This window comes from Bactrocera oleae, chromosome 3 (assembly GCF_042242935.1).
Source record: "Bactrocera oleae isolate idBacOlea1 chromosome 3, idBacOlea1, whole genome shotgun sequence".
NCBI lineage: Eukaryota > Metazoa > Arthropoda > Insecta > Diptera > Tephritidae > Bactrocera > Bactrocera oleae.
The window spans coordinates 57,650,585-57,794,763 of NC_091537.1; the positions used below are offsets into that span (position 1 = coordinate 57,650,585).

The following is a 144,179-nucleotide window of genomic DNA, read 5'->3' on the forward strand; positions in this document are numbered from 1 at the left end:
TAACTCTTTCCAAAATATTATCATTTTCATTTATACCAATTCCTTTAACTGAGTCTTCTGCAGTTGAAAGGAAAGCTTCTGTTGAGATTCGACTGAGCTTAAGGGCATTGAAATTATTTGTCTCTCTTTGGACCAAAATAAATATATGGCATTATCGGAAACTTCTTCGAAATTAACTGCACGAATTTCAATGAGTGATATGTCCTCATTTGTCATAGCAATTGCAAAGGCCTGATCTCCCGTTGTCTCATTATCTCTGTTAATTCAAAGTATTTAAAGAACTCCCACAAAGGAGAACCAAACAAGAAAAAACGTTAACTTCGGTTGCGCCGAAGCTATAATATCCTTTACAAATACAAAGGCCCTTTACAAGAACTTGATTCCGAACGTTCAATTTCTATGGCAGCTATATGATATAGTGATCTGATCTGACCAATTTCTGTGGAGAATAATTTGTTGCCTTAAGCAATAACTCGTGCCTAATTTCGTGAAGATACCTAGTCAAATATAAAAATGTTCCATGCAAGCACCTTACTCCGATCGTTCAGTTAATATGGCAGCTATATGCTATAGTCATCCGATCCATACAATTTCTTCGGAGATTAGATTAATGCTTTAAATAATAATACATGCCAAATTTTGTGAAGATACCTCGTCAAATGAAAGAGTTTCCCATACAAACACTTGATTGCGATTGTTCAGTTTGTATGGCAGCTATATACTATAGTGGTCCGATATCGGCCGTTCCGACAAATGAACAGCTTCTTGGGGAGAAAAAGAAGTGTTCAAAATTTCAGATTGATATCTCAAAAACTGAGGGACTAGTTCGCGTATATACAGACGGACAGACGGACGGACGGACAGACAGACGGACATGGCTAAATCAACTCAGCTCGTCACGGTGATCATTTATATATATACTTTATATGCTCTCCGACGTTTCCTTCTGGGTGTTACAAACTTCGTGGCAAAATTAATATACCCTGTTCAGGGTATAAAAAGTGCTGTATGCATCATTGGGATTAGGAGAGAATATCCACCTATCTCCAACAAATGAGAGTTGCTTCAAATCACCAAACACTATGATCGGTATACCACCGAAGGCTCTGTCTGTTTTGAAAATTTGTTTTAATCTCGCATCAACAGAGCTAAACATACGAGCACCTACCATCGATATTTCATCAATTATGATTAATTTTAAATCGATAAGTCTGGAATACAATGAATTAACTGTGTCATTGCTAAGTTTTCTCAACTCTCTATTCAACTGATTAACAGGTAAAGAGAATATCGAATGAAGGGTCATTCCACCAATTCCGAATGCTGCTTTACCCGTAGGTGCCCAAAGAAGAACTTGGATTGGATCCAGGTGTAGAATTGTAACGATGGTTAAGTTCATGATATATTGCAGATATCAAACGACTCTGTCCTACACCTGCACCGTCGCCAATGAACTCATAAAATGGGCGATTTGTTTTTAGCTGGTGCGTCAAATAGGTTCTTTGCTTAGTATTTAGACTTTGAACTAAAGAAAATAATTCCTAAACTGGAATTAAAGGGGGTAGTTTAATAAGTCTAATATTGCAATCAGATTCAGTGCCATTATCTGTTGAATCTTCGCCATGCAAGTCCAGCAAATTTATATTTGGGTTTATTTCTGGAAGTGCCAACACTCTGAACTCATTTTCCACGATAGGTAGTTCATTTTGAGCACCTTCGTCCAAGTCTATTTCATTATAAAGACTTTCTAGAACATTTTCAAGTTCTCTTTACTCAAAAACATCACATTTTCTTTGATTTTCCTCAATTAGAATACGATGTGTTATGCAAGTCTGCTCATTATCGTTTTCAATGAGATCTTGCTGTTCATTCCGCCATGGATAGTAAAGCATTACCATTTCGCGGAAATACTCAACTCTGGCCAAATCTGGGTTAAACCTTCTATACCGAATAATACAAGGTTTGGTACGTTTTTTCACAAAACCGCTACCGTCTTTAAGAGAGCATGACAACAACTCTAGGTTTTACCATTCGAACACGTTCCTCAGGTCGAGAGGTATTTATAAATATTTCTGCATTACTTGCTTCCGAAAGATGGAGCCCAATGCAGCAATATACTGCTTCTTGTGCAGATATTTCTGTTCCTGATATAAATTTGTGACCTACATGTTTAAGTTTCTGCTTAACAGTATAATTTCCAGCATTTACCTCTGATATAGCTTCATTTAAGTGCCTAGAAAATCCCCTGTTAGACTTGTTTATATAATTAATTATATATAAACAGCAAGCATATGCATCCAGTATATATTGGATATCTATATTTGCTCTTTGGAGTTCCAAAATCAGAGGATTATAAGCGTTTATAAAACGATCCTGTAATTTTCCTTTTAGAAAAATTTAGGGTTTTGTTAAACTTGACCTAAGGGCTAACAAATAGTCATCAAAAGACATATTTATTCTACTATCAGACAGGAAGTGTTCAAAATCGTTTAAATTAGAAATGTCTTCTGTAGTCATATTTGGATTTAAAACGTTTTGAATTTTGAAAAAGTTATCCTTGTGTCTTTCTGAATTTTGACTTGTTTCTGTAAGAGGTAACAGTATTTGCGTTGAAGGCATTGGTGGATATGGTATACCAAAACGACAGAACTGTTGTCCTCTTATTTCCCTAGTACAAGACCGACTGTGGTTATGCTTTTGATAACCCAAATAATTTTCTAATTTGCTGATCGAACCATCGGTAGAAGTATAATTGTCAATAAAACTAATGACATCAGGGAATGTCTGAGGATCTTGAAGGTTGATCCTGGGAGCATTATTAAGCCAATACATGCCATGTACATGCGGGGAACCTCTCTGTTGAAACTCCACTCTCCAGTAGAAATTTGTAACAAAATGCTCTCCAAAAATGCCGGCGTTATCTTTAAAAAGCTTCAGAATTTGTCGATAGCGGTAGTCAAAATATCAAGCACAAGTAACCGCGTCTGACCGAATTAAGCGATATCTATCTTGGGTTGTTATACTGTTGGCTTCCTCTTCCGAAATATCTCTAAAATCAACAGTTTTAGAGAGGATGACCAAAAGCTCAACCCACTGAGTTTCTGCAGCCGATAAAGTGATAAAGAAGGTTGGAAGCCCAAATTGGCGAATCATAGCGATTTCTTTTTCTTCTCAGCTCAGAGGATATAACGCCTTTCAAAACCTGGTTACATGGTGTTGAATCAAGTTTTGAACAAAGTTTTCGTTTAATAAATTGTGGGCCGTAACTTGGTTGCGGCCTGAAAACTTTCTAAAGCAAATGGATGTACTATTCTTAATTTGTAGCAGTTATAATTTTTTGTAATCATAGAACAACTTTGGAATGGTACACGCTCTTCTGTCAAAACGGCGAATTTCAGAACGTATTATCTTGCTATATGTTTCAGAGCATGTACGCTTCTGCCCAACGTATATTGTTCCAAATGACAACTCTTCTGAATTATTATCTTGATTTATGGCAATTGGTCTCTGCCCTTCACCTGGCGCTATAACTAAACGGTTATAGTCTAAGTTTTCTACAGGAATATTGTCCAAAAGATTTTCTTGACCGCCTGGATTTAGCTCTGTAGGTAAAAGACCCGTAGGAATATTATTACCTGAGGGATTATCATGAGAAGTTTGTGCCGCATGAAAAGATTTAACCAATCGGGAATCCTCTGCAGATGCAACAAATGGAACTTCTTCTTGGTTATTAAATTCTGAAATCCAGTTTTCATTAATATGTATATTGTGCTCACGATACAGAGGGGAATTCACTAAGAACTGCAAAGCTTCCATACTCTTTGCGGGGCGTATGGTATCGATCATGTAATCATGATTGTACTTCAAACGCATTCTTAAGTGAATTTGTATCACATGAGCCTCATCAAATTACCTTGGTAGCGATGTCACAATATTGTTAACAGAAATTGGTATATTAACAACAGCACCTTTGAGAGAACTCTGACCTTGATATCCTAACGGACGGATTGTCATAAAAGGCAATCAAGGCATTATGAGACGTTCTTCAATTGGGGTTAAATCTTTCAAACAATCCGGTATTTCAGGAAAGTCTAGACCGTTAGCTAAACATATTTTCGGAACGTTCTTTTTAACAATCACATTTTTGCAAGTTACACAAAAATTGTAGTTTCCATCTTCCGAAAGAAATTTTTGCATTAAATAGAAGGCGGATGCAGCATTCGGGTGACCTTGCGCAATAGTTTCGAAATTTAATTTGCGAACTTGGTGTGAAAACCATAATCCGCCGCAGCAAATACATATTTCAGTAGGGCCTTTATTTATATTTGGAAATAAATGTTTTTGAAATCTGTTAAATTGCCACTATAATCATTTATAGGAGACCTACGACCTCGAGTATTTCTTATTTGCTGTTCAGAGCGAATTTGGGGATCTTGCCGCCTTGTTTTATGTTGAACAGTAGTTACAGCATGTCAACATATCGTACCTCGGGGACTTCGCGCCGAGATCTATGACCTCGAGTATCTCTTATCTGCTCTTCAGAGCGAATTTGCGGATCTTGCCGCCTTGTTCTATGTTGAACAGTATTTGCAATTCGCTCAACAGATCGAACCTCGGGGTCTTCACGTCGAGACCTATGACCTCGAGTATTTCTTATTTGCTCTTCAGAGCGAATTTGTGGATCTTGCCGCCTTGTTCTATGTTGAGCAGTATTTACAACTTGCTCAACATATCGTACCTCGGAATTTTCTCGACGAGATCTGTGACCTCGAGTATCTCTTATTTGCTCTTCAGAGCGAATTTGCGGATCTTCCCGCCTTGTTCTATGTTGAACAGTATTTGCAACTTGCTCAACAGATCGAACCTCGGGGTCTTCACGCCGAGACCTATGACCTCGAGTATCTCTTATTTGCTCTTCAGAGCGAATTTGCGGATGTTGCCGCCTTGTTCTATGTTGAACAGTATTTGCAATTTGCTCAACAGATCGAACCTCGGGGTCTTCACGTCGAGACCTATGACCTCGAGTATTTCTTATTTGCTCTTCAGAGCGAATTTGGGGATCTTTCCGCCGTGTTCTATGCTGAACAGTATTTGCAACTTGCTCAACAGATCGAACCTCGGGGTCTTCAAGCCGAGACCTATGACCTCGAGTATCTCGTATTTGCTCTTCAGAGCCAATTTGCGGATCTTTTCGCCTTGTTCTATGTTGAACAGTTAAAATTTGTTCAAAAGACTGTACCTTGAGATTTTCCCGCCTGGTTCTATGTTAATTTGTTCGGACAGACGTACATCGGAATCTAATCTATGATTAGCGTGACTTACAGTATTTTGTGACTGCTTACTATCTCTATATAAAGAAGCACGAAGACCTCTCATACGTCTTCTATTCTGAAGACGACTTAGTAATATAGATTTTCTACTTAATCTAGGCATAATTAATTAATAATAAATGTATTAATATATAAAATACTTATAGATAATACTTATATAATTCAGTCCGTCCGGGTGTTAAAAGTTGGACTAGGTGCTGCTCTCTTTCACTGTAATCCCTTGTAAGTCCTTGCTATGACTCCTTTCCTGTTCCGTGTATAGGTACTATGGTATACTGGTGCACATATGTATATGTGTTTGCTCGCCACTGTATATAATTCGGGTTTGCTCGTCACTGTATATAATAATACTTTAAACACTATATAACTAATACACTAAAATTAGTTTGAATAAAGCACTTTGCTGGTAAAGACATGTAGTGAAACTGAAACTACAAACACAGTGTACTGATATTTATTATACTCTTGCAACATGTTGGTGCAACTTACGTACTTTTGTATACCTATATATTACTTAGCTATTCACTAACATAATAATACATAATATTAAGTTATTTTTATATTTTAGAAATTAGTAGTTTATTTCATTGTATTGAAATTAAGTTCTCGGAGAACCCCTCCGTAAATTACTTTTATTAAACGCTTTCTAAAACAGGGGGATCTATGGTACCTATTTTGAAGGGTCTACCCATAAAGGCTAAATTAACAATAACTTACATATAATTAAGTATGGTATACACATATGTAGAGCAGGTATGTAGATTTTCTTCTTTCTGTCTTAATCTAAACCTTTCATAAGCTGCCAACAGCGCTAGGTAAAAATGTAATTTTCTGAGTTTACAGTTCACCTCATTACCTACATATTAAAATGTGTCGCTAAACTGAAATAATAGACAGTAGCATGTAAACCGAAGGGGTCGCAGTTTATATATAACCACATAAAAAGTGTCTTTAGCCCTTTTGATACTACATTACTAATATTTATTTCATGCAAGTTTTTCTAGAAAGATTTTTTTGCTCTATACAAAGTCCAGCACTCTAAGAAACTTTATTAGCATTGTTGTCTGGTATATTTTATAATAAGTTCAACATGATGGCTGAGAAAATATACCTAACCACTGATTATCACCAAATATTAGAAGAAATATATGTATATAGAAATCTATATCTATCACTTTAGGTGATGCAAACAACTCTTTGGTGAACAAAACTATACTCTGTTGCAACATGTTGCGAAAGTATAAAAATGTTGCGAAAGAATTCAACATTCATTACTCGATTATTATTTGGTATCTTATTAACTTATGTTATTGATCATAGATTTATTTTGTGTCAATACACTTTTTTTCTCCGAAATGTTAACTTTTATAAAAAGAAGCTATTTAACTGAAACATGGTATATGTGATACAAACTGAACCAAAGGGGTCAGATTTAATATGTGAGGTATATGAGGTTGCTGTTGTACCAGAGGAGCGGAAATCAGTATATTAGGGTTATAAGGTTTAAACAAAGTCTAGACCAATTTCATTCATATGCAGCGATATACATTATTTTTAAGAAAACTGTCCATTTAATTTCATCAAATTATCAAATTGACGAAAAAAATTATACCATAAGTAGTACATGTGAGCTGGGAAAATCAAAGACCAGAAAATTCCTCCAAACCGTATATTAAAAAATGTTGAATTCCATTAATTAATGATATCGTGATTAAATTACAATCAAATTTGGTATCTTCTTGACTTATATTAAAGGCCATAAACTTAGTCTTAGTTTTATTGCTTGAAGTGAGATATACATAAGTATGAATGTGATATTAACTCCACCAAAGTGGCTAAATTTTATATTATAAGCTTAGGTGGCAAACGTCAACCAGATAATCGGAATTCATTAAATGAAGGTGTGAGGTTTAGACTTAGTATATACTAATTTCATTCTAATTTAGCGTCAAACCACATAATTTTTAAGAAATCTTTACCACTTAATTTCGTTAAAATATCACGTTGATCAACCGGAACGGTGTAAAGTCAGGCGGAAATCATATATATATTGGGTATAGAGAAATATCTTAATTTTGACATTGCTCAGCTATACTCGAGAACATATTTTGAAGCAATTTTATATATAAAAAAAAATATTAATACTCACTGACAAACATGTGCGGCATAAAACTGGATAGAATAACGAAAAGCATTATAAGTAGTATATGGAATTTGAGGGTAGTATTAACCCGATTTTATTAATTTTTTCCAATACCACATACTACTAACATGCCACAGACTAATAAAATGCTCCCACTGTTTCATTAAGGTACCTCACATAACATCACCAATCAAATGGAGTAAAGTCAGACGAATGTTCGAAAATCCTGATATTAGTTACATGGGGGCTAAGGAAAAATTTCACCCGATTTGATCTTGTTATGAGTAAAACACGCTCTCTCATTTTCATTGAGATAACTCACATATGCGGTATAAAGTTACGCGGAAGTTCAAAAATATTCATATTATATATATCAGGGCTACAAGAACTATTGATCCAATTCAACCCATTTTTGAAACAAAGACATACTATTATCGATAGTTTCATTTATTTATTCTATTATATCAATTTCAAATATATATCTTACACAATGGCCGATATTTACGGTAAAAAGTCAACTATAGGTACTGGGGTCCACACATTCAGTACCTAGGGGCTTGAACAGTTTTGGTTCGATTTAGAGAATTTTTGGTTGGCAAACATCCTTCGCTGAACCCTCCACGAGAGTGCCGACTGGAAATACATACCACAGGTTCACGACGTTAGTAGTGAGGTATCTAGCTAAGGTCAGGCTTCCTATCTGGGTGTTCGGTACTCTTCAATAGTGCAGCATCCAGATAGGAGGTCTTACCACGGTAGGAGGTATATAAAGAGCTGGATCAAGGTGTCATGCGACCCGTGCCGAAGATCAACCTGGCTGGGGGCCCTTAAATAGCCCAGTCTCGCACGGAGCTTACGGATACCTGGCGCCCTCCGTAATAAGATAGCCTTACTTGCGTAGCGGGGGCTATGCGCAAGCGGACATACCTTCCCCTACACTCATGGGTCCAAAATATGAGCCAAAATATTAACAACAATAATAACAAAAACAAAAAGGAGTCAGGACCTCCTTTAAAAAGACCGGAGGGAGCGAGTTGTTCCCAGAGAAGAGCAGCGTTTGGCACGAGCTCGACAACAGCCAAAGCGAGGACAGGAGCGAAGCTTGGTCCTGGAGCAAAGGCAAATGCTAAGGGGGCAGTAGCCAAGGCTGGCGCCACGAAAACAGCAACGCTGGAGGCAGCCCATACCAACCCTTGTAGCCAATCCTTGGCAGCTAAGCAGGAGAAGGAGGGAGATGCCAAAAGCGATGATGCCAGCAGTGGGTCAGCCAGAGAGTGGCCTTCCTTTAGGATTGATGACCCAGCAAAGGCAAAGTATGCAGAGAGGCGACGCGCTGCATACCTGTTGAAGAAGGTGGAACTTCAACCGCCAACCAATGAGGAGCTCACAAAGGAGCTCCAGGAATCCATTGATTGCGCGAGAGCTGTTCTACCTAACTTCAAGCTAGAAGCGCCGGTAGTGGCAACAAAAAGACAAAGGTCCGCTGAAGAGGCTAAGCCGTCAGCTGAGAGAAAACTAAGGGCGTGACGCCCGTAAGATCTTTTGCTGATGTGGCCCGGAACCGCATTGTCATTGGGGTACTGGATGAGGGTGACCCCGAAGGAAAAATCCCCAGAGCCCAATGGAAATGGGTGCAAGCCGCACTGACGAATGTGGCTTTGGAAGTGCTACTAAGCAATCCAGGTCCACCCCCGTCATGTGCGGATGCCGGATGGTATCAAGGGCAGATAAAGATGATAGCGTGTGACGACGAGAGATCGGTCCAACTATATAAAGCAGCAATAGCTAAAGTAGGGGAGGTCTACCCCGGAGCCAAATTAGTGGCGGTAGACAGGAAAGATATCCCATCCCGACCGAGGGCAAGGGTATGGATCCCGGCTACACCATCGCAGCCGGACCAAATAATGCAGCTCATAAGAGCCTACAACCAAGGGTATGGATCCCGGCTACACCATCGCAGCCGGACCAAATAATGCAGCTCATAACAGCCTGCAACCCAAATCTACCAACTGGGGGATGGAGATTCGTCAAGCCCTTTGACGACCCCGCAGCGGAATCTGGTGTGGAGACGAAACGAGCCACAATGCAGATTCTGCTGCTTTTAACAAAAGAATGCGTAGAACCGCCAGCGAAAAGTGGCGGAGAGATCAACTACGGATTCACAAAAGTAAAGGTCATGACCTACAAATCAGACGCCGATGCAGGAGAAAACTTGGCATCGGAATCGGAGTGTGAAGTCGAGGAAGATCCAGGGGAGTCCTCGAGCGACGCAGAGATCACAGATCAAGGTGAGTGTACTTCGGGGTCTGAGCTTGCGGACAGACTCTCTAAACTTTACACTGAGAGTGAGCTTTTAAGCGACTCTCATGATGAGGCAGAGAAGACAATAACTAATGCGTCTTCTCCAAATTAATCTACACCACAGCAAGCTAGCGTCTCTAGCCCTAGTTAACCGCATGGCAGAAGAACGGCCTGACTTTGTCCTCATTCAGGAGCCATGGGTTAACGGAGGGCGTATTTGCGGTCTGAGGACACCAGGATATAATCTATACGCGAATGGTTGTGTAGGTAAGCCTAGGACATGCATATTGGCTAGCAAAAAGCTTAATGTCTTTTTATTACACGGTTACAGTGGTAAGCTGGGAGACGGGCAAGAAGAAATACCGGCTGGCATCATGCTACATGCCGTACGACGAGGTAGCAGTACCATCGCAGCTGTTCAAAGAGCTGGTACGAGACGCCGAAGCATCCAAGTGTTCGATTATACTTGGGTGCGACTCCAATGCGCACCATACTCTATGGGAAAGCAAGGACATTAACGAAAGGGGTGAGTTGCTCTTTTATTATCTAATAGGAAGTAAGCTTTTGTTATGTAACAAAGGTAGTACGCCAACATTTATAACCAGAAACCGACAGGAAGTATTAGATATAACACTGGTATCAGAATAACTGGTGGATAAAATAACACATTGGAGGGTATTGGAAGAACACTTCTTTTCAGACCACCGCTACATTGAGTGTATAATTGAAGAAAATGTAGTTAGGGAAGAGAAAATTTAGGAAAACGAACTGGCAGATGCACATGCAGGAGCTAAAAAAGCGTATTCCTATGATTCCACCATTTCAACCGCAAAAGAAAGAGGACCTAGACATCCTCGTTAAACGATACACAGATTCTTGTCGTCAAGCACTAGAGGTAGCTTGTCCATTAACGTACAGTAGGGGAAGAATTAGACCTCCTTGGTGGTCCCCAATACTTAAGAACATGCAGAAAAATTGCAGGAAGCAATTCAATTTTGCCAAACTATCCCAAGAAGATATAGAGTGGGATAACTATCATAACCACCTTCGGGCATACAAAAAGGAGGTAAGAAAAGCAAACAGAAATTCGTGGAAATCTTTTTGTAATGACATCGAAAATACGGCAGAAGTGTCCCGACTGAGAAAGATAATGACACAGTCGAAACATAGCATCGGATACCTTCAGAAGCCAGATCACAGCTGGACGGAATCCAGTAAAAAGACTCTGGGCCTACTAATGGATACTCACTTCCCAGACAGTTCCGAGAACCTCATAGGGGAGCATATAATGGAAATTGAAGTAGGCTCAGAGTCCCCTCCGCTAGACATAGTGTCAGATGACAATGTTTATTGGGCAATAAGCAGCTTCAAGCCTTATAAAACGCCGGGACCAGACGGTTTATTCCCGGCTCAGTTACAGCAGTCCCTGAGCTACACAACAAATTGGATAACAACCATGTTTAGAGGGGCACTGAAATTGAACTATATTCCCTCGATATGGAGAGAAGTTAAGGTGATATATATCTCAAAGGCTGGCAAAAGCTCACATATTAATCCAAAGGATTTTAGACCAATTAGTCTTTCATCATTTCTTTTAAAAACGCTGGAAAGTATAATAGAAATACATATAAAGGACATACTAAACCCAAGAAAAATGGCAGTTTCGCAGCATGCGTACTCGAAGGGTAGATCCACAGAAACGGCATTAAGCTCAGTGGTAGCAAAGATTTAAAACTCTGGAAATAAAAGAATACACCTTCGTAGCCTTCCTAAACATAGAAGGTGCCTTCAACAACATCCAGCCGAAGGCCATATTGAGCGCGCTTAAAGATCTGGGCATATCTGAGCCTCTCCGGAAAATAATTGAACAGATGCTCTTGGGCAGGTCAATTATTTCAACACTCGGAGCTTCAACGATGCACAGATCTGTCCGAAGGGGTACACCCCAAGGAGGCGTGTTATCCCCACTTCTCTGGGTCCTGACAATGAATAAAATGCTTGTGGATCTAGAAAAGAAGGGGGTACATGTTGTGGCCTACGCTGATGATGTGGCAGTCTCGGTTAGGGGCAAGTTCCCGAACACCCTCGCTAGTCTTATGCAGACAATATTAAATGAGATTAATCGATGGGCCGTATCATGCGGACTGATTTTAAATGCTAGCAAGACAGAACTAGTATTGTTCACTAAGAAACACAGTACTCCCGAAATCACGCCGCCATTTTTAAATGGCACCAGGCTAACGATAGGAGATAAAGCAAGCTACTTGGGACTAATTTTGGACAGGCAGCTTTCTTGGAAACAAAAATTGGATGCGAGGGTAAAGAAAGCTGCTACAGCGCTTTACACATGTAAAAGAATGGTGGGGCCCAGGTGGCTCACTGGCTGTACACAGCAATTGTAAGGCCGATCATGACCAACGGGATAGTAGTATGGTGGCCAATTACAGAAAAGAAATATGCGATTAGAAGCATGGAAAGTATACAAAGAGCAGCTAGTATTTGCATCAGTGGAGCTCTTAGAACTACGCCAAGCCAGGCACTCAACATAATTTTACACTTGCTGCCAACAGATTTGTATTGCAAGCAAATGGCAGCGAAGTCAGCTCTGAGACTGAGGGAATCCTCCTTATTAGTCGCCAGCAACAAGGGGCATTCTATGATACTTAGGAAGTTCCCGTTTCTTCCCATAACTACGGATTTTCGCAATCCTAGGGAGCTGAACCTAAATCCGGTCCTCAATATTGCCTTCGCCTCCAGAGAGGAGTGGGAAAGGGATGTAGTGGACAAGGAAGCAGGGATAAGCTTCTATACGGATGGTTTCAAACTGGATAACCGAGTAGGCGGCGGTGTCTTCTCGGCTAAACACGATACCAAAATCGCCTTCCGGTTACCAGACCACTGCAGTGTCTTCCAAGCAGAGGTCACTGCAATTAAAGAAAGCCTTCTTGTACTAACAAAAAGCGTAATCACAACAATAAGTGTATTTATATATACAGACAGCCAGGCGGCTTTGAAATATCTGATGTCTCATAGGATTTCGTCGAAGACAGTGAACGATTGCCATGATCTTCTAGCGGATCTGTCATCCTATTTCACGGTAAATCTGCAATGGGTTCCAGGACACAGTGACATCCCTGGGAACTGCGTAGCAGATGAACTAGCCAGAACAGGCACCACCCTACAACTAGATCTTGGTAAGGTGGACATAAATATGCCTCTGGCTACGTGTAGATACCTAATCGACAAATATGTCATTAATATAGCCGAGTGTCAGTGGAATCAATCCCTGACCTGCTCAACCAGCAGGCAAACGTGGCAAGAATGGAATATGAGACGCACATGACGACTGTTAAAATTCAAGAGGAATGATATAAGAACTCTCGTAGAAGTACTAACAGGCCACTGTCTAATAGGCAGACATGCAAGTAGACTTGGCGCGCCATATAACGACTATTGTAGAAGCTGTCAGGAAGTAGAAGAGGAGGAGACCATTAAACATCTTCTATGCTATTGCGCAGCACTATATAGGAAAAGAATGTTGTTGTTGTTGTTGTAACGGTTACCTAATCCCCGTTTGGGTGATAAATTTTAGATTCGTTGTCGTCGAGGTCATCTAACGGAAGGCCCAGGAAACGAGCTGTTTCGACGGGGTCGGACCATAGGGAGAGGGGTGTTAGATGAGTGGGGTTTGTTGGGCATGCAAAGAGGTGGTTAGTGTCATGCGGAGACTCATTGCATGCAGTACATATGTTTGGTATGTCAGGGTCTATTCTGGATAGGTAGGAGTTTAACCTGCTACAGTATCCAGAATGATGTTGCGCGAGGGTCACTCTAGATTCGCGAGGCAACTCGAGCTCTGTGTCTGCTATGGGTGGTGGTTTGACTCGTATTACGCCATTCACTGAAAGGGAGTCGGTGAAGGTGTTAATGGCTCCACTGTGAATGACGGTCAGTGCCTGTCTGAAGTTAGTTGCGTCCGAAGTCTGGTCGGCGTAATGTCTAATGTCGTCGACGTAGTCAAGGAAGGACCTCTTGATGTTCCTAGGAGGCGGCTAAGCTACAAGCAGGCGACTGCAGGGGTGGTTTTTACGAAAACATCCCAGCAGAAACTGCTTGGAGAGGAGCTCGTTATGTTCCTTAACCAGAAGCATACTGGCCTCACTATGTAGGTGTTCGATTGGAGACATCAAGAGGCATCCCGTGATAATCCGGAGTGCAGTGTTCTGACAGGTCTGAAGCTTCTTCTTCTGCGTGTCACTGCATCCAGGCGACCATATTGCGGCTGCATTATTAAGGACCGGCCGGCTGATTGCCTTGTATGTTGCCAACAACGTTTCTTTGTCTTTTCCCCATGAGCTGCCGGCAAGCGACTTGAGGATTTTGTTGCGGCTCTGTACTTTGGCAGTTATCGCGGTCGTATGAGGAGTGAAAGAGCACAGACTGTCCAAAGTGACGCCTAAAATTTTAGGGTTATTTACTGTCGGAATTTTTGTGCCATCGACTGAAATGTTCAGGTCCAGTCTGTACTCCTTCGTTCAATTTGTGAAGATGGTCGCTGTGGATTTGGTGGGGGAGAGTGTTAGGTTCCTTGCAGAGAAGAAGCGAGAAAGGTCGGAGAGGTAGCCGTTTACTTTTGAACACATGCCATCGATTCCATTGCCCGACGTCAATATCGTACAGTCATCAGCGTACGAGGTCATTGAAATTCCCGCTGGTGGGTGGGGGAGTTTTGAAATATAGAAATTAAACAGTAGCGGGGAGAGGACACCGCCCTGCGGAACCCCCTGTTTAATTTTCCTGAGTTTGGAGTTTTGACCTCGAAACAGTACGGATGAATGCCGACCGCTCAGGTAGTTCATAGTCCACCGCTTCAGCCCTGGAGGGAGCGTTGATTGTTCCAGGTCCTCAAGTAGCGTTGAGTGATTGACTGTGTCAAAAGCTTTTGACAAGTCCAACGCTACGAGGATCGTCATCTCGCAGGGTGGCTTCTGGTTCAGGCCATGAACTATCTGGGCCATGCTGATGATCTGCTAGGCTCAGGTGGTGGGTGAATGACGGGAGTAACAAGGCCTCAAGTGTCTTCACTACTGGGGAAAGGAGTTATCGGGCGATAAGACTCCCCTTTGTTGGCAGGTTTCCCAGGTTTCAGCAGTGGGACCACTCTTCCGACTTTCCACACATCGGGTATTTGAAGAGTGGATATCGACAGGTTGAGGACCTTGGTGAGGTAGTTTACTCCCGTTGGGCCTAGGTGTGTTAACATCAGCATGCTTATTCCATCAGGGCCGATAGACTTAGACGATTTCGCCTTTTTGATGACACTCTGAACCTCCCCATCGGTGAAAGTAAGTGGTGCGCAGTCTTTTGGCCTTTTGCGCAGCCGTCGGGTAACATATCGTTTGGCCTTGTCGGTCGAAGGGTGCAGTATAAACTGCCGGCTAAAGCAGCTCGCGCACTTCTTCGGGTGCGAGGAGGCATGGCCATCGAATTGAATTTCAACCCGATCGTCATGTCTCCTCGGATTTGACAGGGCCTTGACAGTAGTCCAAAGCTTACTCACACCGGTGGAGAGGTTGCAGGACTTCAGGTGCTCTATCCATTTTGTCCGCTTATGATGATTTACCATTTGCCGAATCTCCAAATTGAGATCCCTTATTCGGGGATCACAGGGATCGGCATGGCGTAAGGTGTCGCGCTCGTTTGCTAATACTGCTGCTTCGGCTGGGAGATTTGGGCGGAGTTCCGCAATTCTTCCAGCCGGTATGAAGCGAGCAGTAGCAGCAGCGAACACCTTGCGGAATTGACGCTCGCCAACGGTGACGTCCGTAGGAATGGGTAGTGCGTTGAAGGTGCTCTCGGTAAATTCTGTGAAGCCGACCCAGTTAGCTTTGTTAAAGTTAACATAAGTGCGGTTGTCCACAGAAATAAAGTCAGGAGGTTTCTCGATCGAGATAATTATAGGCAGATGGTCTGATGCGAGAGTTAGCATAGGTCGCTAGGTTATACTATTTATCAGACCACCGCTAGCGATGGTAATATCTGGCGAGCTATTGCAGGTGCTTATAATTCTGGTGGGGGCTTCGTCATTCATTGTGCAGAATGTCTATCTGTTCTGCCAGCTCCATCCCCCTACGATCGTTTGACAGGCAGGAATGCCAAAGATCGTGATGCGCGTGAAAGTCGCCTAGCACCAAACGGTTTTCACCACGAAGTAGCGCATCTATATTCGGATGATATCCTGTTGGGCAACATGTAACTAGGGGGATGTATATATTAAATATTTCGAGCTCGACATCGCCTGACCGGACAGCTATACCCTGACATTCTAGGGTGGTGTCCCTGCGGTCGATGTCAACATCGATTAGACGATATTGCACGGTGTTGTGCAATATGAAGGCTAGGCCTCCACCATTATCCCGCTCGCGATCCTTACGTAAAACTCAGAAGAACTCCTGCACAACTCAGAAGATCTGAGTGGCTGTTTAGCTTGGTTTCTTGGACCGCAGCTATCGTTACGCGCTCCCGGCTCATAAATGCGGAGTCCGTTGCAGCTAAATTGTAAGAGTCGCGTTTGTTGCGGGTGTCCAGTCGTGATCCTAGGGGTGAGTGGGGTGCGTGTAGGGGGTGGTTGTTGCAGCTGTGCTATCCGCATGGGCGGTTGTCGCACTGTGGTGTTGGTTGGCGACGCCACTGTATGTGATTGCGGAGGCAGACTCCTACAGCATGGGGCAACATATGACGCACTCCACTCTCGTGTGGTGCGCAGACCAGAACACGACAGAAAGTGACACCAGCCAGTACAAAATTGCACTTGACTGATGTGACATTCCGGCGTATTATGGTCTGACACACGGAAGAGATTGTGCGAGGAACCAGGAGTTGCTGGGTGGTTCTCGCACGGGGATTGGAGCTGGATGAAGGTTGGGGGAGGTTGGTCAGATTGGGAGTTATGCTGTCTGTGTGAGCTCCTTGGGACCGTGGAGGTCCTATCTTGGCCACTCGACTGGAGTGGCAGCGCAGTGCGCGAACATGGCGCAGGTTGCACAGCCGTTGAGGCAGATGTCGCATTATTGCGTTGACAGCATGGGGCCACGTAACTCGTGGTCCACTCCCTGTGTGTCTTAAGGCCTGAACAGGTCTTAAGATGGCTCCATCCATTGCATGTATTGCACCTAACCGAGGTGGAATTTGGCTGGAGCCTTTTTGCGCATACGCAGTAGTAGAATTCCTCGGGGCCCGGGTTGGACTCGATGTCAGCACGGGTCAGGAGGATACGGAGCAACCCTGCTGCTAGGCGTTGTTCCAATGACGACAAACTTAATCTAAAACTTACCGATCCAAACAGGGTTAGATCGCCGAAATAACAGCCCTTGGCCGGATAAAATCCGGGTCAATTCCGGTATCGCAGAACCGGCTGTTGTGGGAAAAAAGAATCGCAACCATCGGTCGTGGGTTTCTTGACGACGTCTCGGAGGTTTCACAGATAAAACTTGTCTCACTGATGAAGTTCATCAGAAGTACGGGGTGGTTCAGAGAGGAGCCAATAGAGTGAGGGGATCACAGTCCCAGTGGTATCACAATGGGCCTCCTAAAGGCCTAAGTGTGTCGAATGACAGCCACTTTACCTATCCTACCTACCTAGAGAATATTTGGTCACAAGGTGGCATACTTTAAACGTATTATTCACGCAAAGTTTTACGCCGATATAATCATTATTGCTTGATTTGCAAAATGGAAAGTGAAAGAATCAAGTGGAATTTAAAATGGTGTCATATGGAAAATAGGCGTGGTTGTAATCCGATTTTGCCCATTTTCGCACCATAACATAGAAATATAAAAGAATGTTATGTACCAAATTTGATTGAAATCGATTAAAAAGATCCCAAGATATGGGTTTTCACCTAAAAGTGGGCGGTGTCACGCCCACTGTCTAATTTTGAACGCGGTTCCTATAAAGTCATCTCATACCATCTCTGAGATAAAATTTAATGTCTCTGGCGTGTTTAGTGCTTGATTTATCGCGCTTTTAGTAGTTTTTAACAGTACCGTTACATGGGGAGGGGGCGGGGTTGTCACCCGATTTCACCCATTTTCACACCGTAGGTAGAGGTGCTAAAAACATTTGCTTCCAGTGACTTTTGTTATTATAGCTTTAGTAGTTTAGGAGATATGCAGATTAAACCTATTAGGGGCGGGATCACGCCCACTTAAAAAAAAAATTTGGTAATTATGTACTTAATGACCCCCACTTCGGAGGGGGTTGGGGTGAAGGGAGTCTGTGATATACAATTTCAGTGGATTTAGCCGTCGGCCACCCTTCAAAAAAATTATATGAAGGGTTAAAATTTCGTAAAAACAGCATATTCCCAAATTCAACCCTGGTCGGTCAAAAACCGGGGTGTTCATAATTCAATCGCGTCAAACTCCTTTCTGCACTGGCGGCCTTCGGCCGCGCTTCAAAAAAATAACCCTGGTCGGTTCAAAACCGGGGTGTTCATAATTCAATCGCGTCAAAATCCTTTTCGCTGCTGTTTGTGCTGAAAGGAGTTTGACGCAATTGAATTATGATCACCCCGGTTTTGGACCGACCAGGGTTATTTTTTTGAAGCGCGGCCGAAGGCCGCCAGTGCAGAAAGGAGTTTGACGCGATTGAATTATGAACACCCCGGTTTTTGACCGACCAGGGTTATTTTTTTGAAGCGCGGCCGAAGGCCGCCAGTGCGGAAATGAGTTCGACGATCTCCGATATTCATTCATTCCATAAAAACGCGGCACAAAAGAAATTTTGACTATTATATTTCTTCAGTATATTTTTTTCATAAGAAAATGTTTAACATACTGAACTGGTAATTACAGCTAAGAGATCTGAATTCTACAGAATTTTGCCGCTACAACAACAACAACAACTAAGTGACTTGAATATGTGATATGTGCAAAATGTGTAAATAAATATTAAAAAATATACATAATTTATTGAAAAAATTCACTTTATGGAGAGAAGTTAAGGTGATATATATCCCAAAGGCTGGCAAAAGCTCACATATTAATCCAAAGGATTTTAGACCAATTAGTCTTTCATCATTTCTTTTAAAAACGCTGGAAAGTATAATAGAAATACATATAAAGGACATACTAAACCCAAAAAAAATGGCAGTTTCGCAGCATGCGTACTCGAAGGGTAGATCCACAGAAACGGCATTAAGCTCAGTGGTAGCAAAGATTTAAAAGTCTCTGGAAATAAAAGAATACACCTTCGTAGCCTTCCTAAGCATAGAAGGTGCCTTCAACAACATCCAGCCGAAGGCCATATTGAGCGCGCTTAAAGATCTGGGCATATCTGAGCCTCTCCGGAAATTAATTGAACAGATGCTCTTGGGCAGGTCAATTATTTCAACACTGGGAGCTTCAACGATGCACAGATCTGTCCGAAGGGGTACACCCCAAGGAGGCGTGTTATCCCCACTTCTCTGGGTCCTGACAATGAATAAAATGCTTGTGGATCTAGAAAAGAAGGGGGTACATGTTGTGGCCTACGCTGATGATGTGGCAGTCTCGGTTAGGGGCAAGTTCCCGAACACCCTCGCTAGTCTTATGCAGACAATATTAAATGAGATTAATCGATGGGCCGTATCATGCGGACTGAATTTAAATGCTAGCAAGACAGAACTAGTATTGTTCACTAAGAAACACAGTACTCCCGAAATCACGCCGCCATTTTTAAATGGCACAAGGCTAACGATAGGAGATAAAGCAAGCTACTTGGGACTAATTTTGGACAGGAAGCTTTCTTGGAAACAAAAATTGGAAGCGAGGGTAAAGAAAGCTGCTACAGCGCTTTACACATGTAAAAGAATGGTGGGCCCAGGTGGCTCACTGGCTGTACACAGCAATTGTAAGGCCGATCATGACCAACGGGATAGTAGTATGGTGGCCAATTACAGAAAAGAAATATGCGATTAGAAGCATGGAAAGTATACAAAGAGCAGCTAGTATTTGCATCAGTGGAGCTCTTAGAACTACGCCAAGCCAGGCACTCAACATAATTTTACACTTGCTGCCAACAGATTTGTATTGCAAGCAAATGGCAGCGAAGTCAGCTCTGAGACTGAGGGAATCCTCCTTATTAGTCGCCAGCAACAAGGGGCATTCTATGATACTTAGGAAGTTCCCGTTTCTTCCCATAACTACGGATTTTCGCAATCCTAGGGAGCTGAACCTAAATCCGGTCCTCAATATTGCCTTCGCCTCCAGAGAGGAGTGGGAAAGGGATGTAGTGGACAAGGAAGCAGGGATAAGCTTCTATACGGATGGTTTGAAACTGGATAACCGAGTAGGCGGCGGTGTCTTCTCGGCTAAACACGATACCAAAATCGCCTTCCGGTTACCAGACCACTGCAGTGTCTTCCAAGCAGAGGTCACTGCAATTAAAGAAAGCCTTCTTGTACTAACAAAAAGCGTAATCACAACAATAAGTGTATTTATATATACAGACAGCCAGGCGGCTTTGAAATATCTGATGTCTCATAGGATTTCGTCGAAGACAGTGAACGATTGCCATGATCTTCTAGCGGATCTGTCATCCTATTTCACGGTAAATCTGCAATGGGTTCCAGGACACAGTGACATCCCTGGGAACTGCGTAGCAGATGAACTAGCCAGAACAGGCACCACCCTACAACTAGATCTTGGTAAGGTGGACATAAATATGCCTCTGGCTACGTGTAGATACCTAATCGACAAATATGTCATTAATATAGCCGAGTGTCAGTGGAATCAATCCCTGACCTGCTCAACCAGCAGGCAAACGTGGCAAGAATGGAATATGAGACGCACATGACGACTGTTAAAATTCAAGAGGAATGATATAAGAACTCTCGTAGAAGTACTAACAGGCCACTGTCTAATAGGCAGACATGCAAGTAGACTTGGCGCGCCATATAACGACTATTGTAGAAGCTGTCAGGAAGTAGAAGAGGAGGAGACCATTAAACATCTTCTATGCTATTGCGCAGCACTATATAGGAAAAGAATGTTGTTGTTGTTGTTGTAACGGTTACCTAATCCCCGTTTGGGTGATAAATTTTAGATTCGTTGTCGTCGAGGTCATCTAACGGAAGGCCCAGGAAACGAGCTGTTTCGACGGGGTCGGACCATAGGGAGAGGGGTGTTAGATGAGTGGGGTTTGTTGGGCATGCAAAGAGGTGGTTAGTGTCATGCGGAGACTCATTGCATGCAGTACATATGTTTGGTATGTCAGGGTCTATTCTGGATAGGTAGGAGTTTAACCTGCTACAGTATCCAGAATGATGTTGCGCGAGGGTCACTCTAGATTCGCGAGGCAACTCGAGCTCTGTGTCTGCTATGGGTGGTGGTTTGACTCGTATTACGCCATTCACTGAAAGGGAGTCGGTGAAGGTGTTAATGGCTCCACTGTGAATGGCGGTCAGTGCCTGTCTGAAGTTAGTTGCGTCCGAAGTCTGGTCGGCGTAATGTCTAATGTCGTCGACGTAGTCAAGGAAGGACCTCTTGATGTTCCTAGGAGGCGGCTAAGCTACAAGCAGGCGACTGCAGGGGTGGTTTTTACGAAAACATCCCAGCAGAAACTGCTTGGAGAGGAGCTCGTTATGTTCCTTAACCAGAAGCATACTGGCCTCACTATGTAGGTGTTCGATTGGAGACATCAAGAGGCATCCCGTGATAGTCCGGAGTGCAGTGTTCTGACAGGTCTGAAGCTTCTTCTTCTGCGTGTCACTGCATCCAGGCGACCATATTGCGGCTGCATAATTAAGGACCGGCCGGCTGATTGCCTTGTATGTTGCCAACAACGTTTCTTTGTCTTTTCCCCATGAGCTGCCGGCAAGCGACTTGAGGATTTTGTTGCGGCTCTGTACTTTGGCAGTTATCGCGGTCGTATGAGGAGTGAAAGAGCACAGACTGTCCAAAGTGACGCCTAAAATTTTAGGGTTATTTACTGTCGGAATTTTTGTGCCATCGACTGAAATGTTCAGGTCCAGTCTGTACTCCTTCGTTCAATTTGTGAAGATGGTCGCTGTGGATTTGGTGGGGGAGAGTGTTAGGTTCCTTGCAGAGAAGAAGCGAGAAAGATCGGAGAGGTAGCCGTTTACTTTTGAACACATGCCATCGATTCCATTGCCCGTCGTCAATATCGTACAGTCATCAGCGTACGAGGTCATTGAAATTCCCGCTGGTGGGTGGGGGAGTTTTGAAATATAGAAATTAAACAGTAGCGGGGAGAGGACACCGCCCTGCGGAACCCCCTGTTTAATTTTCCTGAGTTTGGAGTTTTGACCTCGAAACAGTACGGATGAATGCCGACCGCTCAGGTAGTTCATAGTCCACCGCTTCAGCCCTGGAGGGAGCGTTGATTGTTCCAGGTCCTCAAGTAGCGTTGAGTGATTGACTGTGTCAAAAGCTTTTGACAAGTCCAACGCTACGAGGATCGTCATCTCGCAGGGTGACTTCTGGTTCAGGCCATGAACTATCTGGGCCATGCTGATGATCTGCTAGGCTCAGGTGGTGGGTGAATGACGGGAGTAACAAGGCCTCAAGTGTCTTCACTACTGGGGAAAGGAGTTATCGGGCGATAAGACTCCCCTTTGTTGGCAGGTTTCCCAGGTTTCAGCAGTGGGACCACTCTTCCGACTTTCCACACATCGGGTATTTGAAGAGTGGATATCGACAGGTTGAGGACCTTGGTGAGGTAGTTTACTCCCGTTGGGCCTAGGTGTGTTAACATCAGCATGCTTATTCCATCAGGGCCGATAGACTTAGACGATTTCGCCTTTTTGATGACACTCTGAACCTCCCCATCGGTGAAAGTAAGTGGTGCGCAGTCGTTTGGCCTTTTGCGCAGCCGTCGGGTAACATATCGTTTGGCCTTGTCGGTCGAAGGGTGCAGTATAAACTGCCGGCTAAAGTAGCTCGCGCACTTCTTCGGGTGCGAGGAGGCATGGCCATCGAATTGAATTTCAACCCGATCGTCATGTCTCCTCGGATTTGACAGGGCCTTGACAGTAGTCCAAAGCTTACTCACACCGGTGGAGAGGTTGCAGGACTTCAGGTGCTCTATCCATTTTGTCCGCTTATGATGATTTACCATTTGCCGAATCTCCAAATTGAGATCCCTTATTCGGGGATCACAGGGATCGGCATGGCGTAAGGTGTCGCGCTCGTTTGCTAATACTGCTGCTTCGGCTGGGAGATTTGGGCGGAGTTCCGCAATTCTTCCAGCCGGTATGAAGCGAGCAGTAGCAGCAGCGAACACCTTGCGGAATTGACGCTCGCCAACGGTGACGTCCGTAGGAATGGGTAGTGCGTTGAAGGTGCTCTCGGTAAATTCTGTGAAGCCGACCCAGTTAGCTTTGTTAAAGTTAACATAAGTGCGGTTGTCCACAGAAATAAAGTCAGGAGGTTTCTCGATCGAGATAATTATAGGCAGATGGTCTGATGCGAGAGTTAGCATAGGTCGCTAGGTTATACTATTTATCAGACCACCGCTAGCGATGGTAATATCTGGCGAGCTATTGCAGGTGCTTATAATTCTGGTGGGGGCTTCGTCATTCATTGTGCAGAATGTCTATCTGTTCTGCCAGCTCCATCCCCCTACGATCGTTTGACAGGCAGGAATGCCAAAGATCGTGATGCGCGTGAAAGTCGCCTAGCACCAAACGGTTTTCACCACGAAGTAGCGCATCTATATTCGGATGATATCCTGTTGGGCAACATGTAACTAGGGGGATGTATATATTAAATATTTCGAGCTCGACATCGCCTGACCGGACAGCTATACCCTGACATTCTAGGGTGGTGTCCCTGCGGTCGATGTCAACATCGATTAGACGATATTGCACGGTGTTGTGCAATATGAAGGCTAGGCCTCCACCATTATCCCGCTCGCGATCCTTACGTAAAACTCAGAAGAACTCCTGCACAACTCAGAAGATCTGAGTGGCTGTTTAGCTTGGTTTCTTGGACCGCAGCTATCGTTACGCGCTCCCGGCTCATAAATGCGGAGTCCGTTGCAGCTAAATTGTAAGAGTCGCGTTTGTTGCGGGTGTCCAGTCGTGATCCTAGGGGTGAGTGGGGTGCGTGTAGGGGGTGGTTGTTGCAGCTGTGCTATCCGCATGGGCGGTTGTCGCACTGTGGTGTTGGTTGGCGACGCCACTGTATGTGATTGCGGAGGCAGACTCCTACAGCATGGGGCAACATATGACGCACTCCACTCTCGTGTGGTGCGCAGACCAGAACACGACAGAAAGTGACACCAGCCAGTACAAAATTGCACTTGACTGATGTGACATTCCGGCGTATTATGGTCTGACACACGGAAGAGATTGTGCGAGGAACCAGGAGTTGCTGGGTGGTTCTCGCACGGGGATTGGAGCTGGATGAAGGTTGGGGGAGGTTGGTCAGATTGGGAGTTATGCTGTCTGTGTGAGCTCCTTGGGACCGTGGAGGTCCTATCTTGGCCACTCGACTGGAGTGGCAGCGCAGTGCGCGAACATGGCGCAGGTTGCACAGCCGTTGAGGCAGATGTCGCATTATTGCGTTGACAGCATGGGGCCACGTAACTCGTGGTCCACTCCCTGTGTGTCTTAAGGCCTGAACAGGTCTTAAGATGGCTCCATCCATTGCATGTATTGCACCTAACCGAGGTGGAATTTGGCTGGAGCCTTTTTGCGCATACGCAGTAGTAGAATTCCTCGGGGCCCGGGTTGGACTCGATGTCAGCACGGGTCAGGAGGATACGGAGCAACCCTGCTGCTAGGCGTTGTTCCAATGACGACAAACTTAATCTAAAACTTACCGATCCAAACAGGGTTAGATCGCCGAAATAACAGCCCTTGGCCGGATAAAATCCGGGTCAATTCCGGTATCGCAGAACCGGCTGTTGTGGGAAAAAAGAATCGCAACCATCGGTCGTGGGTTTCTTGACGACGTCTCGGAGGTTGCACAGATAAAACTTGTCTCACTGATGAAGTTCATCAGAAGTACGGGGTGGTTCAGAGAGGAGCCAATAGAGTGAGGGGATCACAGTCCCAGTGGTATCACAATGGGCCTCCTAAAGGCCTAAGTGTGCCGAATGACAGCCACTTTACCTATCCTACCTACCTAGAGAATATTTGGTCACAAGGTGGCATACTTTAAACGTATTATTCACGCAAAGTTTTACGCCGATATAATCATTATTGCTTGATTTGCAAAGTGGAAAGTGAAAGAATCAAGTGGAATTTAAAATGGTGTCATATGGAAAATAGGCGTGGTTGTAATCCGATTTTGCCCATTTTCGCACCATAACATAGAAATATAAAAGAATGTTATGTACCAAATTTGATTGAAATCGATTAAAAAGATCCCAAGATATGGGTTTTCACCTAAAAGTGGGCGGTGTCACGCCCACTGTCTAATTTTGAACGCGGTTCCTATAAAGTCATCTCATACCATCTCTGAGATAAAATTTAATGTCTCTGGCGTGTTTAGTGCTTGATTTATCGCGCTTTTAGTAGTTTTTAACAGTACCGTTACATGGGGAGGGGGCGGGGTTGTCACCCGATTTCACCCATTTTCACACCGTAGGTAGAGGTGCTAAAAACATTTGCTTCCAGTGACTTTTGTTATTATAGCTTTAGTAGTTTAGGAGATATGCAGATTAAACCTATTAGGGGCGGGATCACGCCCACTTAAAAAAAAAATTTGGTAATTATGTACTTAATGACCCCCACTTCGGAGGGGGTTGGGGTGAAGGGAGTCTGTGATATACAATTTCAGTGGATTTAGCCGTTGGCCACCCTTCAAAAAAATTATATGAAGGGTTAAAATTTCGTAAAAACAGCATATTCCCAAATTCAACCCTGGTCGGTCAAAAACCGGGGTGTTCATAATTCAATCGCGTCAAACTCCTTTCTGCACTGGCGGCCTTCGGCCGCGCTTCAAAAAAATAACCCTGGTCGGTTCAAAACCGGGGTGTTCATAATTCAATCGCGTCAAAATCCTTTTCGCTGCTGTTTGTGCTGAAAGGAGTTTGACGCAATTGAATTATGATCACCCCGGTTTTGGACCGACCAGGGTTATTTTTTTGAAGCGCGGCCGAAGGCCGCCAGTGCAGAAAGGAGTTTGACGCGATTGAATTATGAACACCCCGGTTTTTGACCGACCAGGGTTATTTTTTTGAAGCGCGGCCGAAGGCCGCCAGTGCGGAAAGGAGTTCGACGATCTCCGATATTCATTCATTCCATAAAAACGCGGCACAAAAGAAATTTTGACTATTATATTTCTTCAGTATATTTTTTTCATAAGAAAATGTTTAACACACTGAACTGGTAATTACAGCTAAGAGATCTGAATTCTACAGAATTTTGCCGCTACAACAACAACAACAACTAAGTGACTTGAATATGTGATATGTGCAAAATGTGTAAATAAATATTAAAAAATATACATAATTTATTGAAAAAATTCACTTTATGGAGAGAAGTTAAGGTGATATATATCACAAAGGCTGGCAAAAGCTCACATATTAATCCAAAGGATTTTAGACCAATTAGTCTTTCATCATTTCTTTTAAAAACGCTGGAAAGTATAATAGAAATACATATAAAGGACATACTAAACCCCAAAAAAATGGCAGTTTCGCAGCATGCGTACTCGAAGGGTAGATCCACAGAAACGGCATTAAGCTCAGTGGTAGCAAAGATTTAAAAGTCTCTGGAAATAAAAGAATACACCTTCGTAGCCTTCCTAAGCATAGAAGGTGCCTTCAACAACATCCAGCCGAAGGCCATATTGAGCGCGCTTAAAGATCTGGGCATATCTGAGCCTCTCCGGAAATTAATTGAACAGATGCTCTTGGGCAGGTCAATTATTTCAACGCTGGGAGCTTCAACGATGCACAGATCTGTCCGAAGGGGTACACCCCAAGGAGGCGTGTTATCCCCACTTCTCTGGGTCCTGACAATGAATAAAATGCTTGTGGATCTAGAAAAGAAGGGGGTACATGTTGTGGCCTACGCTGATGATGTGGCAGTCTCGGTTAGGGGCAAGTTCCCGAACACCCTCGCTAGTCTTATGCAGACAATATTAAATGAGATTAATCGATGGGCCGTATCATGCGGACTGAATTTAAATGCTAGCAAGACAGAACTAGTATTGTTCACTAAGAAACACAGTACTCCCGAAATCACGCCGCCATTTTTAAATGGCACAAGGCTAACGATAGGAGATAAAGCAAGCTACTTGGGACTAATTTTGGACAGGAAGCTTTCTTGGAAACAAAAATTGGAAGCGAGGGTAAAGAAAGCTGCTACAGCGCTTTACACATGTAAAATGGTGGCCAATTACAGAAAAGAAATATGCGATTAGAAGCATGGAAAGTATACAAAGAGCAGCTAGTATTTGCATCAGTGGAGCTCTTAGAACTACGCCAAGCCAGGCACTCAACATAATTTTACACTTGCTGCCAACAGATTTGTATTGCAAGCAAATGGCAGCGAAGTCAGCTCTGAGACTGAGGGAATCCTCCTTATTAGTCGCCAGCAACAAGGGGCATTCTATGATACTTAGGAAGTTCCCGTTTCTTCCCATAACTACGGATTTTCGCAATCCTAGGGAGCTGAACCTAAATCCGGTCCTCAATATTGCCTTCGCCTCCAGAGAGGAGTGGGAAAGGGATGTAGTGGACAAGGAAGCAGGGATAAGCTTCTATACGGATGGTTTCAAACTGGATAACCGAGTAGGCGGCGGTGTCTTCTCGGCTAAACACGATACCAAAATCGCCTTCCGGTTACCAGACCACTGCAGTGTCTTCCAAGCAGAGGTCACTGCAATTAAAGAAAGCCTTCTTGTACTAACAAAAAGCGTAATCACAACAATAAGTGTATTTATATATACAGACAGCCAGGCGGCTTTGAAATATCTGATGTCTCATAGGATTTCGTCGAAGACAGTGAACGATTGCCATGATCTTCTAGCGGATCTGTCATCCTATTTCACGGTAAATCTGCAATGGGTTCCAGGACACAGTGACATCCCTTGGAACTGCGTAGCAGATGAACTAGCCAGAACAGGCACTACCCTACAACTAGATCCTGGTAAGGTGGACATAAATATGCCTCTGGCTACGTGTAGATACCTAATCGACAAATATGTCATTAATATAGCCGAGTGTCAGTGGAATCAATCCCTGACCTGCTCAACCAGCAGGCAAACGTGGCAAGAATGGAATATGAGACGCACATGACGACTGTTAAAATTCAAGAGGAATGATATAAGAACTCTCGTAGAAGTACTAACAGGCCACTGTCTAATAGGCAGACATGCAAGTAGACTTGGCGCGCCATATAACGACTATTGTAGAAGCTGTCAGGAAGTAGAAGAGGAGGAGACCATTAAACATCTTCTATGCTATTGCGCAGCACTATATAGGAAAAGAATGTTGTTGTTGTTGTTGTAACGGTTACCTAATCCCCGTTTGGGTGATAAATTTTAGATTCGTTGTCGTCGAGGTCATCTAACGGAAGGCCCAGGAAACGAGCTGTTTCGACGGGGTCGGACCATAGGGAGAGGGGTGTTAGATGAGTGGGGTTTGTTGGGCATGCAAAGAGGTGGTTAGTGTCATGCGGAGACTCATTGCATGCAGTACATATGTTTGGTATGTCAGGGTCTATTCTGGATAGGTAGGAGTTTAACCTGCTACAGTATCCAGAATGATGTTGCGCGAGGGTCACTCTAGATTCGCGAGGCAACTCGAGCTCTGTGTCTGCTATGGGTGGTGGTTTGACTCGTATTACGCCATTCACTGAAAGGGAGTCGGTGAAGGTGTTAATGGCTCCACTGTGAATGGCGGTCAGTGCCTGTCTGAAGTTAGTTGCGTCCGAAGTCTGGTCGGCGTAATGTCTAATGTCGTCGACGTAGTCAAGGAAGGACCTCTTGATGTTCCTAGGAGGCGGCTAAGCTACAAGCAGGCGACTGCAGGGGTGGTTTTTACGAAAACATCCCAGCAGAAACTGCTTGGAGAGGAGCTCGTTATGTTCCTTAACCAGAAGCATACTGGCCTCACTATGTAGGTGTTCGATTGGAGACATCAAGAGGCATCCCGTGATAGTCCGGAGTGCAGTGTTCTGACAGGTCTGAAGCTTCTTCTTCTGCGTGTCACTGCATCCAGGCGACCATATTGCGGCTGCATTATTAAGGACCGGCCGGCTGATTGCCTTGTATGTTGCCAACAACGTTTCTTTGTCTTTTCCCCATGAGCTGCCGGCAAGCGACTTGAGGATTTTGTTGCGGCTCTGTACTTTGGCAGTTATCGCGGTCGTATGAGGAGTGAAAGAGCACAGACTGTCCAAAGTGACGCCTAAAATTTTAGGGTTATTTACTGTCGGAATTTTTGTGCCATCGACTGAAATGTTCAGGTCCAGTCTGTACTCCTTCGTTCAATTTGTGAAGATGGTCGCTGTGGATTTGGTGGGGGAGAGTGTTAGGTTCCTTGCAGAGAAGAAGCGAGAAAGGTCGGAGAGGTAGCCGTTTACTTTTGAACACATGCCATCGATTCCATTGCCCGACGTCAATATCGTACAGTCATCAGCGTACGAGGTCATTGAAATTCCCGCTGGTGGGTGGGGGAGTTTTGAAATATAGAAATTAAACAGTAGCGGGGAGAGGACACCGCCCTGCGGAACCCCCTGTTTAATTTTCCTGAGTTTGGAGTTTTGACCTCGAAACAGTACGGATGAATGCCGACCGCTCAGGTAGTTCATAGTCCACCGCTTCAGCCCTGGAGGGAGCGTTGATTGTTCCAGGTCCTCAAGTAGCGTTGAGTGATTGACTGTGTCAAAAGCTTTTGACAAGTCCAACGCTACGAGGATCGTCATCTCGCAGGGTGGCTTCTGGTTCAGGCCATGAACTATCTGGGCCATGCTGATGATCTGCTAGGCTCAGGTGGTGGGTGAATGACGGGAGTAACAAGGCCTCAAGTGTCTTCACTACTGGGGAAAGGAGTTATCGGGCGATAAGACTCCCCTTTGTTGGCAGGTTTCCCAGGTTTCAGCAGTGGGACCACTCTTCCGACTTTCCACACATCGGGTATTTGAAGAGTGGATATCGACAGGTTGAGGACCTTGGTGAGGTAGTTTACTCCCGTTGGGCCTAGGTGTGTTAACATCAGCATGCTTATTCCATCAGGGCCGATAGACTTAGACGATTTCGCCTTTTTGATGACACTCTGAACCTCCCCATCGGTGAAAGTAAGTGGTGCGCAGTCTTTTGGCCTTTTGCGCAGCCGTCGGGTAACACATCGTTTGGCCTTGTCGGTCGAAGGGTGCAGTATAAACTGCCGGCTAAATTAGCTCGCGCACTTCTTCGGGTGCGAGGAGGCATGGCCATCGAATTGAATTTCAACCCGATCGTCATGTCTCCTCGGATTTGACAGGGCCTTGACAGTAGTCCAAAGCTTACTCACACCGGTGGAGAAGTTGCAGGACTTCAGGTGCTCTATCCATTTTGTCCGCTTATGATGATTTACCATTTGCCGAATCTCCAAATTGAGATCCCTTATTCGGGGATCACAGGGATCGGCATGGCGTAAGGTGTCGCGCTCGTTTGCTAATACTGCTGCTTCGGCTGAGAAATTTGGGCGGAGTTCCGCAATTCTTCCAGCCGGTATGAAGCGAGCAGTAGCAGCAGCGAACACCTTGCGGAATTGACGCTCGCCAACGGTGACGTCCGTAGGAATGGGTAGTGCGTTGAAGGTGCTCTCGGTAAATTCTGTGAAGCCGACCCAGTTAGCTTTGTTAAAGTTAACATAAGTGCGGTTGTCCACAGAAATAAAGTCAGGAGGTTTCTCGATCGAGATAATTATAGGCAGATGGTCTGATGCGAGAGTTAGCATAGGTCGCTAGGTTATACTATTTATCAGACCACCGCTAGCGATGGTAATATCTGGCGAGCTATTGCAGGTGCTTATAATTCTGGTGGGGGCTTCGTCATTCATTGTGCAGAATGTCTATCTGTTCTGCCAGCTCCATCCCCCTACGATCGTTTGACAGGCAGGAATGCCAAAGATCGTAATGCGCGTGAAAGTCGCCTAGCACCAAACGGTTTTCACCACGAAGTAGCGCATCTATATTCGGATGATATCCTGTTGGGCAACATGTAACTAGGGGGATGTATATATTAAATATTTCGAGCTCGACATCGCCTGACCGGACAGCTATACCCTGACATTCTAGGGTGGTGTCCCTGCGGTCGATGTCAACATCGATTAGACGATATTGCACGGTGTTGTGCAATATGAAGGCTAGGCCTCCACCATTATCCCGCTCGCGATCCTTACGTAAAACTCAGAAGAACTCCTGCACAACTCAGAAGATCTGAGTGGCTGTTTAGCTTGGTTTCTTGGACCGCAGCTATCGTTACGCGCTCCCGGCTCATAAATGCGGAGTCCGTTGCAGCTAAATTGTAAGAGTCGCGTTTGTTGCGGGTGTCCAGTCGTGATCCTAGGGGTGAGTGGGGTGCGTGTAGGGGGTGGTTGTTGCAGCTGTGCTATCCGCATGGGCGGTTGTCGCACTGTGGTGTTGGTTGGCGACGCCACTGTATGTGATTGCGGAGGCAGACTCCTACAGCATGGGGCAACATATGACGCACTCCACTCTCGTGTGGTGCGCAGACCAGAACACGACAGAAAGTGACACCAGCCAGTACAAAATTGCACTTGACTGATGTGACATTCCGGCGTATTATGGTCTGACACACGGAAGAGATTGTGCGAGGAACCAGGAGTTGCTGGGTGGTTCTCGCACGGGGATTGGAGCTGGATGAAGGTTGGGGGAGGTTGGTCAGATTGGGAGTTATGCTGTCTGTGTGAGCTCCTTGGGACCGTGGAGGTCCTATCTTGGCCACTCGACTGGAGTGGCAGCGCAGTGCGCGAACATGGCGCAGGTTGCACAGCCGTTGAGGCAGATGTCGCATTATTGCGTTGACAGCATGGGGCCACGTAACTCGTGGTCCACTCCCTGTGTGTCTTAAGGCCTGAACAGGTCTTAAGATGGCTCCATCCATTGCATGTATTGCACCTAACCGAGGTGGAATTTGGCTGGAGCCTTTTTGCGCATACGCAGTAGTAGAATTCCTCGGGGCCCGGGTTGGACTCGATGTCAGCACGGGTCAGGAGGATACGGAGCAACCCTGCTGCTAGGCGTTGTTCCAATGACGACAAACTTAATCTAAAACTTACCGATCCAAACAGGGTTAGATCGCCGAAATAACAGCCCTTGGCCGGATAAAATCCGGGTCAATTCCGGTATCGCAGAACCGGCTGTTGTGGGAAAAAAGAATCGCAACCATCGGTCGTGGGTTTCTTGACGACGTCTCGGAGGTTGCACAGATAAAACTTGTCTCACTGATGAAGTTCATCAGAAGTACGGGGTGGTTCAGAGAGGAGCCAATAGAGTGAGGGGATCACAGTCCCAGTGGTATCACAATGGGCCTCCTAAAGGCCTAAGTGTGTCGAATGACAGCCACTTTACCTATCCTACCTACCTAGAGAATATTTGGTCACAAGGTGGCATACTTTAAACGTATTATTCACGCAAAGTTTTACGCCGATATAATCATTATTGCTTGATTTGCAAAGTGGAAAGTGAAAGAATCAAGTGGAATTTAAAATGGTGTCATATGGAAAATAGGCGTGGTTGTAATCCGATTTTGCCCATTTTCGCACCATAACATAGAAATATAAAAGAATGTTATGTACCAAATTTGATTGAAATCGATTAAAAAGATCCCAAGATATGGGTTTTCACCTAAAAGTGGGCGGTGTCACGCCCACTGTCTAATTTTGAACGCGGTTCCTATAAAGTCATCTCATACCATCTCTGAGATAAAATTTAATGTCTCTGGCGTGTTTAGTGCTTGATTTATCGCGCTTTTAGTAGTTTTTAACAGTACCGTTACATGGGGAGTGGGCGGGGTTGTCACCCGATTTCACCCATTTTCACACCGTAGGTAGAGGTGCTAAAAACATTTGCTTCCAGTGACTTTTGTTATTATAGCTTTAGTAGTTTAGGAGATATGCAGATTAAACCTATTAGGGGCGGGATCACGCCCACTTAAAAAAAAAATTTGGTAATTATGTACTTAATGACCCCCACTTCGGAGGGGGTTGGGGTGAAGGGAGTCTGTGATATACAATTTCAGTGGATTTAGCCGTTGGCCACCCTTCAAAAAAATTATATGAAGGGTTAAAATTTCGTAAAAACAGCATATTCCCAAATTCAACCCTGGTCGGTCAAAAACCGGGGTGTTCATAATTCAATCGCGTCAAACTCCTTTCTGCACTGGCGGCCTTCGGCCGCGCTTCAAAAAAATAACCCTGGTCGGTTCAAAACCGGGGTGTTCATAATTCAATCGCGTCAAAATCCTTTTCGCTGCTGTTTGTGCTGAAAGGAGTTTGACGCAATTGAATTATGAACACCCGGTTTTGGACCGACCAGGGTTATTTTTTTGAAGCGCGGCCGAAGGCCGCCAGTGCAGAAAGGAGTTTGACGCGATTGAATTATGAACACCCCGGTTTTTGACCGACCAGGGTTATTTTTTTGAAGCGCGGCCGAAGGCCGCCAGTGCGGAAAGGAGTTCGACGATCTCCGATATTCATTCATTCCATAAAAACGCGGCACAAAAGAAATTTTGACTATTATATTTCTTCAGTATATTTTTTTCATAAGAAAATGTTTAACACACTGAACTGGTAATTACAGCTAAGAGATCTGAATTCTACAGAATTTTGCCGCTACAACAACAACAACAACTAAGTGACTTGAATATGTGATATGTGCAAAATGTGTAAATAAATATTAAAAAATATACATAATTTATTGAAAAAATTCACTTTATGGAGAGAAGTTAAGGTGATATATATCACAAAGGCTGGCAAAAGCTCACATATTAATCCAAAGGATTTTAGACCAATTAGTCTTTCATCATTTCTTTTTAAAACGCTGGAAAGTATAATAGAAATACATATAAAGGACATACTAAACCCAAAAAAAATGGCAGTTTCGCAGCATGCGTACTTGAAGGGTAGATCCACAGAAACGGCATTAAGCTCAGTGGTAGCAAAGATTTAAAAGTCTCTGGAAATAAAAGAATACACCTTCGTAGCCTTCCTAAGCATAGAAGGTGCCTTCAACAACATCCAGCCGAAGGCCATATTGAGCGCGCTTAAAGATCTGGGCATATCTGAGCCTCTCCGGAAATTAATTGAACAGATGCTCTTGGGCAGGTCAATTATTTCAACGCTGGGAGCTTCAACGATGCACAGATCTGTCCGAAGGGGTACACCCCAAGGAGGCGTGTTATCCCCACTTCTCTGGGTCCTGACAATGAATAAAATGCTTGTGGATCTAGAAAAGAAGGGGGCACATGTTGTGGCCTACGCTGATGATGTGGCAGTCTCGGTTAGGGGCAAGTTCCCGAACACCCTCGCTAGTCTTATGCAGACAATATTAAATGAGATTAATCGATGGGCCGTATCATGCGGACTGAATTTAAATGCTAGCAAGACAGAACTAGTATTGTTCACTAAGAAACACAGTACTCCCGAAATCACGCCGCCATTTTTAAATGGCACAAGGCTAACGATAGGAGATAAAGCAAGCTACTTGGGACTAATTTTGGACAGGAAGCTTTCTTGGAAACAAAAATTGGAAGCGAGGGTAAAGAAAGCTGCTACAGCGCTTTACACATGTAAAAGAATGGTGGGCCCAGGTGGCTCACTGGCTGTACACAGCAATTGTAAGGCCGATCATGACCAACGGGATAGTAGTATGGTGGCCAATTACAGAAAAGAAATATGCGATTAGAAGCATGGAAAGTATACAAAGAGCAGCTAGTATTTGCATCAGTGGAGCTCTTAGAACTACGCCAAGCCAGGCACTCAACATAATTTTACACTTGCTGCCAACAGATTTGTATTGCAAGCAAATGGCAGCGAAGTCAGCTCTGAGACTGAGGGAATCCTCCTTATTAGTCGCCAGCAACAAGGGGCATTCTATGATACTTAGGAAGTTCCCGTTTCTTCCCATAACTACGGATTTTCGCAATCCTAGGGAGCTGAACCTAAATCCGGTCCTCAATATTGCCTTCGCCTCCAGAGAGGAGTGGGAAAGGGATGTAGTGGACAAGGAAGCAGGGATAAGCTTCTATACGGATGGTTTCAAACTGGATAACCGAGTAGGCGGCGGTGTCTTCTCGGCTAAACACGATACCAAAATCGCCTTCCGGTTACCAGACCACTGCAGTGTCTTCCAAGCAGAGGTCACTGCAATTAAAGAAAGCCTTCTTGTACTAACAAAAAGCGTAATCACAACAATAAGTGTATTTATATATACAGACAGCCAGGCGGCTTTGAAATATCTGATGTCTCATAGGATTTCGTCGAAGACAGTGAACGATTGCCATGATCTTCTAGCGGATCTGTCATCCTATTTCACGGTAAATCTGCAATGGGTTCCAGGACACAGTGACATCCCTGGGAACTGCGTAGCAGATGAACTAGCCAGAACAGGCACCACCCTACAACTAGATCCTGGTAAGGTGGACATAAATATGCCTCTGGCTATGTGTAGATACCTAATCGACAAATATGTCATTAATATAGCCGAGTGTCAGTGGAATCAATCCCTGACCTGCTCAACCAGCAGGCAAACGTGGCAAGAATGGAATATGAGACGCACATGACGACTGTTAAAATTCAAGAGGAATGATATAAGAACTCTCGTAGAAGTACTAACAGGCCACTGTCTAATAGGCAGACATGCAAGTAGACTTGGCGCGCCATATAACGACTATTGTAGAAGCTGTCAGGAAGTAGAAGAGGAGGAGACCATTAAACATCTTCTATGCTATTGCGCAGCACTATATAGGAAAAGAATGTTGTTGTTGTTGTTGTAACGGTTACCTAATCCCCGTTTGGGTGATAAATTTTAGATTCGTTGTCGTCGAGGTCATCTAACGGAAGGCCCAGGAAACGAGCTGTTTCGACGGGGTCGGACCATAGGGAGAGGGGTGTTAGATGAGTGGGGTTTGTTGGGCATGCAAAGAGGTGGTTAGTGTCATGCGGAGACTCATTGCATGCAGTACATATGTTTGGTATGTCAGGGTCTATTCTGGATAGGTAGGAGTTTAACCTGCTACAGTATCCAGAATGATGTTGCGCGAGGGTCACTCTAGATTCGCGAGGCAACTCGAGCTCTGTGTCTGCTATGGGTGGTGGTTTGACTCGTATTACGCCATTCACTGAAAGGGAGTCGGTGAAGGTGTTAATGGCTCCACTGTGAATGACGGTCAGTGCCTGTCTGAAGTTAGTTGCGTCCGAAGTCTGGTCGGCGTAATGTCTAATGTCGTCGACGTAGTCAAGGAAGGACCTCTTGATGTTCCTAGGAGGCGGCTAAGCTACAAGCAGGCGACTGCAGGGGTGGTTTTTACGAAAACATCCCAGCAGAAACTGCTTGGAGAGGAGCTCGTTATGTTCCTTAACCAGAAGCATACTGGCCTCACTATGTAGGTGTTCGATTGGAGACATCAAGAGGCATCCCGTGATAATCCGGAGTGCAGTGTTCTGACAGGTCTGAAGCTTCTTCTTCTGCGTGTCACTGCATCCAGGCGACCATATTGCGGCTGCATTATTAAGGACCGGCCGGCTGATTGCCTTGTATGTTGCCAACAACGTTTCTTTGTCTTTTCCCCATGAGCTGCCGGCAAGCGACTTGAGGATTTTGTTGCGGCTCTGTACTTTGGCAGTTATCGCGGTCGTATGAGGAGTGAAAGAGCACAGACTGTCCAAAGTGACGCCTAAAATTTTAGGGTTATTTACTGTCGGAATTTTTGTGCCATCGACTGAAATGTTCAGGTCCAGTCTGTACTCCTTCGTTCAATTTGTGAAGATGGTCGCTGTGGATTTGGTGGGGGAGAGTGTTAGGTTCCTTGCAGAGAAGAAGCGAGAAAGGTCGGAGAGGTAGCCGTTTACTTTTGAACACATGCCATCGATTCCATTGCCCGACGTCAATATCGTACAGTCATCAGCGTACGAGGTCATTGAAATTCCCGCTGGTGGGTGGGGGAGTTTTGAAATATAGAAATTAAACAGTAGCGGGGAGAGGACACCGCCCTGCGGAACCCCCTGTTTAATTTTCCTGAGTTTGGAGTTTTGACCTCGAAACAGTACGGATGAATGCCGACCGCTCAGGTAGTTCATAGTCCACCGCTTCAGCCCTGGAGGGAGCGTTGATTGTTCCAGGTCCTCAAGTAGCGTTGAGTGATTGACTGTGTCAAAAGCTTTTGACAAGTCCAACGCTACGAGGATCGTCATCTCGCAGGGTGGCTTCTGGTTCAGGCCATGAACTATCTGGGCCATGCTGATGATCTGCTAGGCTCAGGTGGTGGGTGAATGACGGGAGTAACAAGGCCTCAAGTGTCTTCACTACTGGGGAAAGGAGTTATCGGGCGATAAGACTCCCCTTTGTTGGCAGGTTTCCCAGGTTTCAGCAGTGGGACCACTCTTCCGACTTTCCACACATCGGGTATTTGAAGAGTGGATATCGACAGGTTGAGGACCTTGGTGAGGTAGTTTACTCCCGTTGGGCCTAGGTGTGTTAACATCAGCATGCTTATTCCATCAGGGCCGATAGACTTAGACGATTTCGCCTTTTTGATGACACTCTGAACCTCCCCATCGGTGAAAGTAAGTGGTGCGCAGTCTTTTGGCCTTTTGCGCAGCCGTCGGGTAACATATCGTTTGGCCTTGTCGGTCGAAGGGTGCAGTATAAACTGCCGGCTAAAGCAGCTCGCGCACTTCTTCGGGTGCGAGGAGGCATGGCCATCGAATTGAATTTCAACCCGATCGTCATGTCTCCTCGGATTTGACAGGGCCTTGACAGTAGTCCAAAGCTTACTCACACCGGTGGAGAGGTTGCAGGACTTCAGGTGCTCTATCCATTTTGTCCGCTTATGATGATTTACCATTTGCCGAATCTCCAAATTGAGATCCCTTATTCGGGGATCACAGGGATCGGCATGGCGTAAGGTGTCGCGCTCGTTTGCTAATACTGCTGCTTCGGCTGGGAGATTTGGGCGGAGTTCCGCAATTCTTCCAGCCGGTATGAAGCGAGCAGTAGCAGCAGCGAACACCTTGCGGAATTGACGCTCGCCAACGGTGACGTCCGTAGGAATGGGTAGTGCGTTGAAGGTGCTCTCGGTAAATTCTGTGAAGCCGACCCAGTTAGCTTTGTTAAAGTTAACATAAGTGCGGTTGTCCACAGAAATAAAGTCAGGAGGTTTCTCGATCGAGATAATTATAGGCAGATGGTCTGATGCGAGAGTTAGCATAGGTCGCTAGGTTATACTATTTATCAGACCACCGCTAGCGATGGTAATATCTGGCGAGCTATTGCAGGTGCTTATAATTCTGGTGGGGGCTTCGTCATTCATTGTGCAGAATGTCTATCTGTTCTGCCAGCTCCATCCCCCTACGATCGTTTGACAGGCAGGAATGCCAAAGATCGTGATGCGCGTGAAAGTCGCCTAGCACCAAACGGTTTTCACCACGAAGTAGCGCATCTATATTCGGATGATATCCTGTTGGGCAACATGTAACTAGGGGGATGTATATATTAAATATTTCGAGCTCGACATCGCCTGACCGGACAGCTATACCCTGACATTCTAGGGTGGTGTCCCTGCGGTCGATGTCAACATCGATTAGACGATATTGCACGGTGTTGTGCAATATGAAGGCTAGGCCTCCACCATTATCCCGCTCGCGATCCTTACGTAAAACTCAGAAGAACTCCTGCACAACTCAGAAGATCTGAGTGGCTGTTTAGCTTGGTTTCTTGGACCGCAGCTATCGTTACGCGCTCCCGGCTCATAAATGCGGAGTCCGTTGCAGCTAAATTGTAAGAGTCGCGTTTGTTGCGGGTGTCCAGTCGTGATCCTAGGGGTGAGTGGGGTGCGTGTAGGGGGTGGTTGTTGCAGCTGTGCTATCCGCATGGGCGGTTGTCGCACTGTGGTGTTGGTTGGCGACGCCACTGTATGTGATTGCGGAGGCAGACTCCTACAGCATGGGGCAACATATGACGCACTCCACTCTCGTGTGGTGCGCAGACCAGAACACGACAGAAAGTGACACCAGCCAGTACAAAATTGCACTTGACTGATGTGACATTCCGGCGTATTATGGTCTGACACACGGAAGAGATTGTGCGAGGAACCAGGAGTTGCTGGGTGGTTCTCGCACGGGGATTGGAGCTGGATGAAGGTTGGGGGAGGTTGGTCAGATTGGGAGTTATGCTGTCTGTGTGAGCTCCTTGGGACCGTGGAGGTCCTATCTTGGCCACTCGACTGGAGTGGCAGCGCAGTGCGCGAACATGGCGTAGGTTGCACAGCCGTTGAGGCAGATGTCGCATTATTGCGTTGACAGCATGGGGCCACGTAACTCGTGGTCCACTCCCTGTGTGTCTTAAGGCCTGAACAGGTCTTAAGATGGCTCCATCCATTGCATGTATTGCACCTAACCGAGGTGGAATTTGGCTGGAGCCTTTTTGCGCATACGCAGTAGTAGAATTCCTCGGGGCCCGGGTTGGACTCGATGTCAGCACGGGTCAGGAGGATACGGAGCAACCCTGCTGCTAGGCGTTGTTCCAATGACGACAAACTTAATCTAAAACTTACCGATCCAAACAGGGTTAGATCGCCGAAATAACAGCCCTTGGCCGGATAAAATCCGGGTCAATTCCGGTATCGCAGAACCGGCTGTTGTGGGAAAAAAGAATCGCAACCATCGGTCGTGGGCTTCTTGACGACGTCTCGGAGGTTGCACAGATAAAACTTGTCTCACTGATGAAGTTCATCAGAAGTACGGGGTGGTTCAGAGAGGAGCCAATAGAGTGAGGCGATCACAGTCCCAGTGGTATCACAATGGGCCTCCTAAAGGCCTAAGTGTGTCGAATGACAGCCACTTTACCTATCCTACCTACCTAGAGAATATTTGGTCACAAGGTGGCATACTTTAAACGTATTATTCACGCAAAGTTTTACGCCGATATAATCATTATTGCTTGATTTGCAAAGTGGAAAGTGAAAGAATCAAGTGGAATTTAAAATGGTGTCATATGGAAAATAGGCGTGGTTGTAATCCGATTTTGCCCATTTTCGCACCATAACATAGAAATATAAAAGAATGTTATGTACCAAATTTGATTGAAATCGATTAAAAAGATCCCAAGATATGGGTTTTCACCTAAAAGTGGGCGGTGTCACGCCCACTGTCTAATTTTGAACGCGGTTCCTATAAAGTCATCTCATACCATCTCTGAGATAAAATTTAATGTCTCTGGCGTGTTTAGTGCTTGATTTATCGCGCTTTTAGTAGTTTTTAACAGTACCGTTACATGGGGAGGGGGCGGGGTTGTCACCCGATTTCACCCATTTTCACACCGTAGGTAGAGGTGCTAAAAACATTTGCTTCCAGTGACTTTTGTTATTATAGCTTTAGTAGTTTAGGAGATATGCAGATTAAACCTATTAGGGGCGGGATCACGCCCACTTAAAAAAAAAATTTGGTAATTATGTACTTAATGACCCCCACTTCGGAGGGGGTTGGGGTGAAGGGAGTCTGTGATATACAATTTCAGTGGATTTAGCCGTCGGCCACCCTTCAAAAAAATTATATGAAGGGTTAAAATTTCGTAAAAACAGCATATTCCCAAATTCAACCCTGGTCGGTCAAAAACCGGGGTGTTCATAATTCAATCGCGTCAAACTCCTTTCTGCACTGGCGGCCTTCGGCCGCGCTTCAAAAAAATAACCCTGGTCGGTTCAAAACCGGGGTGTTCATAATTCAATCGCGTCAAAATCCTTTTCGCTGCTGTTTGTGCAGAAAGGAGTTTGACGCAATTGAATTATGAACACCCCGGTTTTGGACCGACCAGGGTTATTTTTTTGAAGCGCGGCCGAAGGCCGCCAGTGCAGAAAGGAGTTTGACGCGATTGAATTATGAACACCCCGGTTTTTGACCGACCAGGGTTATTTTTTTGAAGCGCGGCCGAAGGCCGCCAGTGCGGAAATGAGTTCGACGATCTCCGATATTCATTCATTCCATAAAAACGCGGCACAAAAGAAATTTTGACTATTATATTTCTTCAGTATATTTTTTTCATAAGAAAATGTTTAACACACTGAACTGGTAATTACAGCTAAGAGATCTGAATTCTACAGAATTTTGCCGCTACAACAACAACAACAACTAAGTGACTTGAATATGTGATATGTGCAAAATGTGTAAATAAATATTAAAAAATATACATAATTTATTGAAAAAATTCACTTTATGGAGAGAAGTTAAGGTGATATATATCCCAAAGGCTGGCAAAAGCTCACATATTAATCCAAAGGATTTTAGACCAATTAGTCTTTCATCATTTCTTTTAAAAACGCTGGAAAGTATAATAGAAATACATATAAAGGACATACTAAACCCAAAAAAAATGGCAGTTTCGCAGCATGCGCACTCGAAGGGTAGATCCACAGAAACGGCATTAAGCTCAGTGGTAGCAAAGATTTAAAAGTCTCTGGAAATAAAAGAATACACCTTCGTAGCCTTCCTAAGCATAGAAGGTGCCTTCAACAACATCCAGCCGAAGGCCATATTGAGCGCGCTTAAAGATCTGGGCATATCTGCGCCTCTCCGGAAATTAATTGAACAGATGCTCTTGGGCAGGTCAATTATTTCAACGCTGGGAGCTTCAACGATGCACAGATCTGTACGAAGGGGTACACCCCAAGGAGGCGTGTTATCCCCACTTCTCTGGGTCCTGACAATGAATAAAATGCTTGTGGATCTAGAAAAGAAGGGGGTACATGTTGTGGCCTACGCTGATGATGTGGCAGTCTCGGTTAGGGGCAAGTTCCCGAACACCCTCGCTAGTCTTATGCAGACAATATTAAATGAGATTAATCGATGGGCCGTATCATGCGGACTGAATTTAAATGCTAGCAAGACAGAACTAGTATTGTTCACTAAGAAACACAGTACTCCCGAAATCACGCCGCCATTTTTAAATGGCACAAGGCTAACGATAGGAGATAAAGCAAGCTACTTGGGACTAATTTTGGACAGGAAGCTTTCTTGGAAACAAAAATTGGAAGCGAGGGTAAAGAAAGCTGCTACAGCGCTTTACACATGTAAAAGAATGGTGGGCCCAGGTGGCTCACTGGCTGTACACAGCAATTGTAAGGCCGATCATGACCAACGGGATAGTAGTATGGTGGCCAATTACAGAAAAGAAATATGCGATTAGAAGCATGGAAAGTATACAAAGAGCAGCTAGTATTTGCATCAGTGGAGCTCTTAGAACTACGCCAAGCCAGGCACTCAACATAATTTTACACTTGCTGCCAACAGATTTGTATTGCAAGCAAATGGCAGCGAAGTCAGCTCTGCGACTGAGGGAATCCTCCTTATTAGTCGCCAGCAACAAGGGGCATTCTATGATACTTAGGAAGTTCCCGTTTCTTCCCATAACTACGGATTTTCGCAATCCTAGGGAGCTGAACCTAAATCCGGTCCTCAATATTGCCTTCGCCTCCAGAGAGGAGTGGGAAAGGGATGTAGTGGACAAGGAAGCAGGGATAAGCTTCTATACGGATGGTTTCAAACTGGATAACCGAGTAGGCGGCGGTGTCTTCTCGGCTAAACACGATACCAAAATCGCCTTCCGGTTACCAGACCACTGCAGTGTCTTCCAAGCAGAGGTCACTGCAATTAAAGAAAGCCTTCTTGTACTAACAAAAAGCGTAATCACAACAATAAGTGTATTTATATATACAGACAGCCAGGCGGCTTTGAAATATCTGATGTCTCATAGGATTTCGTCGAAGACAGTGAACGATTGCCATGATCTTCTAGCGGATCTGTCATCCTATTTCACGGTAAATCTGCAATGGGTTCCAGGACACAGTGACATCCCTGGGAACTGCGTAGCAGATGAACTAGCCAGAACAGGCACCACCCTACAACTAGATCTTGGTAAGGTGGACATAAATATGCCTCTGGCTACGTGTAGATACCTAATCGACAAATATGTCATTAATATAGCCGAGTGTCAGTGGAATCAATCCCTGACCTGCTCAACCAGCAGGCAAACGTGGCAAGAATGGAATATGAGACGCACATGACGACTGTTAAAATTCAAGAGGAATGATATAAGAACTCTCGTAGAAGTACTAACAGGCCACTGTCTAATAGGCAGACATGCAAGTAGACTTGGCGCGCCATATAACGACTATTGTAGAAGCTGTCAGGAAGTAGAAGAGGAGGAGACCATTAAACATCTTCTATGCGATTGCGCAGCACTATATAGGAAAAGAATGTTGTTGTTGTTGTTGTAACGGTTACCTAATCCCCGTTTGGGTGATAAATTTTAGATTCGTTGTCGTCGAGGTCATCTAACGGAAGGCCCAGGAAACGAGCTGTTTCGACGGGGTCGGACCATAGGGAGAGGGGTGTTAGATGAGTGGGGTTTGTTGGGCATGCAAAGAGGTGGTTAGTGTCATGCGGAGACTCATTGCATGCAGTACATATGTTTGGTATGTCAGGGTCTATTCTGGATAGGTAGGAGTTTAACCTGCTACAGTATCCAGAATGATGTTGCGCGAGGGTCACTCTAGATTCGCGAGGCAACTCGAGCTCTGTGTCTGCTATGGGTGGTGGTTTGACTCGTATTACGCCATTCACTGAAAGGGAGTCGGTGAAGGTGTTAATGGCTCCACTGTGAATGGCGGTCAGTGCCTGTCTGAAGTTAGTTGCGTCCGAAGTCTGGTCGGCGTAATGTCTAATGTCGTCGACGTAGTCAAGGAAGGACCTCTTGATGTTCCTAGGAGGCGGCTAAGCTACAAGCAGGCGACTGCAGGGGTGGTTTTTACGAAAACATCCCAGCAGAAACTGCTTGGAGAGGAGCTCGTTATGTTCCTTAACCAGAAGCATACTGGCCTCACTATGTAGGTGTTCGATTGGAGACATCAAGAGGCATCCCGTGATAGTCCGGAGTGCAGTGTTCTGACAGGTCTGAAGCTTCTTCTTCTGCGTGTCACTGCATCCAGGCGACCATATTGCGGCTGCATTATTAAGGACCGGCCGGCTGATTGCCTTGTATGTTGCCAACAACGTTTCTTTGTCTTTTCCCCATGAGCTGCCGGCAAGCGACTTGAGGATTTTGTTGCGGCTCTGTACTTTGGCAGTTATCGCGGTCGTATGAGGAGTGAAAGAGCACAGACTGTCCAAAGTGACGCCTAAAATTTTAGGGTTATTTACTGTCGGAATTTTTGTGCCATCGACTGAAATGTTTAGGTCCAGTCTGTACTCCTTCGTTCAATTTGTGAAGATGGTCGCTGTGGATTTGGTGGGGGAGAGTGTTAGGTTCCTTGCAGAGAAGAAGCGAGAAAGATCGGAGAGGTAGCCGTTTACTTTTGAACACATGCCATCGATTCCATTGCCCGTCGTCAATATCGTACAGTCATCAGCGTACGAGGTCATTGAAATTCCCGCTGGTGGGTGGGGGAGTTTTGAAATATAGAAATTAAACAGTAGCGGGGAGAGGACACCGCCCTGCGGAACCCCCTGTTTAATTTTCCTGAGTTTGGAGTTTTGACCTCGAAACAGTACGGATGAATGCCGACCGCTCAGGTAGTTCATAGTCCACCGCTTCAGCCCTGGAGGGAGCGTTGATTGTTCCAGGTCCTCAAGTAGCGTTGAGTGATTGACTGTGTCAAAAGCTTTTGACAAGTCCAACGCTACGAGGATCGTCATCTCGCAGGGTGACTTCTGGTTCAGGCCATGAACTATCTGGGCCATGCTGATGATCTGCTAGGCTCAGGTGGTGGGTGAATGACGGGAGTAACAAGGCCTCAAGTGTCTTCACTACTGGGGAAAGGAGTTATCGGGCGATAAGACTCCCCTTTGTTGGCGGGTTTCCCAGGTTTCAGCAGTGGGACCACTCTTCCGACTTTCCACACATCGGGTATTTGAAGAGTGGATATCGACAGGTTGAGGACCTTGGTGAGGTAGTTTACTCCCGTTGGGCCTAGGTGTGTTAACATCAGCATGCTTATTCCATCAGGGCCGATAGACTTAGACGATTTCGCCTTTTTGATGACACTCTGAACCTCCCCATCGGTGAAAGTAAGTGGTGCGCAGTCTTTTGGCCTTTTGCGCAGCCGTCGGGTAACATATCGTTTGGCCTTGTCGGTCGAAGGGTGCAGTATAAACTGCCGGCTAAAGTAGCTCGCGCACTTCTTCGGGTGCGAGGAGGCATGGCCATCGAATTGAATTTCAACCCGATCGTCATGTCTCCTCGGATTTGACAGGGCCTTGACAGTAGTCCAAAGCTTACTCACACCGGTGGAGAGGTTGCAGGACTTCAGGTGCTCTATCCATTTTGTCCGCTTATGATGATTTACCATTTGCCGAATCTCCAAATTGAGATCCCTTATACGGGGATCACAGGGATCGGCATGGCGTAAGGTGTCGCGCTCGTTTGCTAATACTGCTGCTTCGGCTGGGAGATTTGGGCGGAGTTCCGCAATTCTTCCAGCCGGTATGAAGCGAGCAGTAGCAGCAGCGAACACCTTGCGGAATTGACGCTCGCCAACGGTGACGTCCGTAGGAATGGGTAGTGCGTTGAAGGTGCTCTCGGTAAATTCTGTGAAGCCGACCCAGTTAGCTTTGTTAAAGTTAACATAAGTGCGGTTGTCCACAGAAATAAAGTCAGGAGGTTTCTCGATCGAGATAATTATAGGCAGATGGTCTGATGCGAGAGTTAGCATAGGTCGCTAGGTTATACTATTTATCAGACCACCGCTAGCGATGGTAATATCTGGCGAGCTATTGCAGGTGCTTATAATTCTGGTGGGGGCTTCGTCATTCATTGTGCAGAATGTCTATCTGTTTTGCCAGCTCCATCCCCCTACGATCGTTTGACAGGCAGGAATGCCAAAGATCGTGATGCGCGTGAAGTCGCCTATCCTACCTACCTAGAGAATATTTGGTCACAAGGTGGCATACTTTAAACGTATTATTCACGCAAGGTTTTACGCCGATATAATCATTATTGCTTGATTTGCAAAGTGGAAAGTGAAAGAATCAAGTGGAATTTAAAATGGTGTCATATGGAAAATAGGCGTGGTTGTAATCCGATTTTGCCCATTTTCGCACCATAACATAGAAATATAAAAGAATGTTATGTACCAAATTTGATTGAAATCGATTAAAAAGATCCCAAGATATGGGTTTTCACCTAAAAGTGGGCGGTGTCACGCCCACTGTCTAATTTTGAACGCGGCTCCTATAAAGTCATCTCATACCATCTCTGAAATAAAATTTAATGTCTCTGGCGTGTTTAGTGCTTGATTTATCGCGCTTTTAGTAGTTTTTAACAGTACCGTTACATGGGGAGTGGGCGGGGTTGTCACCCGATTTCACCCATTTTCACACCGTAGGTCGGTTCAAAACCGGGGTGTTCATAATTCAATCGCGTCAAAATCCTTTTCGCTGCTGTTTGTGCAGAAAGGAGTTTGACGCAATTGAATTATGAACACCCCGGTTTTGGACCGACCAGGGTTATTTTTTTGAAGCGCGGCCGAAGGCCGCCAGTGCAGAAAGGAGTTTGACGCGATTGAATTATGAACACCCCGGTTTTTGACCGACCAGGGTTATTTTTTTGAAGCGCGGCCAAAGGCCGCCAGTGCGAAAAGGAGTTCGACGATCTCCGATATTCATTCATGCCATAAAAACGCGGCACAAAAGAAATTTTGACTATTACATTTCTTCAGTATATTTTTTTCATAAGAAAATGTTTAACACACTGAACTGGTAATTACAGCTAAGAGATCTGAATTCTACAGAATTTTGCCGCTACAACAACAACAACAACTAAGTGACTTGAATATGTGATATGTGCAAAGTGTGTAAATAAATATTAAAAAATATACATAATTTATTGAAAAAATTCACTTTCCGCTCACGGATTTGTAATCTACATAACTTCTTTTTAAGGGGTGACCGACGGGTAATTCCTTCGAATTCATAAAAAGGACACTTAATTGTGTCACCCCTTACAACCCCAACCCCCTACGAAGTGGGGGTCATTAAGTACATATTTCCCAAAAATTTAACTGCAGATGCCCCTCTCTAATGTGATCTTGTGTACCAAATAACAGTCTTGTATCTTATTGCGGAGCTCAGTTGACAATTTATTTGCTTTTGATTAATGGCGTTTTGTGGGCGTGACAGTGGTCCGATTACGCCCATCTGCAATACCAACCGTCTTACTGTACCAATAAACATGTGTACCAAGTTTCATAAAGATATCTCAATTTTTACTCAAGTTACAGCTTGCACGGAGGGACGGACAGACAGTCACCCGGATTTCAACTCGTCTCTTCATCCTGATCATTTATATATACATAACCCTATATCTAACTCGATTAGTTTTAGGTGATACAAACAACCGTTAGGTGAACAAAACTATTATACTCTGTAGCAACATGTTGTGAGAGTATAATTACACTTCACGTTAAGAGAGAATTCCTAAATTCGTATGAGAGAATTTTAAAGAGCAGCATATAACGTTTCAGTGTAAAGTACTATCATGGATAAAATGATCCGAAACTCCTCTCTTTGCCCTCTGAGAGAGCTCCTGAACTTTCAGTCACATCAGGATAAATTATACATGCTTTCAGTGCTGCCAAAGAAACGAAGAGTTCATGAGCTACTGAACAGATGACAAGCAAAACAACGAACTACCACTAAGAACCCCGCAGAAATAAATTGCGAAATCAGTGGGCTATTTGTGAGATCAGATTTTTTAGTGACTTTTACGTGTGTTTCTAATCTTTATTTAAAGAGATTTAATATACGTTTGTTTTTAAGAAAGAGCGGGTATTTTGTAGCAGAGTATTGTTTTGCTTAGCAGTACCAATTGTCAACGTATATACATATTTTGGTTAGAATTCCCAGCAAATATCATGTTAACTGTGACTTCCGAATAAATTAGCAAAAGATTTTTGTTTATTGAGTATAAAACAAATAAGAAATGTTCATGGTTTGGTTATTTAAAACTTGTGTTTTAAAATTTTTAAATTGAGCTTAAAAGTTAATATTGAAAATCATTTTTGATTAAAATAAACATGTAAATATATTTAAACCGCATATATGCATCATATGAAAACTGAAAAATACCCAAGAACTACACTTAAAAAATCTAAAAACTTATTTCTTTCCTTAGTGGCACCACTGTCAAATGTTTTCAAAAAAAAAATGTGGACTTTGAAACCGCTCTCTCGAATCAAAGAGTTTCGTATCATTTCATCCTTGGTAGCAATTTGTTTAATGACACAAACAGTCTCCGACGCAAAACCGTGGACCGAATCAGCTGATACGACCTATCTTATGAGAGCGCAATGTAAATGAACAGCCACCACCGCTTCACCAGACCGTACGGTATGATATCCCCGAATATTGGATTTTTTCGTGGAAACGAGTGAGCTGAGAGTGAGAGAGCAATCCCTTGCAATGAAAGGTTGCCAATCTCGATATTTTGTAGTAATCAAAAAATAAACTTGAATATATTTGAAATATTCTTAAAATAACTCAAAATCACAGTCGTATACACTTATTTATAAATAAGTAAACTATTTTTAATAGTTGGATTTTAGTTTTAGGCTTTTACATTATGAAAAATTATAACTAAAAAACTATATGTGTGAAAAATCGTGTATACAAATAGAACAATGGCAACATTGGCGAAATGTAAACAAAAGAGAACAACTGATTTCAGCGTTAATTTGGTTTGATACGGGCGGTAAGAACGGAAGGGAGGAATGTTGGTGACTGTTTGTGCTATAAGTAGTGTACCTCCATAATGAAAAAACTAGCAAACATTCTAAAAAATATATTAACTTCAAAGATTCGGGACGTAATTGTTTTTGTTTTAAAAGGTGTTGTTTCGATGACAATGTCTACTCTTGGAGTTAGGAATTTCTGATGGTCAATGAATCTGTGTTTGGGTATCTTAATATCACAGACCGTAAATAATGATTTTTCTAGCGATTTTTAAAAATAAAACATATGTCCTGGTTTGCATGACTATTGCAAATTGAATCGCTACCGGATTCAATATATTAAAGTTATTCTAAAAATAATTTCTGTCGGCAAATATGATTGTAGCTGCAACTAGTTCATCGAAATCATAATTTCTTACCAATTTTTTGTGTTATTTACAAAAGAGAAAAGGAAGATGCATTATTGTACTAAAAGGATAACCAAACACTTCATAAGAAACCTGTGATCTAAAAGTGAGCTTTGTTTTGAGCATAAAAATAAAAATCGTAAATAATCATTTATTGTAATATTAATCAAAATTAATCATTATCGGTGAAGGAAATCGTAAAAATCAAAATATAATCAATATTACGTGATTTTTAAAATAAAACTTGTAATGATTACGGTCCCTGCTTAATATATTTACTATACATATTTTTACTTAATGTTACAAATATATTAAATTTTTGTAATACATATGTATAGATTTAATAAATTTTAAAAGTCTAAAGCCCATTCGTTTTCAGCAATAAATGAATCTACCACTTCTTTCATCGAAAAATTCGGTATAAGTTGGTCCTGCGTTAATTTAACTCTAGTCACAGGATCAAAGTGACCTACACGTTGCAGATGCTCTTCAATATCTTTCCTCTCATATGTTATACCGGATGGAGTTATTACAGGATCGGTGAGAATTTCAAAACTAATTTTACCACATAAATAATCTGGGACATCGCGTTTCTGAAATGGATGAATACATTTAAAATTTAAAATAATAATATTATATATAACAAATCTACATATATACATATGTGAAGAAATAGATATTGACAGATATTTAATTTTTGTTTTTGCTTTGCTAATTTCTGCTAGTTTTCCTATTTTTTTATCTTTAGTTGCATTTATTTCTAGCTACTAAAATTATAAAAAAAAAAGTATTCTTAATGATGTGAATATATGGCACAAATGAAGTTTTTTTTTAGAAAAAAATATATTTTATAGGAATTATTTAAATTTCAGTATACTTTTTGTTAATATAATATAACCAACGATGAATAAGCAAAATATATTCTCGATTACTGCTATACGACGGATGCCTTTTATACTTCGGGATTAGAGAACAAAAACAAATAATAAAAATAAGTCATTCGGTGCCATATTTTGCCGAACAATTTTGAAGGCCTCCTGCATCCTATTGGACTTTTCCTCAGCCGTCATGAGTGTCATGCCTGTGCCGATATAAACTTCATCGAAGAGTGGCTTTGGCAGTCGCAGCTCTAGTCCTTGTACGAGGAATGCCGGGCTATACCCCGTGGAGGCCGAGGTGCTGGTATTCACTGCGAGCTCGATCTCTGGGAGAAAATCGTCCCATCTCTGATGTCGGGATTTACCTGAGTTGTGCTATAATCCGTTTAGTTGTCCGGTTGACTCGTTCCGTGGGGATTCTCTTGAGGGGTGTAAGGTGCGGTGAATTGCTGGCGTACTCCTAGTTCCTTTAGGTAGTGTTGCCATAGCGTACTAGTAAACTACGGGGGATGAATCATCAAATCAATGTTCTGAGTGTTCAAAACAGCAGTTGTTTCAGTCGATGTGTTAGAGCTGTTAATGTTGTTGATTAACTGCTGTTAATTAACTGTTCTGCGTTGTTCTAGTGGTAGGGTTGTGACATCTTCAGTTTTTCCAAAAAAAAAAACAGGCACCCATTTACTTAGAAGTACTTCGTGCGCTACACACCTTTTGTTCGATTCGGCTCACCTGGGAATACCCATACAGTTGTCTGCTGTTTACTTTCGGGCTCATACGCATAAATCTACGATTCATCACCTGTCACGATGATAGATAGTGGTGTTTCAAAGCACCGTTATCGTATTTTTTTTAACACTTCTCTTGACCAATTGTCACGAGCCTTTTTTAACGATGGAGAAATTGTGTGGGATCCAATGTGAACAAATTTTTTTTACAGTCAAATATTCATGCAATATGGAATGAATGCTGGTCCCACTAATGCCTATAGTTGTTTTAATCTCGCGATAGGTCACATGACGATCTTACAATATCAGTTTGGGCACGCCAAAAATTTAATTAAGTTCATCGATGCAAGTTGCTGAGTTAATCCACGTCGTAAGTTGTAAAAAATAATCGCGCGAAAATGTTCAAGATTTAATAACATATTTCGCCGAAATTAATATGTCGCAGTTTCACAGGAATTTTAGATTCATTTCTGTGGCGTCTATAGTTTCGATAATTCCTGGGAAAAGCAATTGAATGAAAAGCCTGGTAGCAGAGGCTGGTAGCAGAGGCTGGTAGCAGAGGCTGATATTAGGATACAGATAGAGAATCATAAATTCACGCATATGAGTGTACTACGGGTCTAAAAAGAGAGTAAAGCCAAATGTTTGTGAACAACTCCATTTCAGCCAGCCAGAGATACAGAACTTACTGGCATTGATAGTAACTGTTAACATTATTGTAATACTAAATGACATATGTAACAATTCCATCTATAGTACATTGCAAATTATGTCTATTATAAATATTGAGCAGTATTGCCTACACTTTTTTACACGTTGTAATGGACAAATACCTGAAATACGATGTTTTGATTGGCCGCGATATACTAAGCCCGGGCTTTAGTGTAACAATAGACGCTGAAAAAGTCAGTATTTACAAAACAAAAAGAGTTGATGTCGAAACTTTTGCTAATTATGTAAAGCTTGTAGATTCCGATGGCGATCTTAGTAACTCCAATAAGACGACCTTAAAAACATTCTGCAACACAAAAGACAGTGCAGCGCCGGCCATATAGACTTAGCGAAGATGAGAAAGAACATGTATGATATGATATGTAAAATCGATGACCACCTGAAATCTAATATTATTCGTCCCAGCTGTTGGCTAGTCCAAAGATTATCGTTAAAAAGATAAACGGTAGTGATCGTCTGCAAGCTATTTCTCATGTCTCAATATGGCTAGCGGGTTCTACCAAATTTTGCTTTTTGGTTTAAAAAAAAACACTTCACTTTCGCGCTTTAATTAAAGCATTGGGTAATCTTGCATACACTTACGCCATCGTGTACATCGATGATGTTTTGATTGTAGTCGAAACGCTTTAGACCGATTGCAGATTGTGCTAGAAACCTTCAGCAAGGCTGGATTTTCAATTAATGTAACTTTCTTAAAACGAGGATTGAAAATCTGGGATTTGAAGTGAGCAATGGACAAATTCGCTTTAATCCACGCAAAATTCAAGCGTTGACAGAATTGCCACCTCGAAAAACGAGACTTAAAAATCATTGTATTCGCTCACCTCAAAGGAAAACTCCGATTTTGTTTGGATGTTAGAGCTTGAAAGAATTCACTCGAAAATAATATATTTTTTAACTCAGGAGCCGGTGCTAACCATATGCATAACAGATGCAAGCTCAATTGGCTATGGGGCAATATTGCTACATACAATGAACAACAAGCGCCATGTTGTTGAGTATTTTAGTAAATGCACGTCACTTGAATCGAAATACCACTCGTACGAACTTGAGACTTTGGTAGTCGTCAATACCATTAAATTTACAGGTGCGTAAATTTTTAGTATTTACTGATTGCTTTTCACTAGGAGCTAGTCGTACAAAATCGGACCTATCACCGAGGTTGCATGGATGGTGGGCCTTTTTCCAGCCGTTTGATTTTGATATCTAATATACAAAAGGAGAACGAATGACACATACAAACTTTTTATCAACGAATCCGCTGATTAAAGATTGTAGTAATGAACAACAACGTGATCCTGAAGAAGTAGAGTATAATGAGCACGCTTAAGAGTATTTTGACCGCCGTCGAAAACATTCAGAGGTCGTGGCAAGATGCCTTAATCGAAGTACAGTTGGCAATGAATTGCACGGCCAATCAAATCACCAAGGCCGGCCCATTAGAAATGTAATCGGTAGAGAAGCTAGACCTTTCGGCCTATTATGAATAGATAAAGAAGAGGATAATTTAATTGATACGAAATCTTAAAAAAAACAAGCTAAGGAAAGCAAGGAAGCTAATGTTTGTTACGACAAACGTAGGGTTGATAAGAATAAGGTAAAAATAATTAAATATTACGTAGGAGACCATATGTTGCTAAAAAACGAAGATCACAAAACAAAGCTTGACCCAAAATTTAAAGGTCCGTTTGAAATAATCGAAACTACTAGATGGAGATAGATACGTTTTAAAATCATTAACAAGCAAAAGAACCTTTGAGTATACGCATGATCTTTTAAGATTGCCATTGCCAAATAGACAAATAAGTAAAGAAGTAGATGAAGATTTGGACGACTCAAGAGAAATTGCGTCTGATTCCCAAGTGGGAAATAAAGATAAGGATGGCACAGTAGGTCCTTGGATTCTCAGGTGGAGAATGAAGATATGGATTGCACGGTAGGTGATTTAGAATTCCAAGAGGGGATATAAGGGGAATAAGAGGGGATATAAAGGAGCATAACAAATGAAAATGTTATGGCGGGGGTCGGTAATTGGGTATAAAAGTAATACACCAGAGTAATGAAGTTGAATAATGATTTAGTAAATAATGTAAAAATTAATAGGATGAAGTGTAAAAGGAAATATACCAGAGTAATAAAGTTTATTAAATAATGTAAAAATTAATAAAATGAAGTGCAAAAAGAAATACACCATACTAAATAAGTTGAACAGATTAATAATGTAATAATGAAAAAATGGGCATGATCTCTGGATATACGATTTTAATTATAATGTTTTCAGAAAGATAGATTTTAACTATATTGTTTTCAAACCCAATATGAATTTCTGTGGCAACGGTTCGGACCGCTATTTCCCATAAATTTCTGTGCGACTGCTGTAAGGTTAGTTCATCAGCCCCCATGACCTCAGCAGAGTGGTTCTTGCGCAGTACTGCCATCCTGATTCTTTTGAGGGCATCAGAGTAACAAACGCTCAGGTTTGCATCGGGTTGACGAATTTTCCAGGGAAACCATTTGCAGTGGTTCCGAGGCCACCGTTCTGCTCCTTATCAAGTGATGTTCTCCTTCCCTGGCGTGCTCCGCAAAGAGAGATATCTCCGCCTACGTAAATATTCCTCAAATGAACGCTTTTCAAATCCACCTGTGCCTGGATTCGTGTGCCATAACCTTTTACTGTTCTTTTCTCTAAAACCACGCATAAATCTTGACCAATTGTTTCCATGAGTTAAGAAAATACTTGTAGTTACTTCCCAAGACGACCTGGTATTGAGAAGGCTCTGTTCTAATGCAGATGAATTAATCTCCTACATTCAAATCATCTAATGGCTAAGGTTCGCAAAAAACCCTGGTTTAAAGGATGGCAACTCTTGGGCACCGCTCATATGCTCTACCAATACACACAGGCAGGATATCTGCTAAGGTGGCAGCTGAAGAGATTGCGAGATGGTAGACCCCTCCGCTGCGAAAAGATGACTACCTTCGCAGAGGTGGTTTTCCACTCGCTAATCAATCAAAAATGTTATTTTTCATGAAGTATGCAACTTAACTTTTTCAATATTGTAATGTAATAGAGCGTGAACTTACATTTGTAAAGGAACGGGCTACTGACGGGTTACACTTTGTCTCAACGCAGAGGGAATGGGACTCGAATGGTGACAGAGGAACAGCCCGATGTTTTTATTGAAATAACCCTGCCTACATCCAAAAGTGTTTGGTCACTACTTGAGGAACCGGTTCTATGAGTAATACTGGCTACCTAGTGTGGTCTCGGCAGATCCATTCGTCCGGCCAACAACCTATAGACCATACCCATTGGACTGATTGGAGAAATTTTTACCATTAACTCATTTCGCTGGCAATCTGAACAATTTGTACTCCAGTAGGGAGAAGAGCATACACTATAAAATTTTTAAATTAATGAGAGAAAATCTAGCGCAAGCTTACATCCTAAAAAAATGGAGAACTTCAGAAGTACTCTTCATACCAAAAGTGGGAGAAAGGGATTACTTACTACATTCGAACCAACATGCGTACAGAAAATTTTAGTGACTTCTCGGTAAAAGTATGAAGTTTCTTTTTATCAGTTACATGCGTTATTTAACTAAGTTTAAGAATCCGTAAATTAAATTGAAATAGTTATAAATGCGTTATTAAAAATTTAGTTCCAATTACATCGAATAGAGCTTGCGATTTTAAAGATATTATCGGAACGTTATATGTGTAATTCTTGCGGGAGAGCAATTTATCTATCCGACTTTCCAATGTGACAGTGTAGATAATCAAGGAAAAATAATCCCCAAAAATGTTGAGACGAGTGTCGAGGAAACAAATAGTAGACCCAAAAAAATCCAAATCCTGACTACTCTTCCGTTGGATTGGCCAATAAAAATGATATGTCGTGAATTAAAAGCATCGAAAAGAATGGTACAAGCTTCCAAAAATATTAGAAGAAGATAAGGATTTGCGTCACAGCCTGACACTAAAAAGGGAAAGGTCTGGACAGTTCAACACTCGATCGCGTAAAAATTGTTTACTTGTTTGATGATGTTAGCCGTATGATACCTGGAATTAAAGACTACCTTTCGGTTTTGAAAAATGGTATAAAAATTCAAAAGCAGAAAAGACTATTGCTCTTTAATATCAATGATATACACATAGCCAATAAAGTCTGCGTTCACCCGAAACTATTTTTTAAGTGAAGTAAAAACACAATGTAAATAGGTAATTAAGTTCAAATTTCCAAACTGTATTTCTTCTTTATATTTTTAACTTCAAAATGCAAAAACAAAAATGTATATTCCTATTTTCATTTTTGTGATAACGGGATTTTTGTGTAAAGAGAAGTAAACATAGGTACCATTAAGTCTGCGTTCAGCTTTAAAGTTAGTTACAAAAGTATTAAAAATGATAAAGAAAAATTAAATTCAATATTTTGTTGGATACCCGCGTTGTTTTAAAACCTCGCTCAATCGATTTGGCATTGATTTTACCAACTTATCTGTTTCCTCAGCTGTAATCTGGGACCATTCTCCTTTTATAACACTTCGCAAAGCCTCTTTACTTGTTATTGTATGCTGACGAATTCTTTTTTCCAACAGATCCCATAGATGCTCAATAGGATTGAGGTAGAGATGATTGAGGGGGCGTTTCAAGTTGTCTAGGAGCATTGTACAAGAGCTAAAATCTCACTATTTACGCAGTATGCTTCGGGTCATTATCTTGATAATCCATGATTCTCTGCACTTTGTTTAAAATTGTTTTTTAAAATGTTCAAATAACCATTCTGGATTCAATAAATTCAAGCTGACCCACACCACCAGCCGCCATGCAACCCCACACCATAATTCCGCCACCTCCGTGTTTAACTGTACCAACAAGATTTTGCTTTTCAAGGGCAGTTCCTGACTTGCGCCACACAATTTGTCGATCTTTTATGCCAAAAATGCAAAATTTACTTTCATCCGAAAATATTACTTGTCTCCAGAATGCCGGCGACTAGATTATATAATTATGAGCAAATTCAATGCGCTTTCGCCTGTGAAATATATGGTTTCTTTCGAGCGACTCTACCATGATATCCAGCTTTTCGTAAAATTTTTCTAGCAGTTTCGGCACAAATTGTTTTTTTAATGGTTATATTTACGTTTTCAATAATCTTTGTGGACGTAATTCGAGGGTTAACTTTCACTATATTTATTATTTTCCGTTTTTCCCGGGCAGATAATATTTTCGGACGGCCAGATCGCGGTTTTGACGTTAAAATTACGGTTTTTTTTTTAATTGTTTACGACGCGCTGGACAGAAGAATACGTTCTTCCAATAGTTTGCCCTATTTTTCTGAAACTTTCCCATCCTTCCACAACTTAATGATAATTTTTCTTTCCGACAGACTAATCTCTTTTCCTTCGGTTTCCATTTTTTTTAAACATTATTAAAACGCGTTACGAGCACTTTAAACGACTAATTATATTAAAACAAAATTGTATCTACGCCAAAAGAAGGAACAAATTCATGAGAAGTAACGGTATTTCCTATTCAAGCTAACTGAACGCAGACTTAATGGTGCATATATTTACTTGTTTTTACACTAAAATCCCGTTAACACAAAAATTAAAATAGGAATATACATTTTTGTTTTTGAATTTTGAACTTAAGAATATAAAGAAGAAATACTTGTAGAAAATTTGAACTGAATTACCTATTTGCATTGTGTTCTTACTTCACTTAAAAAAATGTGTCGGGTGAACGCAACTTTATTGGCTATGTGTATATAAAAAAATTTGGACAGACTAAATTCCAAACGTTACGACCACGAGAAAACATAACGTGTGTGTATACAAAATACACCAGATTGTAAAATTACAATTACAAAGGCTTCAGAATGAACTAAAAAAATGGAATTGATATCTCTGAAAGCTTAAATAACTTCATTGAAAGCTGTTTGCTTGTTTTTTTTCTACGTGTAAAAAGTATCCTGAAGTTGATTTCACCATTGAAATGTTAGGTTGTTGACCGATAGTCATGAGATAAAGGAAATATCTTTTAACATTGCCAATGGAAAAGTACCGAGGGCCAAAAAAAAATATATATAAAAACTTAAATTCAGTACACACTTTTAAAGAAGGAAGTTCTAAGTTCGGGTGTAAACGAACATTTTATACTCTCGCAACTTGCAAAGATCAGAGCCAGGGAAATTACTTCAGGTGTTGTCACAAAGGAAGTATTGATCTGATTCAACCCATTTTTGACACAAAAACATCTTATTTTCGAGAGTTTACTTTATTTATTTTATAATATGAATTGCAGTTATATATCTCACACATTAACCGATGTTTTCGGTAAAAAGTCAACTATAGGCACTGGGGTCCACATAGTCAGTACCTAGAAGCTTGAAAAGCCTTGGTTCGATTTAGACAACTTTTGGTCACAAGGTGACATATTTTAAAAGCATTATTCAATGTTGCTTGATTTGAAAGGTGGAAAGTAAAAGAATCAGATAGAATTTAAAATGATGTTATATGGGTAATATAATTATATGTTATATAATAAATGTTATATACTTATATATTATATAATGTATGGGTTTTCACCTAAAAGAGGGCCGTGCCACGACCACTGTCTATATTCCTATAAAGTCATCTCATATCATCCCAGTGATAAAATTTAATATCTCTGGCGTGTTTAGTGCTTGATATATCGCGCTTTTAGTAGTTTTTAACAGTACCGTTATATGGGGAGTTAGTAGTTTTTAACAGTACCGTTATATCGGGAGTAGGCGCCGTTCCCACGACAGTCGGGTCTACGTAACCGGAACAGACCCGGGTTTATTCCGGCCAAGGACTGTCAACTCGGCAGATTTCTGCCGCTACAACAACAACATTGGGAGTGGGCGGAGTAGTCACCCGATTTCACCCATTTTCTAGAAGTTCAGCTCGTCTCTTCATCCTGATCATTTATTTATATATATATAACTCGATTAGTTTTACGTCATACAAACAACCATTAGGCGAACCAAACCATTATACTCTGTAGCAACATGTTGCAAGAGTATTAAAATGTTTCACATTGACATTATTGGTATAAAATCATCGAATTTGATTGCATAAATTTGCCTAGCTATTATTATTTTCCATATTTTACACAATTAATGTCCTAACACATTCGTTTTTAATTATACAGGACTGAAATCTTTGAAGCGACGTATTGGTATACGAGGTAGAAGATAATTTAAGCGCGCTAAAAAATAAGTGTTCAGAGCTATTGAACCATGATTTCGTGGATAAATCCCAAGAGTCTTATTTCTCAATTTCGATTTTTTTGAAAAATATTAGTTCTTTGTGCAAGATGCTATTCAATCGTATCATTGGTCCAATGATCAGATTACACTTCATCCGTACGCCAGTAGTAATCACATAACAACCCCACATTCCTTCTTTCAGTGGAGCATTTATTATGCTTTCCGTTCCCAAAAAGATCATGACCTACATGAACGAAAGTATAAGTTACAATTAAAAAGACTCATTATTTCCATTATTATCAATCGTTAGATGTGGTATCACTGCAATGTAAGCTTGTTTCGGAAGATGAGTAGTTTTTACGAACAAAATCTTAACACAAATAAAATAAAGATAACGACATTATTGTACTAATAATAATAAATAATATAATGTAAAAAATTATAAATATAAATTTGTAATTATAATAAAATGAAGCAACAAAGCAGTTTGCCCCGTTGTTCTCTGTTCTTATAGCACTGGCGCTCGGTACGCTGTAAAAAAATGCATATTGTTTAAGGGGGTATTCTGGTTTAGAAATTTAAAAAATCAATTGTTTTGCGGCATATTATTGTAGTATAACCCTTTAAGAATATGTCTCTTAGCTTTACACATTATTCTATCGCACTACCAGAGGATTTTTGGAAAACATTTTTTTTTTTATATTTTTAAAACATTCCGAACGGCAAAAAACAGGGAAATAATGATACATATTTTACCAATAGCCGCAATTTTGTGAACTTTTTTTTTCCAAAATCCTCTCGTAGTGCTTTAACTACATCCTTCCTCTTTAAGTATCACTTAACAATTTCTATTTCAGGTTACTGGGAGTCCTGATATCCTGCACACCAGGACACGCCATTTTTTTATCAGTCCCCACTTTGCCGGTATAATATGATAATTGATTTGTACTCTTTAAATATCAATAAAAAAACATATAAAAAAACGTATGGTAAAAATATCTCTTGTTTTTCTTTATCGAATCCGAAAAAGAGCCTAAGGTCTTCTAAACCAGAATACCCCCTTAAACTAATTGCGAGCAAATTTTTTACGGAATCTTAAACATGGTTAAATAACGCTTGTAACTTTTTTTCAGTTACTTCATACTTTTACTGAGAAGTTACTAAAATTTTTAGTTATTAACTTAAAAGTTAATTAACAAAATGATAATAAAAAAATTACTTATAGTTATTTTTCAATATGTTAAAAAAATACTTTCCTGAAAATTTTACTAATTTATCTTTATCGGTTGATTTAGAAACAGTTTTTTAAATAAAAGTACCTGAAATTTTCTTAAAAAAATTATCGTTTAACTTAAAATTTTCAAAACTCGTTTTGGGAATAAGTTTCTCAATGCACCTACGTATGAAAATATACATGCACTTAATTGTTACACTTGACGTAATCGTGCTCAACTGCAATAGGTTTAAGAAAGTCAACAAACACACACTAGTTCGTAAACAGAACGTCTGATTTTGCTTATTTTTCTGGTGTTTGCTAACGCTAATGTTTTTTAACTTTTTCAATCTTATATATATTTATTATTTATTTAAATATTTTTTTAAATAAATCTATGGTGTTGTTTGCATTCAATAATTTTTCTCTTTACTGTTTTTGTTTTTACAACTGATGGCTATTCTATAAGTAGGCTCAACGGACGTATTAGAATTTATACAAGTATGCAAACATGTGTATACTTTTAATTTTAATTGCTAAAAATATATTTAACTCACTCGTCTTCTGTCATCCACTTTTGCAAAAATGTTATTAAGCTCCTTAATGTGATCATCCTGTAAATAGAGAATGAACAATATTATGAATTAAAAAAAAAAAAAAACGTTAACTTCGATTACACTGAAACTGTAATACCCCTATGGATCCGAACCGCTTAGTTTCTTCGGAGATAAGCGTTGCCTTGAACAACAATCTGTGCAAAATCGTGAAGATATCTTGTCAAATAAAACAGTTTTTCATACAAGGACTTGATTTAGACCGTCCTAGTTATATGGCAGCTATATGCTATAGTGGTCCGAACTCAAAAATATCTTTATATCAATAATAATCTTTATTCAAATAAATAGTTTTCCATACAAGGAATTTATTCTAATAGTTCAGTTTACATGGCAGCTATAAGCTATAGTGGTTGTAGCTGTTGTTGTTATTGTAGTGGCAAAAACATTCCTGAAATAATTATGAAGAATGCTACCGAGGTGACAGTCCTTGGCTAAATTAAAATTTGGATCCGTTCCGGACTGTCGTGGAAACTGGTTATAGTGGTTCAATATCGGCGGTTCCGACAAATGTGCAGCTTTTTCGAAAGGAAAAGACGAACGTAAAAATCAAATTGATATCGGACCATAGATCCTTTTTTTTCGGATTCTGTTATTTCGGCGATCTAACCCTGTTTGGATCGGGAAGTTTTAGTTTAAGTTTGTCGTCATTAGAGCAACGCCTAGAAGCAGATTAGCTCCGTATCCTCCTGACCCGTGCTGGCATCGAGTCCAACCCAGGCTCTGGGGAATTCATCTGCTGCATTTGCGCTAAAAGGCTCCATCCAAACTTCACTTCGGCTAGGTGCAACACATGCAATGGATGGAGACCTGCTCAGGCCTTAAGACGCATAGGGAGTGGACCACAAGTGTTGTTGTTGTAACGGTGGTCTAGTTCCTGCTTGGATGATAAGTTATAATTTGGTTATCGTCGAGGTTATCTAACGGGAGGCCCAAGAAACAAGCTGTTTCGACGGGGTCGGACCATAGGGAAAAGGGAGTTAGATGAATTGGGTGTGGACGAGTTACTTGGCCCCATACTGCCAACGCACTACTGCGACACTTGCCTCAACGGCTGTGCAATCTGCACCATGTTCGCCCACTGCGCCACCATTCCAGTCGAGTGGCGAAGAAAGGACTTCCACGGCCCTAAGAAGCTCACACAGGCAGCATGATTTTCAGACTCATCTCCCCGCAATTCCATATAGTGGCGTCGTCAAAAAACACCATAGTGCGATAACCGCCCATGCTGGTATCGCAGCTGCAACAACCACCACCTATACGTACCTCCATCACCCCCAGGAATAACCACTAAACACCGGAGTCAAAATCGACGCAGCCCCCACCAGAACTATGGGCACTTGTAATAGCTCGCTAGATATTACCATCGCTAGCGGTAGCCTGATAAATAGCATAACCTGGCGACCTGTGCTAACTCTCGCATCAGACCATCTGCCCATAATTATTTCGATCGAGAAACCTTCCGACTTTACCTTTGTTAACGGTTCTTACCGGCTGGAAGAATCGTGGAACTTCGCCTTAATTTCCCAGCCGAAGCAGCTGTATTAACAAACAATCGCGACACCTTACGCCATGCCGATCCCTGTAATCCCCGAATAAAGGATCTCAGATGCGAGATACGGCAAATCGTAAATCAGCATAAGCGGACAAAATGGATAGAGCATTTGAAGTCTTGCAACCTCTCCACCGGGGTGAGTAAGCTTTGGACTACTGTACTACAGTCAACCACACAACGCTACTTGAGGACATGGAACAATCCACGCTCTCTCCAAGGCTGAAGCGGTATACTATGAACTACCTGAGCGGTCGGCATTCATCCATATTGTTTCGAGGTCAAAACTATAAACTTAGATGATTTAAATAGGGGGTTCCGCAGGGTGGTGTCCTCTCCCCGCTACTGTTTAATTTTTACATTTCGAAACTCCCAATCAGAGGGCATTTCCATGACCTCGTACGCTGATGACTGCACGATATTGACGTCGGGCAATGGAATCGATGGCATGTGCTCGAAAGTAAACGGCTATCTCTCCGACCTTTCTCGCTTCTTCTCTGCAAGGAGCCTAACACTCTCCCCCACTAAATCTACAGCGACCATTTTTACAAACTGAACTAAGGATTACAGAATGGATCTAAACATTTCCGTCGACGGCGTTTAAAATTAGATGTTACATTTGACAGCGTGTGCTCCTTCACTGCTCACACGACCGCGATAACTGCCAAAGTACAGAGCCGCTAAAAATCTTCAAATCGCTTGCCTGCAGCTCTTGGGGAAAAAAAAGAAACGTTACGGGTAACTTACAAGGCAATCGGCCGGCCGATCTTAAGCCACGCTGCACCAATATGGTCGCCTGGATGAAGAAGCTCCAGACATATCAAAACACGGCACTCCGGACTATCACGGGATGCCTTTTAATGTCGCCAATTGAACACCCACATAGTAAGCCTTGTATGCTTCCGGTTAAAAAACATAACGAGCTCCTCTCCAAGCAGTTTCTGCTGGATGTTTTCGTAGAAACCACCTCTGCAGTCGTCTGCTTGAAGCGGAACCGCCTCCTAGGAACATCAAGAGGTCCTTCCTTGATTACATCGACGACATTGGAAAGTACGCGACCAGACCTCGGACGCAACGAACTTTAGACATACACTGACCGCCATTCACAGTGGAGCCATCAAGACCTTCACCGACTCCCTCTCAGTGAATGGCGTACTTGGAGTGAAACCACCATCCATCAAAGACGAAGAGCTCGAGGTGCCACGAGAATCTAGAGTGACTCTTGCGGAACTTCGTCCTGGATACTGTAGCAGGTTAAACTCCCACTTATCGAGAATCGACCCCGACATACCAAATATATGTCTTGCATGCAATGAGTCTCCGCATGACACTAACCTCTTTGCATGCCCAACAAACTCCACTCATCTATCACCCATTTTCCTATGGTGCGACCCCGTTGAAACAGCTCATTTCCTGGGCCTTCCGTTAGATGATTATGACCGTTACAACAACAACAACGTAAAACACATAGCTAAATCGACTCAGCTCGTCCCGCTGATCTTTTTATAAGGTCTCCGGCGTTTCCCTTTAGGTGTTATAACCATCGTGGCAAACTTAATACCTATATCATATAATTAAACCTTACAGTCTTTGTATATCTCCATTCAGCTGTTTAGTAAATAAGGCATTATAGTTAACCAATTGCGATCTTAATAATAAAATCGAAATAAAAAATCTTGCAAATTGCAACTGAACTTCAGTATCTTTGACCAAACATTTTATGAATGTATGTTGCAACTACCCCTGTTTTTCATAATTGCCTCCTTAGAATAATCATTGAGAGTGAAATCTGTTAAAAGTTTGAAGGGCTAGACTCGTCGTAGAGCGCATTAGTGTTATAAAACGCAATGCCTGACGCTACAATTTAGGAACAGTGTTAGGGTTGCGAGCGTAAATTGAAGACAAACTCAACTTTATTATGTTGTTCAAGGCAACAAATAATGTAATTAAAATTGTCAAGGTTTTTACAAATTAATTAGGAAATTTATATTTGCCTATTCAAAATCAACCAAAATACTTACACATTGTTGCTCAAATTCTTGCTGTTTTTCTTTTAATTCATGTTCATTAAAATTTTCGTCAATCTTCAATCTAGCTAAATTTTTATCCATATCTTGTTTTATAAGCCTGCAAACCATTTAAAATTTTATATATATCGATTAATTTTATAATATTGAATAACTTCTACCTATTTATATATGTTTGCAGTTCGATTTCTTGGCATATTCTTTTTTCTTCTAACAAACTCCACCGTTTCTTTCGTGCGAGACGTAACTGGCAAGTAATGTCATCTCCAAAATTCTGTTTCTGTTCCTTTGATAAATCAAATGCTAGAAAAATAATTTTTTATTAAAGCATAACCCAATGCAATATAATATGTTTTAAATGTTATATCTTGAATACTACTTTGAGTATTTTTCGTGTACTGTACTATAATAGATGTCCTTTTAAAGGTATGTAGATGTAATCATGACGTAATTATTGGATTTATGATATACAGGGGTGTTGTAGAATCTGATAGTAGTCGGAATCAGAATTGAAACCGATAAAAACAATATAGTAGGTGTCATGAATTCGGATATTATGGGTTTGACGTTCGAAACAGAAATTTGTATCGGTTTTAGGTGTCACGGAATCCAATTTTATCGGTTTTGTTATCAGAAACAAAGCAAAAGGATATTCGTTGACAGATTTGAAATGTAAGTTAAGAAAATAATTAATATAATTGTTACGATTTAATTTATCGTTATTTCAATAGAGGAAAACATAAGAATAAAACACAAAATTCCAACAAAAAAAAGCTAAAATAGCGGAACTCATTGCAAACTTTAGTAGGCTTTATTCAGTATTATAATATATTATTATCACACGATTCCAAATTTATTCATTTGTAAGTTTTTTCAAAATAGTAAACTTCGAATATTGGTTTTGCATTTGTCCGAAAAGACGTAAATCCAATCAGATTCTGTGACACCATTGAAAATCAGAATTGGTTTGCTATTCTGGCAACTACGCAAATCTGTCTTGAATTTCACAATACCCCTGGATAATTATTTAAATTATTATATTATTATTAAATTAAGTATTAAATTAAGTCAATCAAACGACTGAAAAACAAAATCATCATGTATTTTTTTATCATAACAGAAAAAAAACTTTGATGAAAGTAAGGTATATCCAAATTTTTATACCTTTTTCACTGAGTAGTAAATCATCTAGGGATAAAAGAATAGACAAAGGGAAGGAAGTACGGAACCAAACACTAAGGAGATACGCTCATACATTTTAGGAATTAGGAGTGAATAAAATATGTTCAGATACTTACAGTTGCTCACTAATTTGAATAAACACTTCATTTTTTTAGCTTATAACCTTTTTTTATACTCTCGCAACTTTTACGCTTAAATTGTAACATTTAAAACTAATCGTGTTAGTTATAGAATTATATCAAACTGATCCAAATTATGGGAAAGTTGAATACTTAATTACTTGGGAGCGATAACTTGATTAAAAATAGATACATTAATGAAACATTTTACACATGTTCTCTCATACTCTGAGGTTTGTAGGTATTACACATGGGCGAAATCTAACCATTGCCACGCCCACAAAATTCTGTTAATCGAAATTTAAAAGTTAGTAGCACTAGCCGCAAATTAAGAAATTTATTTCATTTATCGATATTTCTATCGGTGAAACCACAAAATGTCATAATTATTAAGTTCATGGAAACAGCCCCGATATTTTAAGAGGATTCATAAAACGTAATAAACGTAATTTAACACCCAAATGCGTCTTTATTCAGTCGATAATGTGCTGGAAATCTGTAAAGTAAGCATGTATACAAACATACAAGTAAATGCAAGCCAAATTTCACAAGCGACTCTCCTGTTGCATCAAGTGAATTACTGTGATCTTTTAATATCTTTTTTTTTTAATTTTTTCGTTGCTTTTTGTTCCAATAAAATAAAAGCTAAACAAGTAGGGAAGGGCTAAGTTCGGATGCAACCGAACATTTTATACACGTTTGAGATTTCTTTATATATTTTAATAATTAGAGCAATCGTTCTTGTGTTTTGTTGTATACGCTTATAATTTATTTTATATAGCATGAATTACAACTGTATTGGGGAGTATGAAAATAAATCGTTTTTTGACAATAAATAACATTTTTTATTTATTACATCGATATTATTATACATATTTAGCTTAAAAATAATAAATATTAACAACTTTAAAAATTATATTGTTATATTAATTTGTATATAATATTTACAATATTAAACATACATTTTTATAGAGATTCTTGTACATATATTCAAATTATATTTCTTTTCTATTAATCAATTTAATAATTTATTAATTTCAATCATATAATTATACAATAATGTCTTATATAATAACAAATTATACATATTATTTAAAATTTCGGTCTCAAAAGTAATTGCATCAACATGGGATGGATCCATGTTGGAAAATGCCCAATCAATTTGTGTACCGGCAGATGTAGTTGAATATTCTACACCAAGCAGGGAACTAAAGTTTTTTTCATATTGTAGTCCCTGTAGACATTAAACAAATGTTAAAATCTTCAACAATTAGCACGATTTGATTGCATAACTCAGAAGTAAGGACTTTCTGAAGTTCTACAATTAAATGGCTGACAGAGAAAGCTGTTTCTGTATAGAACCAAAATATTAATATTGAAGCATTTAAACAAAATCGCTTCTAAAATTTTGCGGCCTGAATACATTTTCTTTACAGCCTTTGATTTATTAGAGCTAGTAATACTATGCTTTGCATATATCATAATGCCCCGCGTTTTTCTGTTGCTTGTTTCCGTGCTTTTTCTCCTTAGCTCGTTAATTGGAGTAAATCCTGGTATATCAAAACTCTCGCAAGGATAACTCCAAGATTCTACAAAGCATAAAATATCTGAAGATAGCATCAAAAAGTCGCTTTTTTTATATTTGGCGAAGGTTTTTAGTGTCAATTCATAGGGCAGTCCTTGCGTTTCAGAAGTTTTGAAAAGTTTAACTCTTTCCTAAATGTTATAATTTTCACTTATACCAATTCCTTTAACTGAGTCTTTTGCAGTTGAAAGGATAGCTTCAGTTGGTATTCGACTGAGCTTATTACTCGAGACCAGATGCCATATGGTTTAATGCAATTGCAAAGGCCTGACCCTCCCGTTATCTCATTATTTCTGTTAATTTTAAGTATTTAAATAACTCCCACAAAGGGAAACCAACTAAAGTGCTGTATGCATCATTGGTATTAGGAAAGAATATCTACCTATCTCCAACAGGTGAGAGTTGCTAAAACCACCAAACACTATGATCGGTATACCACCAAAGGGGCTGTCTGGTTTGAAAATTTGTTATAATCTCGCATCAACAGAGCTAAACATACGAGCACCAACCATCGATATCTCATCAATTATGATTAATTTTAAATTGATAAGTCTGGAATACAATGAATTAACTGTGTCATTGCTAAGTGGCCTCAACTCTATATTCAACTGATTAACAGGCAAAGAGAATATTGAATCCAGGGCCATTCCACCTATTCCGAAGGCTGCTACCTGCGGGTAAAGGTGCGCAAAGAAGAACTTTTAAGGAACTTGGATTGGATCCAGGTGTAGAATTGTAACTATGGTTAAGAGCTTGATGCATTGCAGATATCAAACGACTACTTCCTCACCTGCACCGCCGCCATTGAATTCATAAAATTGGCGATGTTTTTTAGCTGGTTCATCAGATGTGTCAAGTTTTTTCCTTTATATTGATATAGGTATGCTTTTGTATCAATGATAAGAATGATATTCTATTTACTAACATGTATATGGGTGTAGGTAATAATATTCACCCGCTCAAGAAGAGAATAGAAGAAAATTAATAGGAAGATATACCTATTAATATATTTAAGAGACGAATTAAATATTTAATGTTGTATTGTAATTTTGTTGGTTAAGAAAAATAAAGCAAAATCTAGCCCGGCGAAGGCTGTTTACGCTAGTTAACAATATATCATCAAGCAACTCGTGTACATTGGTTCAATTATTTTATAGGAATATAAAATTTTCGCTTTATTTTAATTATCTTAAAGATGTGTTGCTTGTGCACGGATAATGTTTTGCTTCCAGTGTTATTTCTTCATCAGCCTCAACAATTTCTATTGTAAATTATTTCTGTTTTGCAATGGCGTGATTAACTTTAACTCGGTAGGTAAATATGTTTTAGGTACTTGAATTGAAGTGCGATTCAGGCAGGTTCTGTAAGTCACTTCCGAGTAAATTTCAAACAAATTCACCTTTAATCCGACACTTGGTGTTCGATCTTTCACTTTCACTATTTGGTTTCTACATTTTTATACTCTCGCACCTGTTGCTACAGAGTATAATAGTTTTGTTCAACGAACGGTTGTTTGTATCACCTAAAACTAATCGAGTTAGATAAAGGGTTATATATATATAAATGATCAGGATGAAGAGACGAGTTGAAATCCGGGCGACTGTCTGTCCGTCCGTGTAAGCTCTAACTTGAGTAAAAATTGAGATATCTTTATGAATTTAGGTAGACATGTTTCTTGGTACCGTGAGACGGTTAGTATTGCAGATGGGCGTAATCGGACCACTGCCACGCCCACAAAACGCCATTAATCAAAAACAAATAAATTGCCATAACTAAGCTCCGCAATAAGATACAAGACTGTTATTTGGTACACAAGATCACATTAGGGAGGGGCATCTGCAGTTTAATTTTTTTTTTTTAAAGTGGGCGTGGTCCCGCCTCTAATAGGTTTAATGTGCATATTTCCTAAACCGCTAATGCTATAATAACAAAATTCACTGGAAGCAAATGTTTTTAGCACTTCTATGGACGCTGTGAAAATAGTTGAAATCGGGTGGCAACTCCGCCCACTCCCCATATAACGGTACTGTTAAAAACTACTAAAAGCGCGATAAATCAAGCACTAAACACGCCAGAGACATTAAATTTTATCTCTGGGATGGTATGAGATGACTTTATAGGAACCGCGTTCAAAATTAGACAGTGGGCGTGGCACAGCCCACTTTTAGGTGAAAACCCATATCTTGAGATCTGCTTAATCAATTTCAACAAAATTCGGCACATAACGTTATTTTCATATTTCTATATTATAGTGCGAAAATGGGCGAAATCGGACTACAACCACGCCTATTTCCCATATAACACCATTTTCAATTCCATCTGATTTTTTCACTTTCCACTATGCATATCAAGCAACAATGATTATATCGGGGTAAAACTTTGCGTGAATAATACGTTTAAAGTATGCCACCTTGTGACCAAAAATTGTCTAAATCGAACCAAAACTGTTCATGCCCCTAAGTACTAAATATGTGGACCCCAGTGCCAATAGTTGACCTTCTACCGAAAATATCAGCCAACCCACAAATAAATCTCAAACGAGTATACCATTTGACTTTGCGAGAGCATAAAATGTTCGGTTACATCCGAACTTAGCCCTTCCTTACTTGTTACTCTTATTTTATTACATTCTCCTCAAAAACTTCTATCAGAATTATAGTGGTATTCTAATGTCTTTTGATTTAGAAAAAAAGAAAGAAATGCTGCACTAAGTCTGACTTCTTTAGTTCATGATAGGACACAAATACTATCGTCGTAGCTATGCACTGTCTCATAAGTAATAGCATTAACATGGGAAGGATCCACGTTAGAAACTGCCGAATCAATTTGTGTACCCGCAGATGTAATTGAATATTCTACACCAAGCAGTGAACTCATGTTTTTTCTTGAAGTCCCTGTAGACAATAGACACATGTTAAAATCTCTAACAATTTTGACATTTTGATTGCACAACTCAGTAGTAAGGACTTCATGAAGTTCTGCAAATTTGATGTGATGATGTTCGGGAAATCATAAAATTGAAACATGTTGTTAAAGCATTAGTTGTGTTCAATTCCATCAGTTCTCCAAATACTGGATATTATTCAAACAATTTTTTAGAGAAAATAAAATTACCTATAATAAAGATGCCTGCGGGCAACATACATATATCGAAGCTCTAGGCATTCTGGTTAGAGTATGAACTACAACTTTGCTATATGTGGCACCCTCACTTTGTGAATAGTTATTCCCTCGGGAAAACTTTAGTTTAGCATCCCACGATTTCAGGGTTAAGAGAGTTATGGTTGGATAGAGGAGATTCTCCAGATCACGAATATATATAATTATTGCCGCCGGAAATTTATAGTTTTCGAGATATTTGCATTTTTAGTTGAAAATTCCACAAATTTTCTTTTACAATTTCTCGATTTATGGTTAACGTTTCTTTTATATTATGCACTTATTACACACTGACACTTCACTACAATGTTTCTACATATTTATTTTATATTAAATATTTAAATATTTGCTTTAAATAAGCATTTTACTTTTACACAATTTTCGTAATATCAACAATATCAAATGGGTTCCATGTTGTCAGCTAACAAGTGTTGCCACATCTATTATATCTTGCTCAAACCACCAAACACTATGATCGGTATACCACCAAAGGGGCTGTCTGGTTTGAAAATTTGTTATAATCTAGCATCAACAGAGCTAAACATACGAGCACCAACCATCGATATCTCATCAATTATGATTACTTTTAAATTGATAAGTCTGGAATACAATGAATTAACTGTGTCATTGCTAAGTGGCCTCAATTCTATATTCAACTGATTAACAGGCAAAGAGAATATTGAATCCAGGGTCATTCCACCTATTCCGAAGGCTGCTACCTGCGGGTAAAGGTGCGCAAAGAAAAACTTTTAAGGAACTTGGATTGGATCCAGGTGTAGAATTGTAACTATGGTTAAGAGCTTGATGCATTGCAGATATCAAACGACTATTTCCTCACCTGCACCGCCGCCAATGAATTCATAAAATTGGCGATGTTTTTTAGCTGGTTCATCAGATGTGTCAAGTTTTTTCCTTTATATTGATATAGGTATGCTTTTGTATCAATGATAAGAATAATATTCTATTTACTAACATGTATATGGGTGTAGGTAATAATATTCACCCGCTCAAGAATAGAATAGAAGAAAATTAATAGGATGATATACCTATTAATATATTTAAGAGATGAATTAAATATTTAACAGGATGATATACCTATTAATATATTTAAGAGATGAATTAAATATTTAATGTTGTATTGTAATTTTGTTGGTTAAGAAAAATAAAGCAAAATCTAGCCCGGCGAAGGCTGTTTACGCTAGTTAACAATATATCATCAAGCAACTCGTGTACATTGGTTCAATTATTTTATAGGAATATAAAATTTTCGCTTTATTTTAATTATCTTAACGATGTGTTGCTTGTGCACGGATAATGTTTTGCTTCCAGCGTTATTTCTTCATCAGCCTCAACAATTTCTATTGTAAATTATTTCTGATTTGCAATGGCGTGATTAACTTCAACTCGGTAGGTAAATATGTTTTAGGTACTTGAATTGAAGTGCGATTCAGGCAGGTTCTGTAAGTCACTTCCGAGTAAATTTCAAACAAATTCACCTTTAATCCGACACTTGGTGTTCGATCTTTCACTTTCACTATTTGGTTTCTACATTTTTATACTCTCGCAACCTGTTGCTACAGAGTATAATAGTTTTGTTCACCTAACGGTTGTTTGTATCACCTAAAACTAATCGAGTTAGATATAGGGTTATATATATATAAATGATCAGGATGAAGAGACGAGTTGAAATCCGGGTGACTGTCTGTCCGTCCGTGCAAGCTCTAACTTGAGTAAAAATTGAGATATCTTTATGAAAGTTGGTAGACATGTTTCTTGGTACCGTGAGACGGTTGGTATTGCAGATGGGCGTAATCGGACCACTGCCACGCCCACAAAACGCCATTAATCAAATACAAATAAATTGCCATAACTAAGCTCCGCAATAAGATACAAGACTGTTATTTGGTACACAAGATCACATTAGGGAGGGGCATCTGCAGTTTAATTTTTTTTTTTTAAAGTGGGCGTGGTCCCGCCTCTAATAGGTTTAATGTGCATATTTCCTAAACCGCTAATGCTATAATAACAAAATTCACTGGAAGCAAATGTTTTTAGCACTTCTATGGACGGTGTGAAAATAGTTGAAATCGGGTGGTAACTCCGCCCACTCCCCATATAACGGTACTGTGAAAAACTACTAAAAGCGCGATAAATCAAGCACTAAACACGCCAGAGACAATGATCATTTTGTGAAATTATCAGATGCAATAAAACATACGTTTAAGCCATAAAACCTTTTTCTTTCATTAAAATGGAAAATTAAGTTCATAATATTTTGTAGAGGGTGATTGGGTTTTTATTTATTTTGATTGCTTTTATTCGTTTGGATATGGCAACACTTATTATCTGACAACATGGAACCCATTTGTTATTGTTCATATAACGAAAATTGTGTAAAAATTAAACGCTTATTTAAAGCAAATACTTAAATATTTAATATAAAATAAATATGTAGAAACATTGAAGTGAAAAGTTAGTGTATAATAAGTGCATAATATAAAAGAAAAGATAACCATAAATCGAGAAATAGTAAAATGAAATTTGTGGAATTTTCAACTTAAAATGCAAATATCTCGAAAACTATAAATTTCCGGCGGCAATAATTATATATATTCGTGATCTGGAGAATCTACTCTATCCAACCATAACTCTCTTAACCCTGAAATCGTGGGATGCTAAACTAAAGCCCACCCATTCCCTCCGCCGAAATAACTTGAAATTGCTTTTTTTCAATTAAAATGTGTTCATTTCATTTATATTAAAAATATTTTAGAACTTGTTCAATTCGTATCCAGGAATTTTTTAGAGGATGTGGCTTTTTTAAACATGATATCAAACCAACAGAAGGTTCCAAGAATTTAGTCCACGTAGTTGTTGGAAAAGAACAATGGAAATCAATTTGCATAAGTTGTCCAGTTGCCTTATTATCTAAGCCATCACACGTGTAATATACCAATCATATATTTGGTGGTGGTTTTCAATGACAATTCATCGGACAGTCCCTGTGTTTCAGAAGTTTTGAAAAGTACGTAACTCTTTCCATAGCATTCTCATTTTCACTTATATCTAATCCTTTAATTGAGTCTTTAACAGTTGAAAGGATAGCCTCAGTTCGGATTCGACTGAGCGTAAGGGTATTGAAATTATTCGTATCTTCGTTGGACACAAATGAATGTATTACATTATCGGGAGCTTCTTCGGATCTAACTACGAGAGTTTCAATTAGTGATATATCATCGTTTGTCATAGTACTACCATACGGTTTAATGCTATAGCAAAAGCCTGATCCTCCCTTTGACTCATTTATTTCTGTTAATTTAAAGTATGGTATTTGAATAATTCCCACAAAGGGGAACCAATTTGCTGTAGGTATCACTGGGATTGGAATAGAATATCTCCAACATATTTCAAGTGTAATCGGTATGCCAGTGAAGGCTGGCTCTTAATGCTGCTTTACCAGTAGGTGCGCAAAGAAGAACTTTTAAGGAACTTGGATTGGAACCAGGAGTAGAATTGTAACGATTGTTTAGAACTTAATATATTGTAGATTTCAAACGACTCTTTCCTACACCTGCTCCGTGCCAACCTACCTTCCTCTAAGTCTATTTCATTATAAAGACTTTCTAGAACATTTTCAAGTTCTCTTTACTGAAAAACATCATATTTTCTTTGATTTTCCTCAATTAGAATACGCTGTGTTATGCAAGTCTGCTCATTATGAGTTTCAATGAGATCTTGCTGTTCATTCCGCCATGGATAGTAAAGCATTACCATTTCCCGGAAATACTCAACTCTGGTCAAATCTGGTTTAAACCTTCTATACCGAATTATACAAGGTTTGGTATGAACAAAACTGCTACCGTCTTTAAGAGACATGACAACCCCGCTTGCTGGTAAATTATCGTCTTCCCTCTCTTTTTCTTTTTTATGATCACTGTCTTATACTGGATTGAAAATATTTATACTTAGATACAAAATCTTTGAACATAATGATCTAAAATACCGGCTACGAATATTTCAGCCGAACCTGAAGAAAGGTTCTGAAGTTCCGCTCTAGGTTTTATCATTTGAACGTTTCTCAGGTTGAGAGATATTTATAAATATTTCTGCATTACTTGCTTCAGAAATATGGAGACCAATACAGAAATATACTGCTTCTTGTGCAGATATTTGTGTGCCTGATATAAATTCTTAATTTGTAGCAGTTCTAATTTTTTGTAATCATAGAACAACTTTGGAATGGTACACGCTCTTCTGTCAAAACGGCGAATTTCAGAACATATTATTTTGCTATATGTTTCAGAGCATGTACGTTTCTGCCCAACGAATATTGTTCCAAATGACAACTCTTCTGAATTATTGTCTTGAATTATGTCAATTGGTCTTTGTCCTTTACCTGGCGCTATGACTAAACGGTTATAGTCCAAGTTTTCTACAGGAATATTGTCCAAAAGATTTTCTTGACCGCCTGAATTCAGCTCTGAAGATAAAAGACCCGTGGGGATATTATTACCTGAGAGATTATCATGATGAGTTTGTGCCGCATGAAAAGATGCAACAAACAGAATTTCTTCTTGGTTATTAAATTCTGAAATCCAGTTTTCATTAATATGTATATTGTGCTCACGATACAGAGGGGTATTCACTAAGAATTGCAAACCTTCCATAATCTTTGCGGGCGTATGGTATCGATCATATAATCATGATTGTATTCCAAACGCCTTCTTAAGTGAATTTGTATCACATGAGCCTCATCAAAGGACCTTGGTAGAGATGTCACAATGTTGTTAACAGAAATTGGTATATTAACAACAGCACCTTTGAGAGAACTCTGACCTTGATATCCTAACGGACGGATTGTCATAAAAGGCAATCAAGGCATTATGAGAGGTTCTTCAATTGGGGTTAAATCTTTCAAACAACCCGGTATTTCAGGAAAGTCTAGACCGTTAGCTAAACATATTTTCGGAACGTTCTTTTTAACAATTACATTTTTGCAAGTAGCACAAAAATTGTAGTTTCCATCTTCCGAAGGAAATTTTTGCATCAAATATAAGGCGGATGCAGCATTCGGGTGACCTTGCGCAATAGTTTCGAAATTTAATTTGCGAACTTGGTGTGAAAACCATAATCCGCCGCAGCAAATACATATTTCAGTAGGGCCCTTACTAATATTTGGAAATAAATGTTTTTGAAATCTGTTAAATTGCCACGATAATCATTTATAGGAGACCTACGACCTCGAGTATTTCTTATTTGCTCTTCAGAGCGAATTTGGGGATCTTGCCGCCTTGTTTAATGTTGAACAGTAGTTACAGCATGTCAACATATCGTACCTCGAGGACTTCGCGCCGAGATCTATGACCTCGAGTATTTCTTATCTGCTCTTCAGAGCGAATTTGCGGATCTTGCCGCCTTGTTCTATGTTGAACAGTATTTGCAACTTGCTCAACAGATCGAACCTCGGGGTCTTCACGCCGAGACCTATGACCTCGAGTATCTCTTATTTGCTCTTCAGAGCGAATTTGCGGATGTTGCCGCCTTGTTATATGTTGAACAGTATTTGCAATTTGCTCAACATATCGTACCTCGGAATTTTCTCGACGAGATCTATGACCTCGAGTATCTCTTATTTGCTCTTCAGAGCGAATTTGGGGATCTTTCCGCCTTGCTCTATGTTGAACAGCATTTGTAGCTTGCTCAACAGATCGAACCTCGGGGTCTTCACGCCGAGACCTATGACCTCGAGTATCTCTTATTTGCTCTTCAGAGCGAATTTGCGGATGTTGCCGCCTTGTTATATGTTGAACAGTATTTGCAATTTGCTCAACATATCGTACCTCGGAATTTTCTCGACGAGATCTATGACCTCGAGTATCTCTTATTTGCTCTTCAGAGCGAATTTGGGGATCTTTCCGCCTTGTTCTATGTTGAACAGCATTTGTAGCTTGCTCAACAGATCGAACCTCGGGGTCTTCACGCCGAGACCTATGACCTCGAGTATCTCGTATTTGCTCTTCAGAGCCAATTTGCGGATCTTTTCGCCTTGTTCTATGTTGAACAGTATTTAAATTTTGTTCAAAAGACTGTACCTCGAGATTTTCCCGCCTGGTTCTATGTTAATTTGTATTGATACTTTGTTCGGACAGACGTACATCGGAATCTAATCTATGATTAGCGTGACTTACAGTATTTTGTGACTGCTTACTATGTCTATATAAAGAAGAACGAAGACCTCTCATACGTCTTCTATTCTGAAGAAGCATGTAAACCGAAGGGGTCGCAGTTTATATATAACCACATAAAAAGTGTCTTTAGCCCTTTTGATACTACATTACTAATATTTATTTCATGCAAGTTTTTCTAGAAAGATTTTTTTGCTCTATACAAAGTCCAGCACTCTAAGAAACTTTATTAGCATTGTTGTCTGGTATATTTTATAATAAGTTCAACATGATGGCTGAGAAAATATACCTAACCACTGATTATCACCAAATATTAGAAGAAATATATGTATATAGAAATCTATATCTATCACTTTAGGTGATGCAAACAACTCTTTGGTGAACAAAACTATACTCTGTTGCAACATGTTGCGAAAGTATAAAAATGTTGCGAAAGAATTCAACATTCATTACTCGATTATTATTTGGTATCTTATTAACTTATGTTATTGATCATAGATTTATTTTGTGTCAATACACTTTTTTTCTCCGAAATGTTAACTTTTATAAAAAGAAGCTATTTAACTGAAACATGGTATATGTGATATAAACTGAACCAAAGGGGTTAGATTTAATATGTGAGGTATATGAGGTTGCTGTTGTACCAGAGGAGCGGAAATCAGTATATTAGGGTTATAAGGTTTAAACAAAGTCTAGACCAATTTCATTCATATGCAGCGATATACCACATTATTTTTAAGGAAAACTGTTAATTTAATTTCATTAAATTATTAAATTAACGAAAAAATTGTACCGTGGACCAATTTTACACATTTTCGACATTAAACTATCATATACTTATGTAATATTTTACATTTATATAAAGCCAAACTGAAGTTTTAATTTTTTACATAAAATATGTTGGAGCTAGAGTCAATATAACCCCGATAATGGGTACTAGGGCGGAACCGATAATTGTTTACTTCTTGACTTATATTAAAGGCCGTAAACTTAGTCTCAGTTTAATTGCTTGAAGTGAGTATACATAAGTATGAATGTGATATTAACTGTACCAAAGTGGCTAAATTTTATATTATAAGCTTATGTGGCAAACGTAAACCAGATAATCGGAATTCATTACATGAAGGTGTGAGGTTTAGACCAAGGTATATACTAATTTTATTCTAATTGATGGTGATAGAGAGAGATATTAATTTTGGCATTGCACAGCTATACTCAAGAACATATTTTGAAGCAATTTTATATAAAAACAAGTAAGGAAGGGCTAAGTTCGGATGTAACCGAACATTTTATACTCTCGCAAAGTCAAATGGTATACTCGTTTGAGATTTATTTGTGGATTGACTGATATTTTCGGTAGAAGGTCAACTATAGGCACTGGGGTCCACGTATTTAGTACTTAGGGGCTTAAACAGTTTTGGTTAGATTTAGACAATTTTTGGCCACAAGGTGGCATACTTTAATCGCATTATTCACGCAAAGTTTTACCCCGATATAATCATTGTTGCTTGATATGCATAGTGGAAAGTGAAAGAATCAGATGGAATTTAAAATGGTGTTATATGGGAAGTAGGCGTGGTTGTAGTCCAATTTCGCCCATTTTCGCACTATGACATAGAAACATGAAAATAACGTTATGCACCGAATTTGGTTGAAATCGGTTAAGCAGATCTCAAGATATGGGTTTTCACCTAAAAGTGGGCTGTGCCACGCCCACTGTCTAATTTTGAACGCGGTTCCTATAAAGTCATCTTATACCATCTCAGAGATAAAATTTAATGTCTCTGGCGTGTTTAGTGCTTGATTTATCGCGCTTTTAGTAGTTTTTAACAGTACCGTTATATGGGGAGTGGGCGGAGTTGCCACCCGATTTCAACTATTTTCACACCGTCAATAGAAGTGCTAAAAACATTTGCTTCCAGTGAATTTTGTTATTATGGCATTAGCGGTTTAGGAGATATGCACATTAAACCTATTAGAGGCGGGACCATGCCCACTTTTTAAAAAAAAATTTTAACTGCAGATGCCCCTCCCTAATGTGATCCTGTGTACCAAATAACAGTCTTGTATCTTATTGCGGAGCTTAGTTATGGCAAGTTATTTGTTTTTGATTAATGGCGTTGTGTGGGCGTGGCAGTGGTCCGATTACGCCCATCTGCAATACCAACCGTCTCACGGTACCATGAAACATGTCTACCAAGTTTCATAAAGATATCTCAATTTTTACTCAAGTTAGAGCTTGCACGGACGGACGGACAGACGGACGGACAGACGGACAGACGGACGGACGGACAGACAGTCACCCGGATTTCAACTCGTCTCTTCATCCTGATCATTTATATATATATAACCCTATATCTAACTCGATTAATTTTAGGTGATACAAACAACCGTTAGGTGAACAAAACTATTATACTCTGTAGCAACAGGTTGCGAGAGTATAAAAAAATATATTACCGACATATTCGGCATAAAACTGGTTAGAATAACGAAAAGCATTATAAGTAGTATATGGAATTTGAGGGTAGTATTAACCCGATTTTATCAATTTTTGCCAATACCACATACTACTAACATCACACAGACTAATAAAATCTGCCCACTGTTTCATTAAGGTACCTCACATACCATCACCAATCAAATGGAGTAAAGTCAGACGAATGTTCGAATATCCTGATATTAGTTGCATGGGGGGTAGGTGAAATTTTCACCCGATTTGATCCATTTTAGGCACAAGATACCTTGTTATGAGTAAAACACGCTCTCTCATTTTCATTGAGATAACTCACATATTGGCCGATATATGCAGTATAAAGTCACGCGGAAGTCCAAAAATCTTTATGACTTTTCCTCATATAGGCTGCTTTCGTAAACACAATATGCAAATCATTTTTAAAACACATGATCATGCCATGCAAAGCATTTATGCATTACAGCCTTGCTTTGCCAAAACATGTTATGCATTATGAATGTCTTGCGCATTGTCCTAATAATAATACAAATAAATAAAATAAATTTCGACATGTCTCGTGCATTATGTATTTTATTCTTTGCCCAAATTAATCCAGTGGTGTTCATGAATATTGCGCATGCATGTATGCTTTGCATATTACGTTTACGAAAGCAGCCATACCCAATGTGTTAAATTAAGCCGTTTTGGTAGAGTTTATATCGCATATACGAGTATATCATTAGAGTTAATTAATTTTAATACCAAGATACCAAATATGATTATCATCCATTAACAATTTCGTCGAATGACGAATGCTGAATTTTTTTACAACATATACCCTGTACAGGATATATTAAGTTAACGACGAAGTTTGTAACACCCAGAAGAAAACGTCGGAGACCCCGCATGATGAGCTGAGTCTGTATACACGCGAACTAGTCCCTCAGTTTTTAAGGTATCGATCCAAAGTTTTGCACACGTCCTTTTCTCCTCAAGAAGCTGCTCATTTGTCGGAACAGGCGATATCGGACCAAATGGCTGCCATACAAACTGAGCCGATATCGGACCACTACTGCATATACATAGCTGCTATACAAACTAAACGGTAAAATACATGTCTTTGACGAGATATCTTCAGGAAATGTGGCATAGATTATTATCCAAGGCAACAATAAAATCTCGGAAGAAATTGTCCAGATCGGATCACTATAGATGTAGACCTTTTTATACCCTTTTATTCTATAAGAAATGTACTGGTGAAGGGTATTAAAGCTTCGGTGAAGCCGACGTTAACGTTTTTCTTTGATTAATATAAAGTTTTGTCAAAACCAGAATGTATACCCCCGGGTTTGCTTCTTGAAAAAGCATGGTAAGCAGGTGTAAGCCCTATATTAGTTGTTACGTAAAAGATACGGACACATAACATAAACATTTCTTATATATTCAATGCCCAAAATCAAGCGTACACCTGTACCTACTAAGCACCAAGATTAATATCTCTAAACTGGCCACAAAAATATCAGCAGCACCCTTAAAACTCTGTATACCACGACTTTTATTCGAGTGTTACGAAAAAATCAACTTAGCGATCGTAAAAAACATTTAGTGCTTCACTAAATAAGACTAGGCGTTTAGAATTCGCTTAAGCCTTCTGAACAAACCGAAATATTTCCCTTTAAACGTGAAATAAGTAAGGCTTAGGAGAAAATTTCGCCGGATTATGCAATTTGTCATACAATCCTGGGAAATTCCTTCAATTAATTAATTTTATAAATATACCCTATAATTCATACACTGACCGACATATTTAGCATAGGGTTTGTTAGAACAACAATGTATAAGAAGTAAAGTCAACCGGATGTTACAAAATCTGATATTAGTCATATGGGGGTAGTGCAGTTTTCACCCGATTTTATTCATTTTAGGGAAACAGATTGACCGTTAGAAGAAAAACACGCCCACTAAATTTAATTAAGATAACTCACATATTGACCGATATTTGCTTATCTTAATACTTGTAGGAACTATTTCGGTACATGGGGGCTTAAACAGTTTTGGTTTGATTTGTATAATTTTTGGTTTTATGCTAGCACACTTCAAAGTCAGTATTCGTGAAAGGTTTATCCGGATACATTCATTGGTGCTTAATTTGTATACTGGAAAGTGAAAGAAACAAATGGGTTATAAATTTTGTTACATAAGAAGTCGTCATAATAGTGTCAAAATAATGCTACTTATTCGAAATACTTGATATCGGGCGAGCAGGTCTCAAATGTCTCTGACGTATTTACTTGTATATATTGATTAATCGCACTTTTACAGTGAAGGTAGTGGTGCTTAAGCGAGTTATTCTGAGCGATGATTTGGTTATTATAGCTATAGTGGTTTAGAAGATATGTACATTAATCCTCTTAGAAGGCGGGGCTACGCCAATTTTTTAAAACTTTTTAGACCACAGGTGCCCTTTGCTACTGTGGTCTCCTGCGCCAAATAACAGTTCTATATCTTAGTTATGAAAATTTATTGGTTTTCATTTAATAGCATTTTGGGGGCGTGGACGTGGTCTGATTACGCCAATCTACAAACTCGTCCCAACTTTTTTTGCCAAGCAACTTGTATAAAAAGTTTCTTTACGATATGTCAATTTTTACTCAAGTTACAGCTTGCACGGACAGACTCACAGAAGGACAGACAAACATCTGGATTTCATCTCGCCTCGTCAACTTAATCATTTATATACATATAAATATAACTCTATATTTATCTCGATTAGTTTTAGGTGATACAAACAACCGTTAGGTGAACAGCAACATGTTGAAAGAGTATAAAAATTAATATGAACCTTGTTTATCCAACTTTTATCAAGCAAAACAAAAATTCTCACGACATAAAATCAAATACACACATTTATTAAATGTCGGTCAGCAGAAAGTATGAACCAAGAGCTCTCATTTTAGAAGGATATTGAATTTATACGCCAATATATACTATTCTTGTAATTGCTAAAAATCTTTAGAAGTTTATAAGCTACGTACTGGAAACATATCTGGGTGCGGGGTTCATTTAAATTAAATTTGAAATGTTTTGGCTACTAGAAGTACACCTATACTATAACTTAACGCATAGGAATCGTTCACGATGAACATAATCCACATCTACTAGCATTTACTTCTCAATTAACGTTATTGTTTTCAATTTATTTATGTTTCATTTTACGATTTGTAACAAATTTGAGCAAAAGGCGAAAAAAAGCTATAATTCCAAGGCAATTATATTAGCAACAAGAATCCAGTAACCTTACGCAATGAGGGTGTAAGTCTGGTCTCTTGAAAAGGGCATCAGCTCTTATACAAGTTAAAAGGATGTGCAGAGTGGAAGTCTTTATATTTTCGTCATTCAAATCCTTAACATTTTCGTTCATTTCTTAGTCAACGTGCTTTGGATAAATTTATCCACTATCATTTCAGGTATGAGAAAAAATGTTAAACCATCCTCGGTCAATTACATACCAACTTTTCATACATTTTTGTGAATATTTTTAGATAGATTTCTTTCATTAGGTTTTACATAGAAGTACGTAGGGAAATTTCGATAGATTCAAAACTTTTTTTAAGTCCAGTTTATTACGACTTTTCTGTTGTCAAATTTCCCTACGTACTTCTATGGATATTTTCATGTAGATTAACGACGTTTTTTTATTTTGTTCCTGTTTTATTTTGTAGATGCCAAAAGTCTCGCTGCGGCGAGCTTCAAAATAACGACCAAAGAGACATCGTACAATTTGTTTATTATAGTCAACAATATTAACCGAAAAAAATAATTTTTCATCAGCTTGAGGTTCAAGCTTAATAAGCGTTTCATTAGTTCTGCGAATAAATGATTATATCACAAAAAAAAATTTATTAATTTGCACATGATTTTATACCCGCCACAGTGGCCATACCCCTTAAATGAATTCATTCAAAAACTATATTTTCTCTACATTAAAAAAACGTTTACATAAGTTATCAGAATTAGAATATTTGATCTTGTTCAAAATGCATTGAACATTAAAATAGGGTCAAGGTCACAACCGATTCTTTAACTAAAAAATTATGTTTAAAACATGTTTTAAAATTAATATTTAGCATAGATTCTGCTAAATCTTGGCTTGGCTTTTAGGTTAGATTATATCTTAATTATGTTAAAAATCCAACAATTCATAAATAAATGCAAAAGTAAAATGTCCAAAGGGAAATTTATTATTATTACCATTGATAAATATTGTAGAAGGTCAACTATAGGCTCTGGGGTCCACATATTTAGTACTTAGGGGCTTGAACAGTTTTGGTTCGATTTAGACAATTTTTGGTCACAAGGTGGCATACTTTAAACGTATTATTCACGCAAAGTTTTACCCCGATATAATCATTGTTGCTTGATATGCATAGTGGAAAGTGAAAGAATCAGATGGAATTTAAAATGGTGTTATATGGGAAGTAGGCGTGGTTGTAGTCCGATTTTAGCACTATAACATAGAAATATGAGACGAATGTTATGTACCGAATTTGGTTGAAATCGGTTAAGCAGATCTCAAGATATGGGTTTTCACCTAAAAGTGCGCTGTGCCACGCCCACTTTCTAATTTTGAACGCGGTTCCTATAAAATCATCTCATACCATCCCAGAGATAAAATTTAATGTCTCTGGCTTGTTTAGTGCTTGATTTATCGCGCTTTTAGTAGTTTTTAACAGTACCGTTATATGGGGAGTGGGCGGAGTTGCCACCCGATTTCAACTATTTTCACACCATCCATAGAAGTGCTAAAAACATTTGCTTCCAGTGAATTTTGTTATTATAGCATTAGCGGTTTAGGAAATATGCACATTAAACCTATTAGAGGCGGGACCACGCCCACTTTAAAAAAAAAAAATTAAACTGCAGATGCCCCTCCCTAATGTGATCTTGTGTACCAAATAACAGTCTTGTATCTTATTGCGGAGCTTAGTTATGGCAATTTATTTGTTTTTGATTAATGGCGTTTTGTGGGCGTGGCAGTGGTCCGATTACGCCCATCTGCAATACCAACCGTCTCACGGTACCAAGAAACATGTCTACCAAGTTTCATAAAGATATCTCAATTTTTATTCAAGTTACAGCTTGCACGGACGGACAGACGGACAGACGGACGGACGGACAGACGGACGGACGGACAGACAGTCACCCGGATTTCAACTCGTCTCTTCATCCTGATCATTTATATATATATAACCCTATATCTAACTCGATTAGTTTTAGGTGATACAAACAACCGTTAGGTGAACAAAACTATTATACTCTGTAGCAACAGGTTGCGAGAGTATAAAAATGTTCCGTATAAATTCAAAAGTATAATAACGTATATAACTTTTGCTTCGCTTTGCATCAGACTTTTGCCTTAAAAGATAAGTTCGATGTACGCTTTTGTATGTAATCGTTCACACCGAGGGGAAACTGTTATAATGAAAATAACAATACACAAAATATTAAACATTGGAGAGAAACACCGAAAATAAGTGTTCATTCTGACATATCCTGTTTTCTTAACTTCGCTATTAAAGTACAAACAGTCTAGCAAAGAGAGAAAAATTTTATGTAAATCAGCCATTAAAATCATATTTCGTACGTTATTAACTTATACTATGGGTCATAGACTTACTTAGCTTCTATTCTATAGTCTAGTATAACGTTATCACTTACTTTTACCATCGAATAGTAATTCTTTCAGAAATTGCATCGAACCACAGAAGTCAACCAAAGGGCCGACTTTCTTTAGATTAGTTATGAGTGAAGGTTATCCAAGGCTAATATTCAGAGTAGAAACCCGAGAATTTGGGGTTAGTATAATTTGACTGATAGAAGCAATTCTTCAGATTATCAATGGTTTATTGTTGGCGCTGACTTATAGTTTTTAACATATTTGTTAATAAAATTCATAAATTTAATGTATGTCTTTTCGATTTATGGAATAATTTTACACTCATAGTATATATAATATAATTCGTATTATGTTTTCCCCGTTTGGATCAAGCAATTCCTAGTAGCAAGACTGTTCTTTCTGATCTGTCGCATCAAGTTCAATCCAGGCCCGAAGAAATTTTGTGTTTTGTTCAGACTTAAAGATGCTCAGAGAGTGAACCACAAATAATGTGGCCTCATGCTGTCAATGCACCACTGGGACACTGGCCTCAGTGGTTGTGCAAATAGAACCTAGTTTGAGTACCGCGTCACCACTTCAACCGAGTGACCAACCAAAAGAACCTTCGCGGTCTCAAGAGCTCAATTAGGCAGCATGACCCCTAAATGAATCAAAACCATCCACAACATTCATCCCCTGCAATCCTCGTGTGAGCAACATAACGCAACTCCTGGTCCACATGGTGAGTGGAGTGTATCGTGCATTGTCCCTTGCTGTAGGAGTTTACACCGTCAAATAACACCCCATTGTCACAACCCCTCCGTGGGTACTGAAACAGCAACAACCATAACCTGTACACCAAACCCTCAACGTCAGAGTTGCAACAGCTTTATCACGCCAAACAAAACTCTTACAATTCAACTTCTACGGCTTTCCGAGTAAAATCAATGAGATAGTCGATTTTATGATACGGGATAGCATGTTTATAGCTGCGGTTCACGAAACAAAGTTAAATAACCACTCAGATTTTCCGAGTTGTGTAGATTTAAACGTCAATCGTAAAGATCGCGAGGGTGTTATTGGTGATGGCCGAGCCTTTATACCGCAGAACATTGTGCAATATCGTCTTATCGATGGCGACTACCCTTAAAGATCAGGACATAGATATCCGTTCCCAGTTACTTGTTGCCCAAGAGGATATGGGCGAATATCGGTGCACTACATAGTGGTGCGAACCGTTTGGTACTAGCGCACATCATGATCTTTGGCATTCTAGTCTGTCAAATCATCGTAAGGAGATGGGGCTGGCGAAACAGACGAAACCACCAACAGATTTATGGACACTTGTAATAGCTTACTGATATTACGTGCTGCTCTGGTGGTGGTCTGATAAATAACGGGTGATCCAAGTAGAGGCACTTTTTCCGTTTTTTGACAGATCACGCGGGAGTAGTGCCAAGCTGTCATGTTATTTTTGTTCAGTTTTGTTTGGCATTTCATCATGGAAAGACTAACACCTCAACAACGTTTACAAATTGTTCCACTCTATTACGAAAATTCACTTGAGACCCAGCATTCATTATCGGATAATATTTGACCGAATAGACCACGTTCAGCACGCAGTGAAGAATATAAAGCGGCCGTAGCTGATAATGTACACGAAGATCGTGGAGAGTCGATTCGGCGCCGTTCGCAGCAACTCAGACTGACGTATGGATCGACTTGGAGCATTTTACGTCGAGATCTTAAAGTGAAACGCTACAAAATATAGCTTGTGCAAGAACTGAAGCCGCACGGCTGACGTATGGAACGACTTGGCGCATTTTACGTCGAGATCTTAAATTGAAAGCATACAATATACAGCTTGAGAAAAGTTCCTAAAAGATCCGACGTTTTCGAGTCAAATTTTGTTCAGCGATTAGGCCCATTTCTGGCTCAACAGGTAAGTAAATAAGCAAAATTGCCCCATTTAGGACGAAGAGCAACCTGAAGAGATTCAACAGCTGCCATTTCATCTAGAAAAAACAACGGTTTGGTGTGGTTTGTGGGCCGGTGGAATCATCGCTCCATATTTCTTCAAAAATGATGCCGATGAGAACGTAGCCATCAATGGCGACCGTAATCGCGCCATGATAACCGACTATTTGATACCTAAAATTGAAGTTCGTGATCTAGGCGACATTTTGTTTCAACAAGACGGCGCCACTTCTCACATTTCGCATCAATCAATGGATTTATTGAGAAAACACTTTGGTGAGCAGATAATTTTACGTTTTTGGTCGATTGGTCACCAAGATCGTGTGATATCACACCGTTATACTTTTTCCTGTGGGGTTATGCAAAGTCTAAAGTCTATGCGGATAATCCCGCTTCGATTCAGGCCTTGAAGCAAAACGGATGAACTATCTGAAACGTAGTCGCGGCCAACATTTGAAAGAGATAATCTTCAAAAAATAAATGTCAAAGAATGTTCTTTCGAATGATAATAAACATTTACCATTAAATTTGAATTTTAAAATGAAATGGATCACCCTTTAGTATAACCTCTCTCGCATCAGACTCGTTTTTGTCATACAAGTAAACCAACAATGCGAGCTCGCGAACTTTCACATGTACACAACATATCAGTTCAGATGTTGTTGATCAAACTTCATGCGAGCACCAATTAAAAAAGTCGTATACATACCGACAATACAAAACGTTCAACAATGGGAGATCGAGTATTTATAACTACGTTTTAATTGAAAATTATTTTTAAAAAAATACACAACTGACAAGCAAATTCTATCTGTAATTGATATAAACAAAACTAACTAAACCATTACATGCTCAAAATTGTAACATTGACGTTTGGCATAGCAGATGTAAACACAAATATCTTGAACTATAAGTTCGCAAACAAAAATTTTAAAATATACTTTAGCTGTCCCAGGATTAAAGGGATAAAATTTTTATGGGCAGATAGAGGAGGATTTGTAGATCATGAATCACTGTTTATATAGCCGTGGAAAATCAATCTAGATATAGCCGAGGAAAACTTAACTTTTGAAAAATTAGCATTTAGAGTTCAAAAATTCATCAAGTTGAACATATTTTTTTGATTTACTTGTATAATGAACTTTTCAGAACACTGGTCCATCCACCATCGGGGTTTCTCAAGAGATGAAAGATTTTTCAGTGCCTATCAACAATTATTGTTTCTGTATTACGGGTATAATCTTTCTTTTTATTTTATTTTTCTCCGTTTGTAAAATATATAGGTATGGTAACACTTACTTTTTGTTGAAATGCAAACCTTTTGTTACAGTGTATTTACATTGGGACTCTTTTGTAACCCGAACCGATTTAGTGCGGGCGAGGGGACGACGAGGAAAGACGAAGGGACATGCCACTCGTGTTCGGGTGGCACGCGTTGCGTTCTTGTTCGTAACAGCTCACTGCTACACTTTTCAGCACTCCACTTTCACTTTCAAATTCTTTTAATAGTTGTAGTAGCGCTCGGTTTCAAATGAATACATATCATATGTTTAGAAATTTTAATTCTGTTATCTATTTTTTCTACGTAATATGCAATTATGTATGAACAGAATAAAATAAATATTTTGCAAATTTGTAAATAAGGAGAAAATAAGTTACTCAAAAATATTCAATTTACATTTTTAATAACATATACATAATAAAATAAATCTAATAATATGGTAACTTCATTGTTTTGTATTTACATAAAATATTAAAATGCTGTCATGTTTATTTCTTTTAACCACAAAGGATTTAATTTAAATATCATTTTATTTAAAACAAGAATTATAATTAATTTAAGGATCTTTTACAATAAATAGAAAATTCCTGTTATAAATTTGGCCTTGAAAATATTAGTAGCGGGTATTCAATACATTCTGGTGGATTAGGGAATTCCCGTCAAAAGTTCCTCTAAGTTTCACGTAGCCGAACCGCAAAAACACAACAGAAAACTCCATTCGAGTTGCTGGACTCTTTTTGCACGTGCGACACCAAAAGAGAATTTGTCGATAATGAAGGTCAAAAGAGTCCCAATGTAAACACAGTATTACAAGGTGTGTTCCAAAGTAAACAGGAATTTTAAAAAAAAAGACAGAACAAATGGTTTTATCGACAAAATCAATTAATTTTATTCAAAATAGTCTCCTTCTGCTTTAATACAGCTTTTTGCACGTTCCAAAAGCATGTCGAACGAGTGTTTTAGCTCGTTGCCCGGTATGGCCGCCTGTCTGCCGGTGCAAGCCTTTTGAATGGCCTCCACGTCTGCATAACGCTTTCTTTTCATCGGCAAATGCATTTTTCCGAAAAGGTAGAAGTCGCACGGTGCCATATCAGGTGAATACGGGGAGTGGTTGATTGTTAAAATGTGATTTTTGGGCAAATAATCGGCCACAAGCGTCGATCGATGAGACGGCGCATTATCGTGAAACCAACGCCAACTTCCATCTTCGCAATACTCGGGCCAAGTACGTCGAATACGGCGCACCAAAGCTTCAAAACTCCAAGGTGGAATACCACATTAACGTTTTGGCCGGGTGGAACAAATTCTTTGTGGACAATACCCTTGGAATCATAAAAACAAATCAGCATTGTCTTCACTTTTGACTTCTCCAGGCGCGATTTTTTGGGTTTCAGCTCATTTCTCATTTATGTCCTCACGACCACTTTGAAAACGTTGAAACCACTCGTGCACTCTGCTACGGGATAGGCAATCATCGCCATAAACTTGTTTCATTAAGTGAAACATTTCGGTAAAAGTTTTACCAATTTTAAAACAAAATTTAATGTTGGCTCTTTGTTCGAAGCTCATTTTCGCACCGATGAGAAAAACATACTGACACTTAAAACGCAATAACTTCACTTCCAACAGATGAAATGTCATGAAATTTTTACTGGAAGTCGATAAAGAATATACAAACGCACTAGTCGACATATAGATGGCGCCACTAGAGTTTACTTTGTTACTTTTTTACTGTTTACTTTGGAACCAACACATCTGGCAGCACAATTTGATATGCAATTATTCTTCGTTTTCTCTTCACATCAGCATTCGAGTGAATATCCCAACTGTTAAATTCTTACAATTACCCCAAGCTGGATTTTTCTAAAAACTTCTATTTCTTCTAGGAGGAGCCACTCGTGTTCGGGTGGCACGGTCCCTTCGTCTTTCCTCGTCGTCCCCTCGCCCGAACTAAATCGGTTTGGGTTACAAAAGAGTCCCAATGTAAATACACTGTAACAAAAGGTTTGCATTTCAACAAACAGTAAGTGTTACCATACCTATATATTTTACAAACGGAGAAAAATAAAATAATGAGAAAGATTATACCCGAAATACAGGAACAATAATAGTTGATAGGCACTGAAAAATCTTTCATCTCTTGAGAAACCCCGATGGTGGATGGACCAGTGTTCTGAAAAGTTCATTATACAAGTAAATCGAAAAAATATATTCAACTTGATGAATTTTTGAACTCTAAATGCTAATTTTTCAAAAGCTAAGTTTTCCACGGCTATATCTAATTTGATTTTCCTCGGCTATATAAACAGTGATTCATGATCTACAAATCCTCCTCTATCTGCCCATAGAAATTTTATCCCTTTAAACCTTGGACAGCTAAAGTATATTTTAAAATTTTTGTTTGAACAGTAACTTATAGTTCAAGATATTTATGTTTACATCTGCTATGTCAAATGTCAATGTTACAATTTTGAGCATGTAATGGTTTAGTTAGTTTTGTTTATATCAATTACAGATAGAATTTGCTTGTCAGTTGTGTATTTTTTTAAAAATAATTTTTAATTAAAACGTAGTTATAAATACTCGATCTCCCATTGTTGAACGTTTTGTATTGTCGGTATGTATACGACTTTTTTAATTGGTGCTCGCATGAAGTTTGATCAACAACATCTGAACTGATATGTTGTGTACATGTGAAAGTTCGCGAGCTCGCATTGTTGGTTTACTTGTACGACAAAAACGAGTCTGATGCGAGAGAGGTTATACTAAAGGGTGATCCATTTCATTTTCAAATTCAAATTAATGGTAAATGTTTATTACCATTCGAAAGAACATTCTTTGACATTTATTTTTTGAAGATTATCTCTTTCAAATGTTGGCCGCGACTACGTTTCAGATAGTTCATCCGTTTTGCTTCAAGGCCTGAATCGAAGCGGGATTATCCGCATAGACTTTAGACTTTGCATAACCCCACAGGAAAAAGTATAACGGTGTGATATCACACGATCTTGGTGACCAATCGACCAAAAACGTAAAATTATCTGCTCACCAAAGTGTTTTCTCAATAAATCCATTGATTGATGCGAAATGTGAGAAGTCGCGCCGTCTTGTTGAAACAAAACGTCGCCTAGATCACGAACTTCAATTTTAGATATCAAATAGTCGGTTATCATGGCGCGATTACGGTCGCCATTGATGGCTACGTTCTCACCGGCATCATTTTTGAAGAAATATGGAGCGATGATTTCACCGGCCCACAAACCACACCAAACCGTTGTTTTTTCTAGATGAAATGGCATCTGTTGAATCTCTTCAGGTTGCTCTTCGTCCTAAATGGGGCAATTTTGCTTGTTTACATACCCGTTGAGCGAGAAATGGGCCTCATCGCTGAACAAAATTTGACTCGAAAACGTCGGATCTTCTAGGAACTTTTCTCAAGCTGTGTATGGTATGCTTTCAATTTAAGATCTCGACGTAAAATGCGCCAAGTCGTTCCATACGTCAGCCGAGCGGCTTCAGTTCTTGCACAAGCTATATTTTGTAGCGTTTCACTTTAAGATCTCGACGTAAAATGCTCCAAGTCGATCCATACGTCAGTCCGAGTTGCTGCGAACGGCGCCGAATCGACTCTCCACGATCTTCGTGTACATTCTCAGCTACGGCCGCTTTATTTTCTTCACTGCGTGCTGAACGTGGTCTATTCGGTCGAATATTATCCGATAATGAATGCTGGGTCTCAAGTGAATTTTCGTAATAGAGTGGAACAATTCGTAAACGTTGTTGAGGTGTTAGTCTTTCCATGATGAAATGCCAAACAAAACTGAACAAAAATAACATGACAGCTTGGCACTACTCCCGCGTGATCCCGTTATTTATCAGACCACCAGAGCAGCACGTAATATCAGTAAGCTATTACAAGTGTCCATAATTCTGTTGGTGGTTTCGTCTGTTCCGCCAGCCCCATCTCCTTACGATGATTTGACAGACTAGAATGTCAAAGATCATGATGTGCGCTAGTACCAAACGGTTCGCACCACTATGTAGGGCACCTATATTCGCCCATATCCTCTTGGGCAACAAGTAACTGGGACCGGATATCTATGCCCTGATCTTTAAGGGTAGTATCATGCAGGTCGATGTCGCCATCGATAAGACGATATTGCACAATGTTCTGCGGTATAAAGGCTCGGCTATCACCATTAACACCCTCGCGATCTTTACGATTGACGTTTAAATCTACACGACTCGGAAAATCTGAGTGGTTACTTAACTTTGTTTCGTTAACCGCAGCTATCAACATGCTATCCCGTATCATAAAGTCGACTATCTCATTGATTTTACTCCGAAAGCAGTATAAGTTGAATTGTAAGAGTTTTGTTTGGCGAGGTAAAGCTGTTGCAACTCTGACATTGAGGGTTTGGTGTACAGGTTATGGTTGTTGCTGTTTCAGTACCCACGGTGTTGTTTGACGGCGCCATTGGAGGTTGTTCGGTGTAAACTCCTACAGCAAGGGACAATGCACGATACCATGTGGACCAGGAATTGCGTTATGTTGCTCACACGAGGATTGAAGGGGATGAATGTTGTGGATGGTTTTGAGTCATTTAGGGGCCTAATTGAGCTCTTGAGACCGCGGAGGTTCTTTTATTGGTCACTCGGTTGAAGTGGTGACGCAGTACTCAAACTAGGTTCTCTTTGCACAACCACTGAGGCCAGTGTCCCAGTGGTGCATTGACAGCATGGGGCCACATTATTTGTGGTTCACTCCCGGAGCATCTTAAAGTCTGAACAAAACACAAAATTTCTTCGGATATTATATAGAATATATATAGATATAGCCGCGGGAAACTTATAGTTTTCGAGATATTTACGTTTAAAGTTGAAAATTTCAACTATTAAGAGAACGCATTTTATCGATTTTAAATGAGTTATACACTTATATTTTTCACTTTTATATCCACTAACACTTCACTAATTCGTTTGTACACATTTATGTTACATTAGATAGTGCAAAAATAGTTTAATTCAATATTTACATTATTGTTAAATTCTGACAATAACAAAGGGGTTGCAAAATGTCAAATAACCAGTGTTACCTTATCGACATCTTTTGTAATTGAACTGAAAGAAATGGAAACAGACAATACCACTTTTTCTTGTAGAACTTCTTTTAGCGTAAGCGGCTTTCGGCCGCGCTTCAAAAAAAATAACTCTGGTGTACCAAGGTCTTTTCGCGTAAAACTCTTTTTTGCGTTGGTTCCTGTATCTAGGGTATAATCTCTCTGTTTATTTTATTTTTTTTCGTTTGCAAATTATATTAGTATGGCAACACTGGCGTTTTGACATTTCCAACCCTTTTGTTACTGTCAAAATTAATAAAATTGAAGAATGATTGAAATAAAACTATTTTTGCAGCATATAATATAAAAAAGATTTCTAAAAACGAATTAGTGATGTATTAGTGGATATAAAAGTGAAAAATATAAGTGTGTAATTCATTTTAAATCGCAAAAATACGTACTTTAAATAGTTAAAATTTTCAACTTTAAACGTAAATATCTCGAAAATATAAGTTTCGAGCGGCTATATCTATATATGTTCCTGATCTAGAAGATCTCCTATTTTATCCCCGAAAGCCTGGGACGGTATACTAAAGCCGACCAATTTGCAGTCTTGGAACGGTATTCTAAAGCCCATCCATTTTAATAGAAATCTAAATTTTTTTTTACTAATAACAAGTAAATACCACTTAAAAACCAGTTTTTAGGGCTGGGATGTAGAATAGCATATCCCGAATTCGGGGTTAAAATGAGTATGTACAGATAGGGAAGATCTGGAGTGATCATTTCAACCCCGAATTCGAGAGATGCTTTTCTAAAATTTGTCTATTTTTCCAATATTTTAATGCATAGTAATAAATGAATAGCTTAGGTCCCCCAACGAAGGAGGCCTGAAAAATTAAATTTTTTTGCATATCACCTTTCTTTGACGCGAATATTACAAGTCTGTGAACGGAAAGTGAATTTTTTTCAATAATTTGTGTACATGTATGTATCAAAATATATTTAACACCCTTGGCATATATTTTTCAAGTAACTTAGTTGTTGTTGCGGTACCGACAGAATTCTGAGAATTCAGATCACTTAGCTGTAATTACAAGTTCAACAAGTTAGACATTTTCTTGTGAAAAAATCATAAGTCAAAATTTCTTTTACCTAGCGGTCTGATGGTATGGACGAATCAAGAAGATTCGTGGAACTCCTTTCTATACTGGCGGACTTCGGCCGCGTTTAAATAAAATAACCCTGGACGGTGTCCATTGTTCTTTTGTCGAACTGCTTTCAGCAAGTAAATTGTTGTTGTAACGGTTATCTAGTCCCCGTTTGGGTGAAAAGTTATAGTTGGGTTGTCGTCGAGGTCATCTAACGGGAGGCCCAGGAAACGAGCGGTTTCGACGGCGTCGGACCATAGAAAAATGGGTGTTAGATGAGTGGGGTTCGTTGGGCATGCAAAGAAGTGGTGTCATGCGGAGACAATACAATATCCAGAACGAAGTTGCGCGAGGGTAATTCTGGTTTCGCGAGGCAACTCGAGCTCTACGTCTGCTATGGGTGGTGGTTTGACTCCTAGTACACTGTTCACTGAGAGGAAGTCGGTGAAGGTGTTGATGGCTCCACTGTGAATGGTGGTCAGTGCTTGTCTTAAGTTCGTTGCGTCCGAAGTCCGGTCTAATGTCGTCGAAGTAATCAAGGAAGGACCTCTTGATGTTAATTAGAGGCGGGTCCGCTTTAAGCAGACGACTGTAGGGGTGATTGCTACGAAAACATCCCCGCAAAAACTGTTTGGAAAGGAGCTCGTTATGTTTCTTAAAGGGAAGCAGCATAGTTTAGGACAGATGATTTGAGAATTTTGTTGCGGCTCTGTACGTTGGCAGTGAGGAGTGAAGGAGCACAGACTGTCTAATGTAACGCCTAAAGTTTTGAGGTTGTTGACTGTCGGAATTTTAGTGCCATCGACTGAAATGTCTTGATTGTACTCCTTCATCCAGTTTGTGGGGGAGAGTGTCAGACTCCTTGCAGAGAAGCGAGAAAGGTCGGAGAAATAGCCGTTTACTTTCGAGCACATGCCATCGATTCCATTGCCTGACGGCAATATCGAGCAGTCAACGGCGTTCGAGGTCGCGGAAATTACCTCTGGTGGGGGAAATTTCGAGATGTAGAAATTAAACAGTAGCGGGGACAGGACACCGCCCTGCGGAACCGTGCAGTATGAAGGCTAGGCCTCATCACGACTGGACACCCGCGACAAACGCGACTCTTACAATTTAACTGCAACGGACTCCAGAGCAAGATCGAGGAGATAGTTGCATTTATGAGCCGGGAGCGCGTAACGATAGCTGCGGTCCAAGAAACCAAGTTAAACAGCCGCTCAGATCTTCTGAGTTGTGCAGGTTTCAACGTTTTACGTAAGGATCGCGAGCGGGATAATGGTGGAGGCCTAGCCTTCATATTGCACAACACCGTGCAATATCGTCTAATCGATGTTGACATCGACCGCAGGGACACTACCCTAGAATGTCAGGGAATAGCTGTCCGGTCAGGCGATGTCGAGCTCGAAATATTTAATATATACATCCCCCCAGTTACATGTTGCCCAACAGGATATCACCCGAATATAGATGCGCTACTTCGTGGTGAAAACCGTCTGGTGCTAGGCGACTTTACCGCGCATCACGATCTTTGGCATTCCTGCCTGTCAAACGATCGTAGGGGGATGGAGCTGGCGGAACAGATAGACGATTCGACATTCTGCACAATGAATGACGAAGCCCCCACCAGAATTATGGGCACCTGTAATAGCTCGCCAGATATTACCATCGCTAGCGGTGGTCTGATAAATAGTATAACCTAGCGACCTATGCTAACTCTCGCATCAGACCATCTGCCTATAATTATCTCGATCGAGAAACCTCCTGACTTTATTTCTGTGGATAACCGCACCTATGTTAACTTTAACAAAGCTAACTGGGTCGGCTTCACAGAATTTACTAAGAGCACCTTCAACGCACTATCCATTCCTACGGACGTCATCGTTGGCGAGCGTCAATTCCGCAAGGTGATCGCTGCTGCTACAGCTCGCTTCATACCGGCTGGAAGAATAGCGGAACTCCGCCCTAATTTCCCAGCCGAAGCAGCTGTATTAGCAAATGAGCGCGACACCTTACGCCATGCCGATCCCTGTGATCCCCGAATAAGGGATCTCAATTTGGAGATTCGGCAAATGGTAAACCATCATAAGCGGACAAAATGGATAGAGCACCTGAAGTCCTGTAACCTCTCCACCGGTGTGAGTAAGCTTTGGACTACTGTCAAGGCCCTGTCAAATCCGAGGAAACATGACGATCGGGTTGAAATCCAATTCGATGGCCATGCCTCCTCGGACCCGAAGAAGTGCGCGAGCTATTTTAGCTGGCAGTTTACACTGCACCCTTCGACTGACAAGACCAAACGATGTGTTACCCGACGGCTGCGCAAAATGCCAAAAGACCGCGCGCCACTTAATTTCACTGATGGGGAGGTTCAGAGTGTCATCAAAAAGGCGAAATCGTCTAAATCCATCGGCCCTGACGGAATAAACATGCTGATGTTAAAACATCTAGGCCCAACGGGAGTAAACTACCTCACCAAGGTCCTCAACCTGTCGATATCCACTCTTCAAATACCCGATGTGTGGAAAGTCGGAAGAGTGGTCCCACTGCTGAAACCTGGGAAACCCGCCAACAAAGGGGAGTCTTATCGCCCGATAGCTCTCCTTTCCCCAGTAGTGAAGACACTTGAGGCCTTGTTACTCCCGTCATTCACCCACCACCTGAGCCTAGCAGACCATCAGCATGGTTTCCGTAAAGTGCACAGTACCACCACAGCACTTAGCGTCATAAACGCTCAGATAGTTCATGGCCTGAACCAGAAGCCACCCTGCGAGAGGACGATCCTCGTAGCGTTGGACTTGTCAAAAGCTTTTGACACAGTCAATCACTCAACGCTACTTGAGGACCTGGAACAATCAACGCTCCCTCCAGGGCTGAAGCGGTGGACCATGAACTACCTGAGCGGTCGACACTCATCCGTACTATTTCGTGGTCAAAACTCCAAACTCAGGAAAATTAAACAGGGGGTTCCGCAGGGCGGTGTCCCCTCCCCGCTACTGTTTAATTTCTACATTTCGAAACTCCCCCAGCCACCAGCGGGAATTTCAATGACCTCGTACGCAGATGACTGTACGATATTGACGTCGGGCAATGGAATCGATGGCATGTGTTCAAAAGTAAACGGCTACCTCTCCGATCTTTCTCGCTTCTTTTCTGCAAGGAACTTAACACTCTCCCCCACTAAATCCACAGCGACCATCTTCACCAATTGGACGAAGGAGTACAGACTGGACCTGAACATTTCAGTCGATGGCACAAAAATTCCGACAGTAAATAACCCTAAAATTTTAGGCGTCACTTTGGACAGTCTGTGCTCTTTCACTCCTCACACGACCGCGATAACTGCCAAAGTACAGAGCCGCAACAAAATCCTCAAGTCGCTTGCCGGCAGCTCATGGGGAAAGGACAAAGAAACGTTGTTGGCAACATACCAGGCAATCGGCCGGCCGGTCCTCAATTATGCAGCCGCAATATGGTCGCCTGGATGCAGTGACACGCAGAATAAGAAGCTCCAGACTTGTCAGAACACTGCACTCCGGACTATCACGGGGTGCCTCTTGATGTCCCCAATCGAACACCTACATAGCGAGGCCCGTATGCTTCCGGTTAAGGAACATAATGAGCTCCTCTCCAAGCAGTTTCTGCTGGGATGTTTTCGCAGAAACCACCCCTGCAGACGCCTGCTTGCAGCGGAGCAGCCTCCTAGGAACATCAAGAGGTCCTTCCTTGACTACGTCGACGACATCAGACAGCACGTCGACCAGACTTCGGACGCAACTAACTTCAGACAAGCACTGACCGCCATTCACAGTGGAGCCATTAACACCTTCACCGACTCCCTTTCAGTGAATGGCGTAATACGAGTCAAACCACCACCCATTGCAGACACAGAGCTCGAGTTGCCTCGCGAATCTAGAGTGACCCTCGCGCAACTTCGTTCTGGATACTGTAGCAGGTTAAACTCCTACCTATCCAGAATAGACCCTGACATACTAAACACATGTCCTGCATGCAATGAGTCTCCGCATGACACTAACCACCTCTTTGCATGCCCTACAAACCCCACTCATCTAACACCCCTTTCCCTATGGTCCGACCCCGTCGAAACAGCTCGTTTCCTGGGCCTTCCGTTAGATGACCTCGACGACAACGAATCTAGAATTTATCACCCAAACGGGGATTAGATAATCGTTATAACAACAACAAGGCTAGGCCTCCACCATTATCTCGCTCGCGATCCTTACGCAAAACTCAGAAGAACTCCTGCACAACTCAGAAGATCTAAGCGGCTGTTTAACTTGGTTTTTTTGACCGCAGCTATCGGTACGCGTTCCCGGCTCATAAATGCAACTATCCGCATGGGCGGCTGTCGCACTGTAATGTTTATCGACCCCACTATACGGGATTGTGGGGACAGACTCCTACAGCACGGGGCAACATACGACGCTGAGTTGTTGAGTGGTTCTCGCACGAGGATTAGAGCGGGATGAAGGTTGATCAGACTGGGAGTCATGTCCTGTCTGAGCTCATTGGGGCCGTGGTGGCCCTTTCTTGGCCATTCGACTAAAATGGCGAGGCAGTGCGCGAACATGGTGCACGTTGCACAACCGTTGAGGCAGGTGTCGCAGTAGGGCGTTGGCAGCATGGGGCCAGGTAACTACTGGTCCACTCCCTATGGGTCTTAAGGCCTGAGCAGGTCTCCATCCATTGCATGTGTTGCACCTAGCCGAAGTGAAGTTTGGATGGAGCCTTTTAGCGCAAATGCAGCAGAAGAATTCCTAGGGGCCCGGGTTGGACTCGATGCCAGCACGGGTCAGGAGGATACGGAGCTACTCTGCTACTAGGCGTTGCTCTAATGACAAACTTAAACTAAAACTTACCGATCCAAACAGGGTTAAATCGCCGAAATAACAGCTCTTGGCCGGATAAAACCGTCTGTTGTGGGAATTACAAAAACAACCACAACAACATCGACCAGGGTTATATTCTTGAAGAGCGGCCGAAGGCCGCCTGTGCAGATGGAGTTCGACGCGAACGAATTATGAACAGCCCGGTTTTACACTAACCAGGGTTACTTTTTTGAAGTGCGGCCGAAGGCCGCCAGACCAGAAAGGAGTTACCACGCCAAATAACATTTTCAAAGTGTGGTAATTTTTTGATTTTTTATAAAAATTTAATTTTTTCAATATTAAAAAGAAAAGAATTATTGATTATTGATTTTTTTTAATTCTTTTTTAAAAAATTCAAACAAAAACAATTATTGAAAAAATGGACTTTTGCCCACGGATTTGTAATCTACGCGTCAAAATAAGACCATTTAAAAAATATTATAAATTTAAAAAATATTATAAATTTAAAATATATATTTACTAAACTACATATTTACTAAACTATATATTTACTTCTAATACATGAATTTACATACCTCTTTGTAAGTGTTTTATAGCCTCGTCATACAGCTCCATTTCTATTAAGCATTGCCCTAAGAAGAAGTGAGCTTTAAGAAAATTAGAATCGAGATCTAACGCCCGGCGACAATCGTGGCATGATAATTCCCATCTTTTCAGTTTTAGGTAACATAAGGACCGATTGGTGAAATAGGTTGCATTATTTGGATTTTTCATCTAAAAAATGTGATTTATTAAATGATCTCTAATATGAAGAAACGGGAAAGCTTTAGTTTAGCATCCCACGATTTCAGGGTTAAGAGGAGTATGGTTGAATAGAGAAGATGCTCCAGATCTCGAATATATATAATTATTGCCGCCGGAAACTTATAGTTTTCGAGATATTTGCATTTTAAGTTGCAAATTTCACACTTTTCATTTTACAATTTCTCGATTTATGGTTATCTTTTCTTTTATATTATGCACTTATTACACACTAGCACTTCACTACAATGTTTCTACAAAATATTATGAACTTAATTTTCCATTTTAATAAAAGAAAAAGGTTTTATGGCTTAAACGTATGTTTTATTGCAACTGATAATTTCACAAATGGATCATGATGCTGATTTACTATATTTTTACGCCATATGTATTCATATATCAAAATTTCAAAATATTCACTGTTATTATAATTATCCTTAATAAAAATTGAAGTTTATAGAGAGTGATATATTCTCTTTAACATTACTTTTTTTTGGTTAAGATTTTTTATTTGCACCCGCGGCCTTCGACCGCGCTTCAAAAAAATAATCCCGGTCGGTCCAACACCGGGTTGTTAATAATTCAAACGCGTCAAACTTCTTTCCGCACTGGCGGCCTTCGGCCGCTCTTCAAAAAAATAACCCTAGTCGGTCCAACAGCGGGGTGTTAATAATTCAATCGCGTCAAACTTCTTTCCGCACTGGCGGCCTTCGGCCGCTCTTCAAAAAAATAACCCTAGTCGGTCCAGCACCGGGGTGTTCATAATTTAATCGCGTCAAACTTTGAATATATATATATATATATATATATAATAGATATGGCACTTATTATTTGACAACATGGAACCCATTTGTTATTGTTCATATTACGAAAATTGTGTAAAAATTACTTAAATATTTAATATAAAATAAATATGTAGAAACATTGAAGTGAAAAGTTAGTGTATAATAAGTGCATGATATAAAAGAAAAGATAACCATAAATCGAGAAATTGTAAAATGAAGTTTGTGAAATTTTCAACTTAAAATGCAAATATCTCGAAAACTGTAAGTTTCCGGCGGCAATAATTATATATATTCGTGATCTGGAGAATCTCCTCTATCCAACCATACCCCTCTTAACTCTGAAATCGTGGGATGCTAAACTAAAGCGCACCCGAAGAAACTTACAATCGCCTTAGTGTAGCAGCTTACAGCATCATCAAATTTTCTTAACACAAACAACTGATTTCCTTGTTCCTTCAACTGCACATCAGAAAGATTAGCAGTTGTATAGGCTAATTTGCTCATTTTGACAACACTCTTCGTTAAAACTACAAATATATATATGTTAAGATTGTAAAATAATTCATTTACAAGCAAATTATTTCCACACTTAATAATAAAAATAATCATGTAAAAGCAAATGATTTCCACACCTTCAGCCCCGCAATTTAAATATTACATGAATTAATTTTCTCTAAATTCTTAGCAAAATCCAATAATTTATAATAAGTAAACTAAATAAGTAAATAGAGGAACCAGCTGTTGGTAGCTTATTTAACTCCACTCCCTATAGAGTATCATATTTATCGACACATATAACGCCGCATCTCCACAGGCAATAACTAATGCCACCCAACTGTCAAAATCGTTTGCTTTGAAATTGGGAAAGGTTGTATGGGAGCACTTGTTATCATGACAAAATCATTACCGAAATGGTATTGCCAGAGAACGTATATCATAGTGAAGGTTCATGGTGTGCCGATTGTCAAAATGGTCCGCTTGACGGAGGGTTACTCACCCAGAGAACATAAATACTCTCCAGCGTTTTTAAAAGAAATGATGAAAGACTGATTGGTCTAAAATCCTTTGGATTAATGTGTGAGCTTTTGCCAGCCTTTGGTATATATATCACCTTGACTTCCCATCTGGTCCCGGCGGTTTATAAGGCTTGAAGCTGCCTATCGCCCAGTAAACATTACTATCTGACACTATGTCTAGCGGAGGAGACTCTGGTCCCACTTCATTCCCCAGTATATACTCCCTTATGTGGTTGTCGGAACTGTCTGGGAAGTGAATATCCATTAGTACGCCTAGAGTCTCTTCACTGGATACCGTCCAGCAGTGGTCTGGCTTCTGAAGGTATCTGATGCTATGTTTCAACTGTGTCATTATTTTTCGTCGAGAGGCTTCTACCGTATTTTGATGTGAATACAAAAAGATTTCCACGAATTTATTTTTGCCTTCTTTTTTATATGACCGTAGGAGGTTATAATAGTTATCCCACTCTTCTTCTCTGTGGGATAATTTGCAAAATTGAATTGCTTCCTGCAATCTTTCTGCATCTTCTTAAGTATAGGTCTTCTTTGTTCTTTGGTTGAAATGGTGACGTCATAGGAATACGCTTATTTAGCTCCTGCATGTGCAGCTGCCAGTTCGTTTTCCTATAACTCCTAAATTTCTCTTCCCTAACTACATTTTCTTCAATTATACACTCAATGTAGCGGTGATTTGAGAAGGAATGTTCCTCCAGTTCCCTCCAATGTGTTATTTTATCCACCATTTCTTCCGATAGAAGTGTTATATCTAATACTTCCTGTCCGTTTCTGGTTATAAATGTTGGCGTACTATCTTTGTTGCATAATAAAAGCTTACTTCCTATTAAATAATTAAAAAGCAACTCTCCCCTTTCATTGATGTCCGTTCTGCCCAATAGTGTGTGGTGTGCGTTGGAATCGCACCCAAGTATAATCAAGCACTTGGATGCTTCAGTGTCTCGTACCAGCTCTTTGATCAGCTGCGATGGAACTGCTACCTCGTCATATGGCATGTAGCATGATGCTAGCCGATATTTCTTTCTGCCCGTCTCCCAGCTTACTACTGTAGTGTCGTTACTACTGTAACTGTGTAATAAAAAGACATTAAGCTTTTTACTAGCCAATTTACATGTCCTAGCCTTACCTACGCAGCCAGCCACGTATAAATTATACCCTGGTGTCCTCGACCGCAAATACGCCCTCCATTAACCCATGGCTCCTGAATGACTCGGACTTTTAAATTGCTAGTCTGGCCTTGTACAGCCTTTAGTTGTAACTGGAGCCGAGTTCTCACAGGACAGGAGCTTTCAAAAATAGTTCTACTAACAGAGCTGAAAGCTTCAACGAGCTCATCAGTCGCACCCACAGATAGGATCGAATCCCTGTCGGGCGCGGTTGAAAGAGCTGATCGAAGCTCTGGTATTTTTGGCTTTTGGTGTTTCTGAAATTTCTATAGGTTTTAAACTCGAAGCGCGAGGCGTCCATTCCGAAAGCAATTTCTCCCGTTACATCAAAGACTTTCGCCCTGCTAGCATTCACAAAAGTAGGACAGTTTCCGTTTTTACAAATAGAAAGATCTACACCTCATATAAAATAAAAAGTGACTCACCTCTTACGTTAATGTCCGAGCTCCCCTAGACGGTGTACCCAGGGTTGGCATCTTAGCCTATTATAACGTTAAACATTTCAATTGATGAAACAAGTTTATGGCGATGATTGCCTATCCTGTAGCAGAGTTCACGGTGGTTTCAACGTTTTCAAAGTGGTCGTGAGGACATAAATGAGAAATGAGCTGAAACCCAAAAAAACGCGCCTGGAGAAGTCAAAAGTGAAGACAATGCTGATTTATTTTTATGATTCCAAGGGTATTGTCCACAAAGAATTTGTTCCACCCGGCCAAAACGTTAATGCGGTATTCCACCTTGGAGTTTTGAAGCGTTTGGTGCACCGTATTCGTCGTACTCGGCCCGAATATCGCGAAGATGGAAGTTGGCGTTTGTTGCACGATAATGCGCCGTCTCATCGATCGACGCTTGTGGCCGATTATTTGACTAAAAATCACATTTTAATAATCAAATACTCCCCATATTCACCTGATATGGCAACGTGCGACTTCTACCTTTTCGGAAAAATGCATTTGCCGATGAAAGGATTAGCGTTATGCAGACGTGAAGGCCATTCAAAATGCTTGCACCGGAATACTGGCGGCCATACCGGGCCACGAGCTAAAACACTCGTTCCACATGCTTTTGGAGACTATTTTGAATAAAATTAATTGATTTTGCCGATAAAACCATCTGTTCTGTCTTTTTTTTTAAATTCCTGTTTACTTTGGAACGCACCTTGTAGGCTCAGACAAGCCAGAGTTCTCCGACACTGTCCTCTAGCCTAACAGTGACGACATCACCGTTGCTGGAATTAGGGAAAAGAAAAACGTTAAGTTCGTTTCTGACCAACAAACAGGCCCTGGTTTTACCTGTGTTGCTTGCCGCCAGGAGCTTATGGTTTCTTCTCCTTAATACAGAGGTTCACCTCAACCATGGTTCCTGGATAAGGACAGCGTCGGCTTCGTCTCTTCCTACCCGAAGAAGTAGATCGGCGGAGGCCACCTTTGAGTGCTGGAGGTTAATCTGAAGGAATTTCATCCTCCAAACTTCTCTCCAGCAGTGCGAGTTCTGCAAAATCATCGTAACCGACACCCGCCTTCGCTTTTTCTGCGCCAGCCGCAGTTAGTTTTACCTGCTGAGCGCCGCTGCACGAGGGCATGTCGTCGTCATCATCCCTTGCATACGCCTCGAACAGCGCCAGCTCTGCTGGCGAAAGGGCGTCCAGGAAGCTAAACTTTTATTTAGCCCCTGAAACTCCCTTACCTGCACCGGCGCTAGTTTTGTTGGCCTTGTCCTTGTCCGTTTGCTGTTGTTGTTGCCTTTTTGTGTCAGTTGTTGTGTTTATGTATCTTTTCTTAATGAGGGGAACGCAAAAGTCCACCGCGCCAGAGCCCCACGACGCGGTAAGGCCACCGTTACTTCCCAATGCGGCCCGGTATTGGGAAGGCTCCGTTAGAATACAGCGGAATTTACATCCTGGCTGCAAATCATCCAATGGGCACGGGAGTCGCGTAACACCCTGGACTAGGAGGTGGCAGCTCTTGGTTGTCGCACGCATGCGGCTTCTGACAACCCGCGTGAGAGGTGCTAGGCAGCACTCTTCACCCTGGTTGGGAGATGCCGAGAATGCCTTGCGACCTAAGCCCCTGCACCACGGCAAGGTGCCTGCCATTCGCAGGAGTTCTGCTTATCTTAGCTCTACCCCATTGCGCTACGACCGTTCTATCACAAAGAAGACTAAATAGGAAGTGCTTGAAGTTCGATTTTACCTCAAACCTTTTAAGGGCTTTAATCATCGCCTCTGGCCGCACGTTGTTGAAAGCCCCATCGATGTCGATAAAGGTGCCCACGGCAAATTCCTTGTGCATAAGAGCTCTCTCCAGCCATGACACTACACCTTGCAAAGAAGTGTCGACCGACCTGTCTTTAAAATAGGCATGCTTTGTTGTTAACAGTTTACCCCTCGGCTTTCTGCTCCTAAAGTACAGATTCATAAATCTCGAGGATAGGCTAACGGGTCTGAAATCCTTTGCACCGACGTGAGAGCTTTTTTGACATTGACCGCACGCTGTAGTTGTGCCGATGTAATGCCATCAGGACCCGGGGACTGGAAGGATTTGAATAATTCAGCGCCCAGGTAAGGTGACGTTAATCCAAAAGGTCCAGGAAGGCTGTACAGCCCATTTTTCGCAAGAATGCGCCGACACCATGAGGACTCGCGACAACCCTCTACACTGACGCAGAAGGCCCTCAACGAGGCTCTTTTTGCTTTCTTCAACTCGGACTTGTAGGTAGGTAGGTAGCTAAAGCGGCTGTCTTTCGACCCACCTAGGCTTTTAAGAGGCCCATTGTGATACCTCCGGGGCTGTGGTCCCCTCACTCTATTGGCTCCTCTCTGAACCACTATATACTTCTGATGAACTTCATCAGTGAGACAAGTTTTATCCGTGCAACCTCCGAGACGTCGTTAAGAAACCCACGACCGATGGCTGCGATTCTTTTCCTATATAGTACTGCGCAGTCGCATAGAAGATGTTTAATGGTCTCCTCCTCTTTTACTTCTTGACAGCAACTACAATAGTCGTTATATGGCGTACCAAGTCTACTTGCATGTCTGCCTATTAGACAGTGGCCTGTTAGTACTCCTACTAGAGTTCTTATATCATTCCGCTTGAATTTTAACAGTCGGCATGTGCGGCTCATATTCCATTCATGCCACGTTCGCTTGCTAGTTGAGCAAGTCAGGGACTGATTCCACTGACACTCGCCAATGTTAATGACATGTTTGTCGATGAAGTATCTACAAGTAGCCAGAGACATATAAATATATGTCCTCCTTACCAGCAGCTAGTTGTAGGGTGGTGCCTGTTCTGGTTCATCTGCTTCACAGTTCCCGGGGATGTCACTGTGTCCTGGGACCCATTGTAGGTTTGGCGTGAAATAGGATGTCAGATCCTCTAGAAGATCATGGCATTCTTTCGCTGTCTTCGAGGAAATCCTTTGAGATATCAGAGATTTCAAAGCCGACTGGCTGTCTGTATATATAAATATATTTCTTGTTGTGATCACACTCCTTGTCAGTACAAGAAGGCTTTCTTTAATTGCGGAAGGCGATTTTGGTAACTAGTTTAGCTGAGAAGACACCGCCGTCTACTCGGTTATCCAGTTTGGAACCATCCGTATAGAAGCTTATCCCTGCTTCTTTGTCCACTACGCCCAGGAACCAAAGAAGTGGGGATAACACAACTTCTTGGGATGTACCCCTTCGGACAGATCTACGCATCGTTGAAGCTCCCAGTGTTGAAATAATTGACCTGTCCAAGAACATCTGTTCAATTAATTTTCGAAGAGGCTCAGAGATGTCTAGATCTTTAAGCGCGCTCAATATGGCCTTCGGCTGGATGTTATTGAAAGCACCTTCTATGTCTAGGAAGGTTACGAGGGTGTATTCTTTTATCTCCAGAGACTTTTCAATCTCTGCTACCACTGAGCTTAATGCCGTTTCTGTAGATTTACCCTTGAAATACGCATGCTCCGTTTTTTGCCATTTTTCCTGGGTTTAGTTTGCCCCTTATATATATATATAGCCTCTCCAACGTTTTTAAAAGAAATGATGAAAGACTGATTGGTCTAAAATCCTTTGGATTAATGTGTGAGCTTTTGCCAGCCTTTGGTATATATATCACCTTGACTTCCCATCTGGTCCCGGCGGTTTATAAGGCTTGAAGCTGCCTATCGCCCAGTAAACATTACTATCTGACACTATGTCTAGCGGAGGAGACTCTGGTCCCACTTCATTCCCCAGTATATACTCCCTTATGTGGTTGTCGGAACTGTCTGGGAAGTGAATATCCATTAGTACGCCTAGAGTCTCTTCACTGGATACCGTCCAGCAGTGGTCTGGCTTCTGAAGGTATCTGATGCTATGTTTCAACTGTGTCATTATTTTTCGTCGAGAGGCTTCTACCGTATTTTGATGTGAATACAAAAAGATTTCCACGAATTTATTTTTGCCTTCTTTTTTATATGACCGTAGGAGGTTATAATAGTTATCCCACTCTTCTTCTCTGTGGGATAATTTGCAAAATTGAATTGCTTCCTGCAATCTTTCTGCATCTTCTTAAGTATGGGAGACCACTAAGGGGGCCTAATTCTTCCCCTACTGTTGGTTGCTTGACGACAAGAATCTGTGAGCTTTTCAACGAGGATGTCTAGGTCTTCTTTGTTCTTTGGTTGAAATGGTGACGTCATAGGAATACGCTTATTTAGCTCCTGCATGTGCAGCTGCCAGTTCGTTTTCCTATAACTCCTAAATTTCTCTTCCCTAACTACATTTTCTTCAATTATACACTCAATGTAGCGGTGATTTGAGAAGGAATGTTCCTCCAGTTCCCTCCAATGTGTTATTTTATCCACCATTTCTTCCGATAGAAGTGTTATATCTAATACTTCCTGTCCGTTTCTGGTTATAAATGTTGGCGTACTATCTTTGTTGCATAATAAAAGCTTACTTCCTATTAAATAATTAAAAAGCAACTCTCCCCTTTCATTGATGTCCGTTCTGCCCAATAGTGTGTGGTGTGCGTTGGAATCGCACCCAAGTATAATCAAGCACTTGGATGCTTCGGTGTCTCGTACCAGCTCTTTGATCAGCTGCGATGGAACTGCTACCTCGTCATATGGCATGTAGCATGATGCTAGCCGATATTTCTTTCTGCCCGTCTCCCAGCTTACTACTGTAGTGTCGTTACTACTGTAACTGTGTAATAAAAAGACATTAAGCTTTTTACTAGCCAATTTACATGTCCTAGCCTTACCTACGCAGCCAGCCACGTATAAATTATACCCTGGTGTCCTCGACCGCAAATACGCCCTCCATTAACCCATGGCTCCTGAATGACTCGGACTTTTAAATTGCTAGTCTGGCCTTGTACAGCCTTTAGTTGTAACTGGAGCCGAGTTCTCACAGGACAGGAGCTTTCAAAAATAGTTCTACTAACAGAGCTGAAAGCTTCAACGAGCTCATCAGTCGCACCCACAGATAGGATCGAATCCCTGTCGGGCGCGGTTGAAAGAGCTGATCGAAGCTCTGGTATTTTTGGCTTTTGGTGTTTCTGAAATTTCTATAGGTTTTAAACTCGAAGCGCGAGGCGTCCAAACTGAAACCAATATATTTATGATGAGATAAGTAATAGTAGTCTAGAACCTTCCATTCCGAAAGCAATTTCTCCCGTAACATCAAAGACTTTCGCCCTGCTAGCATTCACAAAAGTAGGACAGTTTCCGTTTTTACAAATAGAAAGATCTACACCTCATATAAAATAAAAAGTGACTCACCTCTTACGTTAATGTCCGAGCTCCCCTAGACGGTGTACCTAGGGTTGGCATCTTAGCCTATTATAACGTTAAACGTTTCAATTGATGAAACAAGTTTATGGCGATGATTGCCTATCCTGTAGCAGAGTTCACGGTGGTTTCAACGTTTTCAAAGTGGTCGTGAGGACATAAATGAGAAATGAGCTGAAACCCAAAAAATCGCGCCTGGAGAAGTCAAAAGTGAAGACAATGCTGATTTATTTTTATGATTCCAAGGGTATTGTCCACAAAGAATTTGTTCCACCCGGCCAAAACGTTAATGCGGTATTCCACCTTGGAGTTTTGAAGCGTTTGGTGCACCGTATTCGTCGTACTCGGCCCGAATATCGCGAAGATGGAAGTTGGCGTTTGTTGCACGATAATGCGCCGTCTCATCGATCGACGCTTGTGGCCGATTATTTGACTAAAAATCACATTTTAATAATCAAATACTCCCCATATTCACCTGATATGGCAACGTGCGACTTCTACCTTTTCGGAAAAATGCATTTGCCGATGAAAGGATTAGCGTTATGCAGACGTGAAGGCCATTCAAAATGCTTGCACCGGAATACTGGCGGCCATACCGGGCCACGAGCTAAAACACTCGTTCCACATGCTTTTGGAGACTATTTTGAATAAAATTAATTGATTTTGCCGATAAAACCATCTGTTCTGTCTTTTTTTTAAAATTCCTGTTTACTTTGGAACGCACCTTGTAGGCTCAGACAAGCCAGAGTTCTCCGACACTGTCCTCTAGCCTAACAGTGACGACATCACCGTTGCTGGAATTAGGGAAAAGAAAAACGTTAAGTTCGTTTCTGACCAACAAACAGGCCCTGGTTTTACCTGTGTTGCTTGCCGCCAGGAGCTTATGGCTTCTTCTCCTTAATACAGAGGTTCACCTCAACCATGGTTCCTGGATAAGGACAGCTTCGGCTTCGTCTCTTCCTACCCGAAGAAGTAGATCGGCGGAGGCCACCTTTGAGTGCTGGAGGTTAATCTGAAGGAATTTCATCCTCCAAACTTCTCTCCAGCAGTGCGCGCTCTGCAAAATCATCGTAACCGACACCCGCCTTCGCTTTTTCTGCGCCAGCCGCAGTTAGTTTTACCTGCTGAGCGCCGCTGCACGAGGGCATGTCGTCGTCATCATCCCTTGCATGCGCCTCGAACAGCGCCCGCTCTGCTGGCGAAAGGGCGTCCAGGAAGCTAAACTTTTATTTAGCCCCTGAAACTCCCTTACCTGCACCGGCGCTAGTTTTGTTGGCCTTGTCCTTGTCCGTTTGCTGTTGTTGTTGCCTTTTTGTGTCAGCTGTTGTGTTTATGTATCTTTTCTTAATGAGGGGAACGCAAAAGTCCACCGCGCCAGAGCCCCACGACGCGGTAAGGCCACCGTTACTTCCCAATGCGGCCCGGTATTGGGAAGGCTCCGTTAGAATACAGCGGAATTTACATCCTGGCTGCAAATCATCCAATGGGCACGGGAGTCGCGTAACACCCTGGACTAGGAGGTGGCAGCTCTTGGTTGTCGCACGCATGCGGCTTCTGACAACCCGCGTGAGAGGTGCTAGGCAGCACTCTTCACCCTGGTTGGGAGATGCCGAGAATGCCTTGCGACCTAAGCCCCTGCACCACGGCAAGGTGCCTGCCATTCGCAGGAGTTCTGCTTATCTTAGCTCTACCCCATTGCGCTACGACCGTTCTGTCACAAAGAAGACTAAATAGGAAGTGCTTGAAGTTCGATTTTACCTCAAACCTTTTAAGGGCTTTAATCATCGCCTCTGGCCGCACGTTGTTGAAAGCCCCATCGATGTCGATAAAGGTGCCCACGGCAAATTCCTTGTGCATAAGAGCTCTCTCCAGCCATGACACTACACCTTGCAAAGAAGTGTCGACCGACCTGTCTTTAAAATAGGCATGCTTTGTTGTTAACAGTTTACCCCTCGGCTTTCTGCTCCTAAAGTACAGATTCATAAATCTCGAGGATAGGCTAACGGGTCTGAAATCCTTTGCACCGACGTGAGAGCTTTTTTGACATTGACCGCACGCTGTAGTTGTGCCGATGTAATGCCATCAGGACCCGGGGACTGGAAGGATTTGAATAATTCAGCGCCCAGGTAAGGTGACGTTAATCCAAAAGGTCCAGGAAGGCTGTACAGCCCATTTTTCGCAAGAATGCGCCGACACCATGAGGACTCACGACAACCCTCTACACTGACGCAGAAGGCCCTCAACGAGGCTCTTTTTGCTTTCTTCAACTCGGACTTGTAGGTAGGTAGGTAGCTAAAGCGGCTGTTAATGACATGTTTGTCGATGAAGTATCTACAAGTAGCCAGAGACATATAAATATATGTCCTTCTTACCAGCATCTAGTTGTAGGGTGGTGCCTGTTCTGGTTCATCTGCTTCACAGTTCCCGGGGATGTCACTGTGTCCTGGGACCCATTGTAGGTTTGGCGTGAAATAGGATGTCAGATCCTCTAGAAGATCATGGCATTCTTTCGCTGTCTTCGAGGAAATCCTTTGAGATATCAGAGATTTCAAAGCCGACTGGCTGTCTGTATATATAAATATATTTCTTGTTGTGATCACACTCCTTGTCAGTACAAGAAGGCTTTCTTTAATTGCGGAAGGCGATTTTGGTAACTAGTTTAGCTGAGAAGACACCGCCGTCTACTCGGTTATCCAGTTTGGAACCATCCGTATAGAAGCTTATCCCTGCTTCTTTGTCCACTACGCCCAGGAACCAAAGAAGTGGGGATAACACAACTCCTTGGGATGTACCCCTTCGGACAGATCTACGCATCGTTGAAGCTCCCAGTGTTGAAATAATTGACCTGTCCAAGAACATCTGTTCAATTAATTTTCGAAGAGGCTCAGAGATGTCTAGATCTTTAAGCGCGCTCAATATGGCCTTCGGCTGGATGTTATTGAAAGCACCTTCTATGTCTAGGAAGGTTACGAGGGTGTATTCTTTTATCTCCAGAGACTTTTCAATCTCTGCTACCACTGAGCTTAATGCCGTTTCTGTAGATTTACCCTTGAAATACGCATGCTCCGTTTTTTGCCATTTTTCCTGGGTTTAGTTTGCCCCTTATATATATATATAGTCTCTCCAGCGTTTTTAAAAGAAATGATGAAAGACTGATTGGTCTAAAATCCTTTGGATTAATGTGTGAGCTTTTGCCAGCCTTTGGTATATATATCACCTTGACTTCCCATCTGGTGGTCCCGTCTGGCGGTTTATAAGGCTTAAAGCTGCCTATCGCCCAGTAAACATTACTATCTGACACTATGTCTAGCGGAGGAGACTCTGGTCCCACTTCATTCCCCAGTATATACTCCCTTATGTGGTTGTCGGAACTGTCTGGGAAGTGAATATCCATTAGTACGCCTAGAGTCTCTTCACTGGATACCGTCCAGCAGTGGTCTGGCTTCTGAAGGTATCTGATGCTATGTTTCAACTGTGTCATTATTTTTCGTCGAGAGGCTTCTACCGTATTTTGATGTGAATACAAAAAGATTTCCACGAATTTATTTTTGCCTTCTTTTTTATATGACCGTAGGAGGTTATAATAGTTATCCCACTCTTCTTCTCTGTGGGATAATTTGCAAAATTGAATTGCTTCCTGCAATCTTTCTGCATCTTCTTAAGTATGGGAGACCACTAAGGGGGCCTAATTCTTCCCCTACTGTTGGTTGCTTGACGACAAGAATCTGTGAGCTTTTCAACGAGGATGTCTAGGTCTTCTTTGTTCTTTGGTTGAAATGGTGACGTCATAGGAATACGCTTATTTAGCTCCTGCATGTGCAGCTGCCAGTTCGTTTTCCTATAACTCCTAAATTTCTCTTCCCTAACTACATTTTCTTCAATTATACACTCAATGTAGCGGTGATTTGAGAAGGAATGTTCCTCCAGTTCCCTCCAATGTGTTATTTTATCCACCATTTCTTCCGATAGAAGTGTTATATCTAATACTTCCTGTCCGTTTCTGGTTATAAATGTTGGCGTACTATCTTTGTTGCATAATAAAAGCTTACTTCCTATTAAATAATTAAAAAGCAACTCTCCCCTTTCATTGATGTCCGTTCTGCCCAATAGTGTGTGGTGTGCGTTGGAATCGCACCCAAGTATAATCAAGCACTTGGATGCTTCGGTGTCTCGTACCAGCTCTTTGATCAGCTGCGATGGAACTGCTACCTCGTCATATGGCATGTAGCATGATGCTAGCCGATATTTCTTTCTGCCCGTCTCCCAGCTTACTACTGTAGTGTCGTTACTACTGTAACTGTGTAATAAAAAGACATTAAGCTTTTTACTAGCCAATTTACATGTCCTAGCCTTACCTACGCAGCCAGCCACGTATAAATTATACCCTGGTGTCCTCGACCGCAAATACGCCCTCCATTAACCCATGGCTCCTGAATGACTCGGACTTTTAAATTGCTAGTCTGGCCTTGTACAGCCTTTAGTTGTAACTGGAGCCGAGTTCTCACAGGACAGGAGCTTTCAAAAATAGTTCTACTAACAGAGCTGAAAGCTTCAACGAGCTCATCAGTCGCACCCACAGATAGGATCGAATCCCTGTCGGGCGCGGTTGAAAGAGCTGATCGAAGCTCTGGTATTTTTGGCTTTTGGTGTTTCTGAAATTTCTATAGGTTTTAAACTCGAAGCGCGAGGCGTCCAAACTGAAACCAATATATTTATGATGAGATAAGTAATAGTAGTCTAGAACCTTCCATTCCGAAAGCAATTTCTCCCGTAACATCAAAGACTTTCGCCCTGCTAGCATTCACAAAAGTAGGACAGTTTCCGTTTTTACAAATAGAAAGATCTACACCATATAAAATAAAAAGTGACTCACCTCTTACGTTAATGTCCGAGCTCCCCTAGACGGTGTACCCAGGGTTGGCATCTTAGCCTATTATAACGTTAAACGTTTCAATTGATGAAACAAGTTTATGGCGATGATTGCCTATCCTGTAGCAGAGTTCACGGTGGTTTCAACGTTTTCAAAGTGGTCGTGAGGACATAAATGAGAAATGAGCTGAAACCCAAAAAATCGCGCCTGGAGAAGTCAAAAGTGAAGACAATGCTGATTTATTTTTATGATTCCAAGGGTATTGTCCACAAAGAATTTGTTCCACCCGGCCAAAACGTTAATGCGGTATTCCACCTTGGAGTTTTGAAGCGTTTGGTGCACCGTATTCGTCGTACTCGGCCCGAATATCGCGAAGATGGAAGTTGGCGTTTGTTGCACGATAATGCGCCGTCTCATCGATCGACGCTTGTGGCCAATTATTTGACTAAAAATCACATTTTAATAATCAAATACTCCCCATATTCACCTGATATGGCAACGTGCGACTTCTACCTTTTCGGAAAAATGCATTTGCCGATGAAAGGATTAGCGTTATGCAGACGTGAAGGCCATTCAAAATGCTTGCACCGGAATACTGGCGGCCATACCGGGCCACGAGCTAAAACACTCGTTCCACATGCTTTTGGAGACTATTTTGAATAAAATTAATTGATTTTGCCGATAAAACCATCTGTTCTGTCTTTTTTTTTAAATTCCTGTTTACTTTGGAACGCACCTTGTAGGCTCAGACAAGCCAGAGTTCTCCGACACTGTCCTCTAGCCTAACAGTGACGACATCACCGTTGCTGGAATTAGGGAAAAGAAAAACGTTAAGTTCGTTTCTGACCAACAAACAGGCCCTGGTTTTACCTGTGTTGCTTGCCGCCAGGAGCTTATGGCTTCTTCTCCTTAATACAGAGGTTCACCTCAACCATGGTTCCTGGATAAGGACAGCGTCGGCTTCGTCTCTTCCTACCCGAAGAAGTAGATCGGCGGAGGCCACCTTTGAGTGCTGGAGGTTAATCTGAAAGAATTTCATCCTCCAAACTTCTCTCCAGCAGTGCGAGTTCTGCAAAATCATCGTAACCGACACCCGCCTTCTCGAACCTGACGATCCACCACTCGTGGTCACCGCGTCCGAGAGTATAGGGTCGATATCCATTTTAGAGTGAGTCTCTTTTCCCTTCTCTTTCGCCCCGGGGGAGGTTATCCGCCCTGGCTTCTGTTGGATGTATCCTGAGAACCACCCTCTTCAAGCCATAACTTATGGCCCCTTTGCGATACTGAGAGGAGCGAGGGATTCCTTGTTTAGGAGTATTAAGGCTTTCCAATATGACTCCTCGGTCCTCTCCAGTCTAATTACCTTCCAGCCATGGGTGGGAAGAGATAGATTGCAATAACGCAATATCTTTTCGATTTCGGCCTACACTCATAAGTTTATGCATGCCAAGGGTTTCCCCTGACCACCTTCAAAAAAGCAGTGGAAATGGCAGCCGCTACCCCCTTCCATTCTTCATGGGAGATGGCTCAGATTTCTGATCAGCCAAGCGAGCCCCGCAGCGCTCCAAACTTTTTAGCTGCGGTCACGTGCTTCCTCACGGGGCCCTTAGAGTTCGCTGGGGACCCCGTGCCTCACCAAGAACTTAGCAGAGGTTCCTCTGATATTGATTCCGCCCCGCACTTCCGCCCTATCCAAAGTTTCAGTCGGCAGATTTTTACCGACTCTCCTTGCCTTACCACCCCTAGCGACGTTAAGCCAAGCATTCCCAGAATCGTCCACACCCTTTGCGTGGTCGATTTTGTCCCTCTAGGTGAAGGTGTCCCTCCAAAGAAACGGTCCACGTTAGCCGAGATCAGTTTCGGTCTGCTTCCTCCCTCGTCCTTAGTTGTATTGCTACTATCCATTATAAATGGGTCCCTAATCAGAGCCCCTATCCACCTCCCGGGAAGGTAATCGCCTTATATGTTCCCGAATTGTCTCAGTTATGAGCCCAAGGCGAGAGTTGCTGCACGCTTTTATGTGGCAATGCATTCAAGCCGACCAGCGTAGAGAACTTGTAGGTTTATACAATGGTTAATACGCAGGTTCTTGCAATGAATAAACCCGTCAGTGTTCTTGCCAAAGAGGGAAAAAATTTTAAAATACCGTATATAGCTGGAGAACAATGTAGACTCCAATATCACCATTTGCTCTGTGGCATACTATATTGACTCTGTTGCGAAAGCCATGACCAGAAGCATACACAATGCTGCCCACGTGAGCAGAACAATGCTGCCTGTTGCTAGATCCACACAGAGAAACCACAAGCGGTCAGGAAAATCTGCAGAAATCCATATTACGAAACACAGCTGAACCGTGCTACAAAAGAGCTGAAGGAGGTTTGCTACCAAACCAGGAGATCGAGAAAACAAAAACTGAGTTGGCAAACATTGGAATGCGACTAAACAAAAGAAAAAACCGATATTCAGATGCCCACCAATTATCACAGCAGAAGTCCCTGGTGCCGAACTAATGCAGAAAATTGATGATGAGTTTGCCGCACATCGCCGAATTACCTTTACTCCTAGTGAGTTTAGTGATGATTTCGGCAATGCAGAAGTCAGCAAGTTTTTATACGTTGCTTATCAGATGGAGCTACCAATCGCTGATATAGATGCTGTAGAAGTATAGAAGAAGATAAAATCGTTGGCAAACCAAAAATCAGCAGGTTATAACATAAATAATGCACTAGCCTTTAAATCGCTTCTAACGATTTCCCAGTGATTAACTCTGACTCCGTACAGCAAATCTACTGCTGCTTCCAGGAAATTGCAAACGCAATTGGCTGCTCTGGAACCATGCCTCGCCTAATGGAACATCTGCATTAATAATGAAAAGACCAAACAAGTGTATAGCCTCAGGCACGAAATATGTCCTCAAGTTGTTAAGACCACTCAGGTCAGTTGCTACCAATAAGCACAAGCGCAAAATATCTGGTACTTACAATTGAAAAGAGACGTATATGGAGACACCACATAAAAATTAAGAGAACTCAGTTCAAGTTAAGGTTTCGCAGCTGTATAGGCTTCTAAAGTCAAGATCCCCTTTTATTTTGAAAAACAAACTACTCACATATAAAACAATATTCACATCTATGCAGTGATATGAAATTCAAATCTGGGGGAGCACAGCTGATTCCAATTTTAAAGATATTCAAGCCTTTCATAAGCCCCTCAATAATGTTCTTCGCGCGGTAGTGGGTGCACTTTTTATGTTAGAAATGACGTGCTCCATCAAGACTTAAAAATGCCCACTGTAAAAGAAACTATATTTAGTACTCGTTACCTCTCTCGTTTGGAGAACCGTTATAACCTACTTGCTCCACCTGCTTAATAATAGTCAACAATGTGGAAGGCTAAAAAGGTACTAATTGTCTGATCTCCCTTATCGATTCAAATGATTTTACCTTAATTTTTGTAAAATGTTTTTCATTGTACTTCAACAACATAGTTTTTGTCAGCCAATTTAGGCAAATATTTTGCCTAGTATTACACGTTTTATATGATGTTGCATGTATTTCGGCGTACTGCTGGTGGAGTAGCCAATGGCGCGGCATATACAAGTATGCTATAAGTGTTGAAACGAATTTGGTTTTAAAACTTATTCATTATGTATTTTGATGTGCTTGCGGTAAGCAAATTTATTAAACGGGTTTACTGAATTTGTAGTTGCTTTTTCCACTCCTTGTATTTGCGGTTTTATTTTTATAGCATTGGGAGTTAGGCGATTCCTATTTTTTTTTTAGTTGTTTTATAATTTTAAAAATTTAGTCAAATATTTTGCAATATTGTATGAGAGGTCTCGATTTTTCGATTATCTAGGGCAATTATGTTGCGCATGGAGGAGTCGAACGCCATTATACCAAAAGGAGGTGGTGGCAAGGTGCAGGGGTTTGCAGATCGACTGGCTACATCTCGCCAGTTGGCTGATCCTCCTAGCTCAAGTAATTGTGACGATTGGGTATATATGTTTTCCATGCATGTGATGGTTTTTCCAACCAGGTTAGTACGATTTCGCAGTTTAATCATATATATAATTTGTATCTTGCCATGTTTAAATGCAGATGCACCAGGGATACTAATCTGGCATGTAGTAGCAAGCCACATAGCTAAATAAAATTTGCGTCTTTGTTATTGCAAATAAAGCGGATATTGACTCAGTAGGATATAAAAACTGGTCAGATATCGTATTTCATTAGATCCCCTGTGTTTTTGTCGTACTGTCCTTTTCGAATTTAAAGAAATTCGTGTAAAACATATTTTCTTTGGGAATATTTATTAATATATTTCGGTGATTTGGTTGGTTTAGATATGTACAAGTATATTTGTGTTTTTAACGCTGGGTTGTCAAAGGGAATTCTGGCTTTGTTTTTTTTATGCCAATTTGTAGAGTGTTTTAAAGTTGTGGCTTTAGTGGTAGTCGTGCCACGTACCGACTATTATTTGATCGCACTATAAGGTCGCTGCCTAATAGAACGTCTATTTGAGATGTTGCAGTTGGGATCTGCTAGCTTTAGGTGTGAAACTTTTTGACAACACTTGCTATTTATATGATAACTTGGAAGCCAATCTCGTAATTTCTAAGTTTAATTTTTTTGTTGGCAGTTTTAGCCTATTTTGTACCCTAAATTCTATGAATGATCGTTGTAATCCTTGGTCTATTAAGCCTTTAAGTTTGAACAGTTCTCCTCGGTGTTCGATGGAGACAACTGCTGTGGGTAGTAATACGCTACTTTGATTTTCACTGTGTAGCGTTTGATATTTTGTGTGTTTGGGAGTTGCTATTGCAACAAAACCCGTGGTTATTTTTGTATATATAAGCGCTTTTTTGAGGTGAGATGGGATATGTGTTGCAATGAAGCATAGATTTGTATCTTTTTTGAGAATTTGCTCAAACAATCTTTATGAATACGCCCATGTGACAAGCATTTTGTACAAAGTCTTTCTGTTCAGACGAAATTGCTTCCTTCGCTAATTTTTAATTGTTTAAACTTTTCGCAAGATATAAGTTTATGCCCTCTTGTGTATAGTTCGCATGACGTATTTGTATTTCTGTTCGGATGTGAACGATTGCGTTTTGTAAAAGTTTTTGTTTAATTTGTTTTTGCTACTAACTTGGAGTCTATTGAAGCTACGATTTTGGTAGTGTTTAATGATTTTAGTTCTGAATATTTTTTGTCTACCCTTTCCGCTATTTTATATTGAGTACTCAGAAAATATTTCATTTGTTTCCACGTTGGGCATTTTTTTTTTAGATGAGAGCGATTGCTCCCAAAAAGGTAACGATTTTTATGGTATGCGGAGGTGCATTTATTTACCAGTATTGGCTCCCAACTGTCTGTGGAAATATACCTATTGTGTCGATTGTAGTCTTATAAATTCTTCAATTGTTTCTTTTTAATGAGCTTCCCAAGCAAAACTGAAATTGTCATCATGTTAATAGCTTTAATTGATCGTGGATCATAGCTTTTGTATATTCATACTGGTCTAACAAGTTTTCATATTTTGTGTAGACCGATGATTTAAATTTTTTGGTATATCTGAATCGTCATACTCTACTGTTGCGTCATGAGCCGCTTGGAGGCGTGTCCAAAAATTGTTGATATTCTTATTTTTAATTCCTAATACCGATTCAGAAAACTCTTGAATAAGCTGGATAAAAATCTAGGGTAGTAAATTTAGCGTGTAACTTCTGCAGGTGTATTGTGAATATGGTCATCTTTGTTATAAGTTTGTCAAAATATGTGTAAAAAATAGTTAAAAATTTGTTCAGTGGAAACTGATTGAAATATAGATAAGAGTTTTTTTTTACCCTTGCAACATGTTGCTAAATAGTATAATAGTTTTGTTCACCTAACGGTTATTTGTATCACCTAAAATTAATCGAGATAGATGTAGAGTTATACAGTGAACCACAAAAGTGTTCATAAAGTCGTAGATTTTACTTTTCGTTATATTTATTTCACTTGTAACATGAAATTAAGAAATAGTATTAGCAGAAGCTTGAAATAACTATATATTAGCTAAAAAACTAAAAAATGAAATATATTATACATATACTTTATATGCCCGCCCTTAGCATTAATAATGAGATTCATTATCTGAGGCATATTTTTAGCTGAATTATTTAAAATTTGTGTAAAAGTTTTGGAAATATAACTTAAGCTGCTTATACTCGTATCAAATACAAAAAGTTAACTGAGCCACTAGCCACAAAAGTGTTTACAAAGTCCTTCAAGTACTATTATTTCTTGAGACACTTACGAGACAGCTATCATTAAAATGACGCTCAACTTAAGTACAGCATGAAACTAGCAAGCAAAAAATTTGAAAAATATAACAAAGTTCTCATTAAAAGAATAAAATGTAAAAATATCACTGCATATATATAAATGCTCAGGATGAAGAGGCGAGTGGAAATCCGTCCGTCTGTGAAAGCTGCAACTTGAGTAAAAATTGAGATATTGTGATGAAACCTGGTATAAATATGCCAATAATCGAAAACTTATAAAGTGCCATAACTTAGCTTCACAATAAGATAAGGCTGTTATTTGGTACAAGGAATCGCATTAAGGAGAATCGCATTTCCCCAACCGCTCAAGCTATATCATATAGTTTTAGTACTTCTTTCAACAGTATGAAAATGTGGGTGTGACACCGTCCACATTTAGGAGTGTTTAAATGAGCTAAGTCGCAGCCGAAAACTGGCGCACCCTAATAATGCCCACCACATACTCACCAATAGACCACACCAGATGACACCACACACGACAATACAAAAGTATATACATATACACATAAATATTAAAAGTGCAGCGACCACACAAGTGAAATAAGCAATTGGAAAAAAAAATCATAAGTACAGTGCAATGTAGTGTCAAATAAAAATGAAAAGATACAATTATATAAGTTAAATAATTATATTTTATTAATTGTTTTTAAAAAGCTGGCGGAACTTTGTCCGCACATCACTTATTTATTTTGAATCCAACTTAAGACTAATTACAATTATTAGCTTAACTTAAAATTACACCTACTATTGGCCACACTCACGTTGCACTTTAATATGCGCCCTATTTGTTGTTATTGTAAAATCGATATTTTTGCTGATCGTTGTTTACTTCAATTTATTGATATTTAGCTGACTATTGTTTTAGTGTTATTTATTAATAGTTTGCTGACTGTTGTTTACGCAAATTATGTTGAGGTGTCAGCAATTATGCGAATGCGCGTGTAGAATGGTTGACCATTGGCAAAATTCAACCTAGTTGAACTTTTGCAAGTTCCGGAGTTAACTCTTCCCCCTTTAAAGATGATCGTCCTCGATCATTTAGTAGAACGGTAAGTTATTGAAACTTACATATGTGGGAGTGTAACTAGTAGTGCCTGGCGTATCTTCTTGGCTTGTTTCAGTTTGCACTGGCTTTATGACCTCTTTTCCCACATATTGGATTTTTACGGAACGTTTCTTTAGGATGTAAATAATTATTATAATTATTGGAATTGCTGTCATTGTTAGGCCTCCGAGGGAAAATGTAGCATTTTTAATATAACTGATTTCGTCTGCGTTTTTGATGTGCAGATCTTTCAGTGCCTCTAGAGAGAGGAGTTCTATGTGATCTTTTTCTAGTGGGATCGGTTGAAGAATTGTGGGGATAGTTTCTATAGTTCCTGCTTCAATATTACTGAATTGCTGGTCGTTTATTTTAATTGTTGAGTTATTGAATATAATGACATGAGTACCATTAATTGGTTGGGATATTTCGTCAGCTACTAATCTGCCGTCAAATCGATTGAGCAATATTACTCCTTGTTTAACTTCTTCTAATGTAGGGACGTGGTGGCCATTTGTTGTTGAACAAGTTGAGTTCAAGCTATAAATAATTCTAGCTATACATAAATCTTTATTTAAATCTACTAAATTGAATTCTTTACATATTGACATATTATTGTATTTTTCACATTCATTTTTTATTCCTAAAATTGAATTTTTTCCTTTAAGTATTTCTTTGTATTCGATTTTAATTACAGTATTATCTTCCCTTAAATGTTTCCTTAATCGTTAAAGGTATTTTAACCATATACAAAATTTTCATTTCATTATTTAGAACATTTACTTTTGATAATTCTAGTACTTCTTCGGCACTCTTAAATGGTATTTCATCTTCTTTTAGTTTATTAATTGATAATTCTAATTCCTCTTTACTTAATATTACGGAATTTATAATATTTTCTTTTGCCCATTGGATGGCATATCTAATGTTTATTAATTCTTCTTTAATTAATCTAATCCTATTTTGTAAATTTATTATAATTTCCGTTATATTATCTTCATCTTTTCTAATTGTATTTATCATCTTGTTCATAATGTGGGTTATGTTATTTATTCGTTTTTCGAATAATTTATTTGTTACTACTTGTTTATTATTGTTTTTATTCAAATTTTCTAAGTTATTTGTAATTATCTCAAGATCTTCGTGGTCGGGAGATCCGGCTATGTATTTCCATGCCGTTCCTAATATGTTAATTGATTTTTTTCTTCTGATAGATTTTGAGGGTTTTAGAGCGTTTAGAATTTCGAAGGTTTGGATGGTTTCATGTTTTAGAATGGGATATAGGAGGTGGTTGTTAGGGATTTGGTTGATCATTTCTTCATATGTATCTGTTAAAAATTGTTCGTATTTCTCTAAGTCGATGAGATGAATGAATCTGAATGTACCGTTTTGAATTTTTGCTTGTCCATTGTCTATCGTCACTAGTTGGGATTTGCTATAGTCTAAAACTTGTACGTCCGAAGAGGAAGTTGTAATGAGAGTGAGTATGATAAAAAGTATATATTGGTCCATTTTCCTAAAAGAAAAAGGAAACATTTTAGTTCTTTATTAGAGATTTGTGGATTGTTCGTCCCGATACTGTTTTAAGTATCGTCCTGTGATTTTCAGAAACCGTTTCTTTTTTATATTTTGGAGTTAATTTGGATCCTAGTCTTTTATTGATTTTAACGTAAATGACTTCTCCTGGTGAGAAGTTTTTGTTTTCAGTCCTATTTTTGTTATGATATAAGAGATCTAGTTCTTGTCTTTTCTTGAGTAAGGCAATGTTATCCTGTCTTTGTTGTTCTAGCTGTTGTGAGTCACTATAAATTCTATTTCCAAAAAATATTTCTATTGGTTTACTTTTTATCGTTGAGTGTATTGAGGAATTGTATTCTTGAACTGATTCGAATAGTAATTCTTCAAATGTTATTCCTGCGTAATTTGCTTTTAGGCATCTCATTATTTCTGACAGTGTACTATGGAATCTTTCTATTTGTCCATTGCTTGTACTGCTATAAGGCGGAGTGGTGTAAACGTTGATGGACATTTGGTCTTTAAGTAGGTATGATATGGTAGCGGAATTAAGGGACTTTTCGTTATCTATTACTACGAGTTTCGGAATTCCGAAGGCGATCATTAATTCTCTGATTGGGTCTTTAATGTGCTCTATTGCTCTGGAAGGTATCACTTTTACCTGGACGTATTTAGAAAATTTGTCAATGGCGGTGAGGATTAATTTCTTATCCGTGGAATATATGTCAACATGAACTATTTCGCCTGGTGATTGTGGAATAGGGGTTTCTTGTATTTGAGGTTTAGGGGGGTGCCTATCGTATTTATGTTCGCGGCATGTGGAGCATTGTCTGACCGTTTTTTCGATTTTCGAATGCATGCTTGGGAAGTAGAATTTCTTTAAAATTTGTGCTTTATTTTCCCGACTGTTTCTGTGTGCTCTTTGATGTTCGCTTGCGATTATTTCTTCTTGCTCTGTTTCGTTTGTTATATCCTGGAGCAAGGTTTGCGTAAAGCGTATTTTGATATTTCGGAAGTGTAGTGGATATATCTCCTGGATTTTTCCCATCAAGCTTTCTGTGGTATGCAGACCGTTGATTAGTGCTGGGTCTAGATAGCGTTTGAATATGGCTATAATATCCTGTTCGGAATAGTTTTGCTTTGTAATGGTATGTCTGTGATAACTGGGGAATGGTATCTGGAATGAGTAGCTGTCCTCATTTCCAAACTTAAGGAATAGTTGATTCTTGAAGGCATTAATTGGGGCTTCGGCGGCGGGAATTAGAAGATGTGAGGAGCTTTCGTTGCTATGGTCTGTAGTGGTAAGGGTATTAATATCGGTTTGTGGTGGTCTGGATAGCGCGTCTGCAACGACATTAGTTCTTCCTGGTTTGTATTTCATCTCATAGTTGTATTCTTCGAGGATACACTTCCATCTTTTCATTTTTCCGTTGTGATTTTTGTTACTCAATGCAAAAGTAAGCGGTTGGTGATCTGTGAAAATTACAACTTTCGCTGACCCATACAAATAGTTTCTAAGTGAGGTGAGAGCCCAGATTATTGCCAGCATTTCTTTTTCGTTCGCGGCATAATGTTCTTCTGTTTTATTGAGTGATCGGGATATGAAGGTTATTGGTTTTCCTGATTGTTCAAGGACAGCACCTAGAGCGTAGTTTGATGCGTCAGTAGTGAGGTGAAACTCTTCTTTGAAATTGGGATAGTGTAGTATGACTTCGTTTGATGTTAGCGCGGATTTAATTTTATTGAAAGCAGTCATGGCGTTACTGTCGAACACAACCGGCTTTTTACTGGAAGAATTTTTGGACACGTGTCCATCTTCCCCTCTCAAAAGCGAGGTCAGGGGTTTTGCTAATTTAGCATAATCTCTGATGAAGCGTCGATAATAGCCAGATAGGCCAAGAAAAGATCTTAAGTCCTTCAAAGTTTTTGGGCAAGGAAAATCTTGAATTGCCTTTACTTTCGTAGGATTGGTTTTTAATCCTTTGGGAGAGACAATGAAACCTAAAAATTCTACTTCTCTCTTGAAAAATTCACATTTGTCCAACTGGACCTTCATGTTCGCTTTTTCTAGCGTATGGAAAATTGTTTCGACATTTTCTAGGTGGCTTTGGTCGTTATTGCCAAATACTATTATGTCATCTATGTAGACATAACATATTTTACCTATATGATCTTTTAGGATGTCGTCTAGCGCTCGTTGGAAAATAGCGGGTGCATTTTTCAACCCGAATGGAAGTCTGGTGAATTCGTACTTTCCGTTATTGATAGAAAATGCTGTCTTCTCAATGTCGGATTCTCTTAGCGGAATCTGATGGAAGCCACTCTTCAAGTCAAGAACGGAAAAGTATTTGTTATTTCCTAGTTGTGAGAGGACCTCATTAATTTCTGGGATCGGGTATCTGTCGGCTATTGTTAATGTATTTAATTTTCTGTAATCTATTACTAATCTGTATTTTCTTTGGCCGTATGCATCTAATTTTTTTGATACAACCCAAACGGGTGAGTTATACGGTGAGCAGGATGGACGAATAATCCCGTCCTTTAGCAAATTTTGTATTTCTTGGGAAACAAAATCTCTCATAGCAAGAGGATATGGATAGTATTTAGTATAGACTGGAGTATCCGAGGAAGTCCTGATCTCTCCTACAACTGTAGTGGTGTATGTTAGTTTTTCGTCAGGTTCTGTAAAAAGATATGGATATTTTCTTGTCAACTGAATTATGTGTTGTTTTTGTGTAGCTGTCATATGGTCAGTTCTAACGTCAATTTGATTAACTGTAGGTGAGAGTTTTTGTTTAATTTTAATTTGTAACCCGTTATCTATTGTCAAGGTGTCGTCCCGTATGTTGATTGTTGCATGAAGGTTTTTTAAGCTGTCGTTTCCTATTATTCCGTCAAAAGATTTTAGAGTGGGGAGTAAAAAAAATTTGAGGGATGTGCCAGTTTTTCCAAATAAGTTTATAACTGTATGGTGGGTAATTTTGATCTGTCCAGCGATAGAATTCGCAAAGAATGGTTCGGCGTTAGGTATTGTCCTTGGGACATGGCAAGGTTGTATGTAATTCTTGCTTGACCCCGTATCAATCAACATTTTCAGAATTTTTCCGTTCTTCGTTTTGCATTCGATGTAGGGTAACGAAGAACTGTTCATTCTAAAAAATGGATATCAATATAATCCTGCATCTCAGATTGTGGGTTTCCCTCGCCATATTCTTGAGCTGGTTGCCCATTTTCTTCTGATGTCAATGCAGTTTCATATTCCTGTTCAGTAGGAGTCCAGTCTTGCTGATAGTGTTTGTCCGTATCATACTGTGGGTCTTGTGGGTATTCCTGTTGGTAATTATGTTGTGCACCGGTTTCGATATGGAAGTTCCTTTGTCGTTTTAGAGGTATTTGTTGTGAAAAGTTGGATGGTCTTTTCACGCCGTTATTAGCTACGGGTCTATTCATGTAATTTATAGCTCTAGAATGAAGAGTTTTGTCGACGTCCATTGGTTCTGGTCGTGGGAGTTGAGGCTTAGCAGGAGCCTGTTGCCCTAATGGTCTATATTGTTGAAAATTACGGTAATTATTGAAAGGAGCTTGAGGGCGATATTGATTCGCAAAGTTTTGTGGTTGCATTTGAGGTCTTGGCATATATGCCAATTGGGGATAAAAGTCGTTAACCGTTTTTCTGGGTGGGAGGGGTGGTCGGAAATCGTGAGTCTTCCTATTTTGACTTAAAGCGTAGTGAGAACGAAAGTTTTGATTCTCTAGCTTAAGACAAAGGTGGAGAGCTTGCGGAAGGTCTACCGGGTCTCTCATGCCAAGGAGTCTTGGAAGGTCACCTTTCAGTCCTCGTATAAACGTGTCGAGGGCTTTGTCCCGGTATGTTTGAGTAAGTAGATGCATGGATTCCGCACTAACGCCCATGCAGCCAAGCTTGTTTAGGATAAGAGAAAGATGGGAATAAACGCGTTGATAGAATTCTTGAATGGTGAGGTTGCCCTGCGCTAAAAACGTCATTTGATACTCTAAGGTACCTATATCCCGCTTATCGGCGTAATGAAGGGTAAGGCATCTAGAGATGGCTTTCCAATCCAGAGGTGTGTTGTAGGATTTGAGGGCAATGTCAGCGTTGCCCACTACTTTATTCCTTACAACATTAAGAATGCCGTAATATTTCGGAGTTCCTTTAAGGGGTTCGTAGATTTGCAGAATACGATCTACGCTTTTCTTCCAGGAGTTATATTTCCCTGGATTACCTGAAAACTCACGCAGGCATCTAACTACGTCTGGTATTTTGTCGAGTTCTGTTATGTTGTTTGAAAGACTTTGGTCGATGGTTACATCGGAAATGTTAGAGAAATTGGCATTCGGATTGAGAGCCGCCTGTACCATATTTCTTCCTTCTTGCCTTAGAATGTTACTAACAAGCCCTGTCACTATGTTTGTTAATTGATCCATATTAAATGAACCTGAAGAAGAGGCAGTTGGTTGAGGAGATGGGTTAGGTGTATGTGCATTTAGCACAGCAGGTCGAACTAAATTGTTAGGGTTTGACATAACTCAAAAGATTTATTTTTTTTATTTTAGCTTGTTATTGTTAGATATTTTCAATGATTTTATTTTATATTGGTTAGGTGTCCTTATACTCTGGAGGGTCGCTTTGGTGGTGAATCGCAGAGTTGGACTCTAGTTATTTAGAACCGGAGGGTCCCCCGTTAGGTGGTGAATCGCGGTTCTTTTTTTTTATTCTTGTAAGTTATTGGCTGTACGAGCCTTTTTTTATTTTGTTTTATAATTTATAATTCTCTGGAGGGTCCCTTGGGTGGTGAATCGCAGAGAATTTTATTTTTATAAGCTGGAGGGTCCCCCCGAAGGTGAATCGCAGCTTGTATTTTATTTTTTTTTTATTGGCTGTACAAGCCTGTTATTATTTATATGTATTATTTAGGGTTAGTAAATATACAGGTTTTAGATTTACATTTAATTAATAGTAAGTCGCAAGACAGAATATTTTTAAATTCTTAAAACTTTCTTTAAATATTTTTTCTTTTCCACTTTCTCTCTTATCTCACTTTCTCTATTTTTTCTATCGGCTACTCCGGCACCTCCAAATCGTCGCACATTGGAAGCGTGCGTTCGTTTCCTATAGGAATCCAACGCTGGACCGGCTCTAGGTTCGCGTTCTTGGTGTCTATTATTCCACTTTACTTAACACACTTTTTAGAAAACTTTAGCGAACTTTAACCCGGTCCCTGCTCGGGCGCCAGTTAAACAATTATATTTTATTAATTGTTTTTAAAAAGCTGGCGGAACTTTGTCAATTTATTGATATTTAGCTGACTATTGTTTTAGTGTTATTTATTAATAGTTTGCTGACTGTTGTTTACGCAAATTATGTTGAGGTGTCAGCAATTATGCGAATGCGCGTGTAGAATGGTTGACCATTGGCAAAATTCAACCTAGTTGAACTTTTGCAAGTTCCGGAGCTAACTTATATAATACTAGGCGCCCTCCGCTGCGCTCTGGGACGCTCGCTTCGCTCGCTCGCCTACGTGCGCCCCCCGCCGAGCGCGAGCTAGCTCGCTCTTATGTTAGTTGATTCTCGACAGCAGCAGAAAACTTTTATATATAATAGAGAGATATGAAAAATAAGAGAAATTCAAACATACATACAAATAAGCGCGAACTAAACCAAATACACAAAGTAGAAAACATTTTAAACAAACAAAAAACTCACAAATCGGGCGCGAAACCCAAATACAATCTGCCAGAAACACAAACGGGCGCGGAATACTAAAGCACCTATATACAACAACAAAAATAAACAAATTTAAACGGGCGCGAATTTAAACCAAACGATAATAAACAAAAACAAAACTCACTAAAACCAGGCACAACTAAAAGCGGAGAAAAAGGAATTGACAACAAAGGAATACATACACGTACATACATATATATTATGCCCTCAAAAAACCATTGAGGGAACATAAAGTGAGTCGTATCGTTTACTATTCTTTTATTTTATCATCCATATATGTATGTAAAAATTACAGTTTTATATATGTATATAGATCCTGTAATAACAAATATGTTGATCATAAAAACGGTTACCAAACTGTCACAGTTTAGTTTTTTTTTTTTGCGGGAAAAACCGAAGACAGTCTGGTATAACATATATATTATTTCAAAATACATACTTATATATTAAAACAAAACAAAATTAATATTAACTTATTGCCTAACTACAAACTTCCCTTTGTGTATTCCAACGCACCTATTAACAAACACAAAAAACAAATTCAAGTATTTACTTGCACCTATTTGCGGCAATACTCCTTATACTTTATCAAGTATAAGCAAGATTGCGTCAAATAAGCAAAGGCACAAACATATAACAAAAATTAAGAGACAAAGGAAGAGAAAAAACAAACCAAACATAGATAAACATAAGTATAATAACATAGAAACATAATTGCATAAGTACCTGCAAGTTTCGTTCTCTTCGTAATGCGAACATCTGTACGCATATTATATACAATCATACGGCATAGAATCTGCCTGTCTACCCTACGCTCGGTAATATAAAACTATTATAATTTTAAATTTTTTACATTGTGGTAAAAATATATATAATTTTCCTAATTGTATTGTTTATTAAAACGCAAACAAAAAAATCTCTAAAAAAAAAAAATATAATAACATAAGTACATACGCATTTGTACATCTTTTCAAAGTCCACATTGGCAACTATCCGGCAATACCCCTTGTAACAAACGAGCAGGATTGCGTACACAAAAAAATCACATTGACCTCTTCAACGAGCTCTAAATTGCATTAGAAAATAAATATACATACGCACAAACAATTCGTGCATATTTATGTACAAAGTGTATTGATTTCTTCAACGAGCTCTCAATTACACAAGCACATAAATATATACATACAAGTCCGTATATTAGGGTGTACCAAAATACCTCAACATTAGGACATAAAAAGTATTGTTCAATTAAATGTATTCTCTTAACATAACATAAATGGTTAATAACGACAAAAATCAAATTACAACTGCAGAAGCTACACGCGCAAAACAGGTTGCCACAAAGCAAATAAAAGGCAAAAATATTTGTGTCACTAAATTCATATCTGAGAGTGACAGATTAACACGATACTGCACTCGATTTTCATGTTCACCGATTCAAGACATCTCTGAATCGTTATTGGACATAAAAAAACAAAATATTGACAATTTTTGGACTCGTCTCCAAACGGCTCATGACGCCATAGTAGATTTTGACGATTCACATCTACCACAGAATTTTAAATCATCGGCTTATGCAATATACGAAAACTGCTTAGACCAATATGAAGAAACAAAAGCTATGATTTCTAACCAATTAAAGCTAATAAATGCAATTGCACCTACTCCATATCCGAAAGTAGAGCTAGATACTGGTAAACATATGCAATGCCGCATTACCAGAAAAATCATTACTTTTATGGGAGCAATCGCTCTCATCACGAAGGAAGTGCCCCACGTGGCAACAAATGAAAAATTTCCTAACTGCCCAGTACGAAATCGCAGAAAGGGTAGATAAAAAAATAGTTAGAACGAAAAGCGTTCAACACGACGTAAATAGAAGCTTCCACAGACCCCATGCCAGTAGCAACAACAATTTAAATAGAAGCTTCATCAAAAATCAAACGGTCACATTCAAACAGTACAAACAAACCTCATGCGAACTGTGTAAAGGGGGGGGCATAAGCTCAAATCTTCGGAGAAATTCAAAAAAATTAATATTACCGATCGAAACAATTTTGTAAGAATAAAAAGACTTTGTACAAACTGTATGTCAGATGCGCATTCACTCAAAGATTGCGAAAGCAAGTTCAAATGCGTTTATTGTCATAAACGACATCATTCAATGCTTCATTACAGCACATTTGCTAGCTCACCCCAAAGCAGCGCTTATAAGAAAAGAACCACGATACAAAAATCATGTTTCAAAAAGTGCATACGCACTTAACATAACATAAAAAAAATTGTCCGAAGAAAGTCAAAAAATCGACACCTCTCTTATTATAGTTGTCTAAATTTGCATAATTATAAAATAATTCAAAAATCAAGATAAGTGATCACACTACTCCCAATGCAATACTTATCGGATCTATCTAAGCGCTCCTCATATGGGTGGTTTATGGGAATCAGCTATAAAAAGATTCAAATCCTACTTCAAAAAAGTAGATGGATATTATAAATATAAATGTATCGAATTTACCTCATTACTACCTCGAAAAAAGCCGTTCTTATTTCTCGGCCAATCACTGTACTCTCCCATGATCCCTCTTCAAAGGAGAACCCATTCCGGCCATATCTGAGCCAGGCATAGAGTCGCTATCTTATAAGACGAAATAAAGAAATTGCAAAGAAGTGCTGCTAATACAGAAAAGCATATAATAAAAAAGCCGCATAATAAACCCATAAAAGAAAAAATTGCAAATACAATAAGTAGTAAAACCAACTACAAGACTTGTAGAAAATCAAATAAACACGAAAAGTTACTACTTCAAACACCAACTCCTATATCAAAATACATACAAGTAACATCCATTTACAACAAAAGAAAAGTTTCTTCCACTTACATGTATGCCGCACCCTCGGCTACTCCATCAACAGTACGCCGAAATACATGCAACAGCATATACGTGCAATACTAGGCAAAATATTCGCCTAGGGGGCCCAAGATGTTTATATGAGTATAAACTCCCTGCTCCAAATATAGCGCTCCACCCGGGAAACTAATGGCACGCCCTTATATAAACCACCATATACACCACACCTGGGAACAACCCTGAGAACACTCACAGGATCTCACAACAAACGACGACACCGCCACACCCAACAATTGAGAACACCATGTTCATTCGATACAACAGCTCCAGCTACTACTCCGTCACAACACCGTTCCGCTTCCGTTATTCCGATAATTTTTAATAAAAATGCATATCTTTAGAACTTGACTATGTAAAATCACATCAATCAAATTCGAAAAATATTATAAATTGTACAACCAAATAAGCAAGCATTTTCAGTTGCTTTAATAATTGTGAAAGATGTCATTTTTATGAATTAATCTTTGGATTTATTTATAAAACAAAACATGAACAATAACGGAAAAAACAAAAATTAATTAAAATGATATTCGTTTATGTGCACTGAAGGCATTAGTCTCCGGGTGTATGTATAAGTACGTATATATATATTTGAAATTCAATTACAACAGAATGTTCACATATGTTTCAATTTAATAAAGTCTTCAAAGTCATTATCTTAAATTCGTTTCATCGTAAATGCATATTAGTATTCACATTCGAAAGTTATCAAAATTTTACCTGGTCCTGGTTCCTCTGTCAGAATTTTCATATTATACCGTTTGACAACTTCAGAACACTTTCTTGACATTTCTTAACATTATAGTTAAAGCAGATAACATATGTTAAGTAACACACAAACAAATTTTTAATTTTTTTATAAAAATTGGTTACGAACCTGCATGCGTTTATTTTTTTAATATACATTAAGACCCCGCTTAAAGCTGTTTCGGTTTAGCGCTCTTTTATTTCAACTCGGGGATTCTCCGAAACTGTGCAAGTTATCACAGTTTGGTGTTGCTGAGGCAACGTAACGACAACCATTTCTAGGCACAGTAATGTACACCAACGACAGTAGTTGCGTAAACAGTCATCCGACCACCAAGTTACGTAAACAATTTTATAATCGTTCGATCACTGTGTCCGCTCAGTTGCGCTGGGTCAGCACTTCATTGTGTCTTTCAGTTAGGATAGACCAAGTATATTTTGAATTTAAAAAATCACTTAATATAATAAGCCAGCCAAACGGTTGTGATGAAATATTTAATATCTTATTTAATTTACCTGCCGCCCAACGAATCCAAAACGCGCTCAATAACCAACGCACAGTAACTACAATCAACCTGCATCCGGAAACATCTGTGATCAACTAACCAATGGAATTAGTAAATAGTAAGTGCAATAAAAAAAATGTACTTTAGTGTAATAAACAAAAAAGTGTAGCAGTGCAGCAGAAGAATGGTTTTGTTTTTAATATTATTAACATCAAGAAATTACAAAAGCGATTAGTTTCCTGTATCACGTCCTCATATGAATCATAACTAAATAAACCAGATATTCGAAAACATAGAAAATAGTGTTCAGAGAAATGTCATTAAACGCCGAACAATTGCAAGTGATAGTAGGGAATGCTGTTAGTAGCGCTCTGGCAGCACAAAAGGAACATTTTGAAGAGGAAGTAGCAGTTATTGACCAACGCTTAGACAACGTTACAATCACCTCTACTGAGATTGAAACCTATCAAAAAATATAAATTATAGAAGGAAAACAGTGCGACGAATCACTGGATGTAGTTTGGTCACTGCCAGACTTCGATGGCAAACAAGAAACGTACATTTGATGGCGTGAAGCTGCGCATACCGTGTACAAAATTTTTGAGAAATACGAGGGTAGTTCTAGATACTACCAGGAAGTCGCGATCATTAGAAGTAAGGTCCAGAGACCGGCCGACATGGTGCGAAAAATATAGAATGGACGCATTGGGTGTGTTTATTTCGAGGACTATAAAAGCGCTAAGTGATGTGCTCTTTGCAACAAGGTCAAGTAATTTACCGTCGGCTTTGGCTTTAGCCCAAGGGCTTTAATCTAATCATGAACGGTACTTATTTGCTAGCATAGTAATTATTTTAGGTCCCTTAAAGGCAAAATTCAGGGAGAGAAACCAAAAAACTGCAGGAGAAATTCTTGAGAGATAAAAATAAGGCAAACAATAACTACCAAGGTAAAAACCCATATTTTCAGAAACGACAATGGACGAATAGAATCCACCAAACACAGACGTTGACTCCTCATCATCTTTTAGATAAAATACACAGTATAACAGTAATGTCTCGCCTCTGGGTAATTTTTACAAGAATCAAGGTCAGGGAATAGGTCAAGCATAAAAAAGATCTAGGTTAGGATGGTTCCAAAATAACAGAGGATTCATAACCTTATCCAAGATAATATTTTTCCCGAGCAAGAAAGTCGCGAATATCGCACCTTGGCAAACTCGTAAGCATCAGAAGTCGAAGACGAGTTACAGGAACTCGACCAAATAAATTTTTTTGGCAGAACTCCCTGCTACAGATACAAGGGCATCAAAGAATTATTTCAAACCCCTGAGCGAATTGAAAAATGTAAGCCCAATGGAAAATACTTTCGTTGTAAAATCAATTCATGACTTTAATAGGGTCAATAAAAATGTATCGTCACGAGTCACTCCCGTATAATACAAATGTAGTCGCCACAATTCGCACCGAAACTGACGACGGGCGCAGCAGACTTCCTAAATGTGAAAATACGCGAATTACTTAAAAATGGGATATAGAAGCTCTAGATCCCCATATAACAACACCGTATGGGTTGTTGATAATAAAGGAACAAATGAACTAGGAAGCGTAATGAACGAAATGAAACGAAAATTGAATCAGAAGACCATAGATGACAAATAACTTATTCCAAACGTAATGGTAATCCTATCAAAGTTAGGAAAATCCAGATTTGTTTACTACGCTTGATTTAAAATTAGGCAGTACGAGATAGGGAAAACAGTTTTTTCTGTGGGAAATGGAAAGTACGAGATTTGTAAGCTCCCTGCACCAAGCATTTTTTTTTATAGAACTATCGATGATGTGCTCAGAGAGGGAATTGGAAAAATATGCCATGTTTACGTCGACGTCGTAATAATTTTTTCAAGAAATGAAAGGAAAAGATACTAATAAAATTCGATGGGAAACAAATAAACGCTTTCTATAAATGTCTTCACGAAGCCGTTCGATCATACGACAGACGCTTCATCATTGGATTTAGGAGCAGTCCTCTCTCAAGGCGAAACATCAATTATATTATTTCCAGAACTTTAAAAGACAGGGAAATTAATTTCGCAACTAATGAAAAATGTGAAAAAATTATTACTCTATGGTGTGAAAAATCTAAACATTTTCACAGATTATCAACCACTTACGTTTGCGGCTTTACATCGAAACCCAAATGCCAAAATAAAGCGCTGGAAAGCCTTAATTGATGAACAAAATTACCAAATATTGTATAAACCTGGAAAAGAAAACAGTGTTTCCTCTGTCAATGTTCAAAACACCAGTATATGTAATCCAAACATATCACCCAAATATATTAATACCTATTCCAAAAGATAATTTTTTGTACACTTATTTCCTAAAATTAAAAAGGACAGTACAACAAAAACACAGAGGATCCAATGAATCTGTCTAGTTTTAATATCCTACTCAACTACTATTCAATATCTGCATTATCCCCAATAACCAAGAGGCAAATTTTATCCTCTGTGTCAAAACTTTGACCCGCAGCACTCAGAATAGTTACCCATATTATCAAATACAATTCAACAATAAAGTTTAGGGATTACCATACTCCCAATGCGATACAGGGGCTCATCTTACAAAAGCAAAGATCGCTCTTATCGCATGTTTCAGAGCGCTCATCATTTGGATGGCTTATGGGAAATACTTGTATAAGCTGCAAATCCACTTAAAAAAGCAGCCGTTAATCACAAATCTTACTCTCGCAAGATCCCTCTTCAAAGGTTTCCAAGGAGCACCCATTCTAGTCATATCTGAGCCAGGCGTGGAGTCGCTATCCTAAAAGCCGATAATAAAGTAATAGTATATAACCGCCAATAAAATGAATAAACAAAAATATATCATCTTATGATACGTCGTCACAACTACCAATCGAATAAATGAAAACCAACGTTGCTTGTCTAAAGCAGTAACTTCCAAATCAAAACACATAATAACGATTTAAAAATCAAAATGGCTTCCTACACGTACAGGTTAATATGGATATACCACTACTGCATGCATGCCGCGAGCTCTGCTCCTTCAACAGTACTACGCCGAGATGCCTGGAACGTTTACTGCAAACATGTACAATACTAGGCAAAATATTCGCCTAGGGGGCCCAGGATGTTTAAATGAGCTAAGCCTCAGTCAATAACTGTAAAAGTGGTGAGTGCTGCTAAAGTGGGAAACTATTAAATACAAATTTCTTCAAGGTGAAAATCCATTTCTCGAAACCTGCTTGACCGATTTCAACCAAACTCCGTATGTAGCATTATTAGAGCATTCCTATGTCGAAAAATGGGACTACAACCGCGCCTACTTTCCCTATAACACAATTTTAAATTCCATCTAATTTTTTCAGACAAACAAATCAAGTACTAATTATAATAAAAGCATAAAACTTAGCACGAATAGTGCCTTTGGAGTATGCCCCCTTATGACCGAAAATTGTCTAAATCGAATCAATAATATTCAAGCTCCTAGGTATCGGATATGTGGACCCTAGTTGTCATTGCGAAATCGAAAATATTGGTCAATATGTGAGACATATTACAGAAATTCGGAGAGAATCCTTTGTCCTAATATAATATAACTTATAAGAAAATTGTAGAACTTCGGCTGACTTTATACCGCATACATCAACAAATATGTGAGTTATTTAAATGAAATTGAAATTTTTTGCTAATAGCAATGTAGCTTTGTGCATAAAATGGATAAAATCGCGTGAGAACTTGCTCTAGCCACCTTATGACCAATATCAGGTTTTTAAAACGGTTGACTTTATACCGCATATATTGGTTATGGTATGTGAGGTACCTTAATGAAACTCAGATAGCATCTTTTTCTATTATTAATATGAGGTAATGTCAAAAATAGTTAAAATCGGTTCAATAGTACAAGTATATCCCATATACCTAATATAAGATTTCAAAATTTCCGGTTGGCTTTAAACCGAATATAACAATCAATATGTAAGATATCTTTGCAAAATTATCTGGGCGTATAATATTGATTATGCTATAGTTTAATGAGAAAATGTGTGTTAGTCTACGAATGACTCCAACTCCAATATACTACATATGTAAAATGATTTTCGTTATTCCCACACACCATATGCCGAATATGTCGGTCAGTGTGTGTTTTATATTTTTATAAATTGCTGGAAATATGTTCTCGAGTATACCTGAGCAACATTAAAAGTTAATGCTATCAGCAGAGATCTTTTGATAATAATAATATAGCTTATATGGTGACTTCCAACTTTCCACCTGACTTTAAACCGTGATATCACACCATTAATAAAATTTAATGGACTAGTTATCCTAAAAAGTATGTGGTTTAGCACTGAATATGAATAGAATTGGTCTAGACCTTCCGATCCTTTGGTTACTGTTTTTGCACGTCAACTCAATATACTCAATATATTAAATTTAGCCTCTTCGGTTAAGCTTATATCTCATATGTATATCTCATTTTAGGATGATTTTAATATAATTATAGCCGACGCGAAGTAAAATATAGCAATAAAACTAAGTGAGTCTAAGACCTTTTAAAATAACTTAACCCATTCGCTGCCAAGGACGAGTATACTCGTCTTTAGCAAGGTGTCCCGCACTGCCAAGACGAGTATACTCGTCCCACTTTAGATATGTATATTATAACATGCAGGCTTTTGAATTAGCAAATTTTTTTTTTTGCCACAAACTAATACAAATATGTAAAAAACTTGAAAAATACAACAACATTTTTTTAAAAAAATAATACATTATTTCTTATAGAGAAAGATCTTTCACGCAAAAAGCAACTTCATCGTGTATTTATTACAAAATCTTATAGCAACTAAATCACTTATGATACTTTATCTTCATGATAGGATTTATAACAAAGTCCAATGCATAGTGGAGGTTTATCAGGACAGCTTGGACAGTAATACCGAGTCTCCTTTCCAATGCTTTTCGTTGCACAAACTCTACATTTGCGGGTTGGGTTTTTCTTGTGTTGTGCGGCAGGAATAGCATCAAGATAATGAAGGGAACTTTGTTCTTGGGGTATGGTTGACGCAGATTGATGAGATTGAATGACTGCATCTTGGCTTCCATTTAGCCAATATTGTAAAACTTCTTCCCTAAATTTAAGTGATGTTTTCTTTTCTGTATTTGGTTGCTGACAATACAATATATATGCATTATGCACAGCCATTTCTATGATGTGTACAGCTATTTTTTTGTACCACCGAAGAGTTTTTCTCATAGCACTATAGTACTTTCCTCGAAATTCAAAAGACTTTCCTCGAAATTCAAAAACTGGAGGATCTCTTTTCACTTCTGTCCACCTATTGCCATGTCCGGTATCTTCATTTATACATTGGACATTGATAAAAGTACTAGGAACTTCATCTAGACTTTCTGATTCATCCGAATCATACAACACATTCAATCAATGGCAATGGGAATGACTTCATATAATTTAGGCTTGGCAGCGAATGTGTTAATAAAATCCATTTCCGTTTATCGATTTCAACGAATAAATAATGTTGAATTCTTTCGCAACATTTTTAACATACTTGTAAAGTTTTGCCAAGACCTGAAGTTAGTTTCCCTGCTGAGATCTAAGTTGCAAGAGTATAAAATGTTCGGTTACACCCGAACTTAGCTCTTCTGTACTTGTTTTAATTGTAATTAAAAAAAAATTGTATTAAAAATATGTTTCGATTATATTTAATCAAATTATTAAAACCGAACTTTTTCTGTAATTATTTTTAATGTCCTTATGATAAAATATAGAGGTTCACCCTAATAATATGGATGTGTATGAATGTATGTATTTACAATATGTTCTCGTGCAATTGAGAGCTCGTTGAAGAGATCAATGTGCTTTGTACATAAGTATGCACTAATTGTTTGTGATTTGATATTTTGTATGCAATCCTGCTTGTTTTGTTTTAACAAAGAACATGGGGTATTACAGGATATTTGCCTATGAGGACTTTGAAAATGAGAATAGAGAAATATGACTTATACGTACATATGTATACAATTGTATATTGTTGGAATTTTATTTTTTTAGAAGATTTGTTTTTTGTTTTTGGATCAAATTTTTCAAATTATAATTTTACTTTACCGCCGTTTAATTTTTTACGAAATTCTCTTTTTCGGAGAGAATTAAAATTTTTAATAATTTATTAAAACCCAAATGCACTATACCATACAGTGATAGGCAGATTCAATGCTGTATGTTTATACTCTCGCAATATGTTGCTACAGAGTATTATAGTTTGGTACACCTAACGGTTGTTTGAATCACCTAAAACTAATCGAGTTAGATATAGTTATATCCATATGAATGATCAGGATGAAGAAACGAGTTGAAATCCGGGGGACTGTCTGTCCGTCCGTCTGTGCAAGCTGTAACTTGAGCATCTTTATAAAACTTGGTATATATGTTTCTTGGTAAGACGGTTGGTATGGCAGATGGGCGTAATCGGAACACTGCCACGCCCACAAAAGACCATTAATCAAAAACAAAAAAATTACCATAACTAAGCTCCACAATAAGATAAACGACTGTTATTTAGCATACAGGAGCACATAAAGCAGGGGCATCTGCAGTAAAAATTTATTTTCAAATAATAGGTTTAATGTGCATATCTCCTAAAACGATAAAGCTATAACAACAAAACTCATTGAAAACAAGTGTTTTTAGCACTTCTATCGACAGCGTGAAAATGGGAGAAATCGGGCGACAACCCCACCCACTTCCCATGTAACACTACTGTTAAAAACTACTAAAAGCGCGAGAAATCAAGCACTAAACACGCCAGAGACATTAAATTTTATCTCTGGGATGGTATGAGATAACTTTGTAGGAACCGCGTTCAAAATGGCACGGCCCGCTTTTACGCGAAAACCCATATCTTGGGATCTGCTCAATCGATTTCAACCAAATTCGGTACATAATATTCTTCTTATATTTCTATGTTATAGTGCGAAAATGGGCGAAATTGGATTACAACCACGCCTGTTTCCCATATAACACCATTTTAAATTCCATCTGATTTCCATGCAAATCAAGCAACAATTATTGTATCGGGGTAAAACTTTGCGTACTTGCACCTTGTGACTAAAAATTGTCTAAATCGAACCAAAGCTTTTCAAGCCTCTAGGTACTGACTATGTGGACCCCAGTGAATATAGCTGACTTTTTACCGAGAATATCCGTCAATGTGTAAGATACTATATGTAAAAGAAATTCATATAATAAAATAAATAAATGAAACTCTCGATAATAGTATGATTTTGTGTCAAAAATGTGTTGAATCGTCTGACTTTACTCCATATGATTGGTATGTGATTTTAATGATTTTTAGTGGAAGTGTCGGGGTACTCGACGTTGAGGTTGCCCGTGTGCCAAATAAAATAAAATGTTAATTAAAATTCAACAAAATTTAACTTTAATGTGTTTGAGTATATAGGGTATAAATGTTATAGACAATTTGTGTGGGTTAATTGTACAATATTTATGTGTGTGTTTGTTAAGGGTTACATGTATAATTTCATTTATATGTTATGTGTAAGTATAGACTTAAGTAATATAAATTAAGTTGTAACCTGATGTGGGTTGATATTTCCGCGTAGATTTTAGCGGTGCTATTGTTGTTGTTGGCTGCTCTGGCGATCTGATTTCGCGCCTTTTTGTGTCCGTCCTCGTTGATATATGCTCCTGCCTGCTGATTTGTTCATATTGGATTTATGAGCTATGTTGGTGCTGTTGAGCCTTTGCATTGTCCTCTAATATGTATTTATACGAGTTTGGAGAACAATGCAGGAATGTGTTCATTTGGTATGAACATCGCGGCCGCCTTATTTCGCTTTGTGTTAATGAATATTGTTGAGGTATACTTAGGGTTTAAATCGCACAATCACCGGTTAGAGTCCAACCGAGTGCGGTGTTTTGTGCGAGCACGGTGCTGTTGTCTGAGTTGAATAATACGGGTTTCATTATCCATGAGTAGATGTCTGCCCCTAGTTTCATCATAATTTTATCATCCTTGTGGAACATAGGGTCGGCCTCTGAACCATCTCCGAGGCAATTATTGCCACCTTTCGGGTCAGGTTAATTTTGGCACGTATTTTATTCCATTTGCCATCGTGTTTTATTTTTATCATGGCCGTCCATATAAGGGTCGGCTTGGCCAGTAGCGTTGGAATCTCTTGATCTTTGGGCAGTCTTTCGTCGCTCTTTGCTGTTTTGTTGTCTCTTTGAAGAGAAACCTGGGGTGTCCATGTAGGGTTAAATGGTGCTACATCGTTTTGCGCTTCTGCATCTTTGTGTTGAGTGCGATCTGGCCAAGCAGTTGACGCAGTACTTATGCTTAGTTACTTCGTCAAACTTTTCGTGAATGTTCATTCTAGTAAAATTTGAACATGTCACCAGCCGGTGATCTTTTCTACACAATCCACAGGCGACGTCTTTATGTGTGCGTTTTGTTGAATGGGTTATAGTACACCGGGCCGTGCGGTGGATAGTTCCTCTTTCTTCTCGAATTGGGGAGAGGGCCGCTTTAAAGCGATGTAAACGTCTAGCCAGGGTCCCATTGTCGGGGAGTGGGGTGATGTTTCGGTTCACGCTGAGTGATCGCACGGTGAAGGCTAGGCTGCTCTGTCGGCTGCAGACTTATTTGGTGCTATTTGAGGTTCCTTGTCACTATAAAGAAATGATATTAGTTATTTAGTAAGGTACTATTTTGGTTATTGGGCGGGTAATTGTTCCTTGAGAGGTACGTATGTAAACTACTCTGGTCTTATTGTCTGCACCGAGATAGGTTTTTTCGATGCGACCAAGTTTCCATTCATTTGGAGGTAATGTTTCTTGGCGTATAACTACCATATCATTGACCTCTATATTGCGGTGAGGGTATTTCCACTTATACCGTTTGAGGAGTTCTTTTAGATATTCTTCTTTCCATCGTTTGCAGAAGTGTTGATGGAGTATCTTTAGCTTTTACCATCTATGTGCGATTCTTAGCTGTGCATCTACTAAGTTGGATTCTGGTGGGGCTAGAAAAGGGGTACCTACTAAGAAATGGCCTGGAGTTAAAGGTTCTATATTCCTGGGGTCTTCACTTAGTGGGCTTAAAAGGCGAGAATTCAAGCAGCTTTCGATTCGGGTTAGAAGGGTAGATAATTCTTCGAAAGTTAATTTTTGTATCTGGGACACCTCTCTTAAGTGGCTCTTTAAACTTTTCACTTCTGCTTCCCAGAGTCCACCCATGTGAGGAGCTCCTGGAGGATTAAAGTGCCAGTTGAGGTTTTGGTGTGCTTCACTTTTTGTTACTTGTGTTTTTAGTTATTTTATGAACTTTCGTCGATCTTTTATTAAGAGTTTACACGCTCCCACGAAATTAGTACCATTGTCCGAATAGAGATCGGCGGGACATCCGAGCCTGGAAAAGAAGCGTGCGAATGCGGCCATGAATGCTTGGGTGCTGAGATCGCTTGCTGCCTTCAGATGTATTGCTTTGGTTGCAAAACACACAAATACGCATACATAACTTTTTGTGATCAAGCACGCTCTGCCGGTGTAAGTTTTTATGTCATAGGGACCGGCAAAGTCGATTCCTGTTGCTGCGAATGGGCGGGTTAGGGTGGTACGTTCCGCTGGAAAAGCTGTCATGATTTGAGTAGTTTCTCTCTTTTTGTGCAAGACGCAAGTTTTGCACAGATGGATAATAGACTTTATGAGGGTTTTAAGCTTCGGTATCCAAAGTCCGTACGCATGAGTCGTAAAACTAGCTATATAGGGAAATTGAGCGGGTAAATTGAGTGAGTAGTTTTGTTTATCGACTGCTATAGGGTAGTATAATCGGATGACGCCTGTTATATGATAATGCGGCTGAATCGTTCAATAGGGCATTAATTCGCATTATTCCTTTGGGATTGATTAAAGGGTTTAGGGTCAAAATTGGACATTTTCTGCGTACGCTGTTTTTTTAATTAAAGCTTCATACCCCTCCTGGAAGTGCTTTCTTTGGGTTAAAATAATTAACTTCGTGCGGGTAACTTTGACCTCGTCTGGAGTTATTTCCAACGTTGTGGATGACTGTTGTGATCTGTTGGGTAACGCATTCGAGCAGAATTTGAATAAATATGATATGACTCGAATTTGGGTAAAGATGAAAATCTATCTAGTATATCTTCTTGTGTTGTGTTGATGAAAGTCTTGATTGGCTGCAGTTCCAGTGTTGTATCGATTGATTTTCGGGTAATTGGCCAATGTTTCGGGTCGAGTTTTAGCCATTGGGGTCTCTGCCACCAGAGGTCATTGTTAACCTTTTCTGTAGTTGTGGCAGCTCGATGGGATACAAAGGTTGTCCATGAGCATGGGGGTTTGCCTAGCCAGGATAGAACAATTGTAGAATCCGTTCAAAGGTGAGTGCGGTACTGAGTAATGTTTAATTGGGGTAGGGTCGCATCCACAAGATTCGCCAGAAAAACCGCTCCGCAAAGTTCTAGCCTTGGTAAAGATATACTTTTTATTGGGGACACACGAGTCTTGGATATCAAAAGAGTTGCCCAGGTGTTTGTCTTTGTAAAAACACTAATGTATAGGTTTGCTGTGTAAGCTTTTCTGATGCGTCAGAGAATCCGTGAAAATTCATGATCGCGGATGTCGAAAAGTGGGTCCACCAAGGAATTTCAATAATATTTAGGGTTTCGTTATCCTTTATGAAGGTTTTCCAGCGATGGAGAGTTAAGGATTTTAGACTCTCATCCCAATCGGATTTATCGGGCCATATCTGTTGCATTATTATTTTGGATGGGACTACAACGGGACTGAGCCAACCAGCTGGGTCGAACAGTTTTGCTATAATCGATAATACTTCTCTTTTAGTAAACGATGTCTTATCGTGAATAGGGTTGATGAGAAATAAGAATGCACCTTTTTTTTTTGCATTCCATCTGGTCCCCAGTGTTTTTGTGCTATTGAATTCCGGTAAACTAAGTTGATATCCAACAGGTGTTCTTGTGAGATTCCAGATAAGACTTTTGGGTCATTTGAGGTCCATTTACGTAGAGCAAATCCTGCGGACTCCAAAGATGAACTGAGTTCGTCTCGTGCCATCTTCGCAGTTGCTACGTCATGTGCTCCTGCAAGTACATCATTCGAAGTATATCTGCTACCAGTGGGTGGGTTCCTTGTACATCATCCGCTAATTTGAAAAGGGAACGGATAGCTAAATATGGGGCACAGTTAATAACAAACGTAATAGTTTGTAGTTCAAAATCTTCTATGGGGTCGTTAGGCGATCCTCTAAATAAGATTCTTTGAAACGGAGAGTGTTGGATTTCAAAAAGTATTTGACGATACATATTTTGCATATCTGCATTGAATACGATTCGAAACATACGCCACTTTACCACTAGGATTACCAGTTCTGCTTCCAAAATAGGTCCAGTGTGTAGTACATCGTTAAATACCACTCGTAGTTGGGTCGTTAAGCAATCGGGTTTGATGACTGCGTGATGTGGTAGATAGTAAGTTTTCGTATTCTCTACGGGGTCATATTTTATTTTGGTCTTATGACCGACTTCCAGGTACTCGTTGATGGCCTTGTCGTATTCCGTTTTTATTTAGGGTTTTGCTCAAGTCTATATTTTCTGGGGTTTTAAATGGTAATGTTACCACGTAGTGCCCAGTTGAGTGTCTTTGGATTGTTTTTTTGATAATTTTGCTCACTAAGTTTATCCGAAGTTGAGGGTAGAGGCTTTTTCGGAACTTCTTCGACCTCCTTAAATTGTGTGAGCAACTTGTCTAGGGTCATTTTATTAAAAAATGATAATATTGAGGGTGAGATGGGTTTTTAGGTGTGGGTCCGGAAAGAATCCAACCGAATTCTGTTTCTTAGGCTAGTAATGGCAAGAGTACATTTCTCTGTACGCCACTGAGAATTATTTGTGGATACAGATCACATCCGATAAGGATGTCGACAGGTCTGGGTTTATAAAAGTGAGGGTCATCTAAGCTAAACCCGAGTTCTTAATTGGAAATTATTATATCAAGTGAGTAAGTGGGTAAGTTATCGGTTCAAATTTTTAAGATAAACGCGAGGGTTCTTATCTTAAAGTCCCTTTTTGTTGGTGAACGGAGGGTGAGTTCACAAGTTTTGGGAGCTGCTGCCGAGACTGTGTTGTTCAATCCGGTCACATGTGCGTT

General features: G+C 40.1%; 1 protein-coding gene and 1 pseudogene across 2 annotated transcripts; both read right to left on the reverse strand.

The window, feature by feature from the left end:
* Nucleotides 1-25,922: 25,922 nt before the first annotated feature.
* LOC138856237 (uncharacterized) lies at nucleotides 25,923-30,865 on the reverse strand (annotated as a pseudogene).
* Nucleotides 30,866-49,197: 18,332 nt separating this feature from the next.
* STUB1 (STIP1 homology and U-box containing protein 1) lies at nucleotides 49,198-101,102 on the reverse strand. Of its 2 annotated transcripts, XM_070106666.1 has the most exons (8): nucleotides 100,937-101,102; nucleotides 100,689-100,831; nucleotides 99,294-99,492; nucleotides 80,731-80,901; nucleotides 64,225-64,366; nucleotides 64,058-64,163; nucleotides 60,428-60,484; nucleotides 49,198-49,678 (listed from the first exon to the last, which is right to left on the reverse strand). In XM_070106666.1, the coding sequence occupies exons 2-8, from the start codon at nucleotides 100,806-100,808 to the stop codon at nucleotides 49,436-49,438; spliced, it is 1,038 nt and encodes a 345-aa protein (XP_069962767.1). In that variant the 5' UTR covers nucleotides 100,809-100,831; nucleotides 100,937-101,102; the 3' UTR covers nucleotides 49,198-49,435. The 2 variants fall into 2 exon arrangements, with proteins under 2 accessions (XP_069962767.1, XP_014098041.1); XM_014242566.3 differs by lacking the exon at nucleotides 80,731-80,901 and having other exon boundaries at nucleotides 100,937-101,097.
* Nucleotides 101,103-144,179: the final 43,077 nt, after the last annotated feature.

Bases quoted from the DNA above. Each gene is read 5' to 3' on its own strand.
- STUB1 (XM_070106666.1), bottom strand. From the start codon at position 100,808: ATGAGCAAATTAGCCTATACAACTGCTAATCTTTCTGATGTGCAGTTG. The intron at 80,902-99,293 runs GTATGTAAATTC...TTCACTTTCCAG, and splicing joins TATAAAACACTTACAAAGAG to TATACAAATTAAGCACCAAT. The intron at 64,367-80,730 runs GTGAGTTATCTT...TTATTTTTCTAG, and splicing joins AAGCAAATATCGGTCAATAT to CATTTGATTTATCAAAGGAA.